The sequence below is a fragment of the Aplidium turbinatum genome, chromosome 16, assembly GCF_918807975.1.
Source record: "Aplidium turbinatum chromosome 16, kaAplTurb1.1, whole genome shotgun sequence".
Classification (NCBI taxonomy): Eukaryota; Metazoa; Chordata; class Ascidiacea; order Aplousobranchia; family Polyclinidae; genus Aplidium; species Aplidium turbinatum.
In genome coordinates, this window is record NC_137487.1 from 8,007,771 (window position 1) to 8,151,949 (window position 144,179).

General features: G+C 38.4%; 7 protein-coding genes across 7 annotated transcripts; 1 reads left to right on the top strand and 6 right to left on the bottom strand.

The window, feature by feature from the left end:
* Positions 1–28,108: 28,108 nt before the first annotated feature.
* On the top strand, positions 28,109–30,365 carry LOC145785897 (lactadherin-like). The gene is made up of 4 exons (XM_082597594.1): positions 28,109–28,415; positions 28,896–29,045; positions 29,605–29,786; positions 30,038–30,365. The coding sequence occupies exons 1-4, from the start codon at positions 28,109–28,111 to the stop codon at positions 30,173–30,175; spliced, it is 777 nt and encodes a 258-aa protein (XP_082453720.1). The 3' UTR covers positions 30,176–30,365.
* Positions 30,366–35,080: 4,715 nt separating this feature from the next.
* On the bottom strand, positions 35,081–37,985 carry LOC145785965 (uncharacterized). The gene is made up of 4 exons (XM_082597657.1): positions 37,308–37,985; positions 36,789–36,935; positions 35,830–36,042; positions 35,081–35,322 (listed from the first exon to the last, which is right to left on the bottom strand). The coding sequence occupies exons 1-4, from the start codon at positions 37,971–37,973 to the stop codon at positions 35,158–35,160; spliced, it is 1,191 nt and encodes a 396-aa protein (XP_082453783.1). The 5' UTR covers positions 37,974–37,985; the 3' UTR covers positions 35,081–35,157.
* A 15,501-nt stretch (positions 37,986–53,486) lies between these two features.
* On the bottom strand, positions 53,487–68,879 carry LOC145785809 (WD repeat-containing protein 76-like). The gene is made up of 14 exons (XM_082597520.1): positions 68,800–68,879; positions 68,613–68,701; positions 67,643–67,742; positions 66,985–67,046; positions 65,259–65,409; positions 64,517–64,629; positions 63,680–63,849; positions 62,996–63,140; positions 58,090–58,257; positions 57,471–57,592; positions 56,986–57,081; positions 56,177–56,326; positions 55,508–55,661; positions 53,487–54,598 (listed from the first exon to the last, which is right to left on the bottom strand). The coding sequence occupies exons 2-14, from the start codon at positions 68,667–68,669 to the stop codon at positions 54,449–54,451; spliced, it is 1,638 nt and encodes a 545-aa protein (XP_082453646.1). The 5' UTR covers positions 68,670–68,701; positions 68,800–68,879; the 3' UTR covers positions 53,487–54,448.
* Positions 68,880–77,005: 8,126 nt separating this feature from the next.
* Positions 77,006–83,884, bottom strand: LOC145785574 (sigma non-opioid intracellular receptor 1-like). The gene is made up of 6 exons (XM_082597235.1): positions 83,724–83,884; positions 82,368–82,469; positions 81,370–81,462; positions 80,870–80,968; positions 80,279–80,458; positions 77,006–79,503 (listed from the first exon to the last, which is right to left on the bottom strand). Exons 1-6 carry the CDS (start codon positions 83,851–83,853, stop codon positions 79,301–79,303), a joined length of 807 nt encoding a protein of 268 aa, XP_082453361.1. The 5' UTR covers positions 83,854–83,884; the 3' UTR covers positions 77,006–79,300.
* Positions 83,885–87,279: 3,395 nt separating this feature from the next.
* On the bottom strand, positions 87,280–93,133 carry LOC145785346 (CDAN1-interacting nuclease 1-like). The gene is made up of 6 exons (XM_082597005.1): positions 92,806–93,133; positions 92,412–92,487; positions 91,688–91,846; positions 90,355–90,539; positions 88,116–88,288; positions 87,280–87,676 (listed from the first exon to the last, which is right to left on the bottom strand). The coding sequence occupies exons 1-6, from the start codon at positions 92,977–92,979 to the stop codon at positions 87,520–87,522; spliced, it is 924 nt and encodes a 307-aa protein (XP_082453131.1). The 5' UTR covers positions 92,980–93,133; the 3' UTR covers positions 87,280–87,519.
* On the bottom strand, positions 92,971–95,936 carry LOC145785347 (prefoldin subunit 6-like). The gene is made up of 2 exons (XM_082597006.1): positions 95,725–95,936; positions 92,971–93,221 (listed from the first exon to the last, which is right to left on the bottom strand). Exons 1-2 carry the CDS (start codon positions 95,878–95,880, stop codon positions 93,009–93,011), a joined length of 369 nt encoding a protein of 122 aa, XP_082453132.1. The 5' UTR covers positions 95,881–95,936; the 3' UTR covers positions 92,971–93,008.
* A 2,733-nt stretch (positions 95,937–98,669) lies between these two features.
* On the bottom strand, positions 98,670–99,236 carry LOC145785675 (small ribosomal subunit protein eS12-like). The gene has a single exon (XM_082597362.1). It carries the CDS (start codon positions 99,159–99,161, stop codon positions 98,745–98,747), a length of 417 nt encoding a protein of 138 aa, XP_082453488.1. The 5' UTR covers positions 99,162–99,236; the 3' UTR covers positions 98,670–98,744.
* Positions 99,237–144,179: the final 44,943 nt, after the last annotated feature.

The window sequence follows — 144,179 nt, forward strand, 5'->3', positions numbered from 1 at the left end:
TATCCAGGTTTACACCCAGGGGTTGAAGATTTAGATTAAGTGAACGAGAAGGCAGGCATGCTTTTAAGAGTCTTGCAAAAAAGACACAGCCACATGCTCTTGAGCGGTTTCGAACCAGTGCCCTTTCGAGTGCATACCAAGTCTCTCACCACTCAGCTATGCAGCCGACAACATCATGTCATGTACTATCACGTCACGTCATGTAATGCACATCGTCATGTACTAGCTCGATTATCATATTTTTACACACTAAAAGAAAGTGATGCGGTAGTTTGAAAACATTTTCAACAGCTGGCAACTCCAATTTTGAAGATGTGTTTCTGTATTCACAAAATATGGATAGAGTCAATGCAAGCTTGTTGCAGTTGTTGCACTCTTGCAATGACGCAAATGACGTAAAATAACGCACCCTATTTGGGAACCTCAAATTTATGCTCTATTTGATTTATGAGTTATTCAAAAACATAATATCTCACAATCTTTTTGTTAATTACAGTAAGCCTAAGCAATGTTTAAAAAATTCGAAGTTCTCAAAATTGAGTAATCAAATTTTCCATGATCAGGAAAACTACTGATTTAAACTTTTTTGATTTTCCAAAGTTTGATCAGCAATAAGATTCAAAGAAAATGAAGGAGTGTACCAGCAAACATCTATAGGATTGGCCCATGATACAAGAGAAGGATCCACAGAGGAGACAAACTGATGTGCATAAATCAACAAGTGAATAAAAAAATAATAGTAACCTCTCAAGTACATGTAGCTCCACACAAAGTGAAGTTTGCATGCCTTTTGACTCTTTATTTACTTCTTTAAAGATAATGTCTAAAGAAAAACTGCTAAAAGTAACTACGGACAGTGACCAGTGTTTCGATCTTGCGATCTCTGCAGCGTAGTAAAATGAAAGTAGAAAGTTACCTTGAAGTTTTGAGATGATGGTTTCTGTGGGCCAATCCTGCAGTGGTTCCCAATCTTTTTGTCTTGGTGACCCCCTTTAAAAAAATTCGTAGATACCGCCAGGGTTTTTTTTAAGGTTTGGTTTGGGTGACCGCTAAGTAGTTTTAAGAAACCGCAAGTGTTTCATTTAAATACCAAAAAATAGCCATAACTACATACAATCAACGCAACATACAATGAACTATTCGACAAGGCACAGCTTAAATGATTGTGACAGCGACCAAACAGCCTGGCCAACACGGCCGCCAAACAAGTTTGCTGCACAATCAAACAAAGTGTGCTTGTTGGCTTCTGCTTATTATGTTTCCACACGTAAAAACTGATCATTATGCGCCATGAATCAGAAATAAACATTGACAAGTATCGAAGGTGCACTTCTTTTGTGAATAACTCTTTGATTCAGCTGTTAGCTGTACCTCCACTTATTATTTTTTTCGGACGTGAACTATTGATCGTAGGCTATATTCGTATTATCGACAAGACATAGCGAGAAACAACCATTACTTTTCTACTGTAGTTGCAAGTCCAAATTTTGGGAAACCGCTGGAGAAATTTGTAGGACCGTTTCGGCCCCCCAAAACACCTTAAAAAAACACTGGATACCGCGACCCCCACTTATATTCTTTCCTAAATGCAAGTATACTATTAACAAATAACACAACAAAAGACAGCACTAAAAATGTTTAACTTTCGCCGCACTTGCATTCCCGAGAACCAGCTTTACCGTTTTTAACAAGCATGGCTTCACAAATGTTTCCCCAATAGTGTGAAGTTTCTATTGGTCAATAAAGAAGTAAAGCCAAGGTTAATGTACTCTTCAACGTATTTTCGTTTATTCTGCATGGAACGATGCTCCCTTTAACTATTTTTTAGCAATCTCGAGTATTCACTGATCTCTGTTGTCTAATATACAAGGCTACTTCGTTTCAATTTACAGTTTTACACTTTTACAGCGAATAGTCCTACACAGTATGCGTCCACTGTGATGTAATAAACGTGACTGTAGGACCTACAGTTACGCTTATTACATCACAGTGGACGCATACTGATGCAATAATGTTGTGCTACAAGCAATCCGAATGAAATGGCTAGCGGACCGGTACCTCGTCCTACTTACATTCATTTTTGTTGTTGCATGAGCAACAGCTTCGCGACCCCCTATAAAATGCTCTGCGATCCCCAGGTTGGGAACCACTGATCTCAACCACTACAAGCAAACCTCTATAATAGAGGTTTGCTTGTACACCCCTTCATTTTCTTTGAATCTTAATACTTATATGTGCCGCTAGTATCTAATTTCTTGTATGTTAGATCCATCTCAGATGATTGTTATTCACTTTGTGAGGAGCTACATGTACTTGAGAAGATACTGTTACCTTTTTATTCATTTTTTGATCTGTAACTTTGCTGAAATATCTACATTAAAATCTACATTGTGAAGTAACCAACGATCATGCTGCTGAAAGCGAAACTCAGTAGGCTATATTGCTTGCTGAAATATTTTGACACTGAGATGATATGGAATGGAAAGTTTATACTGTATAATATACTTCTGGACCTTGCCTGGTTGTTTTGAAAGTCTTAATTTGGACTATGCCACAAAATGTCTATCTTCCACAATACTTCTTTTTAACCAGCAAAACATGCAGAAATACAAAAGTGACTGTATCTTTGCAACTTTTATCAAATTGCATACAATTTTGTTTTCATTATCAACTCGAAGCGAATCGCATAAAACCTTTTAATTTAGAAATCACCTTAAGCCCAACATGAATGACATTGAGAATAGTTTTTGAAAGCTTCGTCAAATAGACTAGGCTATTTGGTTTTTCAACAAATGTTAAATCAAAAATATTACGAGACTTTGTTGGATTTTTAAAAAGTATATTGCTCTAGTTTTGTTTCTGGTTACCCACATTGTGAAAAATTGCTTTGTTTCATTTCGAATCGCTTTCCGTGGAGCAAAATTTGTATTTCATTTTGATACAAAATGTATCATTTTTAAAAGAACCAGAGCATGCAGACACATTGCTTATTTGACGCAAATGGCAAAAAATGGGAATATTGTCTAAGAGTGTGCATGACCTCGTACTGTTTCAGATTTATTTGACAAAATACATTACTCACGTCCTCTTCCAACATGCCAAAATCCACGTGGATCTCCTGTGTTGTCTAATCTTGCATAATGCGGAGCATACACATCACTAAACATCGATGAAGCCGAAAATGCGCTGTCAGGTATGTGACCATCCTTGATGCCAGCCCCACAAGCCTGAACTAGATTGAAAAGCAGGTTTTGAAAAACAAAGCATTGTTTAAAAAAAGTATATTTATTAAAAACATTTTAAAATCAAAGCAATGTTTTTTTTATTGTAAATCATTAACATACACAGTCATTTCTCACACTATTTACATCCCCATCTTGTCAAATTTCTAATTGTTGCAAAGTGATGTTTGTATTGCAGTATAAAAAAACTAAGCAAAACCTCTTGTTGGTGATGAAAACCGTTTAAGAAAAATCTTCATCGGTTTCAATTCTTTTCGGAGTTGTTCAATTTCATTGGGATCGCATTCACAACGACCAGGTGATCCCTTGTCTCCTTTTGATCCAGGAGATCCTGCTACTCCTGCTGGTCCAATCTTTCCAGGACGTCCTTGTTGATTGACAGGAGCAGGATGAGCAGGATCGTTGCCTAGGACACCACGACGTAATGGAAGACAGAGGTCATCACCTTGTCCGAAAGCAACAACCAGACAACAAGAAAATACTAAACTTACAAAAAGTACATTCATTCTGTAACTGAATACAAAGTCCAGGTAATTACTTTTCTTTGTAGAATCAAGTATTTAGTCTATACTTGGTAGTTTATCAAATAAAAAATCTTCTCATTTCACCGTGTACAGTATTGGCTATGTAGGCTATAATAGTCTGTTTGCAGTTATGTTTAAAGGAAAACGCCTACTGACACAGAAACCTCTCCTGCAAAATCTACAGACGGTTTCAGATTAGAAATGCCGGATACTGTTGATGCAAGCTTTGCACAACAGAACAAAAATGTAAAACTACTGTAATGTAGAAAGCGGCAGAGAAATCACTAAAAAGGATATAACACGCGATTACTCAACAAGATTACTCAACAACAAGGTATACATTCTAACGCTGACTCTTAGCAAACGCGGATGTATGTGGTATGGTTTACGAAAATAGTCAGTGCTATTTTGAAACAATAAGTATGGTGGTTTGTTGATTTGCACCAGGAGTGTCCAAACTTTTTTCCCAGGTGGGCCAGATTGAGCACTTTGGCAAGGTTGGCAGTAGTACCATTTTTGGTTACTGTTTAGGTACCACAAATGGGAAAATGTCACATGGAGGTATATATCTCCATGGCCATCCCAAGACGTGGGCGCCGTCCGGCAGTCAATTACTGCCGGTTCCAACGTCCGCACGCGACGGGTCGCCCGGCCCGTCGCAGGCAGTGGTGCCACGGCTTGTGTTTTAGCACAAGATCTTGTGTTTACTTTTGATCTCGTAATTTTCGATCGATTTTTGACTAAATCTTGTGCTTTTTGATCAAAGTCAAATTAATCGTTGCTACCATGGTTTGAGTTTGGTAGAGAATTAAGGACTGGAACTAAAAGGTTTTGGTAACTAGGTTTCCGGTTTTGTATGGTACTTAGGCATATTGACCAATTTTACTCGAGTTATCAGGCCTGACAAGATTAACTAAAAACTTGATCTGAAGAGAGTACAGTATGTGCTTGTCGACAAACTCAGAGGTTGTGTTGCTCGATACTAGATAACAAGAGCAGCGAAAAGAGTACATCAAATAATGACAATCATTCACCAAGTCCCAAAACGAAAAAGTGGTATAAACACTAAACAGCCTTTTAATCGTCAATGGTTGGATTATCTTGATTTTAAAAGTTCGATACAAGAAGACAAAACTGATTGATATGTAGCCTTTTGTGAGATATGTAATATTTAGTTTTTTGATATGATGGACAGAAATAAGAACAACTGAACTAAATTAAAGACCATGAATAGAAAGAGAACAGTGATTAGTAAGCATGTATCTTCTCTAAATTGTTGATTTCAGAGTCATGTTGTTTTTCAAATTGGCACAAAATGGGTCGCAAAGGTTCAATTTTGCAATCTTGTGCTTTTGTATCCAAATCTTGTGCTTTTTTTTTCTTATATCTTGTGCTTTTTCCGAATTTGCTGTGGCAGCACTGGTCGCAGGCCATCTTTCTGGGCAATGCAGAAAGAGCCTGTCTCCCTGGCCCGCTCCGCCATTCTAAATTTGCGGACTGGTCATACGTTGGTTGGATCATACGCCTGAACGTACGTTGGTCCGCCCGCCCGGATGGCGGCCTTGAGTTGGTCGCGGGGAGCTCCACAATCACCCCTCCTATAAGGAAAAAAGTGGTGCCGACCATCCATCAACACAATGACTTGTGGTGGAGGAGACAGTGGGAATCCAAACCTGACCAAGGCAAGACGGTCAGTGCCCACTGCCTGTCCGGATTTTCAAATTCCTGGACCCGGTGCCCGGAGCTCCTGGATCACGCGGACCGAGTATTTGCGTACAAAGCTAGATTGAATCTAATGCCACTTGAATCAAAACCAAGCCATGGACGCCGTTACCTACCTGCCATGTGTCGTGCGTGTGGGAAAGCGGAAGAGACTCTCCCCCACATATTGAATCACTGCCCTACCGTGATGACTGCCGTCACGGAACGACACAATTCAGTATTGAGGGAGATCGTGGCGCACGTGCCTGCCGAATGGCAACCCGGGCTTTCCATAGATAGTACGGTTCCACAGCACTTGGAAGCGGGCGGTGCCGATCTGCGTCCTGACATCGTCTTGCAACGCCCTGACGGTGTCACGGTCGTATGGGGCGTCACTTGCCCGTTCGACTACGGCGCGGATTCCCTTCGAGAAGCCGCCGACAGGAAACACGACAAGTACGGCGAGTTATGTGTAAACATATTGGAAGACAGGAAGCGCCCTTGCAGGGACGTCCTGTCACTTCCGTTCGTCGTAGGCTCCCTCGGGAGCTATGCCCCGACGAGCTCTCGAACTCTGACGGCCTTGGGCGTTCCTACTCGTGAGGTAGCAGAGGTGGCTAGAAAAGTGGCTTCCCTCTCAATCGAAGGATCCTTCCGCGTCTGGAAAGCTTGGAACGCCGGGCTCACTTGTGGAGAGGCTACGTCATAGAAAAGACGACTTCAGCGATCAGAAACTTATTCCCCAATAACAGAAACGTTGCAGTAAGTATCCGAGCGCGCAAGACAGCAAACCGTTTAGACGTCATAACCTTATATCAATTGTCTTAAAATTCATCACCTTATATCATCAACTTATGTCTATAAACCAGTGCCATCTTTTTTATAATGCTCCAGTCTCATCAAACCCAAGCATTCAAAAATGAACAAAAGAAAGGAATAAAATGTCTCATGTACATTGTGAATCGAGACTGGTTTAACAGCAATTAAGTAACTTCAATCATCACTATATCTCTATGTACTATTAATCAATCAATTGTTTCGAATTATCTTACGCTGCCTTCGCCTTGTAACGTTGTTCTTGCCCGCTCGGATCAACCTCGCTCTGCCTTCAACGCATTGATCAACTCGATGAAGCCTCAAAATTTCCACCCCAATTTTTTACTTTTTCCTGGTAATGTAGCCTGGACAATTTGTAGTAATGGACAATTTGTAAACCTGCAAGATGTAGTGGTATCCATCTTGAACTCTGAGCGTTGCGCGATAAAAAAAAAAAAAAATGGTAATGTAGCCTATCAGTGCCTCTGGTTTCGATCGCTAGCCTCCCCGACCCAGCTGGGCGAACCTGCCTCAACGTCTGGCCAGTGCACATCCGTGCTCGCCGAATCAAAGCTTACTCTTCTCCAGTGAATATGTATTACATTCCCACCTATATTTTTTGTTTCTATTGATTAATCGAGCCTCTGCTCCACATTTTTATTTGAATTTCGTCTGCCACGAGAGCCAAATTATCCTTAAATAGTTGACTCTCTTCTTCGTGGTAGACCCCAATTTTATCCGCTCTGCCTACTGGCAGACCGGGTATAAGAGTCAAGTACCTGCGCCGAGGTCGCGTGAAGGAGACGTGGGCGCCGCCCGGCGGTCAATTACTGCCGGTTCCAGCGTCCACACGCGACGGGTCGCCCGGCCCGTCGCAGGCCATCTTTCTGGGAAATGCAGAAAGAGCCTGTCTCCCTGGCCCGCTCCGCCATTCTAAATTTGCGGACGGGTCATGTAACGTTTTCGATCCACACTCTCCCTCCACAGGTACCTCGACTCCCCAGCCTGGCCCCCGCGACCTAAGCTGGTGGACTTACCCCTCCGGGTGCATCGTCACCCCTAAATCACGCCGCTCCCCGCCGCCACGGGGTGTGGCAGGCCGGTTTTCGAAAAGTCTTCGACCTGGCTATGTTTGTTTGTGCTCTCTCGCCGTGTCAATCCTTTGTACCCGTGCGCTGTTGATGCAAATAAAACAGTTTAACACCGGTGTGCACTGTCTGCAGTTTTGATTTCACACAACAAAGTAATATGCAGGTAAAACACAGCTTTGTTAAAGTGAAGAATGAAATTAACGTCTTAATTTCAATCCCCAGATCAGGTCTAGTTCGATTTCGTGGTAAACAAGCGCAAAATATCAAGTAGGTGGGAGCAGTAGCGTAGACAGGGAGGTCCAGGAGGTACTCTTAGATCTGGGCCCGGATGATTTTAGGGGCCTGCAACCTTTGTAGAAAGCCCGGAAACTTGAAGTAACCACAGCATATCTTTTAGATATTTTGTTTCTAGAAATGTATTGGTTTGGTACCTGAGGACCACGTTAGTACCGGGCTCAAATTATCCACTTAACGACCCTGGGTGGGAGTCGCTCAGTTTGAATCTCAAGTGATTCTTGTTTAAGTTAATAACCGAGAATGTATGCTGACACAAATATGTTGAGCCGAACAAGCACAACATTTTCTTTGCAAACGTTTGCATTTCTGAGAATTTGTTTTTATCTAGCTGCTGGAAAGAGACAAATAGAAAGATGTTGTTGTCGGCTTCGGCACTCGGGATCACAGTGAAGCTCAATTAGCTGCAGATGAGCCGAAGCCTCATCAGAGTTTATGCAAAAAGTAATAAACAGCAGTAAGTCCTTTTAAATTGCGGAGAAATCTTGAAAGCGGTGGTTGAATTCGTTGGCAAGGGAAAGGATGAATTCTCGGCTGTATCACGGTATCACACCTTTCTACTGTATACTCTTCTGTACAATAATGGTTGATTTTGCAATTATGACGCAATAACGATTCTAACTTTTCTCGCTCGGCTTTGTTCTTGTGTGTGAGAAAATGTTGTCTTCATTAGTTAAAAAATGCAAGTTGAACTGTGTGTCTGTGTTTTCTTTCTGGCCAAAATAACAAATTGTGCAAAACAGGCGCGGGCCATATAAAAATGTATCGCAGCCGGACTTTAGACACCCCGAACTTACACTGCTTTTTTGTACACGTCCGGCATATAAATCGTAAACATAATGATATGGACAGTCTTAGCCACAACTCTCTTTACAGGTAAACTGCACGTTAACGTTACCACGTTCAACATTCTATTTAATTTAAACACATACAAACAAAATACATTACCAGTATTTGCTTCATAAGTATTTGACACGTTCTTTATTAGAAATTACATGTAAATAAGAACTTGTGCACTGTGCGTTACTAAAACAGTTCATGCATAAAAATTGTTTTGTCTTCTTTCATTTTAATTCTGGATCACAAGAACAGATTTTCTTTACCCAATTAAGATTTCTTCAACGCAAATGTGATATTCAAGCAAAATCAACGAAAACATATGACTCTTGCCTGTAATTAACCTAACTCAGGTAAAGGTGGTTTCACACTCTGTTACTGAGCTTCGGGGAATGAGAAGATAAGGTTCTCATCACACTTGGCCTTCGGCACTAACGAGAGTGGAGTGGTCAGTTCAATTCTTTCGGCCGCCTTTCCTTCAGTAATTACGTCCAACCAATTTATTACAGCCTGGGTAGAGGTGAGCTGTGTTTATCAACAACCAGCTCAAGCAGGGTGTCGGACCAGGTTTGCACTATTGGAAAGCCAACGCCTTATACGCTGCGCCATTCCATTTTTAATCTAACTTACAATATATTGAATACGACACTGTCTTAATAGCTGATTCGGAAGCAAAACTGCAAAATTTGTTAAATAAAGTAGGAAATGAAAGAAGTAAAGAATTTGAAATGAAAATCAATGAAAAGAAAACAGAAACAATGATAATCACAAAGAAAAAAGAAAGTGAAAATTATATTTGTCAAATTAAAATGAATGGACTAACTAGGCTATTAAGCAAGTAAAAAGTTCACTCCACGATTGCAAGTCTCTATCTTTACCTTTTATAACTCAGTACTACAATGCTTCTCACTCATCATCATTTTTTCAACTAAACCTCCAGTGTGCTTCCGCCATTATTTTTTCAACAAGTTGAATACTGATGAAAATAAAATTATCAATGTTTATCTTCGAACACCGTTCTTCTATGACACTTATTCACAGTCATTCCGTAATCAAAGTAGGCTTCTAAGAATGGGTTCGGCGGATGTTTAACTCTTTCGCGCCAAGCGATTTTGCACGGTTTGACCGCAAAACCTTTACATTTTTGCTATTTTTTCTCTAACTTTAACGAGTTGACACGCGTGACACCGATTGTGTATTTTGACATGGAATATCTCATTGGAAAGATAATTTCAAGTTCTGACTATAAATGTTACAACCTACTTTTCTAATGCAACATATTCGAAGATGCAGTATTTTCAAAATGTGTACTTTAACTTTTGTTTTGTTAAAAATTTTGTGAAAATGAAGCATCTTACAAAAAAAATACGCTCACCTTTTCTGTAGAACCTAAAAAGATTTTTTTTTCTTTATTGGACTTCCTAATGATATGAAGTGTCAAGGAAAAATCAAACATGCCTTGTTCCTTTAGTAGTTTAGTACATACTTTTCTTTTGACTGTTGGCTAAAGTAACCACACTTTGTCAAATTTGAGCAAATTTTTTTTTTTAAAAACACGAGAATATCAATAACATAAGCATTTTACAAGGGACCAGTAAATTTATGGATATTCTGCTACAAAGACAATGTTTTATATCACGCATCAAACAGCATCATTTTAAAATGATGCTGGGCGTTTCGCAGTAAACCTCAAATCATTTTAAAATGATGCTGGGCTTTTCGCATTAAACCGCAAATCATTTTAAAATGATGCTGGGCGCGAAAGAGTTAAAAGTGTTTTTTTTTTCTCGAAAATAAACCCATCTTAGAGCAGACTTAATCGTTCATCACAATCTTCATTATAGATTATAGAAGATTATAGACAAAATGTCACTGCTTGAAGATGGACATAAAGTTTATATTCCTAGCATCTCTAAATCTTCTGGAGCAAAGATAAATACGAAATAAAAGTCCTATCAGCTGTGTACACGAAAGGTTTCTGGTAGTTTCGCACGTTTTGTCGCAACAAGTATCATTTTGGTTAGTCACTGAATTTCGGTAACAGATAGTGCTGTATTGATCTGTAGCGTTAAAGCTCAACTTGCTTGCCGAATCACATTGGTTGTTTTGTATATTCTGTCTTCTCACATTTGGTCAACTAAAGGAAGATAAAATATAACCGAACTCGAATAATGTTTAAGATTATGTTTAACATTTTTTGATTATTTCATTTTAGTTATGCAACAGCGTTCGGCGGTGGGATGGCGCAGCGGATAAGGCGTTGGCATTCCAATTATGCAAACCTGGTTCAACTCCCAGCGAAACTGGTCGTTGAAAACCCCCTCATCTCTACCTAGGGTGTAATAAGTTAAGTGGGCATAATTGCTGTAGGAAAGGCGGCCGAGTGAAATGAACTGGCCACCCTACTCCCTTAGTGCCGATCGTTTAGTACAGTGGTTCTCAAACTTTTTTTTGTTGCGACGCCTCTGAAAAAGTTTTCTGGACTTGCGATGCACCAGCAAATAAAAGTGAATGAAGAAACTTAGGATTAAAGTTTTGTTTATTGATACAACAACAAAAAGCAATGCATATTATTTAATGTGACGTGTGGGCTTGTTTGTTTTCACAAAGCTCATTGAATCTTGAGAGAATTTTTGAAATTGCCACCAGCATTTCTCTTTCACTGTTTATTCGTGATCGATATTTGGTTTTATCACCGCCAAGGCAGAAAATTTTGCTTCACATAAATACGACGTGGCGAATGGGATAATAATTCGCAGTGCTTTCTTTCACCAAACCTGGATAGTGGATAATCGTCATTCATTGAATCCAAAAATTTGCCGGATTTCCTACTATGAAAGGATCACGAGTCCATTCGTAGTTTGGAAAATTTTCCGGGAAGTATTTTGCAAATTTCGACTCGAGCTTGGACAAATGTAGATAAATATGCTTCGCAAATTTGAAGGGAAAAAAACGCACTTGCAACCTCAACTCTTCACTATTTTCAAACTGAAATAACACCAAGGAAAATGATTCAGAGTTTCCAATTTTTTTTGGAAGGATAGACATCCAGTACTACGTTAGGGTATCAGCAGTGGCAATTTTTTTAGTTAATTGCGGTGTAGGCTAATCGGCTAAGTGCATTGGACACATGTGTCCCAGCGGTCCTCAAAGGGTTAACCTCATTTTTATAATCATAAACTGAGTTCAGCCAAGAAACGGAACTATTTTGCGACGCCCTTGGAAAAGTGAAACGACGCATCAGGGCGTCGCGACGCACAGTTTGAGAACTACTGGTTTAGTACAATGAGAGCCTTATCTTCTCATTCCCGACACTTGAACCAAGCATGGGACCACCTTAGCGATCGACATAATTGGTTTAACAGTGCTAAAGCATTTACGACTTACAAGCAACACTACATTAGTACATTGCACTAATTTGTCTGAACTTTTGCTAAATCAATGTAAGCGCACTGCGTGTAAGTTGAACCATCTTAACCAACAACAAGAAAATTCTTCATGCACTTGAATACAAACTCAAGAAAATACATATTTTATTGTTAAGTTGTCAGTAGAAGGCTGTTATTTAAAATACTAAGTTATTTTTTATATCTAGTCTTGCATTGGGCTGTGAAGACTTTAAGAATTTAATTGCAGTAACAGGAAACGCCTAACAGTTAAAGTAAAGGAAAACGCCTACTAAAATAAAAAGCATTTTCCGGTAGATTTTTCTGCCTGCTTGCATTTGTAATATCGAATGTTATAAGAGGCCGCAGCCCTTATAACATCGACGATGTGAGGGCTGCTGCCTCTCATGAAAACGATTTCTATTAAAATGATGAGACTGTTGACCGAACCTTTGATACTTAGACAGTGCAGATAGATCAACTAGTAATGAACAAAGGATCGTCGCAGCATAGCAGCAGCTCAGGTAGTCAGGCAGATCTCCTCCCTCAGTTTAAAACTAGAGACCTTCAAAGACATCGAATGTTATGTGTGAGTTTTTGGCACAATAAATATAACGTTAAATTAATGCAAAAAGTGACAAACAATTACTAAAGAATTACTGATACTCGATTACTCAATAAGAAAATTTACATTATAATGATGACTCTAACAAATGCGGATGTATGTGGTATGGTTTAAAGCAAGCGTCTCAAACACGCGGCCCACGAGGACTTTTGGTACGGCCGGCGATGCATTTTTCAACCTTGAAATGATTAACAATTACACCACAGTTTATATTTATTCAAGTAAATTGATTCAATTTACTTGAATTAGATCTACTTAGCATTGCACTGGCATTGAGCACTCTTTTGTGGTATTAACACCATTTATCGTATACATTTTGTCTATAGATTTAGAAAGATAAATGCATTCTAAAATTGCTCAAAAAATCTGAAAATGTTCATCAAACTTCACACGATTTCTTAATGACCTTAAACAGGTTATGCCTGTATTAGCTTATGCTTATGCCTGTATTAACTTAAAAAGCGCATGTAGCCTATTAGCTTATGCATATCTATATCGGGTCAATGGTCAATGTGATATGCTGCCGGTACCAATGTAACCCTGTTTGAAAAGTATTTGAATCTTACTACTGTCTTATAGCGATACTAATTGTGTTTGTTTTTGCGTAAACCACTGAAAATAAGTCGACTAACAATGCAGTCATATCACAGGCATAATACAAAATCAAAAAAGCTGCGTTTGTCAGAAAATCAAGTAGCAATAAGTCGCCAATAAACAATATCATGCCAAACAACACATGTTCGTTCTTTGTTATTTATTTTGCACAACAAACATACTTGGTAGTTTGACTTATCTATTACAGTATTGAATATTGTCATCATCACTTCCAGTAGGTTAGAAGAAAATCACTTGTGTCATTCGAAGGTTTAAAAAACTTCGTCGTTTTTGTTTTTGCAAAACAATAAAGAAACAAAATTAAAAATAAAAAATAAAAAGTTTAACGTAAACATTGGAAGTTTCATTTGAGTTCTTGAATGCAAATTCGCGATTTTGATTCTGCGCGACAGTATCATTTCAAACAAACGAAGGTTCATTATTGTCACATTCCAGTAAGCAATCCATACAAACCAAAGCAAACTCACACTTAATCTGACAAAGTGTCATATACAGTACTTATTTGTTTTATTGTGGACACTGGACAGAGAGGACCAGGGGGTATTTTTGGACCCGGCCTTGAGATGAATTTAAGGGCTGTAAACTTCTTAGGGGGCCCGGAAACCAGAAGGAACCAGCAGGTATTCCTTGGGTACAGTGCGTTTTTTTTAGAAGTGTCTTGATTTAAAGCATAAAAGATCACATTGATACCGGGCCCAAATTATCCTCTGAATAGCCCTAGTTTATTTTACAATGAACCAAAGCTTAGTCGAGCTTCGTTTTGATTGTTTCATTGCGACCGAAAGATGTCATTGATCTATGTTGGTTCATTGCAATTGCAGTTTTTGCCTTTCGATCAAACTTTGTAGATTAATGGATTTGTCTTGCGTGAATAGGAATGTAGTAAGTTGGAGACCCAAAATTGTCACAACTTAGTTTTGAAGAATTTTACATCTAGATTAAAACATTTTGGAAAGTTTTCAAATTCTTTGCATTTTGACCATTAGGAAAACACCACAGAAAAAGAATTTTCTGGCAATACCAGGGTTACAAGCGATTTAAAATCACGCTTCCTTTTAAAACATGAATTAGTTCCAATATTTTAACTTTTAGCTTTCCTTTTGTTCCTTTCCGCAAAGGAAACCATCGCAACAATGAAGGCAAGATCTTTTCCGCATTTCTCAAACCAAGATAAATTTTTTTTTCTTGCATAAAACTTCCTGACTTGCTTCCGTCTGTAGACAGGCTTGCTAGATTGACCCTTTTCAGAGGCAGTTGGCGCAAAGCAAATTGTTTGACCCCTTGATCCCTTGTTTTCAATATTTGGCTCTTTTTAGAAGCAGTTGGCACATAGTATCAAACTAGCTATTTAAATAAATGTTTTTCAGAAATTGAGACTGAAAAATGTTATTACGATTTTTTAGACAGTGTTTAGCTTCTTCTTCGTCGTATGAGCTTTCTTCCGGACTATATGTTTGGGCATGATGTCATCAGCCACTCGACAGTCTCGTCATCCAGGGCCTTCAGTCCAAGCGTTCCATGTGGTGGTTGATGGATTGGGCAGTCATGGATGACATGGTCTACTGTCTGGTCTGTGGCACCACACTTGCATCCCGGTGAGAGAGTCAGGCTCCATCTGCACATGTCTGAACGAAAGCGACCGACGCCGGTTAGTAGGCGGTTATGCCGGACCCACGCAAGTCTTGCGAGGGACATTCCCGGAGGGTGGGGATCGACGTCGGGTAGGATATCACGGAGTCGGGAGGTGTTGTTTTGCCACTCCGTGTTCCATGTGTAGTTCGTCCAGTGTGCAGCACTTATTCCAAGATCTTCAACGTTGTTCAGAAGCTATCGTGCAGCGGGCACAAATGGGCGTCTTGATTTCAGTCGCTGTTGTTCTCCTGGTAGGCGCTGGAATGTACTGTGGAGGAGGTGGTCGGGGTCCAGCGCGCGACGAGCAAGGGAAATCATGGCTCCTTTATGGCAAAGCTCAGCAGGTTGGATGCCTGCAAGGATGGGAAGGCATTCCGTTGGAGTGGGACGCAGGCATCCAGTCACAGTGCGTAGTGCGTCGTTGATGGCGGTGTCAATGTGGCGAGTGTGAGAGCTGCGGCACCACACTGGTGCGCAGTACTCAGCGGTAGAATGGACGAGGGTCAAGGTAGCTGTGCGCAGGATTTTCGCGTCAGCTCCCCAGCTGGAACCCGCCAGCCGCGCAAAAGCGCAACGCGAGCAGATAGTTTTTTGCGCAGTGACTCCAGGTGTTGTCGGTACGTGAGTGACCTGTCCAGGGTTACGCCGAGGTAGGTGGGTTCGGCGCAGTAGAGCAGGCGTTCGTCATCGGTGGTAATGTTGATCTCACATTTTGCTTCCTTGTTGTTTAGATGGAAGGCCGCCGACACTGTCTTTGCGTTGCTGAGCTGTAGCTTCCATTTCTGGAGATATGTTAATATAGTTGACATGTCCTGGCTTAGGTTCCTCTGCATTGACTGCCAATCTCCGGCTGGATGTAGGAGACCCAGGTCGTCTGCGTAAGCATACTTCCTGGAGATGGTGTCAGGCAGGTCATAGATGTAAGTGTTAAAGAAGACGGGAGCCAGGGCAGAGCCCTGTGGGACGCCGTTCCTGAGTCGACGTAGTCTACTTTGTCGGCCGCTACCGGTAGAAAAGGTAAAGCTGCGGTTTTGCACAAGTTCCATAATCATATGGACCATGTGCCTGTCAGGAAGGAGACGTAGTAGTTTGCATGTAAGGCCGCTGTGCCATACAGCGTCGTAGGCAGCCGTGAGATCGACAAACACGGCGCCAGCCTTCTTTTTGCCGAAAAGCTGTCCTCGATGTCTTGGGTCATCAGAGTGACCTGGTCTACGGTTGATCTTCCGTGGCAAAATCCGGCTTGTTCCCGAGGGAGCTGAGGGTCTATTATCGGTTTGACACGGGCGTTGATAAGTCTCTCGAGTATCTTGAAGGGGGTACAGAGCAGAGAGATGGGACGGTAGCTCTTCGGATCCCTTGGGGGTTTCTTCGGCTTTGGGACTGCAACCACTAGGGCTCTTCTCCAGATTTTCGGGATGCGCAGGTGACGCAAGCAGCAGGAAAGGAAGTCTTTTAACCAGGACCTCATAGTGGGAGCAGCTTGGAGTATTAGTTCCGGGCATAGCTGGTCAAGGCCCGGGGATTTGCCTGGCTTTAGGTGCTGGAGGGCGGAGGCTAATTCCTCTGGGGTAAACTCACCGTGTTTAGCTGACAATGTTTATGCCAATGCCAAAGATTCGAGTGGAAATACTGTAGAAGGTGAAGATTTGGAATTGTTCTTGTAGAATGTAGAAGACTGTGTTGTTGCAATGTTGTAACGTTATTGACGTTGTTAACGTTATTATGTATTACTGTATATTAACAACGTTATTAACGTTATTGAACAATTTGGCTATTTTTTACACAGTTTGGCCCTTTTTTCGACATTGATTGGCTTTTTTTCTCAAAAGCTGTCTGACAACCCTGTCTGCAGATGTGTAGCCTGGTGGTATGGGAGTCTGCCGAAGATACGAAGGACGTCGGTTCGACTCCCACCGACACCACAATGCTTGAAATGACGTTTAATGACATGCCTGAAAATATCAAACAAAACTGAAATTATTTTCTATACATTTTATCCGAATTGTTAGCTCTCGGCATGACTACGAACATCAGCCAGCGCCCAGCATATAAACTTCTAATTTCACGAAAGTTTTCCTTTTCCGAATATTAACAAAAAAGAAAGTTTGATTATATTTATCAACATTTCTCTCAGTTCGTCAGAAAAAAGTCGAAAATGAGTTTACGAATTTTTATCAAAAAGAAAGAGAATGATGACGATGACCAATCATGCTCTTTTTGCTGGTTTCTCGTTACAGCAGCAAAAAGAGAAATATCTTTGATACTATAAAAGCATTAAAAGTTTCAAATTTATTTTGACATCTGCCATGTTTAAAATGGTGCTTAGACAGCGAGTCGATAATACGAATCTGCAGTGAAGAAACTTATTAGTTATATTTTTACTTCAATTGATAAAAGTTATTGACTCTTTGTTTTTATTCTATTTAAATTTACATGTTACGTTTCTTCATTTGTAATTACGTAGTAGTCGATCGTATAATTTGTTTAATTGTTTCCATGGTGGCGCAACATGCAATTGTTAACGCCACCATACCTAAACTTAAAACCTTTGAAGAATTTTATTATTATTTTTGCTCTTGACATAATCACACTGATGTTGCTGTGATAGCGAAATCGGTCTATGTTAAAAGGAAATGAGGCTTGGTACACTGTTTGTTGCGTTGAGTAACAGGACTATACTAATCACACGATACAGTCAACCGCTTCAAGTGGACGATTTGCTGGGTTGGTTCACAAAAACCTATTGTTTTATGAGTCAATAAAGTAAACCTATCATAGCAAGCTTACCGTACTCTTCTAACTGTAAGATTCAATTCAATTTATTTTTTATTGTTGGTGCGAACATGTACTGTAGAGAACGATAAAGTAAACGCACGAATAAGGCACCAACAAAAGGAAAAGATGACAAAACCGAAAGATTTAAAATATGCATCGATAACACAGTATTTGGAAAACATCATCTTAAAAATGCACAGCTACCAAACCTAGCAAAGAAAGAAAAAGAAAACTTTTATTTCGTTGGTTGTACAAATAGGCCTCCGCCTACGACAATCAGCACTTGCAGTGTAACAAGAGCAATTTAAATCTTATAACACGCTAAAGACAGTCGAAACGTGACAAGTTTCCTGAACTTTTTACTTTGAGAGTCTCGCATTCAAAAACGTAGTTGGGATGTCACAAAAGACCTAGCAAGATAAAAATTACAGGAAACGGGCTCAGTGTGACCATGCGGAGTGCGGATTCAGAAAAAAAGTAAATAAAAATAGAGATAGGCCTATACCGTAATTAAATATAATAAAATACAAACATAACAGTGCAAGTTAATAGGGAATACGCATGGATGGTCTACTGTATACTATAGTATAGGCCATCCCTGTATCTACGGAGAATCCTATATTCAAGGGTTTAGAGAATCCGACAACATTATTAATTGAGGAAAATCGACTTAAATAGGATCCATCCTTCGCCGATCAATAAAACATAAACATATGACATCATAAATGTAATATGAAAGCAAAATAAGCAAACTTGAAAATACGATACAGTAGAATCAAGGCAAACATCTCTATAGAAATAATAAAAAGAAAGCGGGTCACAGTAAAATACGTCAAACAGGCTAAAATTATTTTCGTAAACAGCCAGTAACTATATAGCCCACACTACATAACATTGATTGAAACCTCAAACGTTTAGTTTTGGTGAGCTATGACTAGCCTACTTTTTAATTTTGATGAACAAAGAGGATTTTCGATTCTTTTGAAAATTTACATCAGTTTATCAAAGTCAATATTTGTTTGTTGCAAGATCAAACGCAATAGGCTACTGAGTTTTTCCAAGTCTAGAAGACGCTTGGATAAATTTCATTGGCGATTCCCGAGTCGTTCTTACAAAGATAGCCTACCATATTTCACAAGGTTGTGTTTCTTGAACAAGCCCTTAGATATGGTGCCCAGGCGTATGAGTCAGGAAAAGTTTGCCTTTTCGTTGTGAAAAAAAAAATTGTTATTAGCTTGGGCAAAAGCCTATATGAATGGAATGGCATGGAAAGCAAATTTAGGAAGGAACATGGAAAATGTCAGGGATGGAATGGGATGGGAGATTTTGATGATGGGATGGAAGACAGTCATTCATCCTTCCATCTCAAGATTTTCTTTCCATCCAATCATCATTCCATCACAATTCTATCATAAACTTTCTAACACAGTATATTAAGACATAGGATATTAAATTTGTAAAATATGAGTAAAAGTTTCTGTTTAATTACGTTTCTTAACTGACATACCGACGTAACGGTCCAGGAATTACTGCGGTCTGGAAATTACCGTAACTTCTGGACCGCGTATACGCGGTCTGGAAGTTAGCCCTACTGCCAGTCCAGAAGTTACTAAAACAAGGTTGTCAGATTTGACGCTTGTAGCAGATTTGTATAAATGATTTTAACATTGGAAACATGTTGAAGACTTATCCACCATTGCATCTTAACAACATGGTTTACCGCAGAAACGTAATTTGGACTGAGCAAAAATAAGATGAAAGTTAAAGGATGAGCTTTGTACCAGAAATTGTTGCTGTATTCATGTATTGGAATGAAATTTTAATTTGTAACAAGCCATTTACGTATCCTTTTAACCTGATTCATTCGTACTATACTATTTGAAGTTGTGTCCGTGCCTTACGCGCGTTGGAAAATAAATTTGCATGGGATGGTGGTTGACTAGATGACCGACCAATATTGTAAATTACCAAAATTTAATGGTAGGCTACAAACTCTAGAATTTTTATTCCAGCAAAGAGATCAAGTATCAAATAAAAAAGCACCGAATTGTTATAAAAATAGCTTATCGACAAAGTGCTAGAACATAACTTGAGTAATTTTTAAGACATCCTTTGAAAAAAGCCTTTCCTACGTTACTATCAGCATGCATATAGACTACTCTCAAGTACCAATACAAAATATTCTAAATTACCCTTCATAGGCCCATGAAACAAATGCTAGAAATGAAACATAGGGCTAGACTAAATCTAAAACATGTAAAAACAGTTTTAATTGCTGAATTTTAAGTCCATTTACAAGTTTTTCCCAACGAATTTCGAAAAAGCACACCCACTTACAATAGCAGTAAATTATCTTTCCAATGATATATTCCATGTCAAAATACACAATCGGTGTCACGCGTGTCAACTCGTTAAACTTAGAGAAAAAAAATAGCAAAAGTGCCTGGGTTTTGCGGTCAAACCGTGCAAAATCGCGGGGCGCGAAAGAGTTAATCTGACCTTTTGAGAAGTTAAAAGTTTAATTATTTTTCAAAACAAAATTAAATAAAATTTAAATGAAATATTTGGCAACCCTGGTAACTTCTGGCACGCAGTAACTCCTGGACTGCTACACCGGTAATTCGATTTTCGGTTTGTATTGAACCAGCGCGACTGCTGTTAGGAACGACTGTTCGAGAACGAGAAGTCAACAACAATCACACTTCGTGAGAAGCATATAGTTTCACTTCAGTTCAATCAGTTAAATTCACTACATCGCTCTTGAATGATTCTACTTGTGTGAATACGTGAACGCTGAACAATCAATCAAAGAGTCAAGGAAACAATAACAACATATGGCAACATGCAGAACGCTTCAAAAACCAAAGTGCAAGCGATGATAATAACAAAAAAAACTTTCATGATTTATTCCAATGTTATCGCATCATCTTTGGGAAAAAGAAAAAAGCCTTGCAAACTTTCTTGAATTACTTCTTTAAAAAACGTGCTAATGTGCAAGATATGTAGGCTAACAATGGAAGAAAATTCTCCAATCCATAGCTTTATCTATCCACTTGATGTCGGACTAAAATAGTCACGTGGCTAGAGCCTAGAGGACCCACTAAAGAAGAGTCCTATTCTTTCAATTCCTGGGAGCAAAGGAGTATGTCTCACAGTTTGCATTAAGTTTGAACATCAAACTAGATTTGCAAGTGTTCTAAAATCTAAAGGCATGCAAACTGTGGTAATAATAAAAGATCTAAGCAGCCTCCATATACTGTAGCCTATTATGTTAAATCCATTTTCAAATTGCAAACCGAAAACTCTACTTTTTATATATGGACAGGCCAATAACACACGCTGCAGTGACATATAGGTCTACACTCTACACGAACTTAGAAAGTGTGCAAGCTCTCCGCTGAAAAATGAAATTATAGGCATCAATACATCAGATTTCATGAATGGTTTGGTCGCGCCCACTCCAAGAAATTAATCCGGTCTTGGTTGCTTTGTGCATTCGAAATGCAGAAACCATACACAGAACGGATTAGCCTATAGTTGGTCATGTAGCTGTTCCCGACAATTTTCACCAAATCAAACGTCATATAAAAACCGTTCAAGTCTACTGAATATTACGTCATGGAAATTCCTAAAGCATGTGCCAAAATTGCACCATCGTTCATAAGACCTGTTTGGACCTGTTTGGGCCTGTTTAAACAGGAAATATTACATCAGCTTAAACACCTGTTGGAATGACTTCATAATTGTCTTTCATTTATTGCGTCACAGTTACTTTCTACGTGAATTTGAGATATTGATATCTATTCTGGTCATTCGTAAAATGATTGTTTGAAAGTTGGCCGCACATTTAACTGTTGGCTTAGTGCTTGCTAGCTGGACAAAAGTTCCGTCTTTTATCCAAGTAATCTGTTGTGTAGTGACAGTTTAAGTGGTGTAGGCGTTGCACCCCCTCGTTTTCGGTAGCCTCGGGCTAATTTTACAGGAATACACTGTTTGAAAAGAAGTTCAAGTGTGTGTTTCTTCGGTCATTATATACAGACGAACGGATTAGGGAACTTTATGTTAAAATTTTCCCAAGAAGAGATTATGGTTTACCGCTGTGACCATAAAAAAATAAAAGACGAGTTCTTGTTAGCTGGTGGGCCAAGAAATTAAAGCATAAAAAATAAAAGACGAGTTCTTGTCAGTTGGTAGGCCAAGAAGCACTAGAAGCATAAAAAAATAAAAGACGAAGTTAGTTAGTTGGTAGGCCAAGAAGCACTTAGAAGCAAAGAAATAATAAAAGAAGATCTTATTGGTTGGTAGTCTAAAGAAGCAAAGAAAATTAAAGACATTTCTTCTCGGTAGGCAACTGAAGAACTTTAAGCTAAAAAGTAAAGACATTTCTTCTCAGTTTGGTACAGAAGAAAAATAACTTTGACATTTATTGGCAAGAAAGAAGATTAAAGGCAATCCATCTGTGCTTGAAGATTCAAGTGGAAGAATCCAAGCAAGTTTTGTGGACGTTTGGACTTCACATACTCGTACAGCTACGGTATCGTGCATTTAAATTCTTTTTTGTATTTTTTACGGTCTTTGCAGTTAAGTTTTTTATAACTACTGTAATTTGTGTGTTTGTGTAACTTAATTTTTTAATTGTTAAATTTAGCCCTAACATTTAATATGTCTACACTCGGTGGCGACAGGGACTCGACCGCCGTCGACTCGACTGAGTTTAAGCCTGATGATGTTCTTTGCGGTCGGGCAGGCCATTCTGGGGAGGGACCCATTAACGATGAGGCTAAGTCAGTTCGAGAGGCCCGGCATCTTAGACGGGATATTTTGACTCAAATTGGGAAACTTTCTGTGGCCCTAGGTTCTTTGAGTGATAAGCAGGAACTGTTAATTTTTAGATCTAAGTTATCTACTTTAGAAGAGGAATTACGGCATTTCCATGCTCTTTTGAGTAAAATTGTTAACTCTGCAATCTTGGCAGAACTTCGTGATAGGGTAGATCCCGAATTTAACTCGTTAAAAAATAACTTCGAACAAAAAGAAAGTGAGTTGTCAGATAGGTTGGATGCTGACATACATCCTGAGGATAGCGCCTCAAATGTAAGCACTAGGATGTCTGAGAGCTCGTCACGGATAGTTGCACAAATTAACCTACAGTTAAGACGAGAGGAGCTCCAGATCCAAGCTGAGGCCGAAGCAAGAGCTGCTGAGGCCATCGCAAGAGCTGAAGCCATACGAGCTGAGGCTGCCGCACGAGCAGAGGCTGCCGCAAGAGCTGAGGCCATACGAGCTGAGGCCATACGAGCTGAGGCCATACGAGCTGAGGCTGCCGCGAGAGCTGAGGCCGACGCGAGAGCTGCTGAGGCCGAAGCGAGAGCTGCTGAGGCCGCCGCGAGAGCCGAAGCTAGAGCTGCTGAGTTCGCACTCAAAGACGCTCAGTTGAGGGCCGAACAACGTAAAGAGGTAGTTTTAGCTGAATATCGTTCTGAGTTGGGCTCCCGGCGTAGCTCTAGGAAGGGCTCTTCTAGGCATTCCAGAAGTGAACATCAATCACAGTTTAATTTACCTAACCTTTTCCACACGCCTGTTCAATCCGTAAGTGGACCTGTACAATCCACATGTTTTCCAGCTGTTTCAGGAGGTCTCGGGGCCGCGGCTAAGGATCTTCCGAAGGCTGTAGAGCCAAGGTCTGCAAATTACAACCGAACTCCTCCCCCAGAGCGTACAGGTCACGGGGCCGCCATTAGCAGTAATGCTTTGCCCCCTTCACAGTTTTCAGCGCCGCTAGTTTTTGATCGCCCAGCTACACGTAATTTGGGTGGTTGTGAGAGGCGTATCGTGTCTCCTGATTTTAACGTATGTGAGGATCGTGATCGGGCTGTGCATGTGACTGAGCCCACTCAGCCCATTAAGGGATATAGCTTGTCTTCTCCCGCTAAATCGAGTTCTCAACAGCAGGATTGCTTTTTTGAATACCAAAATAGTAGGACGTTCTTCGATAAGGCGGCCTTGATTGGTTACGATGGTAATAATATGCCATTTGTCTTCTTTAAAAATCGTGTTATGGCCTTGATGGCAGCTTCGCCCTTTAAGGGAACTCGTTTGACTTTGTTGCAAGCAGCTTGTGTTAGAACAGCTGCACAAACGATTGCTAATTTGGTTTCTGACACTCCTGGCTTGTCAGAGGAAGACAGGATAGAAATGTCGTTAGCTCGCTTGTCCCAACGTTTTGGAGTTCGTGGAGGTCTTTTCGCAGAACCAGAAATTAGAAAGTATCGCTATGGTAGCAAATTGACTTCTATCTCTTCAAGTGATTTGAAAGAGTTTAAAGATGAATTGTCGCAGTGTTTGCTTTACGCGAAAGCTTATGGTCAGCGTGATAAATTAGAAGGACGTTTTGTTTTGGATTTGGCTAAGCGACTCCCGTTTGACGCTAAGCAGCGTTATCTTGACTTTTTAGGTGATCAGTATGGTAGCACTGAGGAACCTACCTTTCAGAGTTTGTTTGATTTTGTAGTACGGGAGGAAACGCGCAAGTCGACTGATTTTAGCATTATGCTAATGGGCGATTCTGGTGAGTCGCAGCATTTTAAAAAGTTTGGCAAAGGAAAATTGCCTTCATGTCCGGTTAGGCAGACGTCGGTAAAGCCCCATGATAATGTGATTTCAGGGAGTTCGCAGTACTCGACTGCTGTTGGCGCACCGCGCGGCGGTGTGGCCAGACATAGTGACATACCGGCATGTTTTTGTTGTTCGTCACGTGGTCAAGTTGAATATCATTTTTTGTCTAATTGTAAAGAATTTTTGCGCTTGACACCTAAAGATCGGAGAGATGTCATTGTGAAAGCTGGCAAATGCTTGAATTGTTTGCGCCAGCATATGGTTAGAGACTGTAATCATGCAAATAACTGTCGTAAGTGTGGACCTACCAACGATAGGAAACACTATTTTCTTCTGCATGATTTTTATGTGACGTCACGTGATTCTCTGGATTCGGTCGGTAAAGATGATGCTGGTGCCAGAGTTCCTGTGCGTAATGTTAAGATTGGAAATGTTAAAGCAGCCTTTAACCGCGTTACTGCTGCTCGTGTTTTGAATCCAATGACTGGCAAATCGAAGTTGGTGTATTGTCAGCATGATCCTGGTTCGCAGTTGACCTTTGTTTCGAGTGACTTGGTGTGCGAACTTGGTCTTAAACCGTATGATAAAGCGTCGTTTAAAATAGATACTCTGGCTGGTCAGAAACCTACTTGTGCTGACCTTGTTAAACTCAACATCCAGTCGTTAGAGACTGATGAACTGTTTTGTGATATAACCTCGGTGGTTAACCCAGCTTGGGCTGACGATGTTAAAACTTTACCTCATAAACAAGATTTAAGTGGTTTCCGTCATTTTCATGACGTGAATATGTTTCATTTGAATGATTGTAGTACTGTAGATGTACTGATTGGCAATGACAACGCTTATTTGATGTGGGCAAAAGAAGAACGTGTTGGTGAAAATCGCAGTGAACCGCATGCTTTACTCACTCCTCTCGGTTGGTTGGCTTGTGGTGGTAAGTCACCCTTAGTTGAAAGCGTTGCTAAAGTGTGCAGAGTGCAGACGTCTTCAGAGTCGGATGTCATCTCTGGCTTTCAGCGTAAAATTGAGTCTCGTGATATGGAAATAGCAGACCTGAATAAAGTCATTCAGGATTTGACTTTGCAAAATGAAACCTGTGAATTGTCTCGCAATGATATTTTGGCTAGAGAACTTGTCGAACCGAATATTGAGTTGAAAGATGGTCGATTTGAGATACCTGTTCCGTTGAAGGAAGATATTGATCTACCTAACAATTTTGTGTTGGCGTCAGATAGAGCTGCTGCTTTAAGAAAGAAAGCTTTAAAACAACCTGAACTTCGTGATTTCCTTACTGACACCATGAAAGATCTTAAATCTAATGGCTATATTGAGCGCGCGGGTGAAGCAGGAAATGTCAAGGGATTTGAATGGTATTTACCATACTTTGTGACGTCACAATTAAAAAAACGCATTGTTTACGATGGCAAGTCTGAATTTCGAGGAACTTGTGTTAATGATGTAATGTTTTCGGGTCCTGACTTGTTAAACCCTCTTGTAGATGTCTTGGCAAGATTTCGGCTTGGCAGATTTGGTTTCGTGGCCGATATGACCAAGTACTTTTTTCACATTTTGGACTCTTCAATTCGTAAGCCCAATTTCATTGAATTGCTTACGTACTCCAGCAGTGCCGTTCGGATCGTGAACGAACGCCCTTTGGTACCTTTGAGTGACGATCCTAGGGATTTTACTGTCATCACCCCTGCCTCACTTTTGACCCCATACTTAGACCCATACTGTGCTGTTGGGCAACCACATGATCGTGACCAATTAAGAAGGGATTATCGGTTCAATTTGTCACTTTCTCAGCAGTTTTGGAATAAATGGATCGATTTTTACTTGCCAGGTCTTCAGGGCCGGAAAAAATGGCTAAAAATGGCCGAGAATTTGGAGCCTGGTCAACTTGTAGTGGTAGGTTCTCTCCAAGACATTGGTAAACGTGGGAAGTATCAACTTGGGAGGGTGCATGAGGTAGTTCCACAAATTAGGAAAGGGAAGCCTGTGGTTCGTAGAGCCAAAGTTGCCGTCTGCAACTATGATGAGAGTACGGGGAAAGTGAAAGTAGACTACGTGTTGAGGGATATTTCGTGCCTCGCCCCCGTAAAGAACACCTAAGTGTTAGGGTTTGAGCCTGGTTTTGTCTGCGGTGGCCGACCCTTGTCTGAGCCCGGAACAGTCGGTTATTAGCGCAACCATTGTATATAGCGTCATTTAGCGTGTACCTATGGTACCAATTTCATGTATCGTCGTGTTTATTCTTATTGCTGTTCATTCTTTGCATGCCCTTTGTATTTGCGTATTAACTTAAACGTGAGTGATTCAAACAATTTGTGTATCATGTGTTTTTATTCATTGGCTCACAATTGTCGTCATTTCTTTTTAGTTATGCCATGTCAGACTGTCATAACTAGGGGCCGCTATGTTCCCGACAATTTTCACCAAATCAAACGTCATATAAAAACCGTTCAAGTCTACTGAATATTACGTCATGGAAATTCCTAAAGCATGTGCCAAAATTGCACCATCGTTCATAAGACCTGTTTGGACCTGTTTGGGCCTGTTTAAACAGGAAATATTACATCAGCTTAAACACCTGTTGGAATGACTTCATAATTGTCTTTCATTTATTGCGTCACAGTTACTTTCTACGTGAATTTGAGATATTGATATCTATTCTGGTCATTCGTAAAATGATTGTTTGAAAGTTGGCCGCACATTTAACTGTTGGCTTAGTGCTTGCTAGCTGGACAAAAGTTCCGTCTTTTATCCAAGTAATCTGTTGTGTAGTGACAGTTTAAGTGGTGTAGGCGTTGCACCCCCTCGTTTTCGGTAGCCTCGGGCTAATTTTACAGGAATACACTGTTTGAAAAGAAGTTCAAGTGTGTGTTTCTTCGGTCATTATATACAGACGAACGGATTAGGGAACTTTATGTTAAAATTTTCCCAAGAAGAGATTATGGTTTACCGCTGTGACCAGTAGCCTACACTCATAGCAAAAGCGTAAGTTTCATTTCACAACGAATGATTACATGCTGCAGTTTGACAAAGATTCTCATCCCATCAGTTTGACAAAGATTAATGATCTCAAATTTCTCATGTGTTAACATAATTTCCTGTAAACTTTTGCGTGCATTCGCCTATCACGGTTCAAGCAATGTTAGCAAAGCAAACAACATAGTTGGAAATGCGATTTTGATAGACAAGAGATCTGTTGCACAAAACATACAATCGATGAATTTGTCAAATTAAACTGGATGCTGTTTCTAATGTGATCGACAGCAACGTGACAAACAAGAAAAATTTATCAATTGAAATAAAGAATCGGATAAGTTATTTTTTGCATTCCTGATTAAGGCTCTACTATACCAGAAACCATTTCATTTAGAGTAGCAATTTTGAAGTTCAATGTAGATTTGTTGCTTTATTTTATATGTGATGCAACTATATGTCGTTGAAGTTTAAACTAAAGATAGGCTATAGTTTCATTTAACAAGTGATACGCCAGCAATCCAGCATAGCACATACATTTCAGTTATTTGTGCATTACATTCGTAGACATCGAAAATAAACCAGGCTTAAACATTGTTCAGAGAAAGAAATTATATCTAAACTTGATTCTAAAATTTGAAATCACTTGTTTCAAGTTTTTGTGAGCATTTTAATTTCATTAACTACGCTGTTGCTGTTGTTGTTGTTTGGGGCTCTGAGGTTGATGGTTCATCATTGCTGGTGGGAAAGTGTCCGCGTAGAGAACAAACGAATGGAGCTTAGTTGTAGGCTATTGAGATCATCTCTTTTTTGTTTATGGTCTACTCTATGATGTAGTAAAGCAAGCAAAATCTAGGAAAGTGGAAAAAGAAGTGTATGGTGTCTGAGGGAAGCATAAGGTTCAAAGCACAACAGATGCTTTCCTGGTAAAAATCTAAACTTTTAATGATTTGTTTTCAGCTACAAGATGAAAGCTCTTATTATATGCTCCGTTTTCCACTTTTTTCTGGTTGTTGTTTTCGGGCAAGGTGATGACCTTTGTCTTCCATTGCGTCGTGGTGTCCTAGGCAACGATCCTGGTCATCCTGCTCCTGTCAATCAACAAGGACGTCCTGGAAAGATCGGACCAACAGGAGTAGCAGGACCTCCTGGATCAAAAGGAGAGAAGGGATCACCTAGTCGTTGTGAATGCGATCCAAATGAAGTAGAACAACTCCGAGAAGAAATGCGACCGTTGAAGGAATACTTAAGACTTGCTACCTCTCCAGCAAAAGGTGGGCTAATACTGTAACTATTGTTGTTGCAATACTTTACAATTAAACAGCATCAACTCAATTCATTAATTTACGACTCTTCCAAAACCTTTGACAACTAGGTAGCATTTTTGAAAAAACATAGTGTCGTAAATCCAACTCAGCCTTCGGAAATAGGGCCTTAAACATTTAAAAGAGAAATAATTTTGCTTAAAAATGAAACAACATAAAAACACGATTCAGAACAATAAACGGCAAACAAGAGACATTGTTGCATTTGCCAAACAATTTATTTACTCAACTTTTATCAAATAGTTTATTTGTTTATCCCCAAAGCATTTCTGAAGCTTTCTTAACTGCAAAATTTTCCAGGTACTTTGCCTATTCCGCAAGTTAACCATGAACTCGTGAGTTTCAAAAGTGTTTTCTGGTTTGCAAGAGTGCCAGACTATCCGTGTCCACGGTCGCAACATACAAAATAACGTTTGTTTTTCAACCTAGTTCATGTGTGTGGAGTTGGCATTAGAGATGGTCGCATACCCGATAGCGCATTTTCCGCTTCTTCTGAGTGGGACGACAATTATGCAGCGAGATATGCAAGATTGGATAGAACAACGGATCCTCGGGGATTCTGGCACATTGGAAGGGATCGTAAGCAAAGCATTTTCATAATCAAATTGATACTTTTTAACTCAGCTAACGTACGCCATTACTAGCTACTGATCTCCTAAAAATGTAGGGTAGAGTTTTTTAGAAGCAGCAAACACTTTAAAAAATTGTAAAAGCTACTTGTGGTCTACCAAGTTTGTCTACAAAGAAACGACTAAAAGAGAAGTTGGCTAAATAGAATTTGTCTGCCTACTCTGATAGCTAACCGAATGTTGACCAGACTTCTTAAACAAAGAAATCTATACTTGAAAGCCTTAAACAAATTACCCTTCATTCAATGGCACCTACTAGATGAAATATTTCATCGGCGACAACACTTTAAACAAATGGAACTTTCAATTTGATGACAAGGCCTGGGGCAGTGGTTATAAGCCTCTGCATGTAGGCTATGCAAAACTCCTACAGTAAAATCAAGTTTCTGAAAACAACGATTGCGGCAATCAAAAAAATCGATTAATAGCAATGTAAGGTTTAGAACAGAGCGATTTCACAAGAAATTTTATTTTATACGTGTTCAAGGGCGTTGTGTGATATTTCACAGAATCTGTACCTGGCCAATGGGTTCAAGTGGATTTACAAAAGCAAATACAAGTTGTTGGTGTTGTGACCCAAGGAAGGCCACCAGGTGACTCTCATGACCAGTGGCTCACGCAATACAAAATATCATATGGAAACTCACCGAATCAGTTGCAAACAATCGTGAATGAGTCAGGAGAGGACAAGGTGGAGTACGGTAGTTTGGCAGTTTTTTTTTCTAATTGTTACTGCTTACTAATTTGATTCTCAATATCAAGAGTTTTCAACCAGGTTGAAAGTTTTATCGATCAAAGGAGTAAATTTATTAACGAAAAATATGCAATGTTTAATTTATTCCTTATTGGTGTTTATTGAACAACACATAATGCCTTCCATGAAGTAAAACATCACACTTACTGCATGAAAAGCACGAAGGTTATGATTTTCAATGTTTTTAGGTCTTTCAAGGAAACATTGACAGAAATTCCTATGCCATCAACAAGTTTCCTCAGCCAATCACAGCTCGGTATTTTCGACTAACTGTAGTGCAAGTACACAGCCAAGCCGTACTTCGAATGGAATATCTCATTTGCTAAGATATCATGATTTCTAAAGTTATATTTGTGCCAAACCTCTTGACAAATAAAAAGACTTAATTAAACTAAAACTCCAATTATTTTTCAAATTTTCTTATATCGAATTGTACAATCGATTGTTTCGTGATTGCTCTAAGCATACTGTATATACAGTGATTCAACATTTAATAAGTACCTAATACATTCTACATTGCAATTCCAGCATGGAATAGTCAATGGTAAAGTAGCAGGTTATGACAGTGTAGTCTTCTCCTGAGACTTATCTAGTGATCTACAACCTACGCTCTTGCCAAATTAAGCATCAGCTCAACAGGCCCACTGTTTTCAAAATAACAAGCTAAATGCTCTCGAGAAAGATTGACAGTTGATTAAGTCCCAACTTTCTCAGGACATTAAGGAGATTTTGTTGCAAAGAAGAAAGCAAGAGAGAGTAGCTGATTCAGAGGGTACGTGGTCACGTTTCCTAAAAAAAAAGCAAGGAAAATCATACATTTTGTCTCCATTTTTTCCCCTCTAGCTTCGCTTGCTCAATCTTACTGAGCGCACATTAACTATCTTCGATATAGTACAAGCATGTTTCAAGTCAGTATCGGATTTTAAGGTCAAATTTGGTTTTTGTGCCTTTTAAACATTGTGAAAAAAAGTTAAACCCAAAATTTTTAAAAGTTCAACTTCAAATTGATGAATATTGGCAAACACAAAATGTGGGTCATAAAAAATCTTTTGTTGAACAAGAATCTCAGCAAAAAAGAAATCAAAAAGACAAGTTATGATTTTATGTGATAGGCAAACTCCCCAGACCTTCTACTACAGTACAACATTTACTTTTTTGGACTTCAACTTTTGGATGGCTATAGCCTACTCATTTACTGTTGAAGTTTTGCTTTATCGGATCTGTGGTGCCTCCCAAAAAATTTTTCTCAATGCACTCGTTTCAGAAACTGTGTCTCATGATCTAACAACAGTCTGTGACGCTGTTTCTGGTTTTTCCGACGTGGCGTTTCCTACAGATTATTGTGTCTACTCTCTGGCAGATGCATTGTCAAAATGGTTATGAAACTTATTCACATCAGGAGCTTTATTCTGATCGCCAGAAGCAGAAAACGTTACAGGCTGCGCCGCTTCAAAAATGGTGCCCTCTGGAATCAGGAGGCACTCCTAGTCTTCAGAAATTATATTTACAATCTACTACCCAAATCTGACACGTATGGAAATGCATATGCCTATAACCTGGCCATTCTGCACTGCTTTAAATTTTAATCTATAGAAAGAACTTTAAAAGAAGACAAGAAATCCTAGTCAAGATAATATCCCCCGGCTGCATCAATAGAAACTGGAAAAATGTAACAGCTGCATCTTATTTCAACGCTAGATAAAAGTGATCACCTTGGGCGAGCTTGTTGTTTTTCTTAGAACTAACGTACTTTGGGATATCACTTGACAGACAGGTTACGTGCATACTTTCACTATCTACACTCTACAGCAGGGGTCACCAACCTTTTTTGCATGCGGGCCACTTTGGTACTAAGGAGAGCTGTGGCAGGCCGCACTAATAAAATTTTAGGTAGGTTGACTCTTATGCTAGAAATGAACGCATTTCGTAACCAGTATCCAGCGTTACATGTTGTTACTATTTATCTTAGAATACCGCAGCAACAAAATTAGTCGAACAACGCTACTGCCAGGCCAAGCTCCTTTAACAACACTTTTGACTTCTTTTAACAATGTCTAATAAACGAGGCCACTTGTTTTGCGCACTTGTAGCGAGGCGAACGGTTTCATTAGAATATTCATCGCCAACAAGAGTGATGTTGTCACTTCGCTTCACAAAAGATATCTTGCAATTAACAGTTTCAGTAACCAAAGAAATGTTTGACACATCGCAATACTGGCAACAACAGTGACCTGCTATCTGCTAACATATCAGCGAAAAATAGGCTCCAATAACAGGGAGAAAGAAACTAGGCACCATGAAACAAACGCTTGTGAAAATCACCGAAAAAAACGTTTCTATCGTTACTCATGAACGGCGTTCCCTCTAAAAAAGCAATGAGTTGGTTTTTCATCCTGTTTGTGAGAGTCTATAAAACCGTCTTTCGTTTATTATAGACAACTGTCACTTGCGGTGCTTATCAGCGTGGCAAGAATTTGTTGATTAACAACATTTTGCAGTACCAAACTAAATATTTTCATAAGACAACCAGAAGTTGTCTTATGAAAATACAACCATAGGCCTAATACAACCACAAGTAATTCAACCAACACCTGTCTGAAGATATTTCATTTTCTTGATACAACCAGAAAATGTCTTTAAATTTATAAATAATATTTTGCCAATTCATTATAAATTGAGTTGGCACACCGACCTATTTTGCTAACAAAAACTTGCATAAAGGGAACATTGCTCGTGAAACATAATAACGGTGAAACGCACACTAGTGTTTACATAACACTTACAAACTTAAAATAAGCAACCCTATGCTCACAGATAATTTCGAAATTTAAAAACAGACGTTTCAATCAACCACTGGGACAGTGTGGCTGGACATCGCATTGGAATAACGTTAAGAGACCCCCACTTAGAACTATACAATCTGAATGGTCAGTCGGTGAAATCGTATGCAAAGCGAAAATATGGTTCCCGGAAAGTATTTTTTACCTTCATGCTCGTTGACTCCTCAAGAAAAGTATTTTTGGTTATACTTGTACGCTGATACTTTCCGCGGGCCGCAGCGATACAGCGTGGCGGGCCGCATGCGGCCCGCGGGCCGTCATTTGGTGACCCCTGCTCTACAGTATACTGAAGCTATTACGCAAAATGCTGACATCTCGTGTCGTTTTACTGAGGCGTTTGTCGAGCACAAGTTGGCGCACAGAAGCTGATAGCTCGAGCACGGCAAACTTGACTAATTCACTGCCCTAAGCATGATTTTCTGAGAGTGCCCTTGATTTTTATATTAATGTTAACGTTGTGGCCTATATCTGCAGCTTGACAGAATTATAATTGACAGAGTAATAATCTCACAAGAGTTATTTATCCCAGTGACCATCGCTCCTCCGAGCCTCCTTCTCAGCATTAGACTTTTTTGTATTTTGGGGGCCAGGATCACCTGGACCCTCATCCAGTAATGCAGCTCTGGTTGTGACTAACAAGCATTGAGTTTTTGCGACAACGTCAATTGTCAATCCTTGTACAGTAGGCTACATTAAAAACACACCATTATTGCTGTGGCAAAAGCTGACCCCATTAAAAGTTAACAGATTTGAAAATTTTTATTTCCAACAGGAATTTTAATACCATGGACTGTTTTTAAGAAATTTGTGCACTTAATAGCTTTTGTGATATTGAATTATGATTTATAGATTTTGATCAACACTTCTAACACCAAATCGCGATTACTTTTGTGCAAACAAATATAAAAAGTAGACCTATAATGATTGAGATTCAAACAAAACGGTTTTCTCTTTTAATGATAAAGGTGACGACAAAGGTATGTGGTAATGTGGTATATCATCTTTCAGTACCGGAATTAATCAGCAGTTATGCTTGACCAGTCGACCTCAGCTTATGATTCCTGAATGACACGCTTCAAGGCTAAGTAGACTAAGTGTCGTCACAGCAGCAAATTCGAACTCTCGTATGGTTTGGTTTGTTTTTAAATATTTACCTCAAATTTACAAAGCCTTTGATAGGTTATTTCTTGCAGTTTCGCATACTTGTAGAGGCTTTGAACCACTGACACAGGACCGGTCACCGAGATTGGTAGAGTAAAGTTTCTATAGTTGTTTTGAAGTGTTATTGTCTATGAGCCATTTCCTCCACCAGGTGCTGCTGAATAGAGAGCAGTCCTGAAATGCGTTGCTCAAGCGCACAACCCGAGAGTCGAACCAGCGCCGCTTATTTTGAATCGAGCGCTAAGCCACTGAGCGAATGTCAAATACCACAGACTTTACATTGTCACTTTGAACACTCATTTAGATGTTTCAAGTTCAAGCAATGATCGTGCAGCACATTTTACTTCTTTATGACAATATGACATGATCGCCATTGACAATGTTGGCTTGCAGCGGAGTTGATAGGCTACGCTACAGTCAGCTTTAGCAAGGAGGCTCGGATGAGATTTGTGTGGGATCCGTTCAGGTTATTTAAAGAGTGATCATTTACTTGATTATAAACACATGTTAAACTACACAGCTCTACTGTGACCAGCAATTCCATATAAAAGTTTACCTTAACCAAAACAGTTCACACCGACTTTCTGCAGAAAACTTAAATGTAGCGGTTTCTGCGCACTTCTTCTGTCACTCGTCTTCGAAATTGTGTAAGCTTGGCGAGGCCTGCGTGGTTATGAGCTGTTTCTAAATCAAACTTGGAAATCTAAAATAAAGTACAAATTTCCTTATTTGCTCTACGTGCTGGGAGAAGTTTAGACAAAAGTAAAACATCCTACTCTGAAGCCAGTGACAAACTAAGAGTTTACGCACCAGTTTTGATACTCTGGCAGGTTACGTCAAACACGTCATAAAAATGACACTGAGTTTGGCTGGGATTTTGCAATCGGCACGTGATAAATGTATTTGGGGAAACTTGCTATGGCTGAGCTTAAACTGTTATCCTTGAGAAATTCATAAGGAAACTCATACCCGCGATGTATGCAACTCTATACAGGAAAAACCTTGCGTTGCTACGATTAAAAAGTTTTCTTTCTTGCTAGTAGGCTACTTCTGACCGTGTTTCATAAAGTATCTTAAAACTTTTGGTAGCGCATAAAAAAAATTTGGGTGGACCGTCGTATAAACACGTCAAATACAACATGATTTACTCGTCGATGGTTAAAGTCGAGAATTTTGCAACAAAATCTAGTTTATTTCGCAATATAGTTTAATCATCGGTCAAGAAATCACCTTAAAATTCTATTGTCACGATTGTTATAAAGCAAAGCATTGCAAATACAAAGAACAAATGCAATAAAATGTTGATGTTAAACAACAGAGATCTCAGTTTTTTCATCTGCTGCTGAGGCATTGTGGAGTTTTCTTATATGCTTTTTCAAGTCAAAATTTCTGCAAAAACCTTTTCCGCATTTATTGCAAATATACGGCTTGGTAGCTTGGTGAGTGTGCATATGAAAGCTCAAATTGTACACCTGAATGAAATAAATGATTATGTCACAACTCTTCGGTATTTTTAATTCAGTATGTTGCACTCAACAAGCATATACGTCTATCAAAGATCTAAGAACACACATTAAAGTTATGCTAAAAGCGAAACATTTTAAACCTAGTTTTTCTATTGTTTCTTTCAATGAATCTTATTGTATTTTTTTATATTAACATTGAAACCAAATAAAAAGAATTTGTTGACTCTGAAAGTAAATACATTTATAAATATACAGTGTTGCGCTTTAAACATAATCTATAAGCGGTCAACAAACGTTGTTTTTTTATCTTTTAAACACGAAGAGTAGGCTTACTTACTACTTTATTAGCAACGTAATAACTTTTTGAAAATCATGCCATGATAAGAACGATTATTTTTTTAATGACTAAACCTTTCAATAAGCAATGACATGAAACTAATAGTTGTCCAATCTAAGCCCTGTGATACATTGGCAACTACGTGAACTCTTTCATTTTTTCCATAAATTTCTTACCTGATGAAAGGCTTTGCTACAGATTGTGCACTTGTATTGCTTTTCGCTGTTGTGCGTCAATCGATGGTTTTTGTAATTTCCTTTTTGGTGGAAACCCTTCCCGCACACTTCGCACGTGTACGGACGGACACCAGTGTGGATACGCATATGTGTGTTGAGTGTTGAGCTTCTGTTAAACGCTTTCTTGCACACTTTGCATTTGTGAGGCTTCTCCTAAACAAAGCAAGAAATTTTTTTAAGCTTTTTACAATTGATGAAAAGTTGGAAGTAGCAGGTTAGACATTTTGAAAAACACCAGGCCATGTTTTTTAACTGAAATCACTCATTTAAAATAACAATGCAAACTCAAGGAAACCCAACAATGCGTATAACTTACATTTTCAAAGATAACGAAAAACAAATGAAAAACATTTTCTGATACTAATGGTAATTACAAGAATCTTAAATATGTAAAAACAGTGATACAACAGGATCTTTCAATTATTGATTTATTTAGTTTTAGTTTTCATTATTCTAAGGCACGGCTAATGGAATTTTCCGAACAAAAAGTAACATGTGGTTTGTGTTTGAAAAACTATTGTTAAATGTTTGTGTTTAGTTAGAACATAATTGAAGAGTCCAGGTGCATAACGATCAAACTCCATTATGTGTGATTTTTAAATTTGATCATCTCCCGTTGTGTTAATATTGAAAGTTTTATGTAGAAGTTTTTTTTGGGGGCAAAACGATCAATATTTCTCAAAAAAAGGCTTTAAAATAACGGGGTTCAGCCACAAAACGATCAATCTCAAACTTAATTTTCAGTTTACTCGAAAAGTTGGTTTTGGCAGTTTGATCGTTTTGCACCTGGACTCTTCAATTAGAAATGTATGCTTCGAATATTGAAATCATCCTCAATTGAAACTATATTTAGTTTAAAACAACAGCCACAAAAACGTGAAAGTAATTTATATCGCTACCTGGGTGTGAATAATTTTGTGCCTGCACAAAGTGCTGGCTTGTCTGAAGCCTTTCCCGCAGACCTTGCAAAGAAACGGTCTTGCTCCAGTGTGAACAGGCATATGTCTCGTCAGGTTGTATTGTGCTTTGAAAACTTTTCCACAAATCTGAAAAGGGGATGTCATATTTATGGATCAGTTGAAGAGGGCCTACTTATTTGATTGTTATCATTATATTTTTTATTTTTTTCAAAAACTTAACCGGTTGGTGTATAACAGCAAGCTTGTCAAGTTGGTTTGAGTTATCGAAAACAGGAAAAATATATTTACATTCAAATATTAATCGCTTAACCTCAACAATCAACATTAGACTTTAAAAGACTAATAAAGCAACGTTTTCCAAAAATTAAGCTATGAACCTTAATTAATAAAAAGAAAAAACTGCATTCATGATCGTTTTATTTGGCAAAAATGATTGCTTGCCCCAAGTAATCAAATAATTTAATTAAAATAAAACGAAAAAACGTTGCATTTCCTTACGTTGCACTTATGATGAGATAACTTCTTTGTTGGGTGATAGAAAGCTTGGTTTAAGTACAAGAACTTCTTGGGTTCATGCGCTTTTTGGCTGGATTTTGTTAAGCTGTTGTCACCGATTCGAGTCTGATTATTGTCACTAGCGCTTCCGCTAGACGGTGCAAAATACCAGCTGCTTGAACCGGTTGAGCTTCCATTCGGTGAAGCAATATGGCGGATCTCGCTCGTTGGAGACGTCGCCGACTCTGGAGAGGTAATTTCTGGAGTAAACGAATCGACAAAGTTGTGGGGATTTTTTGAATTCAAAAGTCGTTCTTTCGTTCGTTGGCCTTGCAGAACATTTTCGTTGAGCTTATGTCTTTTTCCGTAAAAGTGATGATGATTTGATGTTGACCGTCTCATGCGATGCTGAGAAAATGGAAGTACATTGCGTGAATTAAATGCATTAAACGAATTTTTCGGTATGTGCTCGAAAGATGCATTAAGAGCTTTTTGATTTTCAATTAATGTTCTTAAATTGAAAGGTGGCAACGCGGAATAAGCTGTCGAACTTGGAAGTTTCGAATATGCAGTTGTTGCATTGTTATCAACTCTAGGTCTTGAACGAAAGTGAGACAACAGATTATCCATGTGTTGACGGCAGTGAAGACAATTTTGAATCTCTTCCATTTGATCGTTATGTTCGTGATCTGCAGGTGCCCATGAAAAGCAAGCTTTGCGGTTAAACATTTCTGGAACATCGGCAATTGGAAGGCGCGATGACCAAAATGGGAAGCCAGAATTTCCTGCAGAATATCCGCTTCCCTTCGATATATTTTGTATCGGCGGCAACATCCACGGGGACATTAAACTGGAAAAGCCTGATTTTTGAAAAAAGGGCATAGTTGGTTTCGGAAATCTTTGCCAAGCATTTTCTGCGTTAAGCATCCCATCGATCGACAAGGGGTGAGTTGGAACGCTATGGTGCCGAGCCAATTTCGACAGATTTGAATACGCTTCTGGTTTCATCAAAAACTCAAGATCCTTCTTCCCGTTCGTAAATGAACTCTAAAAAAACAAAAATATAAATAAGTTTGCGTAGCCTGCGACAAGGTCAAGCATGGCAACGATCAAGAACTATTACAAACAATATGGCATTGAAAAAAATTGAACAACAAGCATTCAAAGGACAGCAGTTTTGATTTTTTTTTTGGAATACTGTAGCAAGACGATGGCTACTCATGACTTATGTAGCAGTATAGGCTACTTCTTGCTAAAGCTTCTTTTGTTTGGTTTAATTTCAGTCTGGGTAAATTTGCACTCAGTTAAAAGTTATTTAATATAAAATAACGAGACTGACAACCCAATCATCATACCAGCTCCTTTTCACATTGATTTATCCTCTGCAGACAAACGTCATGCCTCAATGATAAAACTGGAACTTCATGGATTCTATGTAGATTTCATGCGCAAGTTTCACGTCTGACAGAGAAACATCAATTCCCAGAATCACAACGATAATGAATCAAATAAATTTACAGCAATTTGTTCGTGTTCAGAAATAACTAACTTTTTGTGCAGTTAGAAATTAATTAAGCGACACAGAACAACAATCTAATCAAGATGTCCGGTCGTTCTTGCATCACACTTCATTTTACAGTTTTATTTGATACCTCGCATTCTGAAATAAAGATTTCAATAATTTTCAACAAATTTCTATCCTAAAACGCTTTACTTGGTTAGAACCACGTTGGTCAATTCGCAATCACTAAAAGGTTTCAACTTTTTTAACATAAATAAATTACTTGTTACTTTACTTGCAAGTTTTCCTTCAAAATTGAATTGTGTTTAAAATTAACAACTCAAATATGGCAGTACGGTACCTTTGAAATTAATTTTATTATTCATAGAAACCTCTTTTTTTAATTTGTAACATTGCAAAGATTTAAGAGAATTAATTTCTTTTAAAAAATTGGATTTAATTTACTATATTTAGAAGAACATTTTACTTTATATCAACAGGGAGGATTAATTATTATTGGCCAGATATTCCACACGAATATAACGGTGTCTATTGACACTGCAATAATAAATATCACTTTTTATGAATGATAACAGCCTGTTGTTAAAAACACGTAACAAATGTACGGATGAAATATATGAAGACTTGTGCTGTTCAGTTTCAACAGAATTTGTTTAAACAGAATTGAATTGCAACATAACTAGCTTTTTTATTGACAGTTTTATTAGAAGTTAACTTCCTGACAAGGGTTCCATAAAAGTAGGATAAACGTCTATTTTACTTTTTCATAATTTTGTTTTAGTTTGAAAATCATGTTCAACCTCAAAATGTAACTAGGTTGGATAAGTCTGTGATGCCGCATAAAACGCTTGCTATTATATGAAAGTTGATGTACTGTAGGCTATATCCCACAGTATATTCTAGACTAGATACAAGATAAAAATTTCCACTGTAAGAAAAGGTCATTTTTGGCATTGAAGATTCAACCTTAAAAGTGAACTCATGATACAAAATGGTCTAAAAATTATATATATCACTAAGACCAAGTGATCAAAATCGAACAAAAGAAAATAAAAGTCTTCGTTTTGCACTCTATTTATAAATTATCAAACTGCAAAATGGAAATAAAATTACCGAGTCCAATTGCGAGTTTATATTGTGGTCTAGCCACAAAGATCTGGTCCACATCTTATTAGGCGATGGTGGAAAGGGTCTTGAAAATGCTGATTGTCCGTCAAGGATATTCTGATCTTTCTTAGATGACTGTGACAGAATATTGTCAATATTAAACGACGATTTATTATGCATCCTATAATCTGCAAAAAAATGATTATTTTAAAACAATGTCTCCAGAAGAAAGTTGTTTGCAATTTATGATAAACTTTTGACAGTAATTTCTCTTTTACAAAACATTTCTTGGTCATCCATTAAATCTCAATGCCACGATACCTCAACAACATGTTGCTGAAGATCAGTCGGTAAAGAGAGTTTGTAACTGCCAAATAACCTTCCATTCGGTCCAATCATCATAATTAAGTGTTTCATTGGAACAAAACTATTGAGATATTTAAGGTCCAGAAGAAAGCACCTGTCCTAGTCAACAATTTGCTTTGAAGCTACTTCAGTTTCTTGCCTTTGTCCTGGTCATCACTCTCTAAAATCGCTGTAAAGTCATAGCTCACATCTTAGAGGTGAAGACAGACCAACAAAATTGACAGCAAAATTTTTGTTCTTATGTCGTTGCAATGTTGACTTTAGAGAGTTTATATCCATACGCTAAGCATTGAAGTTTTGTTCATTATCTTACCAAACGTCATGAACCGAGACTTTCATAAAGACTTTCTATTTATCTCTTTAATTTTAATACAAATAAATTAAACTTTATGGAAAATTCAAAGGTTTTTGACTTTACTGCCGCGTGGTTATGCTCCTGAGTATATGACTGTTTGCACTTAAATGTAACACAGGCTGTTTAGGAAATATATAAGTGAAAGCAATTATTCGAATTTCTTTTTTCTTCTTTTCACAATTTTAACAACAAATAAGATGGCACACTTTTGCTGTTTAATATTTTTTATTTTCTTTTTTCATCAGTTTTGTAAAAGTCAATATCAGCAGGATATCATCAATAAAAAACTGTGCCCGCCCAAGACATTTATAAGAAGTGTGTCAATATTCAAGCAGAATAACTGTACTTTTTATATATTTTTTAAGTTAATTTCTTTCATGTAGGTCTTTATGCACAATCAAATTGAAAAAAAATGAAACTGACTTACTGGTCATGCAAATATATTAAACCTATAATAGTAAATTCTCTTATTAATTACTTTCAAGCAGCAATATCATATTCCACAAAGAAACTAAATTCAAAAGGCATTCTTTCTCTATTTAAAAACCAGAGTAATTGTTCAGATATGTCCAAAAACCATAAAAAAAGTGATGTCAATTTAACCGATTGAGATTTTTCGTATGAAACAAGTTTAGAATTTATATAAACTTCATTCGATTAAAAGACTAAGTTTCGCTTTTAACAACATGCTTGTTATAAACTTTGGCAATGTAGATATAAACTACCTGTTTTAGCCTGGTGCTGCTAAAACAGGTCAGGCTAAAATAGGTCTTTTGTATCTACATCTGTGAAGTATTCATCCAATCAGTTGTCAACCATTTTTAACAAGTGATTGCATTACCACTACTTTACAGCTGTGAGATGTCTTGCAGTACCTAAATGAAGCAAAGTAGGCCTATTGCTCTTTCAATTCAAAGTAACTCCTCCGATCTAAATCTCCTTGAATCTACTGCAAAGCTCTTAACAGGATGAAGTTACTGTCGAATTTAATCCTCCTTCTAGCTACAAGGCCACCTGAAGTTAGAAAAATCGTCAAAGGATCTCATCAGATGGAAAAGTCTATTGACAACGCCTCTCCAACTGTTATTGAACTTTCAAACCGTCAACCTCGGTGACTATACTTTTGTGGTGCTTCAAGATGTCGGCTGCACTGTAGACTTTCTGGAGCGGCTGAATTCAAAGCTTCTAAATTTAAGTAAATTATATTAAAATTTAGATTGAATGGAAACACTTAAAAAATACTTGAATATTTTTCTTTCACCTTTTGCTGTTGGGGCTTTTAAAGATGTCTAATAGGACCACTCATGCAATTGTCTGCATCCACAAAATGATTAATGACTATCTTCTTAAAACTTTCTATCAAGTTCAACCTTTCTACAATAGAAGACTAAATAAAAATTTCCATTTATGAAGTACTGTTTTTCCAACGTTGATACAACATACCAAGTGTCCAAATGCTTCTCTTTGAAATTGCTTCCTTCTTGCAAAGTGCGATTACGATGTGAAGAGAATTACGTGTTTGATAAAATCGCTTAGAAAACAAAGTTTGAACTTGCGAGACGACCTCGGGCCACCCATGAAGATTCGCCTGCCGAAAAACGCTCTATTGCGGCGTGAATTAAAATTCTGATTCGATATGAAAATAGATTGAAAGAAAATTAGCGTAGATTATTTCTCTTTTAGCGAAGCTTTGCCTTTAACTTTGAAGTAAGGTAGAAAGTATTCAACAAACGTTGGCAAATGCAGATAAATGTTGCCAAAACAAACGAGAATGGTTTTGTGATCTTGCACCCTTGAAGCTTGGTTATCCTGAAACATGTGCAATCAATTGGTTTAGACAATAGACAACACAATACATGGCAGATTCACGTATAGTTGTAACATGGTGTACCGGGTGCACTCTGTACAATTTAAAAAAACATTGACCCTAAAATAACCAATAAACACGTCTTCAACTATGTCTAGATTTACAGTAAGTTTTTATACAAAAAAGAACAGCAAAATGCAATCTATTTAATCAAAACCGGTCTAAAGCGTTCAAACTGTGCATTTGTGCGTGGTTTCAAAAAATTACGTTGAAGACAAAATGGAATCTTTCTCATATCATCAATCATTGTATTTTATGCTGTTCCAAATCCACAGTAAGCTACTTTTTCTCTTCAAAATTACTAAACAAACTAAACAAGTGAATTTGAACAAGGTTCAGGTTTCTAATCGAAATTCCAATCATTAAAACTTAGAGACCTTTATTTTTTTCCCTAAAGGTTGAGCTTGTAGCATTGTTGTTCGGTTGTTGTAGTCTACTGATGGTTAACTAAGAAATCGAGTTTTTATATTTAGCATCACAAAAATCGAAAATTATTCAGCAAAATGTGTTGTGTTCTTTCCTCAAATGTAGAAACAATTCTTTGTCTCCGTATTCATTTGATTGAAATTTTGACACAAAAGAAAATAAAAAAGTTTTCTTTTGTGTCAAAATCGCCTGCATGGTCTTAATCAATTTGTTTTAAAGAATATTTTTCGGTGGTAGGTTATGGGAGCAAGCGAACCTAGTAGCGCTGACAGAGGGGCCAAGGGGTACTTTTGTACCCGGGATGACTTTAGGGGCTCCAAGGGGCCTGGAAACTTGAAGAAACCACCGGGTTTTCTTTGGGTATAGTCCGTTTTTTTAGAAGTGTGTTGATGTGGGTTTCAAGGATCCCCTTGATACTGAGCTCAAGTTATTCTCTCAACAGCCCTGATCAAACCACTTAATTATTGGATTTGAGCTTACGTCACTACGTGCGTGCGCAGGTAAAAAACGCCGAAGAGTTAACTGTCAAAGCAAAAACATTTTTTTTAAATCCGATCAAATTGACTTATCCCAGCCAGTAGATAAGCAAACCACACTATAGCATAAGTGTAAACAAAAGACAATGTGCATCAAGACCACACAAGGAGACCATTTCCACACTACTGCCAACAACTTGTAAGCTTAAAGCCCACACGCCGTCAAATGGCCAACGCAAAATCACCGTATCATCAGATAGGGACGAACCAATGCTTTGCGTGAAAAAAATGCTGTCTGCTTGTTTTTTGAATTTTCTGCCCAATTCTATGTCGGAGCATGATCATCACGGCATTAATTTCTAACAACTTTGCACGTATTAAACATGCAGCTTCTCGCAACGGACGTTAAGTGATAAAACACTTCTGTTAGCAAAAAAAATCATAAATTGGTCAGAAAATCCAATAACGTTTAGTCTCTTTTTATCAATCGAGGAAGTTCGTGTTTGACAAGAAATGTCTTCCAGATTTAAAAATTAAGATAATCATCGCAGCTTAGAGATGGCGCTCATCAGAATCTCATTCGTTAAGTGCTCGCAGAGTCACAGGCCATTCCGAGTGCGTGTGGCATTATTCCGTTGGTGTTGTTTGTTTGTTTCCAGCTAATGAGCTTAATTTTAACCATTAGCTTTCGCAACCAGAGTTGCTTCCACGATAATTGTGACGTCACGCAAGGACGATCAAAATATCTAGTCATCTCATAAGTGCTGTTTTTTATGCAAAAGTTTCGGCTCTACTTTGACTTTGTGACAATATGAGGACATTCTTTCTGCTGTGCTATCATCATGCTACATTAACAGAATCACAACATAGCAAGATCTAATTTGAGTGCTTTTTGTCTTGAACACATTAGTAAATGCAGCATCTTAAAAATAGTACGAAAAACATTCTGATTTACAAAACTTTAATTCATAGATATGGCAGCTTTAATAGGCTACATTAAAAACTAACAAATTTCGTTGGTGCAAATCAAAAAACGATCTGGAAAGCGTCAAAATTGGCAAACTCCGTGTAGCTTAAAAGCTAAAATCATAGCTCGTGCCTAAAGGTGAAAAGTTCGCTTTTGCCTACGAAAAACAAGTTATCCGTGACACGGGTTTTCCGTTTAGTGACGATTAGTCCTTTTTGTAAGATAACTTTAGATTTTTTGCAAATTTTAAGTTCATATTTGACAAATTTTCCGGCTCGCTCTCAAAAGTCCCGACCGTACGGAGCCTTCGAATACACGCTACTTTCCACACAATGAGAAAGCCTTTGAATGATGGAAAGAGCGTTTGTCAGGTGACATTAGCATGTGCTTACTTATCGCATGCCTTTTTAGTTTTGAGCTCACATGAAAAACGTCCAGATTGACATGTTTAAAATTTGTAGTCCGACAACGTACAAGCCACGTGCATTAGGCTAAGTACTAAACTTGAAACTTAAAAAGCAATTCAATTCTTACTTAAAGTTGCCTACAATATAAGCTTGTTAAGAATTTATGATCACGAAAAATTGCGCTAACAGCAATGATGTTTGCATTTATTTCAAGCACATCTGGCTTGTTATCCATTTGGACTCCAACAATTGCAAGAACGGCTATTTGCGGGGTTAGAAACAAAATTTATAAAGTGCATGGTACTGAAGTCTTGTTTTTTTGTGAAAACCTAAGTTATCGTGCGTTGCCTATCTTCTTTTGAGAATTTAAAAAGCTGGTATTAGTTTCATGGTTAACTAATTTCAACTGTCCATTCATTTTTCTAATTTTTGGCTGCTATAAGGCTATAAATAAATGAGAAAACAACCTTCAGCAGGTTGAAATACATCAACCAGAAAGTGAAAATCTGAAACTAATGCATGTCATCTCTCCGCAACTTTTTTGACCTAAGTTTAAAACACCACTCAAAACATGCTATGCTTGACCAAGAGGCTTTTCCCATACGTACTGTATATATTACTCTCTTCATAAGTTTAATAGCCTATTTGAAAATATAAATTAAGAAAGGAACAAAAACCAAAAACACTTGAACTAGTGAAATGTAATCTGTAAAAGGAGTGAAAGAATAGCCCTGGTCCCTTAAACAAACGACCTCTTAAAACACAATAAAACTTCAAAACATACGCTGTGTTTAATTTGTTTTCAGGGTCCCTTAAAAAATCCCAGGGTTCTGAATTCCAAAAGAAACCCCTGGACCCCCTGTCAACGCGACTGCCTACAAATAAAATTCTTGCTTTCGACTTTGGCGTGTCATAAATTCGTGAATCCTTTTTGTGCGGTATAAGTTAATATCTGAGGTTATATCATTTGTAACTTACATGCTGTAATGTTATAAACAACAAAGACCAAACAAAGTCTATTTTACATTTAAAATCAGTAAAAACATCTCAAACAGTTTACAGATTTACCACCATTTTGTTGTTGAGTGAGTTCAATCAAAATTTGACTCAAAGTATTTCAGCTCTACGTCGAATATCTTCGTTCAATATCTGCATTTGGAGAATAGATTTAAGCCATCAATAGACCTCCCACTTTGTCTTGATGGCTCATTTTGATAAGTCTTCATAATTTATCACCAAGGTTCAATCGCCTAACAAATCTTACAGTAGGCCTATCGTATTATAGGATTTGGGTTCAATCAACGTTCAGTATTGATTTTTTAACGCAACAATAATATTCTAACACCTACTGGCATCTCTCCACCGTGCTACAACTAATGTATGACTGGCGACAGACGCCACTACCAAGGGCGGATTGTTAATCGATTATAAACATTTTTCTGTAATTGTTGTCTTGTCGCTGACAAACGATTACGGACTTTCTGACTTGATTGACAGCTTCAACATGAAAAATAATTTGACGTCATCATAGGCTCTTTAACGTCATCATAGGTTATTGTGACTAGTCATTTAATTTTAGTTTAGAAACTGACTATTTAGGATAAAAAAATTATGATTTTAATTTTGATATAACGTGTAGGCTGACTTTGCTTTGTCAAAGCCAACAAAGTACTTTTGTCAAAGACAACAAAGTAATTGCGTTAAAAAAAACATACTATAGGCAATTAGCCTACATTTAAGAGATTATTACAGTTTCAACAGTGAAAAAGATATATTTGTACTGTATTTTGAGAGATCGATGTACAAATTAAAGATTACAGCGGCAACTATCCACAAACGAGGGTAAAAATCTTTTGGGCTGCTTACCTAGCTGATGCCGTGCCCAGTGATTGTCAATATCACAAATTATTGATTTCAATTAAGGTTAGCTTAGTTAATCCAATGATAAATCAGACTTTCTTTGGAGCACATCCGAAACATTTCTTTTTGTGTGTCAATTAAAGGATATCCGGTTTTTTACGCAAATATCACAACAACTTGAAACTTATGCCTGAGAATCGCTCTGTTTCTGATGCCGTGCCAGATTGAGACGGCTTGACATAGGGCACCAGGCAGACTAGCAAAAAAAATAAGTTTTTTTCGCTGAATTGCGAAACAGGCAAACCGCAAAGCATTTTCACAATCCCGGAAATTTTAGAAATAAATTCTTAGCCCTAAATCATTTTTGACTAAATGAGTGTTTTACGAGAAAATATAGCCATGTTCACGAAACCGTTATAACTAAAGTCACTTGTATAATTAGTCTTAATTTTTCTTATCCGGCTAATGAAAAGATTAAAGGCCAACAAATCTGTAAATATAAATTAGACACAGCTGTACACGCACGTGCAATACATCATTTCTTAGACGAATAACGACAGTGTTGTTAGTCAATTTAGCGAGGTGCAAAATTACAATACGATGTTTTAAGGTGAGATTTTTTACTTTAAAACTTGAGTATAATGTATCAAAAATTAAATGAGTCAATTTATACAATCATCGAATCAGATGTTCCTCATTTTGACTTGTTATCAATAATTGTCTTGCCGAAACACAGACGCGCGCTCGCAAACGGTGTCGAACCGACGTACTTGGATCGTCGCTCTCACCAACCGTTCAAGCAGTCAACAAGTAACTTAGAAACTAAGTGAGTTTATCGTTTCAAGTATTTCTAGTGTAATTTTAACCATTTATCTAAAGTATTACTTTTATTCCTACCATGCTCTTCCGAGAAAAAATTTCTTGAAAATCATTTTAATCAAATTTACGCTTAAAAAAAAATGTTTTTGTCAAATAAAAAAATTTTCTGAAATAAATCAATTTCAAATTGAAGTTGAACACAATATTATTATTATTTAATGAAAAATTAATATCAAAACAGCCACAAAATACTTGAAGAATCATAGTAACTAAATATCAAGTGAATGCATTCTTAATTATTATTAATGTGCTATTTACAGGTCCTGTCAAAGCAAAAAACGCCGTAAACTATCACATTGAATGAGGTGATAACGGCTTGCTCCTAGCCTATGGACCACACACGACTGAGAAGGAATGAATGATGTTCTCGTAAAGAACATTGACATCTTGACAAGACTTTGGCACTTTTACCCAGTTAAAAAGCTTGTTTCGTTGTTGACCCACCGTCTGTAGGTGTTGAAATAATGTAAAATAGACTAATTTTGTCAGCTGAGTAACGATGGTTATCTTAAACTTTGCGGAAGATTTTATTATTGAAACAACAGTGCAACTTACGTTGTTTTTTCAGTACTTTTAATTACATTACATGATGTTTGTGGATTTTTACAGAAATGTTCGTTAACAATGCGTTCTACCAAAACGATTTCAAACCATAACGTTGGCTACTTTCTGCATTATCACAAAGCGACAATAAACGCAAGTCAAGTTAGTCGCAAAGCGGGCATGGCGTTGAATAGATGAAATGAAACAAAAAATTAACATGGAAATTGCATTTTCGCTGCACATCATGGAATATTATGGGGTGAAAAAAAATTTTCCATGCAAATTCCAAACTTTATTGTTGTTTTATTCCGAAAAGTTTTAAAGATGTTTTCTGATATTTAAAATTTGAGATAATTTGTTCAGCATTTGAAAAGAAGTCCTACGATGTTCAATACGAATTGACCACTCCCAATATATCCTGACATCCCCGTGAGGTCGAAGAACTGTTATGGCGTTAAAGAGATTGTCAAAAACGTCATATTTGATTTCCAGTCAGATAGTGACAAAACGTAAGAAAATGACGTCAAATGGTAGTTTGAACAACTCCTGTGAACTTTATCGTTGCTTCAACTTAGGCTACTTAGATTTTAAGCTACCAGCGAGAATTATGCACTTTTATTAACGGAATTTTCTTATGTTCTTAGCTAAAAGTGTAAAAAGTAGGCCTATGACCTTTGAATGTAAGGCTTTGCAATGCATAATTTTTGTAGGAACATTTCCGTTCCCTTTCATAACGTTTTCCATCTCAGGTAAGAGATTGAAACCAAAATATAACTCTTCATTTAAAATCTATCACAACGTATCACAAACTACTGTGTATAATCACATTTACAGTGTTGAAATATAATGCAGAAACACATCATTTGATTAGTTTTACCATCTTCTTTTCGAGCACGCAAATGAGTCTGGCAAACATGTAACCTATGCCTGAGCTGAGATCAACTTCCAGTTAGACAAGGAATCGCTAGCTTTTCACCAAATGACAATGTCGTCGTCGTCGGCTCCAGCTCGTGTCCGAACATTGGTTTCGTCTTCAAATCGAATTTGGCTTTGGATGGTGATGTTGTAGGCTTATGTGGCTTTAGAGGCTCAGTCTATGATGGAAAAGATGTAAGCAAAAGTCAATCACATTATGGAAGGTGAGAGACGTGGTAGTTTTAGCTTTTCTTTTTTAGTGTTTCGTTTTTCTTGGGCTTTTTGTATCGTGTTTTCTTTCATAAGGTTCTGTGCCTTTCATAGTTCTTTTTTACCACAATGATCTGTCACTAGCAAGTTGTTACTATGAATCTAGATCACTGTTTGCATGGTTAAGGAAGACTTTCAGCTGATCTTTGAATTTCATTTTTGGTCTTCTGGGGGTCTTTTACTTGTCTCCAGTTCACTATAAAGCATAGGTCGAGGAGCCTCGTTGGTTCCATTCGCACGACGTCCTGTCCAGCGAAGGCGGTGCTTCAATATGGTGGCTTCTAAACTGGGCAACCTTGCCCGATCAAGGATTGCATCGTTGGTGAGACAATCTTCACAACGAGTGTCTAATACTCTAATATTTGCTTCAATTTTCTCTGCTGGAAGTTTTCAAGACGTTTGATGTCACGGCGGTATAATGTCCAGGTTTCACAAGCATAGCGAAGGGTGGACATAACGACTGCCCGCCGCCCGGAAAACCATAATTTTTGTGCGGATGAATATAGCATGGTTGTTAAAAACACGATGGTTAAGTTGAAAGTAGGCTATGCTACCAAGGTAGGAGAAGTACTCTACTTCACCTAGAAGCAGAGATGGGCAAGATCACCAGTATTGGTGATCTTGAAGATCAAGATCAAGATCACCAACAATAGGTGATCTTGAAGATCAAGATCAAGATCACCAAACTAAGTGATCTTGAAGATCAAGATCAAGATCGTGATCTTGAAGATCAAGATCACTTTCAAGATCACTTTTTGTGTACTTGAAAAAAAATGAAGTTTTTGGTCAATGATGTTGCAAAAAATAGTTGCTATACTGTATATAAGCAACCCGGGTAAAGGTATATAGTTGGTATTGCTAACTTTTACTTTTAACTACTCGATCGCTGGCCTAAGAATTGTAATGAGTTAGTGACTGTTGCTATTAGGCCTATCAATTGTTGACGTAGTTTGCGTAGAATCGCAACGTCACCCCAAGGCCGAGGTTAATTACAATAGTAGCCTACTGAAAAAGCAATTAGTTTTATGCTTTTTATTTATAATAAATAAATAATAATAAAGTTTAACTGCATCATTTTTTACCAAATTTTTGTCTGGTTTATGTTGGAGTTTTTATTCGTGTTACTAAGTTGTTTTAACTTTCACTGTGTTATGTCAATGTTTATTGCACCATTTACCCATCTGGCAACCTTGATACTGTTGTCTGCTATCAAAAAAGTTCCAGAGGTTTGCGGTCAAACAAACCGCTCCATACTCAGACCCTAAACAAGTCTTGGTCTGGTTGATTTGCTGCAATAAACCACTTTACATGACCAAAGTCGGCTAGAGTCCAGATTTTTTAACACCGCCATTCTACACTTTTGAAACATCTAAAATTGGGTCAAAGAAAGCAAACATTTCTTTAAAATTCACACATGGAAATTGTGAACAAAGTTAAATCATTTTTTATTATACGTCAACATAAAATACACGGAAGTTGACTTATTTATTATGACCAACACCGAAAACTTTTTCAATTTTGAAATGGCAACACTGACCAGATTAGATGGAGATTTTAAATCGTCTTTTGTTCGACACATACCAGATTAGCAGTGGCTTAATGTTAGTAGTCGCCACTAACTACTTTGTACAGTACAAGTTTTAAAAAAATGCCTCTATCTAGGAAGTAAACTTTAATTTTAAAGTGATCTTGATCTTATTGTTCTTCAAGATCAAGATCACACAAAAAAAAGTGATCTTAGATCAAGATCAAGATCACCAAAAAAAAGTGATCTTGAAGATCAAGATCAAGATCACGCCCATCTCTGCCTAGAAGTCTTTTCTTGATATTGATCTCTGGGGAGGTGTGATCAGATGGCGTTTCGTTGAGTACCCTAGTTTTATCAGTGTTAACTTGCACTCCAAAATGCTCATAAGAGTTGTTGTAGAATGTAGATGGTTATATTTTCTTGTATTTTTATATCTATAATTACTATTTCGTTTTTTCAACGTTAATTGGCTTGCCTTTTTAAAGCTTTGACTTTTGAAAGTCACCTCACTTCACAATGCAGTGAAAGAGTTTTTAACTCTTAATATATTTCACCACATAAAGTTGCAAAAATACGGGCAGCCTATTAAGTGCACGACTCCTAATAAAGTTAATAACTGTCGCAGCATCTTGCACAGAAATGTTAATATGCAGTGCTTTTTGCAAATTGGTACATTTTTTGCGACTCCTTAAGTTCGTTACGCAACCCCTTGTGGGAAGCCATGGTAATCGACCATTTTCTCAACACAGTGACATGGAAGGGGTTGGGTTTGCATTGATGAGTCGTTTTAATAGTATCGCGTCAATAAAGCGCTCGAGAATCGAGATTCTATTCAAGAGAAAGAGGATCAATTCAAATTATTCAAAAGAGGATCTTTTTATGCTTGTTAAACTTTTCTCGAAATGAAAAAAAGGAACCGGCTCGGTGGCTTAGTGGTTAATGCGCCCGCCTCTGAATCGGTAGGCATAGATTCGATACCCTGCAGGGTCATACCAAAGACTTTTTAACAATGGTACGGAATCTAATTCTTGCTTGGCACTGAGCAACGGAATGGATTCGGGTAATAACGGACTCAGTTGCGCCTCTATACGGCTGCATTGACAGCCTGCTTTGTAAAGCGCTGAGGAGCAACGCATTCTGCGATGGGTACAGCGCTATATAAAAACAAACATTAATTTAAATTGTCGAATCATTATTGTCTTTTACCGAAACGGTTAGTGGAAAAAACGCTTTATGTGGCTGTATTGTTTCATCATAGAAACCATAATGTTACGTTTCAGTATCGTTTTGCACTACGTGCGTCTGTTACTTTGATATACACTTAAACTGGTGTCTGTGAAAACGTAACTTGAAGAGTTATGTTTATAGATGAATCTGGCAGGCTAGATTTTGAGTGCACGTTTGGTTGATTTCGCACATAGCTTTGCAATAGGCAACATTGCGTTCATATCAAAGTTTCTTATGGAAGTTTCCAAAAAAGAATTTTCACTGCTGGTGACATAACTTAAGCTATCTTTGGACACTTTTTTCTCGTTAAATCATGACTTCTGTCATTTAAACATGACATTTCACTTACAAGCAATTACACATCAGCCAGATTTCAAAGTTTACTTCTCATTATCAGAAGGTGTAAAATCGGTTGTTTCTCACAGGAATTGAGCCAAGACAAGTCCTGAAAGCGACAATTGTATCCTAATAGGTTGTTACCAGAAACAAGCATGGGTGCTTGTTAGCAAGCAATCATGGCGCCTGTTGGCTTCGTCCCAGCAGGGGAAACGGGTTCCGGTGATTTGGATGTTTCCTGCTTGTAATTCACTATGTCGCTCTTGCAAATAAAACATGAAAAATTTCCGTTTCATCCACACAGAGAAGTTGGGTTGTTTTCGCCAACGCGTTGTCTTTTGACATTGAATTGGCATCAAGCCGCCAATTGTTCCAGGACTGGATTTGGTGGCGAAGCAGCCAAACAAAAACGGTCATTTTCAAGTCTGTAAAAGCGACGTTTTGATGGCACAGTCGCTATATGCTCGTCAGCTGTCGGCATTTGATTGCTCAATTTCCTTGAGTTTTCGAAATAATTCGCCAGCTTGCATGGAAACAAAAAAAACTGCCAACAAATATGTCAGTCACCACAACAACGATTTGTGGAGAAACAGTTCAAAACTACCACCAATTGGGCTCATTGTGAACCTGACACCTTTATTGGCATATCACTAGCTTTTCAAGCTTAACTAGGACATCGATTTTGTGAATTTTAAACCTGAAAATGCAGATTATAAGCTGATGTGTTTTTTATAAGGTTGTGATCTTTCCTCTTAGTGCTTTGTAGTAGACTTTCAAACAAAATCAGTCCGACTGCAATACCGTCATCTATCAAGCCAAAGGCGAGCACACCAGTGGTGAACGGTGGCCATTAGTTTGGGTGTTTACTTTTGTTTTAGCAGGCTTTAAACATAGACTAGGTTTGCAATTTGCTCAATAGCTGTTCAGGTCATATCAAAATAAACTGATGTGATACCAAGAGTCACTGTGCAAATCAAGAATATGTTTAAAACTTTTTAAAAAACGTGAACATTCAAAAAACTAATCATTGTACGCCACTGGAGCACACTAACGTCTAGACTCTAGATTGCCGTGGCTAACCTCAAATTGTAGCCTAACACATGACCGTTAGACATGATAAACTGAGCTGCAAGTAGGATGGACTGGCGTTGTTCCCCTCTGATTAAGCTCCAAGTCAATAAATTCAAGTCAGTTAATGAAAATAGTTTATCAAGAAAAATAGTTAGCAACACTAAGGCTAGGTTAAAAAAGAAAGAAACAACGGCAAGGTGAATAACGATGGCAAAACATCTTGAATCAGTGTGTGATTACAAAAGACGAGTGCAGAAAACTACATCAAAAAAAAGCGAAACAACTTACAAATTAGAAAAGTACAAATTATGGTTATCCGGAAGTAAACCTCTGCCACCGAATTCTCAGTGCAGGAAAACAAATTTCACACTGATTTTTATCCAAATGCGACAGCATTGAGAGTGGGATGCAAAACCAAGCAGGCAAAGCAACAGGTCGCTTTTTATCTACATCGCAGCTTGCGTTTCAGTTGGTACTGCAAGTTTCAGTTCACCATAACCAATAACCATGTTGGTGACACTTGCGAACATTGAGTAGAAAACAAGCATCAAATTTTGTAAAATTGAGCACCGCGTGAAATGCAGTGAGCACAAAGTTTTAGTGTCAGACCGAATATCAGATTGTTACACAATATTCGACCCAAATATTCGGCTGACTACAGATTTTTCAAGTTTTTTGAAAAGAAGACAGTGGCGGTGGCACTTGTAGGCTAATGTAGTATGCTGAACTTGTGAAAAAGGCAATACGTATAAAAATTCAAGTGAGTGATTGTATAAATACTTAAATAGTGTCGTTATTATTATCCTTGTTTGATAAACGGTAAGTGAACATAAGTTTGAATTGGCAGCTCTTCAAATCAAATAGCGAATATAATAAAGTTTCATCTTTGTCGAGAAGCAATGACGTCAGATCGTTTCGTTGGATGTGCGTGCTCAACAGCGAACTCGTGTGGTTAGTAACAGCGGGATAGCACTCAGCGATTTCTGTGTCAATCACTGCGTCTTCTTCGGCGGCATCGGTCATCAAGAACCAAACACGTAAACTTTTCCGCTTGAGTTACCACCGACAATCACGTGACGTGAGGGATGGAAGACTGTGAGCGAACATACACTCTGAAGCTCTTCATTGGTCAGTTCCAACAGTGTTTCCAAGTTAGAACCAAGAATATCAATCTGAAAAATCAAAACGTGCATTGTGTGATTCTAAATCAAGTATGCAGACATGCAAATTACGATGATACACCAGTTGATAAACGCTGTCTCTGAGTTTATCAACAAATATCCAGAAAAACTGGTTTAACTCTCGAGGTGTGCGCTTGAGCAACGAACTTCAAGAACAGCCCTCCATTCAGTGGCACATAGTGGATAGAAGAATATACAGACATGCAAAAACTTTAAATTGTAAGCTTTGGTAGCCAGGGTCGGGGCGCAACTTTCCAAAAGGTACCATTAAAAAATCCCCTTAGAGAAACATAAGAAAAATGCAAATCATAGTTAAATTAAGTCATGGGTTTTCTATCGGCTGACTTGGCGCATGGCGCAGAGAGTTAGGGCGGTGATAGGTTAGTCATTTCATTGACGTGGGTTTGATTCCCACCACTGCTATTGCTCTTTTTTCTTCTGTAATTACCAAACAAACTTCAAAGGGAATTTTTTAATGGTGCCTTTTGGAAAGTTGCGGTCGGGGCCAGTGGTTCAAAGCCTCTGTAAGTATGTGAAACTGTCAGATCAAGCTTTCAAGATAACTTTCTCCATAGGGTGCGTGGAAATAAATTTATTATTGTTTATTTGCATCAAACAAGAATGTCCATATTCGAATCAAAAGGTTGAAACACACAAAAAAAAGGCATACAGTTGTACACAAATAGTAGTGGCGCAAAAGTGTAACCAGAAAACATTTTAGCACAATCACAAGTGGATACAAGAAACTTGATAGACTCCGCTTATTTATGAACGGAAACAATGAGTGCAGCACAAAGAAAAAAAAATTAATACTTCTACGAATACTCTAACACTCAGCTTCCGTTTGTTTTTCTGATGAATCTTAATCAGAAGTGAAATCATTTGATGGCAACCACTAACCTGCCTGGGCCTGTTCATACTCCCCACAACAACCAAGTCCTCACGAATGGGATGCCACGTTGCTTTGAAATTGCTGAGCCACCTGCCAGTGTGGTTGTTATGTGAGATGGACGTTGTCATGCGGACGTCCGATGTGTTCGTTGCGTCGAAGATTCTGCAAAGAGATAGCAAATGCAGTGAAAACTTCATATTCTGCCCATGACTTCTGTGCTGAGAGCATTGCACAAAGGGTAGGCATTTTAACATAGGGCAATTTTCATTGTAAATCAGCTGATTTCAGTCATGTGACTCAGCACGTGATATTCTGAACGTTCTTCTTGAAAGATTTCTGATGCAAAGAAAATTAAGTGAATGTATCGCCACAAGTAGCGTGGCCTAATGGGTTAAGGTTAGGGCAAGGGAATATTCATTTCGATTGGGTGTGATCGATTATGACCCTCTGCCAATATTTTTTTTTCTTCTGCAACTGAACTGAGTGCAAGAAGGATCCTAATAACTGTAATCAATTGAGTTTATAAGGAAAATTGTCCTACCTTTCTTAACAAATGCGCCGCGGCGCAATGGTGGTAGCTGGTTCGCACGGAAAACTGTCCTACGTTAAAGAGTTTACCTGCACAAAAAGCTTACTAGCATCGACTAGCGGTCACGTGCAAAAAATTAAATGGCCACCTGATTCTGTTGTCCAATGACGTTGTTAACAGCTTGTCGCCAGTCAGGGGAGAGAAGTAAGCAGAATCCACCGACTTGACATGTTGATGGAGAACGGAGACAGGTTTCAAGGTTTTGGTTAAATTGCGAAAATCGAAGACTTTGACTTTGCTGAAAGTATGGGTGATGACTCACTGATGAGTTAAACGTGCATAACGTTTGAATAATATTTTGTTTTCAAAAACTGTATCGAAAAATGCAACACGGTATTTAGTCAGCTTTAAAAGTCGATCTTTTACCACCCCAGATTCACTATGTTGCTGGACTACACTGGAAGGCTACTAGAGAATAGCCACTCTCAGCCAGTCTTTGGTTTCATCATCCAAAAACACGTAGACCTTTTGCTTGGTTGGGAAGGTTGAAGATGGTACAATCGTTGATGATGTGGTCTGTTCCGCGGCACCACATTCACAAGAAGGCGACGCCATCTCCCATTGGTGAATGGTTCAACGGAAAAGCCAGAGCTTGTACGAAGACGGTTGAGACGCACCCAGGCCTGTCTCGGACGGGCCCGAGCCATGAAAGGTTTCGACCAAAAATAAATGAAATGCACCGAATGGTAAATGCGACGATTTTTGCCGCATTCTGGTCACACCTAGTCTCCAGGTAGTCATAAAGAGCGAAGTCCATTGTATTGATTGATATTAACGCAGAATTTCAACTATTTTACCGTGAAAGAGGTACAATGGTACATCCCTAATCAGAAAACAAAAATATTTTTGAGTCTGCAACGCTCTCCTAACCAGTGACCATCCGTACAATTTGCTCACCTGTCGTTGCCGGCAGTGGCGAAGTAATTTCGTTGTAGAGGATGAACCGAAACCGACTTGATCACACGGTCATGGGCATCGTAAACACATTTTGAGCTGAAAAAAAGTCGATTTTATTTTGATGCCAAATCAAGTATTGGTTGGGATAGCTGATGATATAAACATCAAGTTGTTAATAAAATAACCAGAAAATAACTGACTAATTGGACTCTGAAAAAATTTGTGCCATCACCAAAATGTGTTGTGATGCCAATGTAAGCTCAATTAGTGGACAGACTCAGCAGTTAGAAGGTTCCGACGGAGGGGTGCAACTTGGGATACGTAACATGAAATTTATAGGTGCTTTTTCGAATTTTGAGCTGCAGGCAATATATTGTTTTACCGCAAAATAGTTTCTTCGACTTGAAATACTTACAAGTTTTACTTTCAAGAAACGTCGAAATAATGTTACATGTGGTAAGAATATCACGGAGTACCGTACATACCTCTGTGAGCGAGTGTCGGATACTATGACGTCACCTCTAGAAGAACCGGCTATTATGACGTCATTTGTCAAATTTTGAAAATCGAAGCTTGACACAGAAAGCTGTTCGTCATCGATGATGCACTGAAGTGACATAACGAAGTGTAGAAAATAAAAGCAAATTATTGCGAAAAGTTTACTGCACAAAAACGGGACAGGGGCCTACCATCAAGTTGCAATAACACTTTTCTATAGCTTTTTCTTTATGACTCATTTATTTCAAGGCTAATTTACTTCGCTTCTATGAAGGAGGCACAATGAAGAGTATATCAAAGTAAAATGAACACCTTATAAAATGCATAAATGTATTTAACAACGAACGACATAAAAACTCGTAAAAATATCTAGTTTATTCGCCTGAAAAGAAACAAATGACTCTGAATGATCGCACGGTCTTTAACTTCTGCAGCTGGACATATCGTCCAGTTGAAAAGCAACAAAGAATCTCTCGATGCTTGGACAAAAAGAAGCACAATAAATCGGATTAAAACAAAACTGAAGGTTGTTGATCTAATCCCATGTTGGTGAATTTTGTGAAGATTATTCCAACACTCATGGAATGAAACCATTTTGTTTCTAACCTGGCGAAAAACCAGCTTCTCTAAATCCAAGGCTCTCACAGCACCGGCGTAACTAGAGAAATAGAGCAAGTTTGGCTTTGTAAGAGGAAAGACTAGACTTGAAATATTTCTTCCATAAGTTGGAAACGTATAAACGGATCCACAATCATCCATTGCTTTGCTTTCTTCCTGACGAAAAAACATAGTAAATTGAATAAATAATATAACATTTAATAGCATTTACTGTTTAAAATGCTATTAAATGTTATATGTCCCTCTGTCCCTCGGTCAACGGGCACTGGAGCCTGACCACCTTCTTCACCACAAGATCTCTGCTCTCCCAAACGAGCACCCCCGTCGACTGAAATCAAGACACCCATTCGTGCCAGCCGCTCAACTTCTTATCAACGAAGCTGATGTACAAGACATCTCTGCGGCTGCTTGGGCGGACCATAAATGGAGTTCTGAATGGAAGTCAAACGCCACCATACTCCATTCGTTCATCCCCGACGCCGACACACGCCCCATCGGCCTAACACTACCTAGACAGGCATAGGTGCGCCTCAACCGTCTTCGTACGGGCGTCGGGCTTTTCCGCTCAACCATGCACCAATGGGGAATGGCCTCTTCCTCCTCCTGTGAATGTGGTGCCGAGGAACAGACCGCATACCACATTATCAATGACTGTTCCATCTTCAAGTCACCTAACGGAGTAGAAGGTCTGCGTGTCATGGATGATGAAACCAAAGACTGGCTGCTCTCTAGCAGCCTTCCAGTGTAGTCCGGGAACATCGTGAATCTGGGGTGGTAAAAGGATAGACCCTCGGCCCCAGAGGCTCACACGACGACGACGACGACTGTTTAAAAATTGAATATATGATTAATTGGTCCCTTATTTTAAAAACTTAGACAAGCTACAATGAAAGCCCTTCAAAAAAGGTGAAGTTTTAACCTTGATAAAATTTTTATACTTTTTGTATGATTGAGCACATAAATCAAACTGAACACTTGGCGTACTTTCAAAGTGTCAAGAACCAGTCATCACGGGCAACTGTTTTGTAGTAGGAAAGGGATATAACTTCATTTAGTATTAGTATTAGTTTGAATCTACACTGTGAAGTAAGCAACGATCATGCTGCTAAAAGCGAAACTCATTCAACTACAGTATTAGTAAAGATTGGAGTAAAAAACTGCATTTGTAGTTTTGTACAAGAGCATTTCACAGTATTTTAGTCGTGTAATTTATTCACTAGCAATGGCAAATATTTTTAAACAATCACCGTGGAAAAATGACAACCTGTTGCAACAGTTTATCTAGAATGCTGAAGCTTCGCTCAACATTCTGATACATTGGTTGGCAATGCAACATGTTAGCATATTAAATAATTAAATATACTTCTAGCTATACTAGAAATAGTGCTGGACTAATGTTTGGCCAGAACATTTCTACAATCGCTTTTAAATTACTACTCAGTTTAAGCTAAGAACACAAACACGTTGCATTGTACTGAAGCTAGTGGACTTCATGTTTTTCTTTATCAATTTTTTATTTGGTACAATACTGCAGAAAATTTGCAGTTAAAAGTTGCATTTAAAAATAGAAATAAAGTTGCAAAACGTCGCATATAAATTTCCTGGAAACGGCACAAAACATCTTATTACATTGGTATTGAATAATTTTGAAGCTACCCAACATAGTAAAAAAAATTTGGGAAAAAATTCATTTGGCGGTATCTACACACAATATTATCATTTTGAACGCTAGCTTAATTTTCATTCAACTTCACGAAAAGATGATAAATACTAGAGATGTACCGATACCAATATTTTGGCCGATACCGATATCACTTTTTTAGGCCGATACCGATACTTTGGCCGATACTTTAATGTTACAAAAAGAAGCAATTTTGGCATTTGCAATTTTGGCATTGTCAAGTTTCAACACCATGGCAAAAATCTTTAAAGATCGAAAGCTCTCCAAAACCTTAAAAATTGGTTTGTTAAAATGCTTTGTTTGGTCAATTTTGATGTACGGATGTGAAAGCTGGACACTAACGGCAAAAACCCGAAATAAAATTGAAGCTGCAGAAATGTGGTTTTACCGAAGAATTCTTAAAATTCCATGGACAGCTTTTCGAACCAACAGAGCAGTTCTCCAACAGATGGGCCAGGAGCAGCAGATACTGAGATCTTTAGAAATGCGACAGCTGAAGTTCTTAGGTCACATTATAAGGAAAGGCGAACTTGAAGATTTATCTTTAAGTGGAAAAATTCTAGGTAAACGGTCAAGAGGAGCACAAAGATTCACATTTTTGCACAATTTTCAACCACTTATCAAAAACCCTACTAAAATTTGGCAAGAAGCACGAGATCGATCAAACTGGAACATCATTGTACATCGAGGGCTGCATCAGCTATGATACCTAAAGAGAGAGATATCAAATGCTAAGTTTTACCTTATTTGCATAAAACTATTAAAAAAGCTTTGAATTGGCATAATATGCCAATTCAAAGCTTTTTTTAATAGTTTTATGCAAATAAGGTAAAACTTAAAGCACAAGAGCACAAGATCAAAAGTAAAACCACAAGATCTTGTGCTAAAACACAAGCCGTGGCACCACCGCGACTGACACAGTGACAAATTAGTCTAAAACCAAAAAATCCCCTAAATTCAAAATTAGTTGTGTTCAAGTTTGGCGCTTACAATAAATAAATTCCAAAATACGCCACAAAACCAACCAAATTTGGAAATTTATAGAGCAGCAAGGGGAACTTCAAATGGGCAACATTAGGTGCCAAAGAGAGCATTATTACGTCATTATGAGTGACAATGGACGGATTTGGAAGTCCTTGGTACTTGAAGATTCAAGAATCCAATCCCAACTCAATGTTGTGTCCATAATAGTAGGTTTTAGTAATGAAAGGCCACCGTGTTGAGAACTGGGGTATAAGGAAAGAAACATTACATCATAATTGGGGTTTCTGAAAAATTAATAAAGGGTTTGCGCAAACTCTCCAAATAAGCAATCATAATTGATAATAAGATGTAAAATGTAAACCAAGTAATTTGTGTAGTCGTACAAAAACTATTCGACAAGTAATGTGCAACCTAAGGGCGGTAGGCACTTCAACATACTGATATCCCATTGAATCACGAGCCATCAACCAATCAGAAGCTTCGGTGTTCATGACGTCATCAAAGTTGCGTTTCTTGGAACAAAGAAAAAATGCAACTTCCCACCACTGCTATTGCTCTTGTTTGTTGTGTAATTACCAAAAAAAGTTTAAAGTAATAACCAACTCTCTGGCTGAATGCTGAAATGGCCACAATTGGACGGACAACCTAACATCTGATGGTTCGGGTTCGTGCAATTGGATATCCGTGGACGTCGCTATAATAGCATCTGGACTGGAAGCCAAACGTTGCCGTCCAAGATGAGGCCTGAAAAGGATTGCCATATTGGCGGTTTTAACGCTAAATTTGTGAAATTTGGACTTATTGTAGTGCGTTTAACAGGCTATTTTGAGGTGGTATTTTGGCATATTTTTGGCAGTTTTTAATTTTTTTAGCATTCTAAATAGTTTTAAAAACTATATTTCATCAATTCGCAGAAGCGTATTTACAAAACATCAGGTTTGAAAAGGCAACTTTTTTTTTAACCCTGGTTAGCTTAAAGTGTTGCGATCGTGCCATATTTTAACATGCCATATTTCTTTTAATCCATTAAAACAAATTTGGAACGAAAATCCAAAACCGCCAATATGGCAATCCTTTTCAGGCCTTATCTTGGACGGCAGCGTTTGGCTTCCAGTCCAGATGCTATTATAGCGACGTCCACGGGATATCAGTATGTCAAAGGTCCTACCCCTAAGGGCGCTTGTCGTTTGGTTGAGAAGCTTTTGCCAGGCCAAGACTACCAAGGTAGCAAAAATGTATAATTTTGCATCGTTTTTACGTTGCTAAACGTTTAAAAAACCCATGTAACTTGGTTGTTTTTAGTAAGCTGGTTCTATCAGTTTGTGATTTAATTTTCACCTTTCGTTGTAATAAACTCATCAAGCTTAAACAATGTCAGAGTAAGTAGGCTGCGCAACAAACTCCCACAGCCACAGCTATCACCACTTGTTGCTGACAAGTCAAAGAACATCTATGTCTTTTGATGTTGCCTATTTGCGTTGCATTTTTGTGTTTTTTTCTATAGTGATACTTGCTCTTCGCTATTTCTGTTACGTTTAGATGATGTCACGTTATTATGCCGATTTGAGATATAATAATTTAATTCAAGGCGTTGTATGGATGAAAAACTTTTACAAGTTTTATACTCTGCTGAGAGTAAAAAAGAAACACAAATGATAAATATTGGAGAAATTGAGTCTCCTTACACAACTTAAGAATCGAACAACGCAAAACTGCTGAAACAAAATATTTTGTTTAAGTGAAAGAATCACTCTAAGCAACCAATGTTAAAACTTGCGCGGAAGAAGTCATGGGAGTGTAACGTATTAAAAATTTGAACAGGTTGTTATTTTTCTACATCAATGTGACGTTAGTTACTACTTTAAAAAAATTATATCTTTGCTTCTGTAGAAAATCCCCAGCAAACGCCTTTTTTTACGTGTTTAATATCGGCCACAGTATCGGCCAAATTTTGCCGATACCGATACTCAAAAAATGGCCGATATCACCGATACATCGGTACATCTCTAATAAATACTAATTTAAAGTAATTCCAATACAGTGCGAGTGGGTTGCTTGCTAATTCCAACCAAACTCCAAAGACCTGAGACATTTCAGATGTTCTGTATTTTTCGAACCAAGAAAAAGACCGTATCTTTTTAATCCAATACAAAACTAACTAAAAAAACGTGAGTCAATATTACCCTATGCTTGTTGATGTCATAAAAACTGTGAACACTGAACACTTACAAGATTCCAAATACCGATCATCCCAGATGTTGAAGCAGCAGCGGCAAGTATCACATCATTCCTTCCATGCACTGTGAGGCTGTATATCCGTTTGTCTACTACCTTCCTGTATCTACAGTTCCCAGTCTTGAAATCATGAAGCATCCTGTGAATGCAATGATGGATTGTCTAATGAACGTCAGAACAAAATTGTTTCGAAAACGACAAAATTTCGTGACGTAGGCTACTGCTTTCGTAGGTGATGTTGTGTTTCCCTTTGATGAAGTTTGAAACGCTCATAATGTTGACACAGTTTGGATTGTCAGTTGAAATACTGTTAAATAAAAAACTTTCTACTGCCTTTTGCCATCGCTACCTTTGTACAGCTAAGGTGTTATTTTTGTACGTAGCCAGCTAAGGTGTTATTTTTGTAAGTAGCCAGCTAAGGTGTTATTTTTGTACGTAGCCAGCTAAGGTGTTATTTTTGTACGTAGCCAGCTAAGGTGTTATTTCATCAAATTTAAGCCATCAGGCCACATTTGAGGTACCGCAAATTGTGCGGGTGAGAACGTTGTGGTCAGTGGCATATCCTGTCAAGCACCATTGATCGATGGTAGAGTGTACCTGCTCCTATTTGTGCATATTTGTTTGGAGCAAATAGTGAAAAGACGCACTTAAGTCTGAGGTAGTGTGAGGAATACTCACTTGTTGAAAGGACTCGCTTCAATGGCATCTATTTTTATATTTATCTTCTCAAATGCCGTGGATAAGTCATGGTAGTCCTCAACGATCTCATCACCGCCTCCTGCAGAGTTCTTTCCGGACTCGACCAAAATCTGAGGCGGGATGCTATGTTCTTGGGATGATAATCGAACCTAGAAGTATATTTCCTTGTAACCTTGTAATGTGATTATTCAGCTTACACATTCCGAGCATTTCATTCCTCAGCAATATTTACCAAAGAATTTGGTAAAAAAATCTTTAAGATGTCAATGCAAGACATTGCTGTCTTGAAAAAAAATAATGCAAAATTTAAAACTCTGGCTTCATTTCACAATTATCGCTCAAGAGTCGTCTTCTTCCGAGTTTCAAAACATTTTGCTCCCTCCTTGAATTGACAGGTTACAACTTCACAAAATCATAAATGTTTAATTGAACACAATTATGTGAGTGCGAATATAACTTTTCATTACAAGTAACAACATGAAAAATATAAAAATGGATTCTGCAAAGCACAAGTAGTCTGAGGTTCCGGAATGGCCCGTTTCGGCGAGTCCGATTCGGTGAGTCCGATTCCTTAACGGGGGATTTTTTCAATTTTTTTTTAAATTATCGGGTACCGTAGTCTAATTATCATTGCCGTTTTAGGGTTAGGGGTTTGGGGTTAGGGGTTTGGGGTTAGGGGTTAGAGGTTAGGAACTCACCGAATCGGACTCACCGAATAGTAGCAGACCCCTGAGGTTCAGACCACCTTGGTATAAGACATTTCAAGTTTTCAAAGGTAAAAATATCACAAAAATCAACTACAGTTTAATATTATACCTCCGGTTCAGGTTCTTCGATGTTTGACTGCGTGGTGTCGATATCATTAGTTGCTTCTATTTTTTGCAGCCTCAATGACTTTCTTTTTGGACCAACGGAGGACTTTTTGTAAACTGGAAAATGCCCAAATGAATAAAATTAACTCTGTACAAGCGTTTTACAGCTACAATTTACTGTACAAGCGTTAAAATAAAAAAAAATAAAAAATAAAAAAACACTACGTTTGCGTGATAAGGATTAGGCTAAATATGACAGCAATACCCCCATTTATGTATTTTACAACTTATGAAAACACGGTCACTTCAGATTAAGAATTTTAAATTACTTCACCACATAATAAACAATATCGCTGAGGCATAAGAGTGTGGCAAGGAGGAACAAACCGCAGACCACACCATCTACAACTGCGCCAATTACCATGCGCCATATAGTGTGTGTGGTCTGCGTGAACTGATGACGAATCAATTCAGTGGCTGCTCGACACCTGCCCAAACATCTAGACCGAATCTCCGCTGCTGCTCAAGGGTCGCAAAAGGCAGAGCCCTTCAACCCTTGGAGTGGCAAAGAAGATTCATATGAAGAAGAAACTATTTCGCTTAGCAACAAAAAGAAAAAAATCTTTGATTTGTCATTGTGAGCGATGCTTAAGCTATTGTAGGCTATAGTAAGTTAAATTATTCAAAAATACATATGCTACAAAACTTAGTACAACACATGCGCGTATGTAATGATTAAAACATACCTAGCTTTCTTTTCTGGGTTGAACTAATCTTTGGAGAGCTTAAGGACATCCTAAGGTGATTCGCAGTTTCATGTAGTTTTAGCCTTCTTATTAGCTCTTGCTTTTTGTGCTGAATTTTTTTTCGTTTTCTTAGCAATTTGGCATGAGTAGTCTGGAAAAGAAAGTAAATGTAAAAACCTCAACTTTACGAGCAACTTGAACGACAACACAAGACTAAAGTGTAGATTCTGCATTGCAGAAAAAATGGGTTAGGTAAAGTAAGAGTTTGAGTTATCTATTAGAACTAATTATTCGACATTAGTGTCACTGTCATACAACAGAGACTACTGCGCAAAAATCAAACAGCAACCTGGCACAAGCTAAAATTTTAATTGACGTCACTTGACAATGAGATTAATTTGATATCTAGTGAATTAGCAATCACAGAAGAAATTATCACATTTATGACGCATGGTCTACAACAGGGGTGTCCAACCTTTTTGGCCAAAGGGCCACATGTAGTTTACGAATGGTTGCGCGGCCACTTGAGTATTTACTGCTATTTTGTAATCTTAAAAACGACTGTCTGATAATTTCTAATTAAAACCCTCACACCCAAATTCTAATCTTAGAAATGTGTTTGTACATTTTATGAGTTATGTAAGAAGAGTGAAGTTGGTTTTAAAGTGGTTTAAGGTTTTTAGTTGAAAGCAAGCCAGCAGCAAAGCGTAAAAATGTCAAATTGGCAATTGACCCTTCTGATGTTGCCGGAACGGCGGAGTTGCGCGTCCCGTAATGTATTGTCCGGCTGTCCCTAGGTGCATCCACGAAAAACTTGCTCGCACAAGTAAGTGCTGCCGAATAATGATGTCACGAAAACTGCCAATCTGTGAATCCTCTGATCTTTTTCTTAAGAAACAATTTTTTTTGTAAAATTCTAGCAATAGAAAGTTTTGAACTTCTCTCGCTCAAAGCAAGAAATATTGCTGACTGACTGACTCTTGAAGCACCAGTAGGCTACTACTGTGTGGAAAAGGGTGGACGTAACAATGTGGAAAATGTGATGCGTAACAATGCGCATTGTGATACAACAAAATTAACTTGAACAGTTGCGCACCCCATGCACTAGGGATTATAGAGTAATAAAGAAAGCAAACAATAAATGCCAATTTATCGGAATGTAAGTTCGCCATAAATTACGTTGCCGATTGAGTTGATTATATAATATATGTCAGATCGAAAAATATCACGCGGGCCACTCAGAACCTTCTCGCGGGCCACATGTGGCCCGCGGGCCACAGGTTGGACGCCCCTGGACTCTACAACAAAGAACAATTAAACCTTACAAAAAATACACCAATAGATTCTTCTCCACATGCTGCATTTGTTAATACTACATATTTACATAACAAGTAAAGTTTATAAAATACTTAACACAAAAATAACTTCTTGGGCCAATCTGACAGATGTTTGAGGTACAACCTTCCTTTTTCTTTCAAAAATAATTGTTTGCGAAAATAAAATATAAAGAAAAAAAATTCAACTGGTCTCTTAATTTCTGACAACGTTGTAAACTAAGTTCAAAAAATCAAACTTTGATTTGGCAACCCTGCTGAGACGTTCATTAGAATCCCACCATACCTGTATAAGGTGCAACGCTATATTTTAGGTTTTTTTGGTATTTCTACCAAATATGACCACTGACCAGTAGGCCTAGGTCAAATAATTCAAAAAATATTATTGAAACCTCATCATCACTGTCAGCTTCTGATGATTCTTCTGAAGATACACTGTGAATGATTCCGTTATCTGTAAAAAAATACAAGTTCAAAAAAATCGATCAATTACCTTGGAAACTTTTGATAAAGATAAACAATAAAATTTGAGCATTGTTGAGTTCACGTTATCATAGAAAACAAACTATGTGTCACTGCAATTTAAGGATATGGTGAAAGCAACTTTTCCTACATTGCCTGCAAATAAAATGTTTACACAACGTTATTTGTTGTCTTCATTAGCTTGTAAATGGCTTGCCTTGAGACCTTCAGACCTATTACAATCAGACAACACCATGTTCTATTCTACCTAAAGCCCAAGGTTTCTCTATATCAGATAATATCTTTCTTTCCATTTCATCCACTCAAAAAGAAAGGTTAAGAACCCCTGATATAGGTACCAAAATTCAGAAAATTTGCACTTGTAACCGCTAAGTAACTGCCCTAACAACCACATGATTCTGCCTCAATCACAGTGAACACTGAACAACCCATAAGAGGTCTATCTAATAATAACCAATCAGGCATACCCCTAATATCACAAAAAACTGTTTACATGCATCTATATCACAATATTTTATTTGTAAGCACAAATAGCATGAACTTGGTGATAATTCAAATCTCACTTACCAACAGCATCATTTTCTAGTGGTTGAGGGATAGTTTCCAATTCACTCTTTATTTCTTTCTTGCATTCGGCTTCATTTGTTTTGTCAGTATCATGTGAAATCTGCAATTAATCAATGTACTGTATAAGTGCAATAAAAACTGACAACACATTGGAAAAAAAACAAAACTGCGTAAGTGTCTAAACAATACAATCATCCGGTTTAGTTATTATTTGAATAAGCCTACTATAGGATATATATATCAACCGTTTTACCTAAATAATTGGTTCCACTAATTACCAATGTGATTTAGTTTGGAATTTCAGATTTTGATGCAATAAAACGATTGACACATTGTAGGAATAAAGGTGATTTAAATCGGTAGATTACTTTCATATAAGGATAAACCAAACCAATGTGCATAAATTTTCAACATGTTTGACTACAGTGCAAGTGCAGACTCTATGCATAAGACTACAAAGCCACAACTATATTTTCAGAAAAGGGTCGCCGTCGTCGTCTCGACGACAAGAAAAGGGTAAAGTTATGTGATTGGTTTTGAATCATTATTCTAGGACTGACAAAGCCTTGATAGGTTAATCCTGGTAGTTTTGCATACTTGTAGAGGCCTTTGAAGCAGGGCCGGTCACCGAGATTGCCTCAGTGAAGTTTTTCGTTTGTTTGTGTTGTTGCCAGGAAATTTTTCTATCCATTAGGTGCCGCTGAATGGAAAGCGGTCTTTAGAATGCATTACTGAAATGCTCAAGCGCACACTCCAAGAGTCGAACCAGTGCTTAATTTTGAAGCTTCTTTGTTTACGAAGTTACAACGCTAACCAACTGAGCTATCGGGGTGGTATGTAGACTGCGTAGTCTATTTAAGAGTGACATTTGGTATTATGCTAATGGTGCCTGGGTGCACTTACATGGATAAAGCAGAGATGAAGACAATAACCTCATGTACGCCTAACCTTAGACACTTGTAAACCATACCTCATCTTGGTTAGTTGGCAACTTTAAAAGCTTTTTCATGTGCCTTGTAGCTGGCATTCTAGCCTATACTATGAGTTGTATGTCCAAACCTGAAGCAAAAGGATGCCTGAATTAATCCAACTTAAGGAAAATAAGCAAACAACTAGAAAAATTCACAAGTCACTACACAACATATTATACCAGTTACCGGTAGTCCATGTGCATCTTTGCAACCATGTTTTTTTCATGGACCTCTGAAAACCATATTTGTAAACTTAAACAGTTACCGGTACTCTTTTGTTTATTAGAAAGATATTTTCATACTCTGACGTGTGTAGCCTATGTATTATAATTGTAATATTTTGGTGATATTATTGTGTGTATTAAATGTATCATCATAATCCATCGTCGGTTTGCTCCCCACTAGTGGGGGTGGCCGATGGGTATATAATATACAATAACACATTTTAACTTCAAAGTGGGTTCAAACAGTGTTTAGACACCACTGTCATTCTGGCAGAATAATTTTGTGCAATCTGTTTAATAAAACAATCCATAAAAAACGTGCGGTACCCGGTACTGTAAATAATACGATGACCAGGCCTCGAAATTCGTTTTTGTTGACGGCGGACAAACGTGTCCGGTCTGAGCAGCTATCTCGGCGGACAAATTAAGTCTCACGGCGGACTAGGGATTTATATTACGGGACGCGAAACTCCGCTTATCCGCCAACACTAGAAGGGTCACTGCACAATTTAAGTAGATACGCAGTCACATCGAACAGCACCATCAATTTTGAACATATGAATGTATTGTCACTAAAGAATGGCAACAACGTTCTAATAAAGTAATAAATGTATCAAAACGCTTATATGACATTTATTAATAAACTGACATAGGCCTATGCATATTGTATGCTACAGGCTATATAAAGCTATGTTGCATACATTTCACATACCAGAGCATTGTATACAATATTCACATATTAAACATTGTCATGTACATAACATAAGTAAACAATTACACAATGTATAATAAATATGGTTCTTCTATAACCAAGCAACCTCTTCTCAATATATATTTAATGATTGCTTACAGTTAGTTTTTTGAAGGTAGTTTTTGAATTTTTCGCGATAAACTGGCAACCAAATCTTTTTTAATGTCTTCAAAACGTTAAGTTCATTCTTTGCGACACAATTGAAAGCAGTTTCTACAATCATTTTAAAGCTTGCATGACCAGAATCACACTTTAAAGATACGATGACAAGAAGGTAATTAAACTGAGACACTGCGCATTCCGTGAGAGCGGAAACAAAAATATTACGTTGATTTCCAATAGTAAACAGTCTTCCTTTTAAATTCCTTTTAATTTTCCACTCTAACACTCTAATAACACAGCATAATAATGGTGCACTGCAAGAGAGGTTACAATAAAACATAGTTCTGTTGGCTTGGATAAACCACCACGATCAGCTAAAGCAAGAAGCTTGCAACACTCATTGCTTTCTTCCACTAAAGTGTCATCTTGACCGGCAACAAGAAGTTCCTTGCAAGCATTACATTTCCTACGAGGACAAATGCTTCTGTCAATATACCCAGCAACATAGTATGCCACATTCATGTCAGATGTGGATAGGTCATCTAATGTCACAATCCTAAAAAAATCAACCAGCCAAGTTACTGACAATGCAACTTTTGTTGCTGTAATTGCTGGGAAATTTAAGGATGACAATTTGGCTCCAGCTAGCAAAGCTTCTTGTTGAAGTAAAGACAGCATCATCTTGTATTTTATTACCTGAAACATTGAGTAAATGTAGTATCTATCTAAGAAGCTTCAACTAATTTCGGCATAAGCATAATCTTTGGGTAATGACAGTACTTTATGAAGATAATGTGTTCTAATATGTATATTTTTTCTTTGTAATCAGTCATACAAATTTTGGAGGTAACATGCCAGAAAGCTTCAGTCTCCACAAATAATTAAACAATTAAGAATAAACAAATATACTTCTTCATGTGTGCCTTTGCAGCAAAATGTTATATAATATTTATGTGAAGTTGCTCTAACCTTTAAACTGATGTTTCACAAACATCACTTTCAACAAATTCTCCACCATTTTGATAAATCGAGCGGTTTCAAGAAAAGATGGGTGATCCTCAGCATAAAATTCCAATCCTCGACTAGTTGATTCATGGAAAATGTCTTAAAATGTGTCATATGTTTAAGAGTTAATACATTGCAACTTTCAAGAACACTGAAGTTAATGTAAATGACAGTCATGCAAAATTGATAAGCAAGCATATTTCTTTATATTGCAAACAAGCATATTAGATTACAATATAAAATAGACAAAACCGGATAATTGCATAGTCCAATTGTCAAATTTTTTATGATACATGCGATTATCCAATTGTGTTATGGTTTAGTATTCAAGAATCTCATGCGATAAAACGGTTTGTGTATTTAACCAAGATATATATTGAACCATAGGCATACGAAGCCGAGCAACGTTATCAAGTTTAGCATATTTAAAGATTATTATATTTACAAAAACACAAAACTACGCAACAATTAAATATCGAACGTTTTCGACATCACAAGATGTCCTCTTCAGGAATAACATACATACAACTTCAGGAATAACATACATAAAGTTGTATGTATGTTATTCCTGAAGAGGACATCTTGTGATGTCGAAAACGTTCGATATTTAATTGTTGCGTAGTTTTGTGTTTTTGTAAATATAATAATCTTTAAATATGCTAAACTTGATAACGTTGCTCGGCTTCGTATGCCTATGGTTTAACAAGACAAACTCTCTACCGAAGCTGTATCAAGATATATATGTGATAAATCAATTTTATCTGCACAAGTCAAAATTTTAGTTTACGATTAACAAAACGAAATAAAACAAAGTAACTTCAGTTACTTAGATTAACAAAAAATACTGTAAACATACTTTTTGACTTACTGAGAGCATGTGTCAGAAAAACATGGCTTGCATGAGTGTTCCAAAATGTGTTCAAAGCAAGAAGTTGGAATATCAAAATCAATCAATCAACTTCCAATTTTTTCATGGTATTGCTCGCACCCATTTTTCCTCAGTTCAACATCATTGGGAAATTTGAACAGAGAAGTTTTAACCTCGCTACTTGATTTATATCCAGTTGTACATCCGGGTACATAGCAAGTGTTAACCATTTTATGAATTAATGGTCAAATGCATTATATAGTTATACATAAATAGTACTAAAAGTATAAGAATGATTAGTACGTTAAAACTACAGAATTACCTATGACATCAATACCTTGCCTAGGTTTTATGTGTGAAGCATTTTCTGGTATAAAAACTGTTTTATTTGAGACAAGTGACAGATTTTACGTAAATAAAACAATTAAAAAGTATATGGGTAATCCACTTAGTTTTCATTCTGCTAATAACAGGATTTCTGCTTTATTTAGAATTTTACACAATTTTAGAATTTTACACTTTTACAATTTTTACACTTTACAATTTTTACACAATAGAATTTAGAATTTTACACAATTTGCCTTAACATTATAGCGTACGTGAACAATGAACATCAAGTCTTGTGCAACATCATAACATTTGATGCATTCCTTCGGAAATATGTTTTTTCTTTTGTTGGAAGATGTGAAGTATCGTCTAACTCTATTGTTGCCTCCTTGATGAGGTCCGACTGCCATCGTAAATCAAATTACCGTCTTCAGTATAATAATTCTATGTATTCTATTATTTAGTTTTGATGGCTGCCATGTCATCTGATTGTTTTTATCGTTCTGAATACTTTCAGTTCTTCTAACTTGTAACACTACCGTACCATTGTCTGTAAACTTGTAACAGTTGATAGCATATTTAGTGAGATTTTGTGCATTTGCAGTTTGTGTATTATTCGTTGTTTTTCGTTGTTGTTGTTCGATGTTTGCAGTTTGTGTATTATTTCGTTGTTTTGGATATGGACAGCTTTGTCTGATGCAAATAAATATTATTATTATTTGAACAAATGAATAATATTTATTACCTACATTACATGACATCTAATAATATTTATTACCTACATGACATGACATCTAAGGTTTAACAAATACCAACATACCTTCAATGTCATCATTATTATAAACTAATTGACTACTGTCACTGACTGACTAAAATATAGAGCAGACTATAAGACTAAAGAAAAGTTTGAAAATAGTCTCCACTGCTAAACTGTGAACTGGTTTGAAGTGCAATAGTCACACCAACAAATTGTTGCCACAGTTGATACCTATATGATATATCCCACACCAAATTAACGTGTTAGGCTTTACTAGTGAATGCTACAGTCCATAAGCAAAAGGTGGCCATAGATTCAATGCAGACATATAACTTGTTTTAGCAAAGTCCAAAGCCAACCAAACTATAAGCCTGCCTTGGGCTAACGTACTTCTCAAAAGCACTTTAACAAATTTGTATAGTTAACAACTTATTTCCTTTAACTTCTCCAAATTGAAGTACCACAGCAACAATCTTTTGGTTACTTCTCACTTGCAGATACGCTGCACGCTAGCTAGCTTACTGCTAATCACTAAAAGGAAGTATCCTGAAACTAGCCCTTCTAGTGTTCGGATAAGGAAAAAAACGGATGAGGCTTCGTATCCCGTAATATAAAATCCCTACGGCGGACACACCAGTTTTAGCGTCGATCGTCATGCTTAATCACTTTATCTTGATAATTCTTCACCATTTGAGAACTATAGCTACGGTTTAGAAGGCTTGTTAAAATTGCAGTGAAGTCACTCTGAAAGGCTTTTATCAGACCAACGACCTGCGCTTGAAGAGTCAAAGCGCCCTGTAGCTGCTTAATACGCCGCATAACTGATTAACTTCCACCGAACAAGGTCGTGTGGCTTCTTGCGTCACAATGCTCTGGGCACGAATCGGAAAACTTCTACACTAACGCTACTATTTTCTGCTGTGCAAAGTTTCACTAGGCTTTTTATTTAGGTTTATTTTTGCGTGTCATGTGAGCGAAAGTGAATTTTCCCTAGGCTTTTTCTTTCTTACTGTAACATCAAAGCTTAAAAAATTTTGTAACCAACCTTGCCTTATCAATATTACTCGGAGATCAAAGCCAGAGATTGTGACGTAAGACGTGAACTAAGTTGCGCGTGAATAGTGTAGAAGTACCGTACTCCCATCGATTCTTGGCGAAGAATTCACCTTTGTTACGCTGATTCAATGTCATCAATCGTTGAAGCAACGTAAAAATCGAAAGTTTTCCTGATTGAATGGAAACTAAGGGTTAGCCTACGATACAATATTCACATTTTCTAGATGCGTGCTAGAATGCGAGGGAAATTATATTCTCGCAACAATTGTTCGTGGTATGCAATGACGATTTGTATCGCTAGTTCCTGTGTTCTTTCTCGGCGGACAAATATGACCGATCTAGATGGTACTTCCCGCGGACATCACATGCTGTGACGGCGGACATGACCGCCGTGTCCGCCGTGAATTTCGAGGCCTGGATGACAGCAACAACGCATGCCATGAACCATGATAAAAGCTCTTCACGTTGACATAGTCATTTTTATGCCGCTTGAAAGTCACGATGCCTTTTTTAGTTTTTTTCTAAAAACGTAATTTGAAAACCAAAAAACAAGTCACATAGGCCTAGTAAGCATACCACAAGTTGTGATAAAACTATGGATAAATAAACTGTTAAACATTTTTCTGTTAAATTATTTTCAATTGCATAACTTACAAATTTGTGAAGTGGACGCAATCAATGGTCGCAAATACGCTTATTGACCCTATGTTAATCTACAGTAGTTACTACCAGAATGATGATACATAGATAGGCATAAGCAATTTATGCAGCAATATAAATATTTAAAAACAAAGACGAAATACAGTATTGAAGTCACAAACTGCAACACCATTAGCCACACAGTCAAAATCACGAATGGCCAGCCACATGCCATTGCTACACTAATTTGTCGTCCAAACATTTCATTTGGGAATTCTGTCCTAGTGTCCTACTGTACCGGTACTCCTAATGAAAAACAATAAACATGCCTGAGCCTGACCCTGATTGCCTCGGTAGCCACTTTAACAAGTAGAAATTCTGCCTCTGCGAATGACTACAATGCAACCGCCAACCAATCAGAACATGTTATAAGAGGCTACGGTCCAATTGTGACCTTTCTACCACTCAGCCAGAGAGTTAATGCTTGTTTCGAACTTTATTTGGTAATTACAGAAGCAAAAAGGGCAATAGCAGTGGTGGGAATCAAACCCACGTCAATGAAATAACTACTTTCTAGCCTTAACCCTTAAACCAACCAGCTGACAGAAAATCCATCACTTGATTTGGTTTGTATCATCTTCTTTTGCTCTTTTTCACGTCATAGAAAACGTAGCTTATGATTGGTTGGCGGCGGACGGCGGTGCATTCTAGTCAATTGCTGTGGCAGAATTTTTCCTTGAGTGGCTACCGATTGCCTCATGCCAGGCGACAGAAGAGTTGCCAGATTTTAAAGCCCTAAATAGCAAATATGCCAAATTTTTCTGAAAAATTTGCCAAATTAAAAACGCAAGAATTTAAAGTCAAAATTAGATAAAAACAATTAAAAATTTAAACGTCCGCCCCGATAGCTCAATTGGTTAGCGCGTCACTTCTGGATCAAAGAAACTTCAAGATCAAGCGGCGCTGGTTCGACTCTCGGGGTGTGCGCTTGAGCAACGCACGTTAAGGACTGCTCTCCATTCAGCGGCATCTAATGGATGGAATAGTTCCCCGGCAACAAGACTGCAACAATCGGAAACTTCACTCTGTCAATCTCGGTGACCGGCAGAGGTGGGCAGTAGCGCGCTACTTTTGTAGCGGCGCTACTAGCGGCGCTACTTTTTTGGTAAAAGTAGCGGTAGCGGCGCTACTTTTTAGTTGGAGTAGCGGCTGCAGTAGCGGCGCTATTTTTATTCCAAAGTAGCGGTAGCGGGAGAGGCGCTACTTTTTTTCAGTCGCACTCCCGCTACCCGCTACTTTTTAATTTAAATTGAAACAAATGTTTGTTTTTTTTGCAATACTGGCGTGGTCAAGCAGCTATATAATCGTCTTGGTTGCAAAGTTTCGGTCTTTTCTAGCTGACGTCAACTTCTTCGGCGAATATCTCCGCGTGATGAAGCCTATCTGCCAGGCTTTAGACATTCTCCAGGGCGAGTCCAAGGCATATTACGGAGTCTTGCTTCCAGCCATCACAATTTGCGGGAAGAAGTTGACCGAGATCAGTGATCTTGTGACCTGTGAGGAGTTGAAAGTGAAAGTCCTTGAAGGGGTGAAGAAACGATTCAACAAGTGCTTCAACAACGTGAAATGCGTTATGGCATCATGTCTTCATCCATCCTTCAAGACGTCGTGGCTACAATTTCTGCACTACGTTTCCACGGATGATGCTGACGCACTGCGAGAAAAAATCAAGACAGGTGTAATTCGACTGTTGCGGGAGATATCAAGTCAGGTTGATACCGATAAGAGTGACACCAACATTAGTCATGACTCTGAGAATGTATTTTTTGGAGTGTTTGCGCCGTCCCATGAAACGTCGGTGCAGAAGGAAGCAACAATTGTGGACGCCTTTTTTTCGGACAAGAGCAAGTCCTTGAGCTTTTCGAATACCGAGTTAAAACATCTGTTCATTAAATACAACACCCCCATTCCTTCCAGTGCTGCGGTGGAGAGACTTTGTTTTTGTTGGAAAAGATGTGCTTAAGTGAATGCGGGCAGGACTTAGTGACTCTCATTTTGAAATGCTCGTGTTTTTGAAAGATGCGTAACAATAAATTTCCCTGAGAATGTGTTTTCTATAACGCCGTTAAAATGACAGCGTAAACGAATGATAACATTCGTTTTCAAGGTCATTTTTGCGTCACTAGGGACTTGAGTGTTTCTTAGTGTCATTTTAGACAAAAGTAGCGGAAGAAGTAGCGGTAGCGCGCGCTACTTTGGCCCGAGTAGCGGTAGCGGGTAGCGCGCTACTTTTGTAAATTGGTAGCGGGTAGCGGTAGCGCGCGCTACTTTGGCCCAAGTAGCGGTAGCGGGTAGCGCGCTACTTTAAAAGTAGCGGGTGCCAACCTCTGGTGACCGGGCCTGCGTCGGTGATGCGAAGCCCCTACAAGTATGCGAAACTGCCAGGATTAAGCTCTGCAAGAAGCTTTCCCAGTCCGAGGATAAAGATTCAATCAATCAATCAAATGTTTACAATTATTAAGAGTTGAACAACTAGCAAGAATTCAAGGTCAAAATTTAAAAAAATGAAAATTCAAACAAAATATTTACAACTATCAAAAAAATTGTGTAAACTGCACCAATTACAAATCAACTTTAAAAAGAACACAAATTTATTCGCGTAACTAAAGATTTCAGAACAAACAGCTCAAAATTATTAATCTTCATTCAAATAATTACCTCACTCAAAATATGTCAAATGCACAAAAATATGCCAAACACAAAATTTACATGACAAACAACAAAAAAAACAATGGAATTTGGCATCAAATTAATGGAATTAATGTAATTGGATTAATGGAATTCCAAATTAATGGAATTTGGCATCAAATATGCCAAGTTGGCAACCTTGGGTGACAGTGGTGACTTACCAATTACCAGTGTTGCCAACCATGCGGCTTACCCTCAACTCAACTTAAAGTTCAAAAAACTTCACACCTAGCTTGCTTGTAAAAATGTTTAACAAAAAAAAAACTTACAAAAACAAATATGGAATCGATGTACATAAAAAGCATTTTGTGAGCCTTTGCAATCACATTCGGCATTTTTTGTCATAAGCCTAGCCAATGCAGCTTAGGCCTCCTGGTCGGTTGAACAAAAGGATTTCACCTAGGCGACAAGTTGGGCTATAGCTCAGAAAAATAAGTATTTTGCTCTAAAACTTGCTAATAACAGAGGACAAAAATTCAGTGTAAATACTGCTTATTGTGTCACTGTTTCTGCTTGATGTAGTATTGTAGCCAATAAATTTGTCCATCTACCAAGTAGCCTACCGTTGCGTAGAGAGCTATTCTTTCGTGCGTTGCTAAAGCGTAGGAGCGCACGTCCCGAGAACTAATACAGAGCTGCTTGATCTTGAGTTTTTGTTTCGTGCACAGTCGGACCTTCAAGCAACTGGTTATCGGGGCAGACTAATTCAAGGGATGTAGGCCTACGCTTGAGCAACAAATTCCAAGAATAGGTCTTGGAGAGCAGCGATGGAAATAAGAGAGATAAAAACAAGAAGGCAAAAGACAGAATATCTCAACTCCAGATATCAACAGATGATGATGAAGAGAATGAGACTAAAATACAATTATTAGAAAAGATGAAAAAACTAAAAAAGTTTCAATATCTTGGTTCGACAATTCATGAGATCGGAACAAGCAACAGAGATGTGACAAGGAGATGTCAGGCAGGATGGAAGGCATGAAAGAAAATAACAGTTCTGTGTGACAGAAAGGTGCAAGAAAAGCTGAAGGGAAAATTATATAGCCTAACAACGATCAGACCAGCAATGTTGTACGGAATGCATGCGTGAGTGCTGACTGAGACACAGGAAAAGAAAAGCAAGTGGCTGAGATGAAAATTCTGCGACGGTCTCGGTGATTGACAAAGCAGGGCCGTATCAGAAATAAAATTTGTGTTAACCATGGTCTTTAGTCTTGCGTGTGTGGTCAAAACAGTATGATTGAAGATATCTTTTAATAAATTGAAGAACACGCAAACAAAACAGCAGGTATTTACAATTTCATTGATTGAAGCGCTCACAAATCAACACACTATTGACATGTAAAATATAACATATACACTATAGTATACAGTACAAACAACAGTGATTAGAAACATCAATTGATACCAACAACTTTGCGATCATGTCATTGCCTGCAAGAACCCCTTCAAAACTAAAATGATTGATTTGATGCTGAAGGTATTTAAAGAACATTAATTTATATCATAGGTTGTATCGTTTGACGTAATATCATTTGCAATATTCACCGCACCATTAAAGATGATTTCAATAATACTACACACCAATATGGTTACATCACATGCATCACATATCTAAACTTTTAAAGCGAGAAATGATATCATATAGAAACTATATGAACAATTAAAGCGACAATGATTTTCTACAAAAAGGCAAGTGATGACATGGTGAGACTACGTTAATGTGTATTGCGGTCATTATTAATTTTAGCATGCTTAAGCGTATGCTCAATTGTAATTTATCTGAACACAATGTTGTAGAAAAAACATTCTTTTGAGCGATTTTAGCTCACGCTGCAAACCCTTAAAGATGTACTGCAAGTGACAAAAGCACACAAAAAAATCAACTTATGCTAGTTGAATTTCTTGTTTAATCTTCATTTTCAAGCCAGTGATTGTAGGGTAGTGAAAGCAACTGAACGTGTGGCAAGTAAGACTGAAAGGGGTCGGCTGAACATATTTTGGCATAAAATACAATGAGGGAAGTTTAGCATTGTACTTGCCAGGAGAGTTGTGCTTGCTGACCGGAACAATAACAAAGATCTAACTACAAACAGTGCAGAACACGTGCGCGACAAAACTTTGCAAATTAATAAAGTTCTATGTCAGAATCCCTCTTGCTTCGACTCAACGAACAGATATCACGTAAAACAACTTAATTCAATAAAGAGTTACATTAAGAAGAGTCCGTCCCAAAACCTGTAAACCACGCTTTGAATGAAAGATATAAAGTCGGCTAAAACTTCGGGTAAATGGGTAATGCCGTAATGCGCAGATTTCCACAACTGCTGAATTCCTTCTGACGACAATTTCCAAAGAGTTTTGAACAACTCTTGAGCTCCTTTCCATAAGGTCGCCTTGCTCATCACGGAAGCTATGAAAGAATTTTTGTCGATCAAAGGTTCATTTAACAACTTTTAATAGAAGCAACATCTGCTTGCGTTTTATTATTGTAGGTCGATAAGAAATAACATCTGTCTGCAATGCGTCTAGTGATCAAATAATCGATCGAAGTGCCAAAATATGCACTGAATCAGAAAATGAGCATGTATTCCTATGTCCGCACTCTTAACATAGGCTATAGCCCTGTATTACATAATGTATGAAGCCCTTTAAATTTATTCTCAAACTCACAAGGCTTCAAAATGCAAAACCTGCTTTTCAGAAGTGTTCTTTTAACATTTCTACGCTGATAAAGGATGTCATTACACACATTCAACAATAAACACATCCAGAGAAGCTGAGAGCAGTAAAAAAAATTGTACACGCGCCTGCAATAGGACCAGGTTGATTGAAATATCTTTAAACATTGTAAAAAATGTCTGATAACGTAATTCTACGTACAGAATGAGAGTGCTTGTTTGAAGAAAAGTTTAAAATGCACAAAATTGCCGCCCAATGTGCTGACTGACGATACGTTAGAAATAAAAAGCTAGTTATCGCTTAAACATCTAGTGATAGCTCTGGTCTAAAAGTCACTGCAAAACAAAAAATTAATCTATAATTAATGCTTGGCAAACAGTCCCATTCTGTATTTATACTTCGTCATGTTCAATTCTACACGTCAAAATAATGCTGTGGTGTGTTTTTATGAAGGCAGATAAAAATATTAAGTAAAAACGCGTTAATTTATCAGACATATGCCACACCTTTGACGAAAGACCAAATTGTAGCAATTGCAAGTAAAGGATCGTGGTGGACGAACAACGATTCCGATATCCAATAGCCGAATGTTAGAGGAACAATTCCTCTGCAATATATCAGCATGGTTGTTCCTTTAGACAACTTGACCATGGATGATGTACCAGAACGAAAAACATGATTCTCACCTGTACAAACATGTCAGTTTGGAATCAGCAAAGCTTCAGCTGTTGGAATACTTAGAATTGTTGAGGTGATATCAACAATAATCGTCTGAAAATAGCTGAGCCTTTGAAAAGTTTGGGAAGGATGTTTTAAATATTTAAATATACCCAAATTCATTCGAAACATCTTATGCAACACAAGCACGTTTTTAACGTTCGCGTTTTGTCGCTTCTACCTTTTTCTCGACCTTTGCTATGTTGACGTGTATTGTTTTGATATGATGGTCAGAAATAAAAAAACAACTGAACTGAACTGATATGAGTTGTGAAAAAGACCAAAAGATTTTGGCCGTTTTCGAGTATGTTATCCGTACTGCATTGATAGGGTGTTCGTTGAGCTTACTTAATAAAGCAATTAAACAAAAAAAAACTTGCCTGGGTTGACTGAGGAAGAAGACCGGACTTCACCGAAATCAGTTACGTGTTCCATTCTGCCCTGAAGCACCGAGACCGACACGTTCATGAAGTGACGTCCTAAATCACAGATATGGAAACTTATGCAAACCTTCAGAACGTAGTTTTGAATACATTATTATGTATAGCAACAGATCTTATTGAAAATTTCATTTATCGTAATTGATGTAATTCTTCAGTTAAATTCATCTTTTTAAAGCAAATTTTGAACACTACCGACTACCGTATCTAAAATTTTTGTCTATATACAATTCATTATTTGAGTTGATGCTAGACAAACTTTAAAAAAATGGTAACATATCAACAAATCTATTCACCAAATTCAAAGAAGCCTACATTATCCATGTAGCTTTTGTGGTATTGTAGGTTGTAGCAGTATAGATTTGAAACTCATATTTGCACAATGCACACAAAAGTGTTAATTTGGCATGTGAAGCTAACATGCCAGAAAATCAATTTACCTGAATTTCCTGTGCTCTCCATTTGCGTGTGATAAAGTACCAAAAGCTCAGTCATTGATGAATATAGTACAGATACTGCACCATGGAGGTTTCCTGGAAAATATCAAGTTAAATATAAACCGTTTGACTGAAACATTGAAAATTGTAAGCAACAAAGTTGTTGAATACTAAAAAGTTTGGTAGATTATCAAGACTATTTGCATCTATAAGTCAATAATCGAAATCTTTATGTGATGATTTACTGATAAGAAAAGCAGAAACAACAAATTTATAAGTATTTGTATTGCTTCACAATTTTTTCGCTTACCAACGCTATGCACATTCCCAGAGCTATGAATTTGATAAAATTAACTGTAATTGCCGGCTCAGTATATATATATTTCAAACCCCTATTGAGAAGTTGAACTGATATTTACTTGAGTACGGTACAATACATGCCATTTTGAAATTATTAAAAAAACACAACAGTTCAGAAAAATCAGCACATAAAGATAAACCAACGTGACAAGTGACTATTTTCTATGGCAAGCGCAGCCAGGGCACAGTGCTCCTCCAAAATAATTTGAATTTTATAGCTTTGGGATAGAAGTAATTTTAAAATACAGTACCATAAACAGATGATTGACAATCAATCCTATTAAGTTATTGCAACTCTATATTTTATGTGAAGAGAGGGGCGTTCTTCCCGGCTATCAGCACAAGGCTGAGCACTCGCTAGTACAGCGAGCAGCTGCGATTCGCTAACCATACTGACGAGCCCAGCCTCATGGGCGAAACACAGTGTCTATCGCTGTCAATTCTTGCTACAAATCGGCTGCCGAGAAACATATCTATATTTTATGTCAGAAGAGTGTGTTGTGTTTGAACGTTTAAATTTGTTTTGTTCCAGGTGGTTTTATCGTTGCTAAAATAAATGTTTTTCAATTCAGTTACTCTTCGCCTTTGGCCATCTATCTGTTTACAAGTAATAATTGTGCGTTTGGAAATTTAACACACACCTGTATGGCATGGTAGCCATCCCACATCATTCTCATTCAAAACATATCCAGGATATAATGTTGAAAGCTCTTTTCGTAAGCTAGTGATGCCAAACTGGCTCCCTGAAAAATGTAAATTAAAAAAAACGGATTAGCCAGAACAATTCAGCATAACATAAACAATAAAATAATCGCTGTGGCTATTCTTACCATACTGTATAAGTGTATATTGTGAATATGGGTCTGCTACTATTCGGTGAGTCCGATTCGGTGAGTCTGATACGGTGAGTTCCTAACCTCTAACCCTAACTCCTAACCCCTAACCCTAAAACGGCAATGATAATTAGGCTACGGTACCCGATAATTTAAAAAAAAATTGAAAAAATACCCCGTTAAGGGATCGGCCTAACCGAATCGGACTCACCGAATCAGACTCACCGAATCGGACTCACCGAAACGAGCCATTCCGGTGAATATAGCCTCAGGTCAGGAGGCTATATGCACCTGTTCACTCAAGCATAATGCATTTTTTTCTCACCTTCTCTTTACTCAACAAAAAAACTGCGTTACTAACCTCTAAACTTGACATATTTTAACGTGAACGATGAACATCTTTGGCTTACAGCGACAGCACTGGTTGCAGGTGCAAATTCTTTTAGTTATGTACAGTACTATATTAAAGCAAAGATATCCAGATAAGAAAATTTTAACATTGATTGATTGATTTGAATTTTTATCCTCAGACTGGGAAAGCTTCTTGCAGAGCTTAATCCTGGCAGTTTCGCATACTTGTAGAGGCTTTGAGTCACTGACGCAGGCCCGGTCACCGAGATTGACAGAGTGAAGTTTCCGATTGTTGAAGTCTTATTGCCGGGGAACTATTCCATCCATTAGATGCCGCTGAACAGAGAGCAGTCCTTAATGTGGGTTGCTCAAGCACACACCCCGAGAGTCGAACCAGCGCCGCTTGATCTTCAAGCTTCTTCGTTTCAGAAGTGACGCGTTAACCAATGGAGGTAACGGGGTGGACAATGGAGGGCGGACAATGGAGGGGCGGACAATGGAGCTATTGGAGCTATCGAATTAATAATAATAATAATAATAATAATAATATATGAGATGTTGTAAAGCAGAGTGCTTATTCATCTTTCAATCACGTACAGTAAACAACTAATAAAGATAATAACAATATTAAGATTAACAGAGGTATCAACAGTGATACACACGCAAAAGTAAACAGCTATATAAGGTAAAAAGACACACAAAAACAATACCAAAATTTTTGTTATTGTACTATTGTACTATTGTACTATTGTACTATTGTACTATTGTACTATTGTACTATTGTACTATTGTACTAACATCAAACAAACTTACCTGAATGTTTTTTAGCAAGTTCTTTTACTACCTTTGCCTTGAAGGTGTAATTTATTGGAGGCAAGCCAATAAAATAATTGTATAGAAATAAGCACATTAAAGTATAAAATAGTATACGAAAAAATCCCATTTTGAAAAAGGAAGCACAAATAAAGCCACAATTTCACAGCTGAAAGAAAACAATTTCTAAAGTGAATTGACAACAATGACAAGAAATGAAACACACAACACATCTTTTTATTATTAACTAATATTAATGAGTAGCTTTTGACAATGAAAATAACTGCTTTTTATGTGTATATGGGCTACTAAGTAGTCACTCAGTTGTTTGCTGCTAGCTGGCTTCACAATTCACATTCACTGTCCACCTTTGCAGTTAATAGCTATATTTCTGCATATGCCTTACTATAATTAATGGTTATAGTATACCATAGTTTATGAGGCTTTTATAGTTGCCTAATGAATTACGGATACAACCTAAATCGTACCATGAACAATTTGTACCGTCAGTTCGTACCTTGAAAACATCAAGAGAAAAAATTAAAAAAGCCGAATTCGCTGATCGCAGTTTCCGCAAACATTTTACATTTTCTGCAAACAAACAAAAACTTTTAGGATCATTACCGGAAATTTTAAAATGTTTGCGGAAACTCCGATCAACCCTAACCCTTTTAAAATGTTTGCGGAAACTGCAATCAGCAACTTCGGCAAACTCTTAGGATCATTACCGGAAAGTTTAAAATATTTGCGGAAACTGCGATCAGCGACTTCGGCTTTGTTCTATCTTTTCTCTCAATCTTTTCAGTTTGCTTGTTTGCGGAAACACCCTAACCCTTTTAAAATGTTTGCGAAAACTCCGATCAACCCTAACCTTTTTTAAATGTTTGCGGTAACTGCGATCAGCGACTTCGGCAAACTCTTAATTAGGATCATTACTGGAAATTTTAAAACGTTTGCGGGAAACTGCGATCAGCGATGTTCTATTTTTTTCTCTCGATTTTTTCAGTTTGTTTATTTGCGGATACCGATACTCCGATGCCCTAACCTTAACTACCGATACCTAACCAATACCCTAACCTTGCGGAAACTGTGATCAGCGACTTCGGCTTTTTTTAATTTTTTCTCTCGATCATTTCAAGGTACGAATTGTTCATGGTACGAATTAGGTTGCACCCATGAATTACGTAGTTACAAGTTCACTTTTTTCCAATAAAAGATGGTTTTATAACCTAATTGTTCATTATCTTCTGCGCCGAGTTACATGAAATTTTTGGGAAAACATGGTACCTAAACAAGTTTTATAAAACCTGGGTTCAATAACAAACTTGTTGTTTCACTACTTTTCTTCCCCAAGCCGAAGTACCTCGGGGTGACATTATTGAAGACCGATACATTGCACATGGCCGTCCTTGCCCTTGCCTACAGTATTAGCGGTGCACTTGTTGGTGGCGCAACATCGACACTGCCTGCCTGCCTGCAATCAACGGCAACTTGCGCAAAGTGACAAGATGCCTGGGTCCCACACCCAGTGCCGGTCTTTGGGATGTGCAAACCGTGCGATCGCACAGGGCCCGCAAATTAGGGGGCCCGCAAATTAGGGGGCCCGCAATTTACTCAGAAAATGCAGTAATTTTGTCATTTTCAAAGGAAAAATTCAACAAGTGAATTCAGCAAAGGAATTCGCAACAAGAAAACATAGAGACTCAACGAATTCAACCTATTTCGTCGCCTGAATATTTCGTACCCTGAAAAGATCGAAAAAAAACGACATAGCCGAAATCGCTGATCGGAGTTGCCGCAAACATTTCAAAATTTCTCGATCTTTTCAGGGGACGAAATAAGTCGAAATTTAATTTTGTTACACGATTTCAGGGGACGAAATAGGTTGCATCCAGACTCAACATACTGTAGAGACATAGCTTTATTTCCGAAAAATGCCAAAGAAAGCATGATCTTATCCTTTTGCTATGCCACCGGACCGCACCATTTCACCGCACCATTCCAACGAAAATCGAACAAAAGTGAGGTGAAAACAAGACGAATCAAAGTAAAAGAAATATAGTACTTTAATTGCCTTTGATAATATTACTAAGATTATCAAAAAAAATGAAATAGAAATCCAGAACAGATATGTTGTTCAACTGACAAGCTTCTCATCAAATGTACAATATAGACCTTGCAATCAAAATTTGCAAACACCTTTTATAATTAGTAATTCTCATCGCTTTTTATGTTTTTATTCAAAACATGCTCTGAGAGCCAAATGAACACTAATAAATTAACAAGAGCGCCGCAATAGTGCTACACAAAAAAAAGTCAATTAACAAAGTAATTTAACATAGTTAAAACACAATAAAAAAGGTAGCAAGAACACACCAAGAACGTTAGATCAGAGTCACTGTATATAGTGGCTCTGGTTAGATCGCAAGAAAAAGCAGTAAAAACAAAGAGATAGAAAAACACTGTCCAAACGCAAAAAAAACGAAAACAAAACAGAAAAAAAAGAAAGTACCGGTAAATTAAACGACGGACCTGGAGAGTAAAAATCTTGCAATCAACTTTTAAATACGCGGAAAAACCTAAACCCTTAAAAAAACTGACATCAGCAAATACCAAGGTTACCTTCAGGCCCGTAGCCAGGGGGGTTTCCGGGAACCCCCCCCCCTCCTTGAGCCGAAAAGGTCCACATTTTGGAGAAGGTGTAGTGTACATACGATCAGCTAACTGGCGCTGAACCGGTCGTCGAGATTGATAGAGTGAAGTTTTGTTGTCTTGAGATATTCCATCCACTAGGTGCCGCTGAATGGAAAGTTTGTCCTTGATATGTGTTGCTCAAGCGCAAAGTGGTTGTCGTCACGCTGCAGCCTACGTAGCGTAACGTGCCTCAGTAGCGTAGCTAGGAATTTTGAGGACCCAACGGCGGGGGGTCTGGGGGGCCTTCCCAGAAAATTTTGAAAAATTACTTTGAATTTGGTGCATTCTGAGAGCATTTTCAACAAAAATGTGGGTATGAATATTTCTGTAAAATGGTGCTGTCCAGTGGCATAGCAAAAGGATAAGATCATGTTTTCTTCGGCATTTTTCGAAAATAAAGCTAAGTCTCTATGTTTTCTTGTTGCTAATTCCTGGCTGAGATGTTTGAATGCTTGGTATTGGCAAAACTCGTTCTTTTAATGCAATTTTGTTTAAAATTAGACAATTTTTTTTTTTTTACTGAAAGCATCATTCTGAAGCATAAAGAGACTGAAAGCATCATTCTCAATATCGTGACGTCACACGTGTGCCAAACGGGAGGTGGTTGTAACCCCTAAAACCCCCCCTTGGCTACGCCACTGACGTGCCTACTGTTTACAAGGTGGACAGAAAACTGTTCCTTCAGATGTGGAAATAATGTGATCGTTGCTAATCCGGCACTGTAAAGTATAAATTGATAATGAAACAAGTGGGCAGCCATAGATGTAGGAGCTGGGAGTGCGACAGTAGCCTATCCCTAAATTTTTCAAATTGTCGAGACTAGTCTGTTGTTGCATAAATTAAATAACCAGTAGATACAAGCTTCAATAACAGCAATGTAATGCAGATGCGGTAAAATTCGTGGCGCAATTAAGGAAATCTGACAAACATCCTCATAAGCTGCTTAAACAAACAACTCAAATATAAACGCTTTTGGGGATACGAAGTTGAACGAAACCGAAAAAAGATTACGGTATTTGAAAAGTCAGTCGACCAACAGACTCCATGCTCGATTTTAAAAACATAACTTTAGGCCTATGCATGCAAATTTTGTCTACAGAGTTTAAAAAGATTTTGTTGTTTGCATATTCATTGCATCAAATCGTGTGATGATTGAAGAATTGGGAAAGTGGTCCATCAACAAAATTCCTTGCTTTCGCATTTCAGGAGCCAGCTCATCGACAAATCCAAACCAGTATATTACAAGGCCAGAGCCAAACCTGAAAACCAAAAATATAATGCCCTTAGAAAGAAAAGTTTCGACAGGTCGCCAACGCGCCGATAAATGCCCGTGGCTATCGCGTGCCCTTATTTATGCAAAAAAACGAATGCAACACTGGAAATCGAAACTCAACCATTTCAATGGATGATTTTCATCATCAACCGATTTTGATTATGCAGGCCATGACTTGATCCTCATATTGAGCGTGTGGCCTGTCTGTGTGTCGGGAGCAAAGTCTTCCTCTCCACACCTTAGGATCTATTTTGATTTTTAAAACTCGAAAGGAATCGATATTGCTGATTTTAAAACTGTTCAATGTGTTCATACAATCTAAGTTAATCTAACCGTTTAGTCTAGCTTAATTTGCAAACCATTAGTCAACTTTGTACACTTAAAAAAACATAAGTCCGGCATAAAGTAAAGAGGATACAACAAACCTGTTCCAATAGCTGTAATATTGCTCGTTCAAATACTTGGAGTGAGCGTCCGGTGTTCCAAACGAGGCCTTGCTCTCGATCCACGACACCACCTCACCTCCAACGGCAATCGGAATCTCAAGCTTCACATCGGGAGTTTTATCGTAGCCCAGCTTTCTTAAATCAGTTTCATCCTGTTTATAACAAAGCATTTACAATTAACCAACTTTGATATGAAACATACAAATGCTTCAAGACTATAAAAGTTTATGGAAAATTTAAGTTTAAAGTTTAATTCGCGGCGATGAGAACTCGGTGGTTTTTTCGCACCTAATTAACTCTCAATCAGCAAATCTGACACATCAGTCATGCCTGCAGCCATAGGCGCCGACTTTTATTTTTGCACGGGGTGGCGGATAGCACAATATGGCAACCTAAAAACTTTCAAACTGCATGTTTTTGTTTGATTTTTACTAAGCGTGTTTCGTAGATGCAATTGTCTTTTCACACCTGATTTGTAGCTCGATAATTTACAAAGCAACTTTAAAACAAAGCACAGGAGGTATGTCGTAAATTTTATTGTTACGTTGCTGCTCTGACACTTAACATTTGGCAAAAGTATTTTTGCGAACAGCAACTCTGTCAATCCAACTTTCAATCAACTGGTCAAGTTGTAACCGTGAAGCTTCAGCTTGATAAACATTTAAAATTAGGATGTGGTTCAATCGCTGTTGCGTCATGGTAGATCGCAAGCAGGTTTTTATGCGCCTGAGTGCACAAAACGATCGCTCCGCCTCGCAGGTGGTGGAAGGCAACGATAATCTTCCACCTCCCTGATCGTGCTAACGCCTTTTGGCCGTGGCACACTTTCGTTTCGTTCAGGCGTTTGGTCACTTTCATGCTGGCGGAAATCCTGACTAGACGCAACAAAAAATGACTCAATGGAGGGCTGCAATTTTGAACGCTTTTTCGGTGGCATCTTTAAGCTGAATTAAACTGGAATGTCGACGAAAACTTTTACTGGACGACTTTTCGTAATTTTTTCTTTGACGTAAATAGCAACTCCTATGTCAGACCAATAAATTCCCGCCTCACAGTTTGTCACGCATTGACATGCAATATTACTGCATGAAGTAGATTAGTAGATAACAAAGTAGAAATTAAAGCATGAAGTAGATGACAGTTCACTCCAATTGAAATCGGAAAATAATTCAAAATGCAAAATCTTGAGTAATTGAAAAAGGTTGCTTTTATTATTGGTAATTGGTAGGGGGTGTAGCTTTCCTCGAATAGAATCATGTAAACGTGTAAATTTGCAGAACGTTAAAACTGCTACTTTACTAAGTGCACTTTTTAAATAAAACTCAAAAAGTTTCGAAAATTGCATTTTTTTAATAAAATTTGAAAATAGATATTGATTTATTAATTTAGGGGGTGGAGCTATCAATCATCGAGATAATTTTATTTCCAAGTATTTTATAGCTGTCATAATTTATAGCGATATTATGAGCAGTTTAAAATTAAAAAAAAAGAGTTTTGAGGGAGGCAATGGAAAGATCGTATTTTATTGATTATGATTAATAAATCCCATTGTAAACCTAACAAATGTAACAATGACTTATGACAAGTAACAAATAAAACGATCGTAACAACAAGGAAAAAACTCGTAGCCACGTGCTGCGTAATCTTCACGTAGCTTGCTTGATGTAACTTACGCGAGTATCATGCTTGTGACAAAAACAATCATTTTCTTCGCAATATGGTATTGGTTCACCTCTTGCTTTACGTTGACTTGAAGCGAAAACCAATCATCAAAAAAAGATTTAAACGTCCGTTCAAATTACATGTATTTACAGTAAGTAATGTAACCTAAACGGGGTGGCGCGGCCACCCCGTAACCCCGTAAGTCGGCGCCAGTGCCTGCAGCTGTTAAGGCGGGCGGGCCGTACATGAAAAAGCAAAATAGGTACATCTCAACTGGTGCACCGACTTCCAGCTTTCCGGTCAACTACGCACCAAGGTAGTGGCATTTTACCCTTCCTTAGAATGTATCGCTGCGGACTGCAGACCATTTCATCAACAATGACCCTCACTTTTTGTCCAAATGGACAAGGAATGTATGCGTTAAATAACGAGATCAAAGTTTGGCGGTCCTCCAGTGGCTTTTCGATGCAGTCAGGAAAGGATGATACATTTACTCAAGCTAACGTGAAACTGGCCACAAGATCTTAACACACACCACTTTCGAATCAATACATACCAAGTAAGGAATTTTCAATTCTTTGACATGGTTCACGAGTTTTTGTTCGTATTCCAAGCCAATCATATGTCGAATTGAATCTGTAACAGCTCCATACCCGGCATCGTATATCACGCACTGGCGAATCTCAAACGATAAATTGTCGTCTGGTATCAAGAAAGGATTCTTCATCATTTTCGACACCTCTAAACAAAGTCATTGTACTGTATAAAATATAAATACACCTCTTGAATTAAATTTTCTGCAACTGAAGATAACGAAAAAGTTTTTATGGGTCGTTTGTGATTCCTACTTGCATAACCTTAAACCACAATCCACAACATATAATAGCTTAAAAACACTGACTCTGGCGCCATTACAGTCTTTAAATTTGCATTTAATTAACGTTTGTACCTGAACCAACAATACGAGTTATCAAAATTACATCACTCATTACCAGGGTTGAGAAAAACCCGTGGTTTTTTTAAAAAAGCTAACCCCGCCCTGGTTTTTTGGGTTTTTTTAAAAAAGATGCAAAAAAGGTAGATTCATGCTTATTTCACCTCAAAACTACTTTTTACGAATGAAGTGCCTTTCACTCACAGTACATACTTGCATAACTCAATAAAATAATGCACTAGGGCTGTTGTTGCTTGAATGTTGCATCATCCTTTAATTTCAAGATCAAGTTGGATGTTGCATCATCCACTGACTTCTATACCAAGTTGATGCTACCGTGGTAGAAATCACATTATTGCATCATTTGCTTTAGATTTGAAGGCAAGGAGCATTTTATTTTATGCCATCATGTTTAAATATTTTTTATCATTTATATATATATTATACAGTATATAGTAACGGATGAGCAATTGAACGATTGCGTGGCCAATGGCCATTTAGGCAAATGCTCTGAAATAGCCATGCGTTAGAATCCAGAATCTGTAAATGGTAAATAGCCTCCTAAATTGCATTTCACATCATATATACACTTATACAGACTACAGTAGAGTACTTAGCACTTTCACCAGTTTAACTATAAGGCCTTCTTGCATAAATGAGTTTTAGTGTAGTATACACAAAGTGACATTACTTAATTTTTGTGTACTGTACAATATCCACTGCGTTTTCAGTTTATTCTTGGAAATTTACTTCACAATCACATCCTTAAGTCCTAATTTAAAGTTGGTTTTAAGTGCCTTGTAGTGTTTTTGTTCATTTTTTTAATTTTCTAATAAAAACTGGACAAATATGATGCTCTGGGTTTTTTTATGGGTTTTTTTAAGTGGGTTTTATTAAAAAAAAAACACCCGGGTTTTTTTGGGTCGGGTAAAATACCAACAACCCTGCTCATTACCAGTTTTGATGTTAACTATGTTTTCTTCTGAAGGATTGACTTCACTAGATCGAAGCACCGAAACATGTTTCTTGAGCAGCAGACGAGCCAGTAATGCAGGTGGTATTGAGAACCTTTCTGATATACCGAGTAAGATCGATTTCCGCTTTCCCGGTTTTTCTATGACAAAGATGAATACATCATGTGTGAATATAGACACTTGGGATATATTCAAATATCAATATCATAATTCATGGCTTTTCTTAGCACGTGTCGACAGTAGATACAGCACCACATAAAAACACATTATGATTTTAAAAAATGATTCTGACAACCTTCTGATGAAGACTGCACGCCAACCAGCGGAAGTGGTCGTTTTATATCACAGGCGTTGAACCAGCTGAAAACCGACAAATTTTGCTAGAGGTGCTCGGCTTCTATCATCACAATTCTGGTATGAAACCCGGCTAAGAAAAACGGTGGCAAAAACGTTGGAAATTCTTATGATCAAGCAAAACTACACGATTTTAAGATGAAATTAAAAAAGCTAATCTAGCCTACGTGGTACATTTACATTTCAAACATTCGGTGCACCATGAAAATAAAAACAGCATTCTAATGATCAATTTTATATATACTAAATTGAAATTTGTAACGGTGATGGAGAAATCCTAAATGAACCGGTAATGAAAATTGCAACGCACTTCCAAGCCTTGATAACATTACTTGAAATAGACCTTCTTACCCTCTTTTTGCTGCATTGATAATTCTCTGACGTACTTATCGTAATAAAGCTGAACTCGCTTGTCTGAAGTCTTTTCCTGAAACAGATTGCAGAATAAAGAGAAGAATAATATGAATTGGAGCAAGCAGTGCAGAATTTGCTCTTTCCCAATTTATAATCGAGTGTTAAATATTAGATTGAAACAAAACATAGTATAAAGTTTGTTAATACACTACAATCAAAGATACATCACAACAAACAGAAAGCAGCAAAGGAACACGCCGTAGGAATTGAGTCATCTGCTTCCATTACTTTGGAATATACCATACCTATATAACCTCTGCTAACAACAAAACTTGCTTGGTCAAGCAAGTATCAATAACCCCGTAGTTCATAAAAACAAGCATATACTTACACCATAAGTCCTTTTCACTTCTTGTTGATGGTAAATTAAAGCAATGCTGAGAAGTACACCATAAGAGAACTTGGATTCAAAAGTCTGACGTAAATCTTGCAACACAGTTCGAAACATGGATGAAGGATGTTTTGCCAAAAAATGACAGATCAAACTGTAGTCTACTTGCTTCATCCTTTCTGTCAAATCTGTTTTTTTTTAGTTTAAGATTTTGAAGCAGAAGTCAGCTGTGCTTGCAGTTTTTGTAATTTCTCTTTATGTACTTCTTGTTGTTTTTGTAAATCGGTTATTGAAGTTTCCTGACGTTTCACTTCAGCAGAAATATAATCAATCCGCTTCTTGACAGTGCTCTTGGCTTCTTCAAGGTCTTGTTTCACCAACACAGGGCCAGTGAGTTTGTATATATTTGAATCCACCTAAAAAAAAAATAATAATAATCAATTCATGAAACTTAGCTACCAAACTGAAACCCCTATTGTATAGCATCAGGAGCAGATCAAGCAAGTGGCCTTAGAGGGGAAAACTTCAATAAAACACAAAATTGTGTAGATCTATGTAGCAGACATGGCGTATTGCATGATGAGACGCCCGCTCATACACAGCCAGGCGCGGATTTATGGGGGGGGGGGCCCGGGCCCCCCCCGAAATTTTATGAAAAATTGTATGTTTCCGCATCAAATGGTTTAATATGCTTCTAAACAGCTGATATTAGTCCCTCGGCATCACAATTGATGAAAATGGTTGTTTTAATGTCTATTTTCTAGCATATCGTATATGTCGTAGTATCATTATTCATATCTGTTTAGCTTTTTCTTTCTTTTTAATTGATTTTCAAATTTTCTGACCCCCCCCCCGAAAAAAACTCTTAGATTCGCGCCTGTACACAGCCAGGCGCGGATCTAGGAGTTTTTTTCGGGGGGGGCCAGAAAATTTGAAAATCAATTAAACGGAAAGAAAAAGATAAAACAGATATGAACAATGATACTACGACAGTAGCGTAGCCAGGAATTTTGAAAGGGGGAGTTTTGACAGCCGGCGGGAGAAGCCCGTCGGTGTCTTCTTCAAAGACGACACCCAGCGGCAGGGGGTCTGGGGGCAGCCCCCGGAAAATTTTGAAAAATTACTTTGAATTTGGTGCATTCTGAGAGCATTTTCAACAAAAATGTGGGTATAAATATTCCTGTAAAATGGTGCTGTCCGGTGGCATATCAAAAGGATAAGATCACGTTTTCGATAGCTAGCTCAATTGGTTAGCGCGTCACTTCTGGAATAAAGAAGCTTCAAGATCAAGCGGCGCTGGTTCGACTCTCGGGGTGTGCGCTTGAGCAACGCACGTTAAGGACTGCTCTCCATTCAGCGGCATCTAATGGATGGAATAGTTCCACAGCAACAAGACTTCAACAATCGGAAACTTCACTCTGTCAATCTCAGTGACCGGGCCTGCGTCAGTGATTCAAAGCCTCTACAAGTATGCAAAACTGCCAGGATTAAGCTCTGCATTGAAGCTTTCCCAGTCCGAGGATAAAAATTCAATCAATCAATCAATTCTTGGGCATTTTTCGGAAATAAAGCTAAGTCTCTATGTTTTCTTGTTGCTAATTCCTGGCTGAGATATTTGAATGTTTGGTATTGGCAAAAATCGCTCTTTTAATGCAGTTTCGTTTAAAATTAGGAAAACTTTGTTTTGAGGCATAGAGACTGAAAGCATCATTCTCAATATCGTGATGTCACACGCGTGCCAAAGGGGGTTGTAACTTCCAACCCCCCACCCCCTTCCCTTGGCTACGCCACTATACTACGACATATACGATATGCCATAAAATAAAATAGACATTAAAAGAAACAGCCATTTCATCAATTGTGAATGTTTGAAAAATACATTTTGCTTGAATAAAAATTGCTAAGCATGCAAAGTAAACTTGAAATCTGGTTTAAAACCCTGTATGCAGTGTCCATGACCAAATGGATGTTTGTATGTTTGCAAGCATAGACGGCAATTGATTGAAATTATAGTGAAGACTAAAAACTATAAAACAGCCATTCAAGGTTTCAGATTGTTTCAACTGACGTCATTTGGTTCAGCGTTGGTTTCAGCTGAGTCAGCTTCAACAAATTTTGCTATTAAAATGTATTTGCAGTTGTATAACGGAATAAAGGAGTCTGATCGATGGATGATTTTAATCATAATAATAACAAAAAATTACCCCCCCCCCCGGATAAGTTTAAGTCCGCCGTGGGACTAATATCAGCTGTTTAGACGCATATTAAACGATTTGATGCGGATACATAGAATTTCAACAATAATTCTTCACAACATTTCGGGGGGGGCCCGGGCCCCCTGGGCCCCCCCCATAAATCCGCGCCTGTACACAGCCATTAAGACGACAACACCTCTGGGCCTGATGGTGGCGAGAGGTGTTCAGGACACGGTGGTCTTCAGTGTTACATTTATTCTAAATCCAGGTATGAGACCGAAGGTGCAACACAGCAAGCATAACGGAATCCAAGAGCTATAACATTGAACAGAGAACACCAAAACTAAAGGCTACCAGCCCCGAAACCAAAAAACTAATGATAACAACGCTATGTTGCACTACATTACTGAAATCTCAAAGCAAAGCATCTCAAACCAGGATCGATAACTGTAAAGACGGTTAAAGGATGTGCACATTATTTTCTCAAAACCTTGTCAAAGGAACTATGTTGGCCAAAATCATTTCCCTTACAGTGTGTGTGTCTTTAAGCAAGCAATCAAAGTACAAGTTGCTGGGATTGGAGAGCGAGCACTCCTGTTGACAATCTAAACATTGTAATGCTACTGGTAAGTAGTAAGTCAGGTGAAGTACTCTTCAACTACATCATTATCATGTTTGAAAACAAAGCAATTTTATTAACATATCAAAAAACATAACACATTACCTCTAATAAATCTAATTCTTCCTGTACTACTTTGTTTTCGGTTAACTGGGCTTCCAATTTTTGTCGAGTCTCAACACACTTCTGGAGACCCTTTTGGTTCTTCTGCAATTCATCCAATTCTTTCTGCAAATCTAGTTTAACTTTGTTTGCAGCCATTTTTACATAGAAGCATTCCGTTACAATACTAAACCAGAAGCTGCAAAAAGCAACCGTATCCTGAAAATAAAATAGTGAAACGACTTTGGGAGATCATGTAGACAATACTTGAGCATTTAATATGGAATACCGTAATTGATTTATTGTGAAAGGAGGCTGTTTTTAGGCAGGCTTGTACAATACTGGCAGGACACGAAACCTAAACCCTTCTTGTAGCCAAAGAGGTATCTCTTTAACTTTAAAACCATAATTCATGACGCACTTCCAATAAAAGAACGCAGCCCTAAGGTCAACAAACAACTATTTGCTGGAGGGGTATCTTCTCTGTTGAAGTGATACATATTATTTTTATTTGTTTGTGACTTTGGTAACCTTTTAGTTTTTCACTGCCATCCTTGTGTAAATTATTTGTGCTTTGTATACGGTACCGGTAATTGTGTTTATTTGCCAACATAACAAAATAAACCTAACTTGTATTATAGTCGTTAGCTCAAATTTTTTGATGTTTGTTGCTGATCGCTATCTTCTCCACACTCTAGTAGGTACCTTATAACAGAAGGTTAGCAGCTCTGAGATCTGTGTCCTCATTTTGTTTGTACTCAGCTTGTCGAAAATTGGAATTATTTCTTAGTCATTTATCATTTTTTACAGTTATTTGTTTAGATGTATGGTATCAGGTTATTTCCTGATTCAGGACAAAACGTCGAGTTAAAATGTGTTACCATACTTTGTTAGTATTGCATTATTATTTTATTTTGTGTATGTTATTTAATCCAATTTAGTTGTTGTCTATCATCTACCTATAATATTCTAATTAAGTACTTCTCGGCAAAGCTTCCATAATTATGTTTTTTTAATTTATTACATAAACTCTGAAACAATCTAAGAGATCTAATTATCTGAATTGTTCCTCATTAACCCTATCTCAATACGAGCTGTTTTCATACACGGAAAGCATGTCACCAGCTATCTTAGCGCCGTGTTAATTAATCGCTAATAACGGGAGCTATGAAAATCACAGAGCCAAAATATTTACAAGATAATAGCCATGTGTATTGTGCGTATAGAAATAAAAATTTTACCCAACAAATTTATTGAAATGAAGTGTTTGAGATGAAAAAAGATCAGAAAGTCGGTTTTTATTCTAATTTCCTGAAAATAGTTTCAAAATTAAAATTTTTGAATTATATATAACATAGAGTAATGCTAAACTAAACAAAAAATTACTTTTGCTCATAAATATAAGGCATTTTGGGCGTTTTTACATTTCAAAGTAATTGCACTAACATTTATATTGCACTAACATTAACAAATATATAACTAGCATTGCATGAAAATGTGTAGCCACCTGAGACGAAATGCTTATTGTGAAAGGCAAGAAGGTAGAAAAATGACCAGTGTAGGTTTAGAAAATTAGCTAACAACAAATACTAAGAGTCAAAAAATTTCACATTTCTAGCATATTTGACTCTAAGAAATATTTCACTACTAGAGTGGGACATCCTCATAAAACCCTGTGTCGCTACAGATAGGGTTAAACATTACAAAAACATACGTATGTCAGAGCAAAGTATCATCATTTCATTGTGTGAAGTTTATGATCGGTTAGCACAAAAACCTAGGCTATATTAGTGCTGTTGACATTGTATTTAACGCGTCATTTTTCCACTATCTATTGCACAAATTCACTTTGTTTTTTTCTTTCTTTTTCCTTATTGAATGTAGCAGCTAACTTGTCCGATTGCTGTCTCCTTTTCATTCAGTGGGTACCGTATCGTTGGTTATTAATTCCTTTGTGGCTACTAATCTCACTGTATCTACTAGACAGAAAGATAAACCATTATAAGATTGCAAACTCGAAAGGAAAAAAATCGAAGGGATAAGCAAACGAGCTTCTTACATTGCACTTTAAGAGTTTGTCATGTGGATTTTCATTTGAAAATGATATCTGCTTGTGTCCTACTAAAACAGGCTTGTACAATGCAGTGAAATACGGTGATTACTTTTTTGGGTGTTCACATGTTTTGGGAAGTTTGAAAAACGTGCTTGATTTGCACAGTGACTCTGTGTCATATTACATCAGTTTATTTTGATATATGAACACTGAACAGCTACCGTATTGAGCAAACTGCAAACCTAGTAGTGTGTGTTTAAAGTCTGCTTAAAAAATGTGAACACCCAAAAAATGGTGACCATGCACCACTGGTACAATGGCTTGGGCTGCAAAACCTTTTAAATGTAGCCCATAAGGTGATTGAAACATTTTCTACTACAATTTGTGTTTTACATGCGGAGTTCTATGTGCTTTATAGCAGTGACATAGCAAAAACAATCCAAGATTTGCTATATCCAACACATTACAGCAAATGTACGATATTAAAAGGTAATCAAAACAGTACAATGATACCGTACTATTTGCAACTTCTAAGCTCACTTACGCTCCTACCAAAAGAAAATGAGTGTCACAGATTGTAATTTAGAGATCAACTTATTTACAGGACGCAAAGGCCTAGACAGCTTAAACCGGTTCAAGAACCTCTTCCTAAGATGCAAAAACGATACTTTTTTGTCATGATTACTCTACAAACTGTATGTACATTTTGCATACCATACTTGCACATTACTTCAACGCTTTAAAAGTCTCTATTCCTTTTAGGTTAGCAAGCTTACAGGATTAAAAGGGCTGCACACGCACTAGGAAATCAAGGTATGTAATTTTGGCCCTGAATGTGACTTGTCACTAAGCATTGTTTGCTATTTTATGGCTAGCAAAGAAATCAATCTGCAAATACCACCAACACATTTTTATTTGCAAGAGAATACACAAAATATTAACTGCAAATAACGTGAAATAGCAGTAGGACTTAAAGCTTCTTCAGTTGCTCTGCAAGAACATCATGAGCTTGACCTTCTTTTCCGTAGTCCCTAACGACGACACAGCTGCACCCCACAACTTTTCTGGGTTTTCCTTCTTGGTCGATTTTGCACAATCCAGACCATTCACCAAGTTTCTTTCCGTCATCAACTTTAAGCAAAGGTATCTGATGCTCATTGCAAAGAGCTTCAATAAGTTTCACATAACTTGGCTCATCGCAATTGTTGGCGAGAACACAAAGGTGAGCTTGGCGTTTGTCCAACGCACGAGCCGCTTCGTTCAAACCGCGTGCAAGGCCGTCATATATAACAGATGTTTTCAAAACCTCCTGAAGAGCAGTGTGCAAGTCCATAGGCCCGGTGGCTTCAATGGGAGCAGGAACATCATCTCCTTCGACGTCAGACATGATTAGTAAATTGTATGACAAACGAAGTCCTCGATGCGTCCGGATTTCAATTTAGCAATTTCTGAAAGAAAATGTCACAAAAGTGGCAAGCTGGTCTGATTGAAATCATGTTTCCATTTTATTTTCTAACAATGTTAAGTAAAAACAATTCAAATTGAAGTATCATCAATCGCCACACTTTGAGTTGTAGATTAAAGACAATTACTTATATCAACAATCTAACAACAAATTTATTACTTTTCTATATCTTTTATCTCAATTTACTTTTTAACTTCGTCACTGTGTTGCGACCGTGCCATGTTTTAAAGTGATAGTCCTGTTTTGGTGCCGTAAAAAGGGGTGATTAGGAACATGAAGGTGAATAAGAATAAATTTTTTAAATGAAATTATTTTGCAAAATTTTTTTGTGTTGATGCAGCTTAATAGTTTTTTCAAGTTGTTATTTCTAGGCATATCAAAAGTGTTAATCATTAAACTGCTGTTCAATTCGATTTATTTTTTCTTTGTCAGAAAACGACAGCAGTGATAAAGTTACAAATAGTGAACGGGAACAAAACCAACAAAAGGAAAAAATGGCAAAACCACAGAAGTTTAAAACATGCATCGATGCAGATTTAAAGGCTACGTAGATGAAAGTAAATTAAGCACGGCCACCAAACCTAACAGGCTAACAATTTAAAATAGAACCAGTTGTCTCCACATAGCCTACCTAAAGCAACTGGAGGTGTGCCAGTTGATGAAGCCATGCGAAGATGACTGAACCTAACAACCAATACAAAAAAGAAAAATCAAAAACACGAGCATTTAAGAATAAACTTACGGTACTGAGCTTATAATACAAAAAACTATGTAGGCTACAGTGTTTCGTTTTAAATAAAATGAAGGGCAGTGTTCGCAGCAAAAACAGTGGTAGGCAATGGTTTTAAAATAGAAATCGACAACTGATGGGTTCAAGAATTTAGATTCATTTTTATCTGAGCATGATATTAAAGTGATGATCATGAATGATGAAAAATGTAGTGAAGATAATATAAAAATGGTCTTGATAGCATGCAGGACTGCAGGTGACTTCGGTATCGGAGAGGGAAGGAGTTTCTTTGGAGTTTTTTCAAATGAATTTCCAACCAAACTACTGGTGAGTGATACAGCTTCATTGTTGTAATAGGCTCCTCTTGTAAAACAAATCTACACAATAAAATAACAGATGGTTATAAGTAGGGCAACCAATTTTTTGATCTAAAAACTTGAAATTTGACTTTATAATTTACAAATTTTGACCTAAATTTTGACAAATAACTTCATGCGTTTGCAACCCACATGCGAAATACAAAGCATATTAGAAATCAAGGATAACTTCTTTTTCTAATAAAATAAAAGAAAAATGTGGAAGACTCAACGACACCGCAGCTAACGAACAGGTAATGAAAGTCACTCGAAAAACTGCAAAAGATAAATATGGAGTGTCTTTAAAGTGCCCCTGACAGGTTGGATCCAAGTATAGTAACTTTTTCAAGCATTTCCTAGCGCAGAATTATGCTTAGCAAACTTTTTAATCTTAACCTCGTAGCTCGACTGGTTAGGGCGTAATTTAATCAAACGACTGCTCCGCAGCGCCATCACAGGCGAAACTCTATATTTCACTGCTCTGGGACGACTTTGGTGGTATTACGTCATCCTAAGTGGGCGTTGTTAGCAACAGATGAAACAAACGTTTCCTAGATGTAATTGGTGGATCACAGTTTGGTCGGAGTTGGTACAAGCGGTTGCTTTTTTCGAAGATTTATTGTTTTTTGCAGTTTAATAAAACTGTAGGCCTACTGATACGTTCCTACAAAACCTAAAATATACTTGAAGTAAAAAATGAAGAAATCGTACGAATCATCATTCATATTTAATTCATCATCACTATTCAAAAATAAATAAAAGTTCTCTCTCTCTCTCATAATGTGTCTTCAGTTGGCTATTGAAATCCGGTGTAACGGCCATCTGGATCTGGAAAATTGTTTCGGATTCGCTAAACAATGCATGACGGCATCACAATCCGATTGTTGCTTCCGAGAGCATCACCTTGGAGTATCCACTCCAACACATGCCTGTAGGCATTTTTACTTGAGTGGTATTAACAAAATCATCTTCAGTGAAGTGAAGAGAACATATACGATTAGATTTGTATGGCCCATCCCACTTTTGAACACTTGAAGAAAACTTTGACCATTTTCTTCTCAGCATCTTGTTTTGTGGGAAAGTGTGAAAAGAAAGTACCCGGTCTTTGTCACTGACAATGTCAAATAAACGGCAATTTGTAGGCATTGCCTCAACCATAAATTAAAGGTACTGTTTGTGAGATACTGTTGTTACAGTGCAAATGGCTATAGCCAGATTAGGACAAATAAAAAAGTATGAAAATTGTAGCCCTATGAAACTGCAATTTCAATTGAATTGAGATACTGTTTGATAAAAGTAAACTCAACCTATTTGATCGAAACCTGATAGTAATAATAACTTCACTTTTTCATTTCGGTAATTCTTAATTTGCACATGCGTTAGACCAACAGAGCCCCACACATTCACGTTTTGCGGTAGTCGTACCATACTTTACCAAGTCATCACAGAGAAAGAATGTATCCTTCCCGCTTACTGTGACGTCACAGCGGTGTTGCCGTTTTTATTTTCGCAATTGAATGAGTGCCAGATTCGCCGATGTCAACGAAAGTTTGCCAGCGTGTAACTTAGTAGCCTGTTGATATTTTTTACGATTTGCTGGTCAGGGAAGTTTGTTAGTGTAATCTTTTTGGTATCTTAGGTAAATTTAGCGAATTTATTTACCTGTCAGAGGCACTTTAAATATCCCGAAATTGCTGAGAGGGTTCTGCAGTATTATACTTCTAGCTAAAAACAAGTTTGAGAACATCAGGAAGCAAATAGCCTACTCAATACTATATGTAGGCTACAGTGTAATGGTTTGAGCATTCACCTAACCAAGAACAAAGACCATGTTACCTGCCTTCCATGTCTAGCTTAGGCTACTTAATATTCAATCGTCAGTAGTGGGCGAAACAAAATTATTACTTTAGAAATTGCAACAAATGGATTATTAAGTCAGAATAGCAACAAAAATTGCAACAAAAAATCAGTATCTGTGTAGCTTTAATGAAATATCAATAGAGAGAAGAAAAACTACGTTAAAAGAAAATCTTGACCTAACCATACAATTTGACTTTTTTTTTACTTAATAACTTTGAAACCTCTCTTCGTGTCAGCATAAAATTTTGTTTATGGACGTTTTATAAACTTTGAACAAGGCAGAAAAATTTTGACTTTATTGACTTTTGGTTGCCCTAGTTATAAGGTATTTTTAACAAGTATAATATACATAGTTCGGCTAATTAAAGGTGTATTGCATTGGTATCCTGTGATAGGTTGATTGATTGATTGATTGAATCTTTATCCTCGGACTGGGAAAGCTTCTTGCAGAGCTTAATCCTGGCAGTTTCGCATACTTGTAGAGGCTTTGAATCACTGACGCAGGCCCGGTCACCGAGATTGACAGAGTAAAGATTCCGATTGTTGAAGTCTTGTTGCCGGGGAACTATTCCATCTGTAGCGGACGCTGCTTTCAGCATGTCCACCCATACACAGCCATCAGTGGGATGGCAACATTCCTGGGCAAAGTCGGCAAGGAATGATAAGACACGAGGTCGATTACGCTGCTGTATTGTTTACTAACTCAACTCAGAAGATCAATGCTTGCTCACAACGTAATTGTTTATAGTTTTTAATCTTCGATCCAGCAACACAGAAAGTAAAGAAAAACACCGGAATATTAAAGCTCCACCACCAACAACTGGATACGAAATGTTGTCGCTGCTACATTGACAATAAACTGATCCAAACGTCATCCTGGCAGTGCCAAAAATAGAAAACAGTAGCAACAACGAAACTGATATATTGCTTTAGAATTACCAAGACTGATTTCTTGATACTGGTTTTAAGTTTTGACTTTTGATATTGCATTCAACTGATTTCCATATTGAAAGAACCGACTTTTCATATTGAACAAAAACTCAACAAACTATTGATTTTCACATAGCAAAAACTTAACACACTCTGATTTTTACATGTTGTAGAACTCTACAAAAGACTAAATTTCACATAGCAAACGACTGATTGATTTTCACATAGCAAACGGCTGATTGATTTTCACATAGCAAACGACTGATTGATTTTCACATAGCAAACGACTGATTGATTTTCACATAGCAAACGACTGATTGATTTAAAATCATGAGCTTAACTTCTTTAAGAAGGTACTAGTGTGAGATTGCGAGTTTTACATATGATCACACAACGCAACACGACTGCAATTCTACATAACGATGAACGAAGGTAGGAATTCGGCATAGTGACGTTGATTACAGAAGTTGAATTCCCGATTGCTGAATTGAATTCCCGAGACGTGCAGTTATGCGCTCAAGGCGGAGCTTTCTGGAAGATTCTAGTGACGTGTACGTGTGACGTCAGAGACGACAGAGCTCTCTGGCGCTACAGACACCCCCGCAAGAAGGAAAACGGGGTGGCCGTTTGACTTCTGATGAGATGTTTGCAGCATGAAATGAAACAGGCGAGGCACAAGATGCGTATTATAACATAGACACACGGTGAACAACAAGACGGGGTCGGATCCCCTCCGCACGGCGCGAGCGCTAACAGTTCCTCTGGTTCCGGGGAGCGGCTGGTCGGCTCTCGATTGGTAGAAGCAGAGGTCTCATGCGGCGGACATCCGGCCAGTGACAAGACTATTCTGTGCAACAAAAATGCGGTTAGTGAGGGGCGATAACAATCGTGAATTACAATTACATACAGGTTACAATTACAACAACAAGATTACAACTACGACTACAAGGTTACAACTACAACTACAACAAGGTTACAACTACAAAAGGGTACAATCTAAACACAACGGTTACAGCAGGTGAGCACTGCGGAAGCATTTAATGCGTGTGTGCAGTGCTGCAGGTACAGAGACCAAACGATAGATACACTGAAAGCTTGATAGCTATGCGAAGCGACTGCGCGGAGAACCGGTCCAACAGGGCAGGAAGCAGTGGACAGATGAATGCGAGCAGCTGTGACGAAACAAGGCCAATAGGGCAGAAAGCGACGGGCAAGCTAGTCGCAAGCAACATGTCGGCTTATATCTATGACAGCTGGGCAAAAAGAGCAGGACAATGCCTATAGAGCAGAAAGCGACGGGCAAGCTAGCCGCAAGCAACATGTCGGCTTACATCTATGATATCACCTTAACAAGCAAGTACCTAACAACAGTGACTACAAGGGTGAACAACGAGGCGCTACGTGAACAAAACAACGGTGAACTGACAAGGATTATAACAAGTAACATATACAGGAAATGTGTTGCGTCGCACGCTTAGATGGAAGAAGCGCAGCTCCTAAAGACAACTACAGAGCAGGGAACTACTAAACGAGAGAGTGATTAACTGAGGAAATGTATGCAGTTTCAAGTCTTACCCAGGACTAAGAGGTGGTTAAGAGCTACTGTAATGATTCGATAACTGTATGCAAAAACGGTGGCTACGCTAACTACGGAAAGACGGGATGGATGGATAGATGGATGCAGTTTTACGTCGTACCCAGGACGGAGACTGCTGTAATTAATGCGATACCGTAACTGTATGCAAGAACGGCACCTAGCTGATGAAAGATGGGATGGAGGGATGCAGTTTTACGTCGTACCCAGGACGGCTGGATGGATGCAGTTTTACGTCATGCCCAGGACGGAGAACTAAACAGTGAATGTGCAACAAAGCCTAAGATACCTACAGGCACCACAGTCCAGACGGGGGCGAAACACATTGTCATCGCTGCTGTAAAGACGCCCCGGTCGCGAGCAACCCGTGAGGCAACGACCAAGGACGACAACGGCGAGGGAGATAAAAAGGCTTACGGCTACTACGATAATGTAAAAAGAGTATTCAAACATCATGAATTAATGTTACTTAACTTGAGTTCCACGGCGTCGTCGTTGAAGGAGCGTCCGATGAAAGGCAGGCTTGTTGTAATCCGTGATGTAATCCAGAATAATCCAGTGCATCCAGTGATCAGTTCACATTCAGTCAATTCACAGTTAAGTCAAGTAATTAATTCACAGTGAGATCACGTCGTTACAGCTCACAGTTAGCAAAACGAATCACGTCGGGAAGATCACGTCGAAGATCACGTCGGGGAGATCACGTCGGGGTCACCAGAAATATGTAGCGGACGCTGCTTTCAGCATGTCCACCCATACACAGCCATCAGTGGGATGGCAACATTCCTGGGCAAAGTCGGCAAGGAATGATAGGACACGAGGTCGATTACGCTGCTGTATTGTTTACTAACTCAACTCAGAAGATCAATGCTTGCTCACAACGTAATTGTTTATAGTTTTTAATCTTCGATCCAGCAACACAGAAAGTAAAGGAAAACACCGGAATATTAAAGCTCCACCACCAACAACTGGATACGAAATGTTGTCGCTGCTACATTAACAATAAACTGATCCAAACGTCATCCTGGCAGTGCCAAAAATAGAAAACAGTAGCAACAACGAAACTGATATGAAGAAAGGCGTTCTTCCCGGCTATCAGCACAAGGCTGATTACTCACTAGCACAGCGAGCTGCAGTGACGCTTCGCTAACCAGAACGGTGTAGCTTCCACGCCAGCCATTGAGACCTCCAATTAAACGTTTAAGTTATTTTGGCAGCCGATTGTAGCATCGAATAGACAGCGATAGACACGTGTTTCGCCCATGAGGCTGGGCTCATCAGTATCGCACCGTATTCTTGCCACTTGAGTAATCGACCGCCGCTTTACCAGTCAGTTTAACTCTTATCTTTGTGGAAAGAAAGAGCCAACAAAACCAGCAGGTGCCAGGGGTAGGTCAATGTGAAGAAAGGCGTTCTTCCCGGCTATCAGCACAAGGCTGATTACTCACTAGCACAGCGAGCAGCAGTGACGCTTCGCTAACCAGAACGGTGTAGCTTCCACGCCAGCCATTGAGACCTCCAATTAAACGTTTAAGTTATTTTTTTGGCAGCCGATTGTAGCATCGAATAGACAGCGATAGACACGTGTTTCGCCCATGAGGCTGGGCTCATCAGTATCGCACCGTATTCTTGCCACTTGAGTAATCGACCGCCGCTTTACCAGTCAGTTTAACTCTTATCTTTGTGGAAAGAAAGAGCCAACAAAACCAGCAGGTGCCAGGGGTAGGTCAATGTGAAGAAAGGCGTTCTTCCCGGCTATCAGCACAAGGCTGATTACTCACTAGCACAGCGAGCTGCAGTGACGCTTCGCTAACCAGAACGGTGTAGCTTCCACGCCAGCCATTGAGACCTCCAATTAAACGTTTAAGTTATTTTTTTGGCAGCCGATTGTAGCATCGAATAGACAGCGATAGACACGTGTTTCGCCCATGAGGCTGGGCTCATCAGTATCGCACCGTATTCTTGCCACTTGAGTAATCGACCGCCGCTTTACCAGTCAGTTTAACTCTTATCTTTGTGGAAAGAAAGAGCCAACAAAACCAGCAGGTGCCAGGGGTAGGTCAATGTGAAGAAAGGCGTTCTTCCCGGCTATCAGCACAAGGCTGATTACTCACTAGCACAGCGAGCTGCAGTGACGCTTCGCTAACCAGAACGGTGTAGCTTCCACGCCAGCCATTGAGACCTCCAATTAAACGTTTAAGTTATTTTGGCAGCCGATTGTAGCATCGAATAGACAGCGATAGACACGTGTTTCGCCCATGAGGCTGGGCTCATCAGTATCGCACCGCATTCTTGCCACTTGAGTAATCGACCGCCGCTTTAAGCACCTGCTGGTTTTGTTGGCTCTTTCTTTCCACAAAGATAAGAGTTAAACTGACTGGTAAAGCGGCGGTCGATTACTCAAGTGGCAATTCGGTATTAAGGGAGATCGTGGGGCATGTGCCTGCCGAATGGCAACCCGGGCTTTCCATAGATAGTACGGTTCCACAGCACGTGGAAGCGGGCGGTGCCGATCTGCGTCCTGACATCGTCCTGCAACGCCCTGACGGTGTCACGGTCGTATGTGACGTCACATGTCCGTTCGACAACGGCGCGGATTCTCTTCGAAAAGCCGCCGACAGGAAACACGACAAGTACGGCGAGTTATGTGTCAACATAAAGGAAGACAGGAAGCGCCCTTGCAGGGACGTCCTGTCACTTCCGTTCGTCGTAGGCTCCCTCGGGAGCTATGCCCCGATGAGCTCTCGAGCTCTGACGGCCTTGGGCGTTCCTACTCGTGGGGTAGCAGAGGTGGCTAGAAAAGTGGCTTCCCTCTCAATCAAAGGATCCTTCCGCGTCTGGAAAGCTTGGAACGCCGGGCTCACTTGTGGAGGGGCTACGTCATAGAAAAGACGACATCAGCGATCAGAAACTTATTCCCCAATAACGTTGCAGTAAGTATCCGGGCGCGCAAGACAGCAAACCGTTTAGACGTTATAACCTTATAACAATATTGGCTTAAAATTGATCACCTTATGTCATCACCTTATTTCTATAAACCTGCGCCATTTCTTTTATATGATACTCCAGTCTCTTCAAAAACAACCATTCTAAAGTAAAAAGGAAGGAAATAAAATACCTCATGTACATTGTGACTTGAGACTGGTTTAATAGCAATTAAGCAATTTCAATCCTCACTAGATTCTCTATGTACTAATCAATCAATTGTTTCGAACTGTCATACGCTGCTTTCGCCTCGTAACGCTGTTCTTGCCCGCTCGGATCAACATCGCTCCGCTTTCAATGCATTGATCAACACGATCCCCTGATCAACTCGATGCAGCCTCAAAACTTCTACCCCAATTTTCTATTTTTACCGGTAATGCAGCCTATCAGTGCCTCTGGTTTCGATCGCTAGCCTCCCCGACCCAGCTGGGCGAACCTGCCTCAACGTCTGGCCAGTGCACATCCGTGCTCGCCGAATGAAAGCTTACTCTTCTCCAGTGAGTATTAATTACACTCCCACCTATATATATATATATATTTTTTTTTTTTTGATTACAGTATATTGATTCATCGAGCCTCTGCTCCACATTTTTATTGAATATTCGTCTGCCACGAGAGCCAAATTATCCTTAAATGGTTCGACTCTCTTCCTCGTGGGAGACCCCAATTTTATCCGCTCTGCCTACTGGCAGACCGGGTATAAGAGTCAAAGTACCTGCGCGAGGACGCGTGAAGGAGACGTGGGCGCTGCCCGGCGGTCAATTACTGCCGGTTCCAGCGTCCACACACGACGGGTCGCCCGGTTCGTCGCAGGGCTTCTTTCTGGGCTATGCAGAAAGAGCCTGTCTCCCTGGCCCGCTCCGCCATTCTAAATTTGCGGACGGGCCATATAGTTTTTCGATCCACACTCTCCCTCCACAGGTACCTCGACTCCCCAGCCTGGCCCTCGCGACCTAAGCTGGTGGACTTAACCCTCCGGGTGCATCGTCACCCCATAAATCACGCCGCTCCCCGCCGCCACGGGGTGTGGCAGGCCGGTTTCTTAAAGTCTTCGACCTGGCTATGTTTGTTTGTGCTCTCTCGTCGTGTCAATTATTTGTACCCGTGCGCTGTTGATGCAAATAAAACAGTTTAACACAAATACGGTGCGATACTGATGAGCCCAGCCTCATGGGCGAAACACGTGTCTATCGCTGTCTATTCGATGCTACAATCGGCTGCCAAAATAACTTAAACGAAACTGATATATTGCTTTAGAATTACCAAGACTGATTTCTTGATACTGGTTTTAAGTTCTGACTTTTGATATTGCATTCAACTGATTTCCATATTGAAAGAACCGACTTTTCATATTGAACAAAAACTCAACAAACTATTGATTTTCACATAGCAAAAACTTAACACACTCTGATTTTTACATGTTGTAGAACTCTACAAAAGACTAAATTTCACATAGCAAACGACTGATTGATTTTCACATAGCAAACGGCTGATTGATTTTCACATAGCAAACGACTGATTGATTTTCACATAGCAAACGACTGATTGATTTTCACATAGCAAACGACTGATTGATTTAAAATCATGAGCTTAACTTCTTTAAGAAGGTACTAGTGTGAGATTGCGAGTTTTACATATGATCACACAACGCAACACGACTGCAATTCTACATAACGATGAACCAAGGTAGGAATTCGGCATAGTGACGTTGATTACAGAAGTTGAATTCCCGATTGCTGAATTGAATTCCCGAGACGTGCAGTTATGCGCTCAAGGCGGAGCTTTCTGGAAGATTCTAGTGACGTGTACGTGTGACGTCAGAGACGACAGAGCTCTCTGGCGCTACAGATCCATTAAATGCCGCTGAATGGAGAGCAGTCCTTAACGTGCGTTGCTCAAGCGCACACCCCGAGAGTCGAACCAGTGCCGCTTGATCTTGAAGCTTCTTCGTTCCAGAAGTGACGCGCTAACCAATTGAGCTATCGGAGCTAAGAAGCTATTAAGCTTCTTAGCCTACGTCTAGAAATGAAGAGCTTTTACTGATTGATGAACCTGCAAGATCCTTACAATGCTGCAAAAGTTCAGCCACTAAAGGAAAATCCTACAATCGAGAGGAAGCGTACTTGTCTAATTTACCAGAAATAGGCCAGTAGCTATAGCCTACCTGCCTTCGATTTGTATTGAGTTTGGCTTCATGAAAATCTTGTGAAAACAATGGGCTCAGAGGGAGATGGGTTTGTATATTTGAAAGAAAACTTTACTGTTAGAAAAACTGATGCCATAAGCTGTTTTTTTTTATATACATATATATTTTTTGGACCATGGCTTCAAAGAATAGCTAAGCCTCTCATGCTAAAGTGATAGGTTGGATTAAAGTCAGTAGCTGACAATCTTTTGAAAAATCTAAGAATGAGCAGTTTAGTGACACACTGACACTGTTGAGAACATATTAAAAGCATTGTTTTGTTTGTTAACATTCTTGTTGACTTTCTATCATTGTTTTTGGCTTTCGAATTTTTGTTGTAGCCTATGCTAAAAATAACAAAATACTGTATGGTGCTTAGGCTACTGATATCTTGAAACCTTGACGTGAAGTTTGACTTCAGATTTGTGCTTAGCGGCCGAAATTCAGGTAAGATCACCTATTTTCATAATCTGTATCAAAAACAATTTTTTTTTTATTGATCCGTATCGATAAGAGGTGAAAAGAGTAGGCCTATATCGGATCAACGCAAAGTCTAGTTTTAGCCTACCTTCTTCTTTCGTTTGAGACCAGATCAAATCAAATTTCAGGGCAGGTGATGGAGAGCCAGGTGAGTGTAGCTTCGTCCAGCGTTGCTATACCATGCGTTCCATTTGGTGCCTTATAGATCGGACATTCGAGAACGACATGGTCAGCAGTTTGTTCCTCCGCGCTGCATTCGCAGGCCGGTGAGGGAGCCAAACCCCACTTGTGCATGTTGGAATGGAAGCGACCGACTCCGGTTCGGATTCTGTTGAGCTTGACCCAAGTCGGCCGAGGCAGGTCCATACCAGGGGGGCGCGCCACCGGGTGAGGTATAAAACGATGTAGTTTGGTGTCGGTGGCACACCACGCTGCATTCCAATTGTCTTCCATGAAGTGTGCTGCGTTGATGGCATGATCGCTGAATGGATGTAGTAATTCAACAGCAGCTGGCACAAAGGGGTGTCTTGACTTTGATTGCCGGGGAGATTCCTGAGGTGGGATGTTGAGTTTTGCATGAAGCAAGTGGTTAGGATCCCCCGCCCGGCGAGCCAGGTGTATAAGGGCTCCCTTTCGGCGAAGCTCAGCAGGTTGGATGCCTGCGAGGATTGGTAAATACTCTGTTGGAGTTGGGCGCAGGCATCCAGTTACAGTTCGCAATGCGTCGTTGATTGGGCTGTCGATGAGACGGGTGTGGGCACTGCGGCACCAGGCAGGGGCGCAGTATTCAGCAGTGGAGTGGACCAACGCCAGGGTTGCAGTGCGCAAGGTGTCAGCACCTGCACCCCAAGTTGTGCCTGCCAAACGTCTCAGCAGGGCGACGCGAGATGTCAGCTTTTTGCGTAGTGACTGTAAATGGTGACGGTATGTGAGTGACCTGTCAAGTGTAACCCCCAAGGTATGTAGGTTTTGGGCAGGGCGGCAAAATTTTGCCGTTAACGGTCACTTTCAGGTCACGTTTTGCCTCCCTGTTGTTGAGATGGAAGGCTGCCGTCACAGTTTTACTTTCGCTGAGCTTCAGTTTCCATTGGTGAAGGTATCCAGATATGGTCGTCATGTCTTGGCTCAACGTCATTTCTAATGATTGCCAGTCTTTCGCAGAGTGCAAGATGGCCAAGTCATCAGCATATGCATATTTGTCAGATGTTGTTGATGGTAGGTCATGCATATAGACATTGAAAAGGAGGGGAGCCAAGACTGATCCCTGTGGGACACCGTTTTTGAGTCGCCGCAGTCTACTTGGCTTTCCGCTTCCGGTGGTAAGGGTAAAACTCCTGTTGTGGATGAGTTCCATGATCATTTTGACCATGTGCCTGTCAGGGAGTAGGCGGAGTAGTTTGTAGACTAGGCCACGGTGCCAAAAGTGTCATAGGCTGCTGTTAGGTCGATAAAGACAGCCCCCGCTTTCTTTTTTGCCTAGAAACTCTCCTCAATATCCTGAGTTAGTAGTGTGACTTGGTCTACAGTTGACCTCCCGTGTCGGAATCCAGCTTGTTCTTTGGGAAACAGTGGGTCAATTATTGGTTCGACACGAGCGTAGATCAGTCTCTCAAGGATCTTGAAAGGGATGCAGAGCAAGGAGATGGGGCGATAGCTCTTTGCATCGTCTAGTGGTTTGTTTGGCTTAGGGATCGCGACGACCAGAGATCTTCTCCATACTTTAGGAATCTTGAGGCGGCGCAGGCAGGACGACAGGAAATCGCATAACCAGGACTTTAGAACATAACCAGCGTGCATGATAAGCTCTGGACATATCCTATCTGGACCAGGGGCCTTACCAGGTTTTAGGTGCTTGAGGGCAGCATTAAATTCGCTCCGTGAGAAGGAGCTAGAAATGCTCTCCTGGTCGGGTGTGTTGATCTTCCATAGCTTTTTCACTTCTTTGGTAACAAACCGATCGGAGGTACGATCACACGGCTTATATATCCCATTTTTTATTACCTGCGATGCGATCTTATTAGCAGGAATGGGACATTGTCGGGGTGATTGTCTTGATCGTCCCGTAAGGTTATTGAGTGTGCTCCACGTTGTACGGCTTGAGTGCGAGAGATCGATAGATTGGATAGTCTCTGTCCAGCGTTCTTTTCTTTTTGCATCGAGTCTTTCCAGAAGAGCCTTGGCGGCTGAGGGTGTTGTTTGACCATCTGAAGAGCTAACAAAAGATTGGTAGAGGCGCTCGCACTCTGTATCCCAGCATGGAGTGTAGTTACTTCTACGACCTCGAGGGATGGCTTGTTTGGCACATGTTAAGATGGTGTTGCAAAAGTCCTGGTAGGCCTCGTCCACATTGTGACAGTTAGGTGGAGGTAACTCATTTGTGAACTTGTTGGTAAGGAGGCTAAAGCGATTCCAGTCGGCTTTACGGAAGTTCTACCGCTTGACTGGTTCACTCGGAATTGGTGTCTTGAGCGGTATTGCGGTAATGAGAGAAGGTCGGTGTTGGGACCGAGGGAACTTCTGTAGCACACGTCTGTCCGGAAGCTGATTGTCGTTGCCAGTGCTAGCAAAGGCCATGTCTGAGTTTGTTCCAGTGCCCCATCGCCCGGATGTAAAGCTGGCTTCATCTTTGGGTTTGTACAGTGGGGCATAGTTGTTATTTGATGCCCAGTTAGCCAGACATGCACCAGAAGGGCTGGTGATGCGGTTTCCCCAGTCGACGTGCTGGCAATTAAAATCGCCAGCATAGAGGCAGGGGTGGGGGTACACTGGGATGGCCGTCGGAGTGAATGGCGAGGGAGGTGGCTTGTAGATGTTTACGATTTTGTAGCCGTTGACGTCCACACTTAGCCATTCAATCTCTGAGTCTGAAGGGGATTGTTCAACCAGTCTCCAGTTCAGCTTCTCGTGGACAAATGTGGCTAAGCCGTGTGTCCTGCTTAGGATTGACCCAGCTAGTGAGTAATTTGGGATCACTAGCCTATCTGCGCTGTGGCAGTGGGTCTCCTGGAGGATGATGATAAGGGCCTTTTGTCGTTGAGCTATTCTTTGTACGACGTCGATTTTAGCAGTCGTAAGGCCTTCAACGTTAAGCTGTAGGATGTTGGGACTTCTGGCTTCTTTCTTCGAACTCTGGGACCGAGGGTTTATCCTTTTACCACCCCAGAGACGCCCTGATGTGTCTCTGTTTGTTGTCATTAGCCTGTTTTGTGCAGTTACCGGGACTCACCACGAGGAGGTTGACGACATGAGTCCCATTAGCCTACCTGAAAGTATCGAAGCAATACTTGTTACGGCCAATCTCTGTACAAATCAAACGTCATATAAAACCGTTCAAGTCTACTGAATATTACGTCATGGAACTTGCTAGAAAATGTGCCAAAATTGCACCATCGTTCATAAGACCTGTTTGGACCTGTTTGGGCCTGTTTAAACAGGAAATATTACATCAGCTTTAAACACCTGTTGGAATGACTTCATAATTGTCTTTCATTTATTGCGTCACAGTTACTTTCTACGTAAATTTGAGATATTGATATCTATTCTGGTCATTCGTAAAATGATTGTTTGAAAGTTGGCCGCACATTTAACTGTTGGCTTAGTGCTTGCTAGCTGGACAAAAGTTCCGTCTTTTATCCAAGTAATTTGTATTGTAGTGACAGTTTTTAGGTGTACGGCGTTGCACCAGCCATTTCGATAGCCTCGGGCTAATTTTACTGGAATACACTTTTGAATAGACGTTTCGAAAGTGTGTTTATTTTTCGGTCATTATATACAGACGAACGGATTAGGGAACTTTATGTTAAAATTTTCCCAAGAAGAGATTATGGTTTACCGCTGTGACCATAAAAAATAAAAGACGATTCTCTGTCTAGTGTTTGGCACAGAAGCACTTAGAAGCAAAGAAATAATAAAAGAAGATCTTATTGGTTGGTAGTCTAAAGAAGCAAAGAAAATTAAAGACATTTCTTCTCGGTAGGCAACTGAAGAACTTTAAGCTAAAAAGTAAAGACATTTCTTCTCAGTTTGGTACAGAAGAAAAATAACTTTGACATTTATTGGCAAGAAAGAAGATTAAAGGCAATCCATCTGTGCTTGAAGATTCAAGTGGAAGAATCCAAGCAAGTTTTGTGGACTTTAGGACTTCATACTCGTACAGCTACGGTATCGTGCATTTAAATTCTTTTTTGTATTTTTACGGTCTTTGCAGTTAAGTTTTTTATAACTACTGTAATTTTGTGTGTTTGTGTAACTTAATTTTTTAATTGTTAAATTTAGCCCTAACATTTAATATGTCTACACTCGGTGGTGACAGGGACTCGACCGCCGTCGACTCGACTGAGTTTAAGCCTGATGATGTTCTTTGCGGTCGGGCAGGCCATTCTGGGGAGGGACCCATTAACGATGAGGCTAAGTCAGTTCGAGAGGCCCGGCATCTTAGACGGGATATTTTGACTCAAATTGGGAAACTTTCTGTGGCCCTAGGTTCTTTGAGTGATAAGCAGGAACTGTTCATTTTTAGATCTAACTTATCTACTTTAGAAGAGGAATTAAGGCATTTCCATGCTCTTTTGAGTAAAATTGTTAACTCTGCAATCTTGGCAGAACTTCGTGATAGGGTAGATCCCGAATTTAACTCGTTAAAAAATAACTTCGAACAAAAAGAAAGTGATTTCTCAGATAGGTTAGATGCTGACATACATCCTGAGGATAGCGCCTCAAATGTAAGCACTAGGATGTCTGAGAGCTCGTCACGGATAGTTGCACAAATTAACCTACAGCTAAGACGAGAGGAGCTCCAGATCCAAGCCGAGGCCGAAGCAAGAGCTGCTGAGGCCGCCGCGAGAGCTGAGACCATACGAGTTGAGGCCGAAGCGAGAGCTGCTGAGGCCGCCGCGAGAGCTGAGGCCGTACGAGCTGAGGCTGCCGCGAAAGCCGAAGCGAGAGCTGCTGAGTTCGCACTCAAAGACGCACAGTTGAGGGCTGAACAACGTAAGGAGGTAGCTTTAGCTGAATATCGTTCTGAGTTGGGCTCCCGGCGTAGCTCTAGGAAGGGCTCTTCTAGGCATTCCAGAAGTGAACATCAATCGCAGTTTAATTTACCTAACCTTTTCCAGACGCCTGTTCAATCTGTAAGTGGACCTGTACAATCCACATGTTTTCCAGCTGTTTCAGGAGGTCTCGGGGCCGCGGCTAAGGGTCTTCCGAAGGCTGTAGAGCCAAGGTCTGCAAATTACAACCGAACTCCTCCCCCAGAGCGTACAGGTCACGGGGCCGCCATTAGCAGTAATGCTTTGCCCCCTTCAAAGTTTTCTGCGCCGCTAGTTGCTGATTGCCCAGCTACACGTAATTTAGGTGGTTGTGAGAGGCGTATCGTGTCTCCTGATTTTAACGTGTTTGAGGATCGTGATCAGGCTGTGCATGTGACTGAGCCCACTCAGCCCCTTAAGGGATATAGCTTGTCTTCTCCCGCTAAATCGAGTTCTCAACAGCAGGATTGCTTTTTTGAATACCAAAATAGTAGGACGTTCTTCGATAAGGCGGCCTTGATTGGTTACGATGGTAATAATATGCCATTTGTCTTCTTTAAAAATCGTGTTATGGCCTTGATGGCAGCTTCGCCCTTTAAGGGAACTCGTTTGACTTTGTTGCAAGCAGCTTGTGTTAGAACAGCTGCACAAACGATTGCTAATTTGGTTTCCGACACTCCTGGCTTGTCAGAGGAAGACAGGATAGAAATGTCGTTATCTCGCTTGTCCCAACGTTTTGGAGTTCGTGGAGGTCTTTTCGCAGAACCAGAAATTAGAAAGTATCGCTATGGTAGCAAATTGACTTCTATCTCTTCCAGTGATTTGAAAGAGTTTAAAGATGAATTGTCGCAGTGTTTGCTTTACGCGAAAGCTTATGGTCAGCGTGATAAATTAGAAGGACGTTTTGTTTTGGATTTGGCTAAACGACTCCCGTTTGACGCTAAGCAGCGTTATCTTGACTTTTTAGGTGATCAGTATGGTAGCACTGAGGAACCTACTTTTCAGAGTTTGTTTGATTTTGTAGTACGGGAGGAAACGCGCAAGTCGACTGATTTTAGCATTATGCTAATGGGCGATTCTGGTGAGTCGCAGCATTTTAAAAAGTTTGGCAAAGGAAAATTGCCTTCATGTCCGGTTAGGCAGACGTCGGTAAAACCCCATGATAATGTGATTTCAGGGAGTTCGCAGTACTCGACTGCTGTTGGCGCACCGCGCGGCGGTGTGGCCAGACATAGTGACATACCGGCGTGTTTTTGTTGTTCGTCACGTGGTCAAGTTGAATATCATTTTTTGTCTAATTGTAAAGAATTTTTGCGCTTGACACCTAAAGATCGGAGAGATGTCATTGTGAAAGCTGGCAAATGCTTGAATTGTTTGCGCCAGCATATGGTTAGAGACTGTAATCATGCAAATAACTGTCGTAAGTGTGGACCTACCAACGATAGGAAACACTATTTTCTTCTGCATGATTTTTATGTGACGTCACGTGATTCTCTGGATTTGGTCGGTAAAGATGAGGCTGGTGCCAGAGTTCCTGTGCGTAATGTTAAGATTGGAAATGTTAAAGCAGCCTTTAACCGCGTTACTGCTGCTCGTGTTTTGAATCCAATGACTGGCAAATCGAAGTTGGTGTATTGTCAGCATGATCCTGGTTCGCAGTTGACCTTTGTTTCGAGTGACTTGGTGTGCGAACTTGGTCTTAAACCGTATGATAAAGCGTCGTTTAAAATGGATACTCTGGCTGGTCAGAAACCTACTTGTGCTGACCTTGTTAAACTCAACATCCAGTCGTTAGAGACTGATGAACTGTTTTGTGATATAACCTCGGTGGTTAACCCAGCTTGGGCTGACGATGTTAAAACTTTACCCCATAAACAAGATTTAAGTGGTTTCCGTCATTTTCATGACGTGAATATGTTTCATTTGAATGATTGTAGTACTGTAGATGTACTGATTGGCAACGACAACGCTTATTTGATGTGTGCAAAAGAAGAGCGTGTTGGTGACAATCGTAGTGAACCGCATGCTTTGCTCACTCCTCTCGGTTGGTTGGCTTGTGGTGGTAAGTCACCCTTAGTTGAAAGCGTTGCTAAAGTGTGCAGAGTGCAGACGTCTTCAGAGTCGGATGTCATCTCTGGCTTTCAGCGTAAAATTGAGTCTCGCGATATGGAAATAGCAGACCTGAATAAAGTCATTCAGGATTTGACTTTGCAAAATGAAACCTGTGAATTGTCTCGCAATGATATTTTGGCTAGAGAACTTGTCGAACCGAATATTGAGTTGAAAGATGGTCGATTTGAGATACCTGTTCCGTTGAAGGAAGATATTGATCTACCTAACAATTTTGTGTTGGCGTCAGATAGAGCTGCTGCTTTAAGAAAGAAAGCTTTAAAACAACCTGAACTTCGTGATTTCCTTACTGACACCATGAAAGATCTTAAATCTAATGGCTATATTGAGCGTGCGGGTGAAGCAGGAAATGTCAAGGGATTTGAATGGTATTTACCATACTTTGTGACGTCACAATTAAAAAAACGCATTGTTTACGATGGCAAGTCTCAATTTCGAGGAACTTGTGTTAATGATGTAATGTTTTCGGGTCCTGACTTGTTAAACCCTCTTGTAGATGTCTTGGCAAGATTTCGGCTTGGCAGATTTGGTTTCGTGGCCATGACCAAGTACTTTTTTCACATTTTGGACTCTTCAATTCGTAAGCCCAATTTCATTGAATTGCTTACGTACTCCAGCAGTGCCGTTCGGATCGTGAACGAACGCCCTTTGGTACCTTTGAGTGACGACCCTAGGGATTTTACTGTCATCACCCCTGCCTCACTTTTGACCCCATACTTAGACCCATACTGTGCTGTTGGGCAACCACATGATCGTGACCAATTAAGAAGGGATTATCGGTTCAATTTGTCACTTTCTCAGCAATTTTGGAATAAATGGATCGATTTTTACTTGCCAGGTCTTCAGGGCCGGAAAAATGGCTAAAAATGGCCGAGAATTTGGAGCCTGGTCAACTTGTAGTGGTAGGTTCTCTCCAAGACATTGGTAAACGTGGGAAGTATCAACTTGGGAGGGTGCATGAGGTAGTTCCACAAATTAGGAAAGGGAAGCCTGTGGTTCGTAGAGCCAAAGTTGCCGTCTGCAACTATGATGAGAGTACGGGGAAAGTGAAAGTAGACTACGTGTTGAGGGATATTTCGTGCCTCGCCCCCGTAAAGAACACCTAAGTGTTAGGGTTTGAGCCTGGTTTTGTCTGCGGTGGCCGATACTTGTCTGAGCCCGGAACAGTCGGTTATTATCGCAACTATTGTATATAGCGTCATTTAGCGTGTACCTATGGTACCAATTTCATGTATCGTCGTGTTTATTCTTATTGCTGTTCATTCTTTGCATGCCCTTTGTATTTGCGTATTAACTTAAACGTGAGTGATTCAAACAATTTGTGTATCGTGTGTTTTATTCATTGGCTCACAATTGTCGTCAATTCTTTTTTAGTTATGCCATGTTAGACTGTCATAACTAGGGGCCGCTATGTTACGGCCAATCTCTGTACAAATCAAACGTCATATAAAACCGTTCAAGTCTACTGAATATTACGTCATGGAACTTGCTAGAAAATGTGCCAAAATTGCACCATCGTTCATAAGACCTGTTTGGACCTGTTTGGGCCTGTTTAAACAGGAAATATTACATCAGCTTTAAACACCTGTTGGAATGACTTCATAATTGTCTTTCATTTATTGCGTCACAGTTACTTTCTACGTGAATTTGAGATATTGATATCTATTCTGGTCATTCGTAAAATGATTGTTTGAAAGTTGGCCGCACATTTAACTGTTGGCTTAGTGCTTGCTAGCTGGACAAAAGTTCCGTCTTTTATCCAAGTAATTTGTATTGTAGTGACAGTTTTTAGGTGTACGGCGTTGCACCAGCCATTTCGATAGCCTCGGGCTAATTTTACTGGAATACACTTTTGAATAGACGTTTCGAAAGTGTGTTTATTTTTCGGTCATTATATACAGACGAACGGATTAGGGAACTTTATGTTAAAATTTTCCCAAGAAGAGATTATGGTTTACCGCTGTGACCAATACTCTCTCGAAAAAAATGTGTTTTTGTCTTTATAATCAACATTTACAACGATATATTGATTTACCGATCGTTATCTAACTACTATAGATTGCAAGACACCTTTATCTATCTATTCTATAGTCTACGACCTATCATCTTACAATGACAAATAAGTAGCCTAATCACACTTATAGACTTTGCATTCACTACAAATAAGTAGTGACTTGTTGGGTGTTGGCATAAATCATTCATTGAGTATGGTATCCATTTTCTATGAAACGACTTAATTATGGAATTTTTATTTACTTGTTGTCGCTATCAAGCTTTAAACATTGACAGCGCAAACTTTCCACTTATTAAAATGTTGCTTGAGATTTATTTAATTTACTTGGTGGAGCTAGAGGGTAAGCTTTCAATCAATCAATCTTTTATTTGTCAGTAACAGGAACATAGGTACATGTTTGAAAAATGCAAGTACAGTAATATACACAATGCAAAAGTTACACAAGTTCCCACAGTTCAGTCGTCGTCGGCTCCAGCTAGTGTCGGAGCATTTGTTTCGTTTTCAAAACGAAGTTGGCTTTGGATGGTGATGTTGTATGTTGCTTTGGAGGCCCAGTTAGGTCCAAATTGAGACAAAGGCTATTCGCTTGTATGGTTGTTTATGGTGGTCGTGACTACGCGGGCTACGCACTGGCATACACTCTTGGACAGCTCCATGTCCACTGCGTACAATAAGATCGAAGCGTGCAGCTTCAGGGGAACTTGTTGCAATGGGCTGCCGGGTACTCTGCTCATCGAGGCCGGCCTTACACGATGCCTGCCCGTCAGACACTGTCCCCTTTCTCCGAAAAAAGATTGCCGTTGGGGACTTTTATGTGTGTCTATTAGCCCCGGAAGTTGCTGGGAATGAGTCTAGTTTTCAGCTTGGGTTCACCTCTACACCGCGTTGAGGCATCTCCATAGACATGGGGGGCTGGGGGCTGAACAAAGTCAACTCTCTCGACACTCCGGTTTTGTAGAAGCTTGCAGTAGGCAGCCACTTAAACATGTTCCCAACTTCAATTCCCAACAGAACTCAATTGCAGCAACGACACCGCCAACCAGTCAGAATATGTTTAAGTGGCTACTACCGTCCAATTGTAACCCTTCTAGCACTCAGCCAAAGAGTTGGTTCTTGCTTTAAACTTAAAGTGCCCCTGACAGGTTGGATCCAAGTATAGTAACTTTTTCAAGCATTTCCTAGCGCAGAATTATACTTAGCGAACTTTTTAATCTTAACCTCGTAGCTCAACTGGTTAGGGTGTAATTTATATCAAACGACTGTTCCGCAGCGCCACCACAGGCGAAACTCTATATTTCACTGCTCTGGGACGACTTTGGTGGTGTTACGTCATCCTAAGTGGGCGTCGTTAACGACAGATGAAACAAACGCTTCCTAGATGTAATTGGTGGATCACAGTTTGGTCGGAGTTGGTACAAGCGGTTGCTTTTTCAAAGATTTATTGCTTTTTGCAGTTTAATAAAACTGTACTGGATACGTTCCTACAAAACCTAAAATATACTTGAAGTGAAAAATGAAGACATTTACGAATCATCATTCATATTTAATTCATCATCCCTATTCAAAAATAAATAAAAGTTCTCTCTCTCTCATAATGTGCCTTCAGTTGGCCATTGAAATCCGGTGTAACGGCCATCTGGATCTAGAAAATTGTTTCGGATTCACCAAACAATGCATGACGGCATCACAATCCGATTGTTGCTTCCGAGAGCATCAAACTGCAAGCAGTGAGCTTTGCGCAATGCAAGTTGTCAGTGCCAGTGTTAACAAAATCTTAGTTATACAGTTACGTACAGGGCCGTTGACAGGATTTCTCGGGCCCGGTACCCATTTGTTTTCGGGCCCCCTTCATCCACAATGTTATGAATATAATAATATCAGGTTGTGTAGAAACGTTTGTTGATGTACTGTTAAAATGAAGATGACACATGTCGTTCAAAGTAGAAAATTAAGAGGAATGTCATTTATATATTCTCAAAGATTTGTTGTATCCACGAATTTCCCCAACTGTGCAATTACGCATTAGGGATTTCTCCATAAACCGCAAAATCCTTGCTCTCAATCACGATCTTCGTCAGTCTGTTTAAAATTGTTGGAGTTTTCGGCTAAAATTAATTCTTTGTAAAGTAGCCCTAGGAGAGTAAAACATTTGGGGGGGGGGCAAACATAATTTGCCCAAATTTTGTCTTGGCGTATATATTTTCAAAAATACTAAATTACTCACAATCTCTGAGAGTCATCAACTTGGCCATGTACGAAACACAAGCAAAAAAAAAGTATATACAACAAGGCTGAACTTACTTTAATCTACTTTCATAGACCTGTCTGTGTCCCATTTAAATAAACCATCAAATTAAAACATTCTTGTGTATCATAAAAAAATATTCAATATTAAGCCTAACTGGATTCAAAAAAATTTGAACTGAGACTTCAGCAATAACTGGATAACAATAATTGCTGAATATTCATGTCACCAGATTATATGAAAATCTCCAGCCCAACTTCAATAAAAGGCTTGACCAAAAGTAGCTCAATCTTTTCAATTCAAAGATTCAATATTTGTACATTTGCATTGAAAAAAACTAAAATGACAATCCGTTTACTTATCAAACCAGTAACATTACTTAATGTCCATGCTGCTTCAAATACTACAGCCTGAAAAGAATTGGACAGTTTACCATGCTATGTGCATCAAACTTCCACCTTTGAACAAAACTAATTTTGATACCAAAAATATTGATATTATATTACAATGAAATAGTCATAGTCAATGTTTTTTCAGAAGATCATTACAAAGATAATCTTACTTCACAATGAAGCAGCTAGGCCTACTCAAATCACAAGCATTGAAGAAAAATCACTCCCAGATAATAACTTCAAACTCAATTGTTGCCACAAAATATAGACATTACCAAAACATGACACAAAAATAGCACTGTTTACATTGCCTGATATATTAACTGCATAAATTGGATGACAAAATAACATAACACGTGTCTTTATATTTGATTGTTGTTACTCTAATACTGTGTTATAGATAGTAACTAGCTGAGCATATCAACCTTGGGAATGGCAAAGACAAACAGCAGTTTATACAAAAAAATTCAATGCTGAAAACAGTTAAACCATAGCTCACAAAAACATGAAATTAAATACAGGAAAATTCGCAAGTTGTTTTCATTTAATATACTTTTTCACTTTGTACATAACTATAGTTAGTGGCCGGGATCAATGCTCACAAAAGTGGTGTATATGTGGCCTCACAACTGTTGATTTATTATTAAAGTTTATAACAAATGCTTATTTTGTATATACAGTATATATCTAAAAATGATAAGCTATCTTTGTAGTATTTAAGTCAAGTTTTGCGAGCATAGCATAACTCATGGTAAAATTGACTTATCCAATAATTGGATATTTTTACCCAAATATTTTTACGAACAACTACATTAGTAGGATATAGAGAAAAAACAAAAACTTCATAAGCTCACCAGAACCCAGCAAGGTTTCAAAATTCTACCAACGAAGAAATGTAGGCTAGTGTGATGATATTCTAATGAACATCTGTAATAAGCTTATCTCAGCTTGTCGAAGCATTATTTTCTGCAAATACTGAATTGAAACTTAACATTCTGCCCAAATTTTAATACCAAACATAAAAGTTTTCAAAATTGTTGATACTCTGTTTTACATTCAAAGCAAAATGTTTTTTATACAAAATGCAAAACTATAAAGTTACTAAACTGGTAGAATGTTGAAAACTTATGGTAAGAATTGATTTGTCCAAATAACTAGACATTTTTGCCCAAATAATTTATATAATCAACTACATAAGTAGGATATTGAGAAAAAACAAACAATCGCATAAAGTTACCAGTAACCAGTAGGCTTTTAATTTTTACCCATGAAGAAATGCAGCCTACATATTAGTGAATATCAGTAATAAGCTTACCTCTGTTTCCCAACTGTGCTTTTTTACAGTTCTATTTTGCAGTTGTCAAATCGAAACTTATCATTCTGCCCAGATTGCAATACCGCATGCAACAGTTTTCAAAGTCGGTGATAATACATTTACATTCATTGGAAAATATAAATGTATCTCATAAATTACAACAATTATGTAAAGTTTCTAAACAGGTGAGACGTCGAAACATTGTGGTAAGATTGATTTGCCCAAATAACTGGATATTTTTCCCAAATTTGCGACATTTTTTTCAGCGGGGGAGCGACTGCCCCCCCATCTTCTACGGCTATGAATTGTAGATGCAAGTAGCTAGAAGTGATTACCACCAAAAAATATCTATATTCAGAATTAAAGAGTGGGTGAAGAAAAATATTTCGTGCTTTTGAAAAAAAAAATCGTGGTTAGGGAAATCACTAGGCTATACCCGGAAGCAACTTTTGAAAAGGTACCATAAAAAAATCCCCTCTGAGCAACAAAGGAAAACGAATATTCTAGCTCAGTTTAGTCATTCGTTCCCCATCCGCTGGCTTGGCGCATTGGGTTAGGGCGGTGGTAGTAATTAGTAATTACATTGACGTGGGTTTGATTCCCACCACAGCTGTTGCTCTTTTTTCTTCTGTAATTACCAAACCAAGTTGAAAGGGGATTTTATAATGGTACCTTTTCAAAAGTTGCTACCCGGAAGGGGGCCCGGTACTTTACCATCTGACGGCTGAAGTGGCTGTTTTAATCTCTGGTCGCAATTCCTTTAGATCTGATTATAGTAAGATCTTGATAATGTTTGAAGTCGCGGGGAATCTTTTAAATCCGGGCCCCCTAAATATTCCGGGCCCGGGTCCAAAAGTACCACCTAGACCCCCCTGTCAACGCCCCTGGTTACGTAGCCTACATAGCAGAGTCTACACATGCAAAAGCCTACTTTACCTATGCAAGGGTACGTTTTTGTAAACGTTGTTGTTTAGAAGTGCTGGAATCATCATCAGCAACTGGTTGCATCTTTACTTTTATAGATGGTATGGCAGATTTTTTCAAAATGTAAAGTTCGCTCAAGGCTTCAAGCCCATTTTTAGTTAAGTGGTATTAACAAAATCATCTTCAGTGAAGTGAAGAGAACATAATACGACTAGTTTTGTATGGCCTATCCCACTTTCGAACACTTGAAGAAAACTTTGACCATTTTTTTCTCAGCACTTTGTTTTGTGGGAAAGCGTGAAAAGAAAGCACACGGTCTTTGTCACTGACACATCAACAGCAATTTGTAGGCATTGCCTCAACCATAAATTAAGGCTACTGTTTGTGAGATACTATTGTTACACTGCAAATGGCTATAGCCAGATTAGAACAAATAAAAAAGTATCAAAATTGTAGCCCTATGAAACTGCAATTTCAATTGAATTGAGATGCTGTTTGATAAAAATAAACTCAACCTATTTGATCGAAACCTGATAGTAATAATAAGTTTACTTTTTCATTTCGGTAATTCTTAATTTGCACATGCGTTAGACCAACAGAGCCCCACACATTCACGTTTTGCAGTAGCCGTACTATACGTTACCAAGTCACCACAGAGAAAGAATGTATCCTTCCCGCTTACGGTGACGTCACAGCGGTGTTGCCGTTTTTATTTTCGCAATTGAATGAGTGCCAGATTCGCCGATGTCAACGAAAGTTTGCAAGCGTGTAACTTAGTAGCCTGTTGATATTTTTTACGATTTGCTGGTCAGGGAAGTTTGTTAGTGTAATCTTTTTGGTATCTTAGGTAAATTTACCGAATTTATTTACCTGTCAGAGGCACTTTAAGAAAAAGAGTAAGTGACCGATTCAACTGCATGTTGTAAGTCGTGAGTTAGCATCATCGCTAAATCTCTTCATTTACATATCATAAGCTTGACAATTTGTAAGTAAAAACAAGATACGACTGTTCACCAGATGTTTAATACATTATTTTGTAATTTTCAAGCAATAAAATTTTTCAGCACTTATGGTGATTTCTGTTTAACTGATAAAATTGATTACGAGCCTGAACCACTGCAGACGTTAAATCGACATAAAAGGACCAATTTTGCGAGCTGCGCATGGTCACTTTAATTTTATTAACTTTGACCCTTTTTTCAAAAATGAATCAGCTAGCTGAAGCATTGCAAATTTGATTGGCGCAGATGATTTCCCAACAACAAAAGCGGTTGCTACTGTTTCGTAAGCACGAAAGATACGATGGTAAATAACTCTCGTCATGTGATCCATACACTTCGAGTTACATGATCTGACAAAACCTCACATGAGACAGTAATGCGGAAAAACGTGATACACCGCGTGGCTTACATCATCTTATAAAAAATTTCAGAAAAATTACTAAGTTTGTTTACAAAACACACAGTCTCGATTAGCCAACTTGTTCTCACTTCTGCCACCATGCGCCTCGAAACTTGAATAGTTGTCAAGTAGCCTGCATCGCAACATTTTTCAAAGTGTTTGCTTTGTAAAAAAAGCAAATTGTTGAAAGACCCGTAGCCTACATTAATTCAAGTGAATTTAAGTAGGCTTGGTTAAAAATACGAAACATTGAATTGTGTGCACTCTCACTACACTGCTACGCAGACACCACACGTGAGTACTAGCTCAATATTTAATTAAAACCAATCTGGGAAAAATAAATTTTGATGCCAACTGCAGAATGTCCCTTCAGCGTCAGGACTTTGCAGTTGATTGCAAAGTCTTTCGGGGGCATTTATTTTTGTAGAAACCAGTTCACGTATCGTCCAGAAGAGGCGAAGTATCATTCGTAAGCAGGGCCGGATTTAGCTGATGGGGGAGGGGCGGGGCACTTTTAGATCGGGGGGCCCCCGTGCAAAAAAATTTTTCAAGCCTACGTCGCGAAAAACCATCTCTACGTCTACAGTAGCATCCGTCCAGTACTGCACAGCATTTTGCAGAAACTTTAAAGGCCAAAAGGAAAAAAATCACATTTTTTTCCACATAGGGGGGCCCTTCAAAAGTCGGGGGGCCCGGGGCAACTGCCCCCTCTGCCCCCCCCCCCTAAATCCGGGCCTGTTTGTAAGAGTAGGCTATGTATTATGTCACATGAAAGTGAAAGAATCGAGGGTAAATATTATCATTAGGTAGCCCAGCCTACCAGTACCAAAGGTGCTTCAGGGCGTTTTATATTTCTATTGCCCTGTTCAGCATCGATCAATGAACTTTGGTAGAGATTTTTTTTAAAGCAACATCCGCTATACTGTACAGGTAAGTGGTTTTACAATTTAGATTGTTTACAATATCATTGTACACTAATAGGCTACTGAATGCACTTTCATTTAAGTTTAGGTGTAAATTGTTTCCTCCAAAAATAATTGCTTTTACTAAAGATTTATTTAAACAGACAACTTAATCATATTGCTGTGCTTCATCCTATTTATGGCCAATATTACTATTATTATACTGTACAGCGCAGCCGCAGTGACCTATGCCCTAACAGCCACAATCAAGTGGACTTTGGCAATAGTGTTTGGACTTTACACTGATTGAAACCATGAAAATGTATGCGGGAATTGTATACCGCACTTTAAGATGTAGGAATAGGATTGTAGGCTATTGTGTTGCAATAACTAACATAAGCACAGATCAGTGCTTTTTAGTATTTAGAGCTCAGTTGCTATGGCTTTTCCAGCACAGTGGGTCCCTTTGTTTTCAATAAAGATTCAATGCATCTGTTGTCTGTGTTCTCGTTTTTTTTTTCTTGCGTATCTTCTGAAGATCTGAAGCAAGGGTGTGCTGTGCCATAGGAGATTGCAATCTAATTTTTAACACTTAAAATCTCAAATAAAATCAGCTAACCAAAACTCAGTTGCGTTGACAAGGAAATCCTGAGGGTACTACTTTTTGACCGGGCACGAGATCATTTTAGGGCCCAAATTTTTTCCAGTGGATATGGAAAAGACAAAAACACCACATATTTTTTCAATTTCTACTTATTTGAGAGGCGCGAACCAAGATTATCCTCTCAACGGCCTTGGTAAAAGTTAACAGCTTCATTTTTTTCAAAATATTGTTGTTGGCTTTTCCCCAAAACTGAAAAAGAAATAAATCAACAAATTTGTCAGTCAATCAAGTGACTTGCTTGATCTATGAGAGGTGGTGATACACACAAACGATAGGATAGGATATGGTTGCGTAGCCTTATAAATAGCAGCTGCTCTGAGATAACCTTGTTTGTTGATCCTCGTTTTTGAATAGTGTTCGTTACGTTTTCCAACGTTACCTAAAACGCAAAGCAACATGCCACAGCTCACTGGCAGATGTCGATGTCAAGTGTACATCTGGTGATTCCATTGCTACTCCTATAGAAAGATTAGTGAAAATTCAAATCCTACATTTCAATGAAACATAAATTCGTTTGAGAAATTACGAAAAAACTTGTGCTAGTTTTACTCCTCAGACGTTCTGTGAAAACAGAAGTGGAAAAGTTTTTCGGAAAGGGGCAAACAAAAACACATGGAAAACAAAATGCGCAGCCTGTTGGCGACGGTGTCGGTCAATATTGTAAAATGTGCGGCACATTTCTTACCACGCATTGGATTTGTTTTCATTTCAAGGCTTTCCGAATCTTCAAGAACAATAAAAATGATATTAACTGGGGTTCAAATATTGTGTTTGAATAAGGTAATAAAGAAGGCACCTTTACCATGTCAAAAGCTCTATTAATAGATTATACAAGTTTTCGAACTCAGTTAATTTTATTTGCCTGCATTGTAAATTTGAGAATATTGCTCAATCACTCATCACTGATATGCATTTCTCACTCAATTCCAGACCAGAGAGAAAATTAGTGCTCTGTGTTGCTTTGTGTCAAGCGAAAGCGCTCCAGAAGTCCCGCCAAACGATTATAACTTTTCCTTTAATAGGCTACCAAGTAAAATTCGGTTTGCTCAAATTCGCCGAATCCTTGGGTGGCAAAACCGTGGTGGGAAAAGTTGGGTAGAGAATGCACTGTTTTCTCTCGTGAAGTAATTTGGTTTCCTACGCAGCAGCTGGCAATTTTAAAGGAACAGCGCCTAATGACAAGGTGAGACCAAGAAAATTGAGCTGCAGACCAACAATTGTCGCATGCCTTTTGATTGAATCAATACACAAACAAACCACAAAACCAAATAAAACAACTAGCTATTCCAGTAACTAGCTGATTTTATGCAACCTGTTCCAGAATATTCGTCAGTGCGCTTCAACCAGCCTACATTCAGCTCTTTTTAACCTAATTAGTTCGCTTACAATTGGTTGCGGGTAAACTATAATTGACTTTTGCGACAAAACATCAAACGAACCGTAACCTTACAACCTAGTTGGGAAACCGACGCTTTTACATCAATTTTTAATCGCCAGACGTTGATTTAACGTAAAATTACTACTCTTGCAAAAGTAGTTTATTGGTGAAAACATCTGCTTGGAATAGAGCATCTGGCAACTGAATTTACAGCATCAAAGTGAACCAATTCGCCAAAAAGCAAAACAAGATAATATGGGGAATTGAAATGAAAGATATCATAAAATTTCGTTATGTGATAGCGGTTGTACAATTCGTGCTGATATCAATCTTTGTTGCCTGCATGACAGCGTGCTCTTGATTGGAAGACTAAATCAATAAAATTTTTGCACAAAAGATTTATCTCAAAACTCGACGCGTTGGTTATGATAGAGCTGTTACTTGTTGGTCACGATCAAACATTTTTCACAAAGAATTTAACTCAACGAAACAAAATGTTTTGAAATTTCTTCGCTGAAAAGTGAAAAGCCTGAATAATATTGACAGATCGTTTTGTTTCAAATTCACGAAAAAACGAAATTTCTTTTCCAAAGAGTCAAAGACATGAAACCAAGACAAAAAACCATCAAACTCCATGTTTTTTTTAATGCGCAATTCCCAGATTGCGATGTTTTGATTCTTAGCAGCCGATTGTAGCAAGAATTGACGGCGGTAGACGCCGTGTTTTGTTGGTTTTGCCGATGTGGCTAGCTAGATTCACCAGTATCGCACCACCAACTCATGCCACAGACTCTCGCCTACTGCTTTTGCTAGTCAATGAATTTAACGGCTGGAAGTGAATTTAGTTTCTTACTAACAGTATTTTAGCTTTATTCAATTAATTATTAGAAGAGAGGGGCTGGATGACAAACTGACGAACTACTTTTCGTGTTTTTATAAGCAGTCAATCAAAAATTGGGCTACCAGTAAGTACTAAGAGTCTAAAAAACAGATGAAAATTGTATTGTATTTCTTTCCAATTCGGGTTACTTTTCAGATAGTTGAAATTAGTATCTCATAAGAAAACGTTGAAATTTCTGTTATTATCAGTAAAAAGTATTTTTTTGTATCTGGGAAGTAGCCCTAAATAGGAAAAGTAATCTTCTTTCTGATAAAGGGTCACAATAAAATTGATGTAACCAGCATGATACTAACACTTACTACACTTACAAATAAGCTTTCACTGTGTGTACGTTGAACTTTAACATGTAACTCATCCAATTGATGGTCTATGAACAACGTTATCCCGACGCAAACAAAAACATTATCAAATATTGAACGCTATATAACAGCTTATTTGCATGCAAACTGCTATTAATCATAAACGAAAATGTTGTTTTGTTTGAACAAGGTAACACTGCTGTTGTTGCGAAATCGATAGCCTACTAAAGGTACTGACGAGAATGGATTGTTGTGCAAACGGCAAAATAAAATTAAACCATAAATGCTTGCCCTGTTGTTGTTGTCGTCTCCAGGCTTACGCCCAATAGTTGAAGATTTAGATTAAGTGGACGGAAAAGCAAGGAAGCTAATCTTCGTGTCCACCTTCAGGCCTGCTTTTAATTCTCTTGCCAAAGACACAGCCACATGCTCTTGAGCGGTGTCAAACAGAAGACTTTTCGAAGGGCGAGCCAGGGCATGCACCAGTCGGCTACTCAGCTTGCTCTTACGAAATGTAGGCTACTGTTCACTTGCATTCAAATACTGGCATTTGCACAACAATCTGATCTCTTAGCATAGTTTATAAAAAAATCGAATGTTGCTATAATAGCATGTTTAAAAACTTTATCACTTTAAGAAGTCTTATACTACTGTACAGATGCAGCAATTACACAAACGTGTAATTGATGTTGAACATGAGCATTGAGCAGTGTAAAACCTTGTAAGATGATAACATAAATTTGCGGTATTTATGATATTACAACAAAACATCAGGCTGCAGTTTGGTAGTTCAGACCACAAATTAAAAAAAAAAAACTAAAATAAATCGCAAGGACTCCTGGAGGAGTTCCAAGCCAGATTTGTAGGAGCTAAAATCATGTTCTGATATCCTTGTAAATCCATTCAATGTTACAATGTTGTCAACGATACGACTGCTCAATTCGCCAACCGTTTGTTACAAATACGTCTGTTTTCGAAAGGGAGCTGATTGAAATGAAAGAAGACGTAGCTTTAAAATGTTTTAGTTGATGTCACGCTACAATTGAGTTTTGGAGAAAGGTTCCAGAGAATAAAACACCAGTGGATGACACTTCTGTATTTAGCAGGATATATTGTTGAGAATCTTTATTTTTTGAAATGAAGTTCATAAGATCAAAACATCGTGCAATCCCGACAACTGAACACTTGGAAGAATTAATTAGTACAGTTTCAGCAACACATCATCCAAATTAACAAAACAAACTAAAATCTAATATTGTGTTTTGTTGGTTTTTATTTCTGTTACGTTTATTAATGTAAAGCTTGCGTTATTTACCTATTTTATTGGCACTAGACATTTTGCGGATCGCGGTCGCGGATGTTTGTAGTTTTCGGCAAGTGAATCTTTTATTGAACAAGTTTGCCACCCCTGGCCTATAATAACTTTTGTATCGGTCCGCTAAAAAATTGGCTTCAGTTGTTCACTTTGCTCAATGAATTACTTTTCGCTTCGTTGAGTTGTCATTTTCCTTACGTTGGCTATGCATAATTTTATTCCACTTATTCTGTAATGTTCTTCTGTGAAGCTATAGACTTATTTCAATCTAATTTCTAGCATAGTCATGCTCAGGGCCCACAAGAGGTGGGACAACCGGTGCATTGCACCAGGGCAGGTGAGTTCAAGTGGGCCCGACAAAATGTCTGAATTCACGCTCAAAAAAGATTTATTTCAACGATTTTGCATAAAATAAGTTATTGTGTTCATATTAGTTCTGTGTTTCGATTGGGCCCCCTCATGGGTATGCCCTTTTTTAAAACTACAGAATTTTCAATTTTTTTAGTTCAGGGGGGGGCGACAAAATGTTTAAATTTGAGTGCTAAGGTCTCATTGATTTGGCCAGGCTAAGCATCGAATCAAAACTAACCAAAACAATTGATTTTGACACAGTCATCAGAAATTTTGCTGGCAGAAAGTCCAGAAAAGCTCCTCTAACAAGTATAGGCTTAATGTGAATAGGCCTGTTTCGGACTGTAGATTTTATGTGATATTTCAGTGTGTGCAGGCCTTAAATTTGCAGTTTTTGTGGTGGTCAAACGTGTCCAACTGAACTGCCTCGTTCGGCTTGTTAAAAATACAACACCCAGTCAAAATCACTTGCAAATTTTCATTGTCTATTGTAAGCACATCAGGGCTGCTACCAGTGAACAAGCAGTGCTAACGAGCAGGTCAGCACCATCTGCCAGAAAGATCCCCTGAGACAACTTCAAAAATGTGTAACTGTACATTCTTACAGTGTAATTAACAGTAGTTAGATGGGCAGTCACTGCTTTGTAATCCTGTTGGAAGTCTAAGTGTAATCATGAGCCCCTACCCAAAATTGCGACAAAAACGTGTAATTTTTCTCTGTTTTACAAAAAAATTGCTTGCTTTGCTCGCTCCATCATTTACTTGACTTAACCAGCGGCATAGAAATCGCGTGTTTTTAGCAGTAGCCTAGATACAAAAGGTATTAATTTTTGTCCCTCTCAAAAACTGAAAAAATAATACAAAATTTCAAGCAGAACACATTGGTCATCGAAGTCAACAATTCAATTAACCTATTCCAGTGTTTGCAGAAATATGAAGTAAAATGCGTCATGTCTAGGCCAACATACTATAAGTTATAGTAAGGTGGTGACAGCGCGGACGGACATACAAAACTTCCCTCAAAGATTATACAAGATTAAGCATAACTTTCGTCAACGGAATGCTATTAAAATCATGTTCCATGACAAATTTTGATTTGAAACTTAATTTCCATTTTACCAAACTTGTTGCTCCAGCGTCTACAGAAATCTAGATTTTAATTGGATGCATTAAGTCAAGTAGCTACGAAGTGTGAGTCATACGCGAAAAGAGAAAATATTATACATTTTTTACAAAAAGCGACCAAAACAAGGCAAAATTTGGATCTCGAAATTTACGTTGTTTATTTTGCTAAAAAAATTTGCGTCATTTAAATTCTGGTGCCCTTCATGTTTTTTTCTAGATCCGCTTTTGCGTACAAACCAAGAATTTTTGTTTCGGTCTCAATAGTACGTTATTTTATGGATATTTACGCAACATATTTTGTACAAGCAACATTCAAAAAAATTTGATCCCAGCACACACTAAAATATTTGCCTAGGCCACACTGAATATCAGAATATAGTTTTGCGTAAGTTTTCTTTTATTTCCTAGAGCACTTCTACTAAAAAAATCGTGCCTTCGATACTATAGTTACGGGTAGGCAAAAAGATTTACTTTTACCGTCTGGCAGTGTTAAAGGTTAAGAACCACTGGTCCAGGCTAATGTTTGTTCAAAATTTTTCTAGACGAAATAGTTAGCAAGAATGGTATTTTTTCTGCTGCAAGTAGGCCTAGGTTATAATTGAGTAAATTTTGAAGATTTTCATATCGAAAGAAGTTTTTTTGCATATCAATGCGTTGTTAAAATCAAATGTTGAAAGGAATTCAGTTACACAGCGATGAAAGTAGTCTAAGTTTAATTGAGACAAACATTCAACGCATAATAAATATTTCATGCTTTTAGTTTTGCTAAAACTTATTTTATTGGGGCCCATTTTTCATATTGTTTCCCGACCACTCCTGATTTTTCTCGGAGGCCTTGGCGCACAAGTACCAACAAGGAAAAGGGTTATGAACCACTGGCTGATACACACAGGATGTTGCATTCAACGTGAAATATGGTATGTTTGTTTGCTATAGGCTATTGTAGCTTGTAATTTATGTGAACGGAGGTATCATGATGTTTATTAGATGAATTTTTATAGCGGTCTTACAGTAATTACATGATATAATTTATAGACTCGCACCTTCAGCCTACAACGCGAAAAACTGTGAATGCATTTTTTAAGCCCAACCACACTTACTTATTTTTCTTTGTGTGCTGGCAATTGATATCACTTGACATAATGTAACTTGCAATTTCTTTATCGTTCTTAATAAATAAATATTAAAATGGAATACATCACAAGCCTATTAGATTTCGGAACAATGATAAAGGAAGCTCAGTGGACATCATTGGCTGTTGGCTTGAAATCTTACACTCAGCTTTACTTTTTCCAGATGTGGGTGAAACAAAGTGTCTTTTATTGGTGAAAAGCAAAAATTTAAAGATTAGGCCTATGCAAGATAGCAGGAGGTAAGCCACGCTAACTTCTAACGATTCACTGTGAATGAGTCACATTGCAACGAGCACAATGCACACAACGTCTGTTTCAAAGTCTGAAGCCCAAATTTCAGCAACATTGTTTTCAAAACAAAGTTCGTAGAGCAATCATAAAATCAGTTACGTCATCGCCATTGCAACATTCCTGCACAAGATGTGGTAAGTCCCAAAACAACATACATTCCTTGCTGCACAAATTGCGTTCCTAAAGGACGCACTTGTAGGCTGCATTTTCTTTTTTTTACAAAAGCCCTCGAAAGTTATTTGACAAGTTAGGATGTTTAGCGAAATCGGGAGAAGTAATTTGGATCTAAAAGTAAAACACACAAAAACTTTAAAATTAAATTAGATCCAAATTGAAATTGCCGACACTTTGCTCGGATTCCCAAAGACCAAAATTAATACAACAATATAATGTCGCAGTTGCCGAAGTTGACTTGCAAGAAATTTTGCGCAGTGAGTGGTAGGTTATCACTAGGCTGTAGACTTCACAATCAAAGTTTTGAAACAAGTATCCTTTTCGATCACAAATCTTCTTTTTGTCTTCATAGTAAGCTGCAAACTAGTGAGGCATTGACTGCACCTGCTTGCCTTGAAAGCATTTCCTGCATTTCACAGCAGAAAATTACGTAAACCTCCAGGTTGACGTAATGTGACGTAAACATTGTGTCCCCATGTAATCTGCATGTGATGTAGTGTGACAACTGCAAAATTGATAGATTGTCCGTTTTTGCGAAAACAAAACAGTGAAAATTTTTTATCGCTGTTTACAGAACCGGAGAGTCCTGGTAGTTTCTGTTTGACTATCGAGCTGAGTCATCGTCGAAACAGGTCTTCGGTTCCCAACCGTAATAGTTCAACAACTAATGTTGACTTTACGGATTCTACGTTTACTTTTCAATAGAAAAGGTGGAACATGGGTGGAAGTCTAACGGAAATTTGCATTCTGTTAAGAATGCACACAAAGAAAAAATTGTGTCGTCGCATTTATCATTTTTCTTTTTTTCTTCTGATCTTTGTTTTACATCGTTAATAAACCTATACAGGTAATTTCCTGTACTGACTACTGACGATAGGTTGGCTATACACAGGAGGGCCATCATAAAAGAATATGTTAGTGATTTCACAATTTCTTAATATAGATTATAGATAAATAGGTTGAGTAGTTTATTCGTCATGTTTAAGCATGTCCATGCTACATATTTAAATTCAATAAAAACTATGTCAAGAAAACCGGCTGCGCAGTTTGCGTGCTATAAATAATTTCAAAACTTTGCTTTTGGAAGTTAGTTTCGTCATCAGAAAATTATTTTTGTAAAAATTGATTACCCAGCTTTCTTGCCCTTTCCTCCTTTTTTTGTTGAAAAACTGAGTAAAACTTTGTTTCCCTCGCCATAATCCTTTGATTGTTTTTTTTTTTTCATTATTTGAAAATGCAAGAGTTTTTGTTTCGTTGCTCCTTCAAAAAATAAAATAAAACGGTCGAAAACCTCAGAAACCAAACAACGCTAAAACATCACAACCGCATGCCTAGATGCTAGATTGCTAGAGGTAAGTTGAATCCAACGATTTCGTTTCATCGCAAAATTGCTTTGCTATGGCTTCGTTTCGTTCAAAAACTTGTCCAAACACTCCTACTGCTTATTCAAAGTCAGACCACTTTAACTGTTAAGTGATGAAAGTGAATTTTCACGTCTCTAACTTAGAAAGAGTTTGCGGCCCAAACCAAATGCTTTTACTCTCCACTTTTGGACAAACCTATTGTTTAAGAAATAACATCGAAAAATATTTTAGTCACTAAAAATAGAGGTTCGCTATTTTGGAGTGATTCGAAATGGTGTTCACACGGCCCTGCCCATACTTGTTCCTAAGGATCGGGGGATAGGTACATAGGGTTTTTATGTAGCCTACTGTATTCTGTGAACAAGGTTCAAACAAGTTGTTATCTGGAATTCTACCTTTAGAAAAATAGAGGTCAAAATAAAGTGAACATTGCATTTTGCTGCACAGCCGCTAAAAACATATGTAGGCTACATACATTGATCTCGCTTTTTTTATGGCAGGATGCACATTGCACATTTGCTACTGAATAATCTCCTGTCTGTAAGAAATAAGAAATATATTGGGAAGTCGTGGATAAATGAATCTGTAATACGTCATACGATCGTTCGCTGATTGTTCTTAAAAGGCTTGTACGTTTGAAAACCGGTATTGGTGCCATAAATTGAATAGGCGGCTATAACCGCTATAACGCTCTGCCGGAACTACAGCATGGTATGTCACTCCGGTGTGTAGGCTATAAGTTGGAGTTTCCCACTCGGTAAATTTTTAATTTATTTTGTTTAACTTGGGGACTCATTCAATGTAAAAAAAATAGAAAAATACAACTGGAAATAACAAATACCTTTCCAACATTAATTTTCGAGTTTTTGTTTCGTTTATGCAGTTGCTGACCGCATTGTTGTTGCAGTAAATGAAACGTGTTTTTATTCTGTTTTCAAAATTACTGACCAGTGAAATGCAATCGAAAACATTGCGCTCCGCCGTTTTATCAATTCAGTTCGAGTTTGAATTTGTTAAAAAAACACAAAGTTCGAGATTGCAGCCTCGGTGCAAACTTGGCTTAAACAAACATAAACGATTGTAATACAACGAATACGTTTGTGCAGCAACACAATGAAAGTGATGTAGTTTACATACGTCAACAATATTAATACAGCTTAGGAACCTTTACTACCGTCCTCTTACTAAAATATCTACCATGCTTTAAATTGGATTCATGCTGCCAGTTTCATTCAAAACTAATCTTGTTATCCACTTGATTTGTCAAATACCTTTTTAATGATTTTTTTTGGCTTAATGCAAATCATAGGATGCAATGCGATTTGAAACCACGGTCAGAGGCAGTCATCTGCAATGTGAACCACGAAGTGTTCATGAAAGATCCCAGACATCAAAATCCATCATTTTTACATTGATTCAAAGTCTGCAGACGGATTTTGCTGTCTGAGTTTCAGCTTATTGTGCTCGACACAGTGGATTTGGAAAACAAATTTGAAAACTATTTTGCCCTCAAATTCTTGCTCTAATTACAAATGGTGCAATTGAAAAGGAATTGAAAGATTCTATGCTTTATTACAGTATGGTTTGCATTCATAAATGTAACGTTTAAAAGCGTTGAATTGACGACCCATGTGTCACATTTTGCAAAGTCAACCTAAATTCTCAACCATTCAGGCAAAATTAATTGCAACTATTCTTCTGCTGCCCACAACAATGCAACTAATCAGAAATTGTTCAAAATTCGAAAAAATTTAGAATGCCACCCCAGCCTGCACACGCTGAATCAATGCAAAAAACGACTGATTTACCATCTGGGACCGGCGTTAAAGGCAAAAAATTCAAAGTATTTTGTTTCTAAGCAAAATTATGATGTCTTAGTTTCGTTTCGAATCATTTTTGTTTTAAATAATATTTCATTTCCAAACAAAGCCTATTTCGTTTCGTTGTGAACGTGAAACAAAAACTAAATTAACAAGAATCCCGAAACGCAGCAAGCACCTTTAAAATTTGAACTTGGTGGCCTTGCCTTGAGCCACATTCTTTTGGGAATAAGTCTACTAATTAATTATTTAAACTTAACGTAAATGTAATCAGCACAAAATATTTCGAAAGTCGTTGAAAACAAAATAACGTTTTGCTTTTTTGTTCTTGTTTCGAATTGAATTTCTTTCCGAAGAGTAACGCGTTTCGTTTCATTTCGTTCCGTTTCCCCGAGGTAAAATGTTTTTTTTTTTGAAAACAAAAAGTCGTTTCGAACAAGCCCTGGTAGTGAGCTAGTCAACAAAGCCATCACCTACTTTTGTAGTTTGACTGTTTACTTTGCCACATGAGCGTTCTTTGAATTGTTGCTAAATGAGGCACATAGTCAATATTTGAACAAAACCTTTTGAATGTTCGCAATCTGTCTAGTCATTCCGCGTCATACTCACATGCTTGTAAAAGGACGATTTTGCGTTGCTGCATTTTAAGTATTTTATTATTGCCTTTATATAAACAACAAAATGATGCAGAATTTAAAACATATGGTTAAATGCAAAAAAAATGAATAAGTAGCTTCCAAGATGTTACATTTGGCTTTGGTAAGCCCTCCACGCTCAGCTGCAACAGTGTTACTCCGACCATTACGACAGATGGAGCTGAATGAGTTCCTCTCGTTGGACACCGGGGCCGAGAGTTTATCCTTTTACCGTCCCGAGTGCCCTATGAGTTGCGGTCTCTGGTTGTTGCCATTCGCTTCACAAACAAGAATTACCGGGACTCACCTTGAGGCGGTTGGCAACATGAGTCCCAAATAAGTAGCTTAAGTGCCGTTAAACTTTAAACTGAAGAAACACACCAATATTGGGCTAGGGACTCCCATTACACTGCTGCAACCCAAGAAAGTCTAACAACACCTCTTTCGAAGTTGATCTGAATAAAGTCAGGAAGTTTATTTTGGTGAGCAAAAATAATAATATGGACGAACATACAGCATATAACAGACATGCAAAAAACATCCACACAAACAGTTGCACACAAACAAGACAGCGTACAAGAAGGCCTCGAAATAACAAACGGTTGTCGAGCCTAGGTCCCTTTTAGCATTCTTTAGAATTTCGATGAACACTGTTGCAAAACTATTTGTTGTCGCAGTTTCTTCAATACAATCAAAACAAAACAAGTAATGCAACTTTAAATAATAATATTGCTTAAACTGTTTAGATTTTAATTTTAAATAGTAAAGTTTTAGTACGGTGCTTAATAGTTCACTTTGCCATGAAAAATATATATACATCAAACGACATAATGCTTAAGCAATTGAATAGCAGAACAAATCTTTCTGGACATCTTCGGAAAAGAATAGATCATCCCGAATCGTTTTTAGTGGTTCTACTTGAAAATCTAGGCTATTTCTAATACGGATGTTATTGAACAAAAAGATCCAAAATGTGTCATTCTCTTAAATCATGATTTACCAGCAGAAGTTAAAGTTTAGTGTGATGCTTTCTTGTATGCAAAATTTAACTTTTATGCTACAACGGTTGTCACAGAGTCAATATTTGTCAAATCATTGCAGACTGTGCAAAGTCACTGATACGCGGTAAAAGGTAAATTTCTAAAGTGGCAGGAAAAGAGGATTTCAAACTAAATCCATTAGCAAGTGATTTTTTTAACACGTGGAAGTCACGCTGCACTTGAAGCAATACCTTTTAAATGCCATTGGTTGGTTTCAGTGAAGGGAATGCAAATATGATACCCGACTGTGCAAAGAGTGCATACATTTCACCTCTTGTAGTCCGCTGACGTGTATGAACACATGCTTGGCAAGGCATTTCTTTTAATAAGTTTGACTTTCAATTTTAGAAAGTAATCTGGATCTTTTTGTGTAGGCTACTATTTGACATTGCATATAGCTACAGTAGACAGTAATTTATGTAAGTGGCTAAACTGTCTATATTTTTGTCATGCACAAACAAAGCATGTTTAATGTGTTGTTTCAAAGGTAAAAGATTAGTGAGAATGCGAAAAAATAGAGGAAAAATCGACAATTCAAAATGATAATGTGAATAAAACAACAGAGGTCATAATGCGGTATTGCCTGGTAATGCTTTCCTAACAAAATGTTTTTTCACATAAGCACCAAGATAGTATTGGAGTAGCTTAAATAAACTCATCAAAAATTGAGCTTGGTGAAAACGCTATACCCAACTTGCAAAAATTATCCTTTTCAAATTGTTTCAATGTTTGGATTCAATGTTTGCAGACGTTGAATCAATGCAAAAAAGACGATTCTCGCTTGTTGGTTATAAGCTGGAATCAGAAAATATATTTAACTTGCAATCTTCTCTGTAATCTTATTCACTGCTCACTTGCCCTGAAACTTAATATCAAGCCGGAGTGCAAGAATTTCAGTAAAACCGGTCATCTGAAACTGCCGGCGGTACACTTGTCCAGGCAGCATGCCTTTCTTCGGAAAATAGATTTTCAAAAATGCCCTGTCGTGTGCTGTGCTGTTAAGCATTTTGTAGTTTTGAAAGGTAAATCTAATAAATAAATTACAGTAAGATGTTATTTTTGGTACGACCTTTGTTTTTATGTGCGATCACAAAGTTTAACAATAATATTTTTTTTTGCAAAAAAATATTTAAAAAGGTTTGATGAAAAATTTCCCGTTTGCAACATTCCGCAATAGAAATCTTAAAAGCCTATTTGACTTTTTATTCATAACATTTCTATGTTTTTACGATATACCAAAAGATAAATCAAGACTTGTAAACAAAATTTTGTAAAATAAAAAATTCTTCCAGACACATTTCCATTTTTTTACTTATCAACGTGATTTTGGCGTTGCTGTACTTCTCAACCATGCAGAAAGTTATCAGCAAAACTCGCTCTGTTGGCCACCCCACGTTCATTAAAAATTACATCCACCTGAACTGCTTAACTTATGTTTTAGCTTACTTTAAAAATTGGAAGAAAGAACTAATGTCAAAAGGTTAGAAAATGGCATGTCTCTGTTCAATCGATTGTAGGTGAACAAAAGTTCAATGTCTTTCGCCTTTGTTGGCTTTGTAGGTAGGAGATGGAATTTCCATGGTAAAAATCGCTGTTAGTGTAAATATTTGTCGATTAGAGGTAACATCCAACAGTAATTCCGGTTTCTCTTTAACCTTTCGCAGTCGCTTCCGTGGACATTGTGTAACATTTCTATTTTGGATCAGATAACTTGCATATTTGGCAATTTTGGGTGTCCACCTTTTGGCTTATATGGGGTATCAGTGCCGGTCTATAGGGTGTGCAAACCGTGCGATCGCACAGGGCCGGCAAATTAGGAGGGCCACAATTTACTCAGAAAATGCAGTAATTTTTGTCTTTTCCAATGGAAAAAATTCAATTCGATTCACAAGCAAGTATAGTGAGATCAACCAAGGACAAAATTAATCAATAATAAAAATGTAATAATCGGGCAAAAAAGCAATCAACCAATATGTCTCTAAAACAAAGTTTGCCTAATTCTAAACGAAACTACATTAAAAGAGCGAGTTTTGCCAATACCAAACATTTAAATATCTCAGCCAGGAATTACCAACAAGAAAATATAGAGACTCAGCTTTATTTCCGAAAAATGCTAAAGAAAACATGATCTTATCCTTTTGCTATGCCACCGGACAGCACCATTTTACAGTAATATTCATACCCAAACTTTTATTGAACATGCTCTCAGAATGCACCAAATTCAAAGTAATTTTTCAAAATTTTCTGGGGAGGCCCCCAGACCCCTCTCCTCTGGGTGTGGCTTCGCCCGTCGGCCGTCAAAATCCCCCCTCCCCTTTCAAAATACCTAGCTACGCTACTGAATTGGACCATTGTCATTGTGGCCGGCAAAGCATCTTCCGCACAGGGCCCGAAATACCCTAAGACCGGCACTGATGGTATGTTGTAATATACCCTATTAAGATAATTTTTTGACGTCATTTTATTTAACTTTTAAATTTTGTCAGTCACTAACAGTAGCGGCCTAAATAATAAACTAATTAGTCACTCAGTGTTTGAACTTTGTATTTTCTTAAACTCACTACAGTATTTAAACAATAAAAAACAGGCATATGTGTAGGAGGTGTTCGGAAAATTATACTCGGCAAACAAACCAAAAACGTAATGAAAAAAGCTTCAAAAAATTATTGCTTTTATGTACTAGTTTTGTTTTTGAAATATTAACATTCCTGCCTATCAATTTTGTACGTAGGTTTGAATAACCAGCGTTTGTCACAATTTATGACTGGATGCACTTTACAAAACTAACCTCAATTCCCATTATCTCGCTGCATATATGCAATTAGAGTACCACGATCGTGGTAAGGTCTACCGTAACATAACACTAGCAAGCTCGAATGCTCTTTCGAAGCAGTGCTTAGTTAAGACTTTGGCCACTAAATCGAAAATTGCAATTTCATCTGTTATTGACATTGTACAACCTTCAAGATATGTTTTAAAGCTTATGCCAACACCGCAAAATACTTTTTTTGATGAGTTTTCAATTTAAGTGATTTCACATCATATTCACTGTGGTCTTGAAACATCAAACAATCTAGTGGTAAAAAGTTGATGAATTGGTAATCCAACGCAAAGCTTTCCACAAAACGTGTTCTGTTTATTAAACAATGCAGTAAACTTACTACCAATTGGTCTAAAAGTAACGCTTCGTGGTGGAAAATTGATGCAATAATAACAACTTTTTTTCTTGTTTACAACCAGTACGCAAGAGATTGCATTTCTTCTGGTTGTTTATTTTGCCACCACATCGGAGATGAAAAGAATCGACATCAAAAGAGTTTGAAGGACAGCAAAGAAACAATTAATCTTTACTGCACCACAAGTGTAGCCCTAGTTGTAGGCAACTGACAGGCAAGAACGGATATATTTTTTAAATAGAGAACCATTGCTGTATCCTGTATTAGTCACTGCTAACATTCACATTAGAAATTTGTCTTTGGATTGGGAAAAAAATGTCATGAAGCGGTAACATTTGGAATGTTGTGATTGCAACAAAACATGAACCTGATAGACCCTTGTCCAACCATGTGGTCTTTTGTTTTTCTCTTGACATTGAAAAAGTCAATAAAAGCTTTAGGGATTAGGAAATCTCTTCAGCATTGCTTAAGTGCGGCTTTCTAAACACGTTAAAATGATGCAAAAACATAGTTTAGAAAACTTGAGACGCTGTGGACTTGCGTGACCTAAGCATTGATCATTGTCATGTGACAGAAGGAATGACGTAACAAGGAACGCTTTTCGCTGTTGCCACAAGGGCTTTTCTGACTTTGCTCGTGATTCATTTTAAGGACATTCATTTGCACTGGGAGAAAGTATTTACTATTTTGACAAAACAAGAACACGTGGTACAAGGATTCTTAAGGTTTGTGTGGAGTGCAAGTCTACCTTTAGCTTTGCGCGAAAAAACTGTTCAAGGATATACAATTATAATATACATGTGGACCCAACAACGCTTGATGAACACACAATCCATTGGCTGCTGCGCCTCGACAGAACAAAGTGACCTGCAGCAGCTTCAAACGCAAGAAGAAGAAGAATTAGTATTACATTTCATTGTATGCAATTGAATATTAGTTTTATTTTACTAATCTAAAACAACCAACCATCTAAACAACTGATCATCATAATTATTTATTTTGCAACAGTGTATTAATTATTATTGAAAACTATTCATGAGCGTTTCAGATTAAATCTTGCAAGATTTTTCGAAAAATGTTCAAATGAAGAAGAGGCGCAACAATATTTTAAAGTAATTTGTTTCGTTTCGAACGCAATTGTTTATCAGAAATTTCATTCAAAAAAGTTTGTTTCAAACAGCCCCTGCGCAAAGCCATGTGAGATAATTTCTAGAAGATCGTTCTAATTTTGTTGAGACCACGCCTATACCAACATGATAAAGACGCTGTAGAAAGTTCAATGTCTGCAAGATGAAATATAATTAAGTGGTTCTCAACTTTTTTTCTTGGCGGATCCCTTTTGGTACGCTCGAAGCGGTCGCGGACCAGTAAAGAAGTTGTCTGAACTTTTAGCATTTTGCGTCTCCCAAAGATGGAGACAAATATTTCATAAGCTCTAAGAAGACATACTTCAAAGAATTTGCTAAACTCGCGATCAAAAATTAGTAATGTTAATCCTGATTTAAAGTTTTTCTAATTTTCGAAAATCAATAAAAATTTTCGACCTTCACAAAGAATTTCTTCCTTTTTTTTCATTTGTAATCAATATTTCGTTGTGTTCACAGTCACAGCAAAACTGTAAGTGCTCGTCGTCGTCTGAGCTTCTGGGGCCGAGGGTCTATCCTTTTACCACCCCAGATTCACGATGTTCCCGGACTACACTGGAAGGCTGCTAGAGAGCAGCCAGTCTTTAGTTTCATCATCCATGACGCGCAGACCTTCCACTCCGTTAGGTGGCTTGAAGATGGTACAGTCATTGATGATG

Excerpts from the sequence above, each read along its gene's own strand:
- LOC145785897 (XM_082597594.1), top strand. The coding sequence starts at position 28,109 with ATGAAAGCTCTTATTATATGCTCCGTTTTCCACTTTTTTCTGGTTGTT. Across the intron at positions 28,416-28,895 it reads TGCTACCTCTCCAGCAAAAG|TTCATGTGTGTGGAGTTGGC; the intron begins GTGGGCTAATAC and ends TTTTCAACCTAG. Across the intron at positions 29,787-30,037 it reads ATGAGTCAGGAGAGGACAAG|GTCTTTCAAGGAAACATTGA; the intron begins GTGGAGTACGGT and ends CAATGTTTTTAG.
- LOC145785965 (XM_082597657.1), bottom strand. The coding sequence starts at position 37,973 with ATGGAAGAGATTCAAAATTGTCTTCACTGCCGTCAACACATGGATAAT. Across the intron at positions 36,043-36,788 it reads ACAAAATTATTCACACCCAG|GAGAAGCCTCACAAATGCAA; the intron begins GTAGCGATATAA and ends TGCTTTGTTTAG. Across the intron at positions 35,323-35,829 it reads GTAGCAAAGCCTTTCATCAG|GTGTACAATTTGAGCTTTCA; the intron begins GTAAGAAATTTA and ends TATTTCATTCAG.
- LOC145785809 (XM_082597520.1), bottom strand. The coding sequence starts at position 68,669 with ATGCCAGCTACAAGGCACATGAAAAAGCTTTTAAAGTTGCCAACTAAC. Across the intron at positions 63,141-63,679 it reads GAAGCGAGTCCTTTCAACAA|GATGCTTCATGATTTCAAGA; the intron begins GTGAGTATTCCT and ends TTGCATTCACAG. Across the intron at positions 56,327-56,985 it reads GCCACTGCCGGCAACGACAG|CAAAGTCAAAGTCTTCGATT; the intron begins GTGAGCAAATTG and ends CCATACTTTCAG.
- LOC145785574 (XM_082597235.1), bottom strand. The coding sequence starts at position 83,853 with ATGGGATTTTTTCGTATACTATTTTATACTTTAATGTGCTTATTTCTA. Across the intron at positions 81,463-82,367 it reads ATGGCTACCATGCCATACAG|GAAACCTCCATGGTGCAGTA; the intron begins GTGTGTGTTAAA and ends GATATTTTCCAG. Across the intron at positions 80,459-80,869 it reads TTCTTCCTCAGTCAACCCAG|GTGAGAATCATGTTTTTCGT; the intron begins GCAAGTTTTTTT and ends ATGTTTGTACAG.
- LOC145785346 (XM_082597005.1), bottom strand. The coding sequence starts at position 92,979 with ATGAAGCAAGTAGACTACAGTTTGATCTGTCATTTTTTGGCAAAACAT. Across the intron at positions 90,540-91,687 it reads CATAGTTAACATCAAAACTG|AGGTGTCGAAAATGATGAAG; the intron begins GTAATGAGCAGG and ends GACTTTGTTTAG. Across the intron at positions 87,677-88,115 it reads TATTACAGCTATTGGAACAG|GTTTGGCTCTGGCCTTGTAA; the intron begins GTTTGTTGTATC and ends TTTGGTTTTCAG.
- LOC145785347 (XM_082597006.1), bottom strand. The coding sequence starts at position 95,880 with ATGGCTGCAAACAAAGTTAAACTAGATTTGCAGAAAGAATTGGATGAA. Across the intron at positions 93,222-95,724 it reads AAGAATTAGATTTATTAGAG|GTGGATTCAAATATATACAA; the intron begins GTAATGTGTTAT and ends TTTTTTTTTTAG.
- LOC145785675 (XM_082597362.1), bottom strand. The coding sequence starts at position 99,161 with ATGTCTGACGTCGAAGGAGATGATGTTCCTGCTCCCATTGAAGCCACC.